Source organism: Emys orbicularis, chromosome 1, assembly GCF_028017835.1.
Source record: "Emys orbicularis isolate rEmyOrb1 chromosome 1, rEmyOrb1.hap1, whole genome shotgun sequence".
Classification (NCBI taxonomy): domain Eukaryota; kingdom Metazoa; phylum Chordata; order Testudines; family Emydidae; genus Emys; species Emys orbicularis.
The window spans coordinates 259,114,596-259,217,407 of record NC_088683.1 but is presented as its reverse complement, the minus strand read 5'-3'; the positions used below and the strand labels follow the sequence as shown (position 1 = coordinate 259,217,407).

General features: G+C 42.2%; 1 protein-coding gene across 1 annotated transcript; it reads right to left on the bottom strand.

Annotated features, from left to right (window-relative positions):
• Window positions 1-16,681: 16,681 nt before the first annotated feature.
• Window positions 16,682-60,754, bottom strand: ANKRD10 (ankyrin repeat domain 10). The gene is made up of 6 exons (XM_065407287.1): window positions 60,494-60,754; window positions 54,216-54,368; window positions 49,950-50,041; window positions 31,224-31,444; window positions 21,584-21,679; window positions 16,682-18,281 (listed from the first exon to the last, which is right to left on the bottom strand). Exons 1-6 carry the CDS (start codon window positions 60,692-60,694, stop codon window positions 17,815-17,817), a joined length of 1,230 nt encoding a protein of 409 aa, XP_065263359.1. The 5' UTR covers window positions 60,695-60,754; the 3' UTR covers window positions 16,682-17,814.
• Window positions 60,755-102,812: the final 42,058 nt, after the last annotated feature.

Here is a 102,812-nt window from a genome sequence, read left to right as displayed (position 1 = left end):
CCCAGTTTGAGAACCCCCGCCATAAAGAGACTGTTCCTATTGGCTGTAGAATACAAAAGACCCACAGAAAATATATTCTCTATTAAATTCTGTAGGTTTTAAGAATAATTTCTGTACACCTCAATGGGCTTCCTTCCCCCCTAAATTCTATAGGATGTGGCCTTTCAGGGTGCCTCTCCCCTTCCTTCCCTCTCCTGTTGCAGCTTCCTATGCCACTGTAACAGTTCTTGGAGTACCCAGGACTGTGAATCAACTTGCTGTTGGGATTCCCTCTGGGAGCTTTTCCATTCACTTATGCAGAACATTTTGTCCAGTTCTGGAAGAACAGTTCATCCACTTCTCTGGGATCCAAAAAGGTAAGTTTGACTCCAGTTAGTCATTCAGTTTACTTTATGAGGCATGTTACAGCTCTTGGCCCATGCTGGCCAGGCCCAGATGCAGGGGGTGTAGGTATAGGGTGATACCACGATTCCAATTAATATCACACATCACATCGTTTATATAGATCTTTCCTAGCTACTAACATCTATACTTCTTGCACGTATAGTATAATCACTTTGCAGATTGTGTATGGACTAATTGCTTTGCAGATTACATATGGACTAATTGCTTTGCAGATTGCATAAGAGAAGCTTATCAGTTAAGGGTCTTTCTGTCTACTTTGTTTACTATGGACATACCCACAGTGTTTAGTTTAGTTAGTTTCTGCCTCCCTTATTTACTATAAATATATTCACTATAGTTAATTGTTTCAGCAATTATTTATTTGGGCTTGTTCAGCAGTTACTTGTTCAGACATATCTTGTCTTAACTTGGGCCTGCTTATGTCAGCTAAGCCAGTGGCTCTCAACCTTTCCAGACTACTGCACCCCTTTCAGGCGTCTGATTTGTCTTGGGTACCCCCAAGTTCCACCTCACTTAAATACGACTTGCTTACAAAATCAGACATAAAAATACAAAAGTGTCACAGCCACACTATTACTGACAAATTGCTTACGTTCTCATTTTTACCATATAATTATTCAACAAGGACAAGTGCAGAGTCCTGCACTTAGGACGGAAGAATCCCACGCACTGCTACAGACAGGGACCGAATGGCTAGGTAGCAGTTCTGCAGAAAAGGACCTAGGGGTCACAGTGGATGAGAAGCTGGATATGAGTCAACAGTGTGCTCTTGTTGCCAAGAAGGCTAACGGCATTTTGGGCTGTATAAGTAGGGGCATTGCCAGCAGATCGAGGAACATGATCGTTCCCCTTTATTCGACATTGGTGAGGCCTCATCTGGAGTACTGTGTCCAGTTTTGGGCCCCACACTACAAGAAGGATGTGGAAAAATTGGAAAGAGTCCAGTGGAGGGCAACAAAAATGATTAGGGGTCTGGAGCACATGACTTATGAGGAGAGGCTGAGGGAACTGGGATTGTTTAGTCTCCAGAAGAGAAGAATGAGGGGGGATTTGATAGCTGCTTTCAACTACCTGAAGGGGGGTTCCAAAGAGGATGGAGCTCGGCTGTTCTCAGTGGTGGCAGATGACAGAACAAGGAGCAATGGTCTCAAGTTGCAGTGGGGGAGGTCTAGGTTGGATATTAGGAAACACTGTTTCACTAGGAGGGTGGTGAAGCACTGGAATGCGTTACCTAGGGAGGTGGTGGAATCTCCTTCCTTGGAGATTTTTAAGGCCCGGCTTGACAAAGCCCTGGCTGGGATGATTTAGTTGGGAATTGGTCCTGCTTTGAGCAGGGGGTTGGACTAGATGACCTCCTGAGGTCCCTTCCAACCCTGATATTCTATTATTCTATTATTATAAAATAAATCAGTTGGAACATAAATACTGTACTTTCAGTGTATAGTATACAAAGCAGTATAAATAAGTCACTGTCTGTATGAAATTTTAGTTTGTACTGACTTCGCTTGTGCTTTTTACGTAGCCTGTTGTAAAACGAGGCAAATCTTTAGATGAGTTGATGTACCCCCTGGAAGACCTCTGCGTACCCCCAGGGGTACACGTACCCCTGGTTGAGCACCACTGAGCTAAGCCAGCCTTACACTTGTTACTCCCCCGCCTGAAGCATGAGGGAGACATGCTTGTGCTTAGCTGGGTGTCAGTTCCCTGACACCCCCAGCATGTTCTCCTGGGCAATGCCAGCCCTTACATTGCCTTGCAGTTTAACAGCAGGTGTACCTCAGTCCCCGAGCCCCTTTGAAGCATTCACCTGTAGTGTCCAGCCCCTTCTCCACTGAACACTCACAGTGAATCCCATGTCTGCTTTCCCCAAGAGAACAGTGTGCATGCCAGCTTGTATGGGTCAACTCAGGATCAGCATTTTGCTTAATACCACAGCACTGAGACATATGTATAGTGAAAACAACAATAAGTTTATCATCAAAAATTCAAGAGATAGTGAGTAAGGATAATGGAAATAAAGGGGTTGCATATAATACAAAACCATAACACGTCTTCTAGAGACTAAACTTAACTTAAGCTAACCTCCTCTCCCCAATCAAGGCTGCTGAAGATCCCGTTTTCACAAAGGTAAATGCACTGCCCATTTACTTCCCAGGTGCAGCATAAAAAGGTGTGTTCCTTGCCTTTTCCTTATATCCACAAAGTTAATGTCTATACTCAGAGGCAGTATAACCCTTTCCCCACTCCGTGGATTGTTTTTCTGGTGTGCTGCTGCCCTGTTGATCTCACGTCCCTCTGGTAACGTCGTATGTAGATGCGTAGCCATTGTGTTGGCTTACAGTGCTTAATTTACATGCTGACAGACAGGTAAATAAACATCTTCTGTCTGAAAGAAAACCTGTTTGTCAACGCTGCATATTTTCAGTATACATACATAACTCCTTACCTAGTATCTGTACATACCTTTTACAACAATATTAACAACCAGTGTGATCCTGGCTTTCATTTGAGACCTCATGTAACATTCTTTGGTGAACCAGAATGGACATACCAAAATCAGGGCATTCCTATACCCCTTTGCCAGTTGGCATAGAGAGGTTCATGGGTCTCACCTTCCCTCCCGGGGTCACCCCTTGAATTCCATTTTTTCTCATATCCAGCTCCTCCTCTGCCTTTCCTTATTCCATCCCCTGAGGGGAAGGATGGTTCACTCGACTGAATGGAGGTGAATGAATCTACCCTCCTTTCTTTCTGTCTCCTCCTGGTAGCACCAATAGCTTCTTTTGGAAGCAGGAGAAAACTGCAACTAAAATATTTTCTGTCCAAACTACCCTGAATTCAAATGGGGGCATAGGTGTGGGAGGTGGATAGACCTGTGAAAGCAAATAGAAATTTGGGACCATCCTTGGAAAAACGAGGGCAGGGTTGGTGCCATTGGGTGGGCAACAAAAGAGCAGGGCCCCATATATTCTGCAGTCCCATGGCTGTACCATTTACTAAACTATCTACTATCTCATAATTTTGTAACAGATTCTAAACTTTTCTTTTTAAGAAAATGTTTGGTCTTTCTGGTTGCAAAGAAATTTTTTCCTGTTTTCTTCCAGGCTCTGAGGGCAGCTTGAAACAATAGCTGTGAACTGTCCCACTTATTTCAATGGTGTGTTAAATCTGAAATTTAATGATCGCAATTTCAGTGTCAACATTGCTAATTAGTTCACTGCTAACCCTTTAGTGAAAAATCTGCCTCACAAGCTTATCTATTGTTGCTGGGAAAATTCTGTTTTATCTGTGAATTTTCCGTTAAGGATGCTCCATCTCTGACAGGTGTCACAGTGGGGTGTTCTTCATTTCCATGGCAACTGAAAGCAGACCAGACCTTTGCTGTGAACCTGAGCTTAGAACCACCGCTCAGAAAGATGGCTCCAGAACAATAGCTTTCAAAGCTGAAAAATACGAAGGGTATAAAAGTGCTATTTAACTCAGACCATTTGCAGCAGAGCCTTGACACAAAATTTAGAGATTTCCTGGAGAAACACTCTCTTCCTTTTCAAACTACTTAACAAGTGAGGAGTAGCCAGGAAAAAAACCTGGACATAATACAATCCTCTGAAGGAGGTTCAGAATTTCTGGCATGGAGAGTCCTAGAAAGAAAAGCAGTATTGCCAACTTTTGCAATTTCCCCCCCCCCCCCCCCCACAAGAGACAGGATTTTGGAGGGTTTTGCAGCGCGTCTCACAATGACCTGAGAAGCTCCAGAGTCCAGTCCCCTCGAGAAGTTCAGCCCTGCCAGAAGCCAGCTGAGTCTCCCCCCATCCACTCTGTTTTCAAAGGAGGGGATTGGGGAGGAGGGAGCAAAAAGCCCAGCACCCCAGCACAGCTCCCCCTCAGCCTCGCCCCTGTGAGAAACACAGACACTGACAGAATAGTACCTCTGCATCTCCCCTCTGCAGCACCCAGTCTGGGAAGGAGAAGAGGGGGGTGAAGAGCCCCTGGAGCTGTCCCTCAGCCTGGGAAGGGAGAGAAGGGACTGTGCTGCAGTGCCTCCCCCACCCCCCAGCTGTGGGAGAGGGAGGTGAAGAAAACTAGGAGGAGCAGAGGTAAGGTTGGAGTGGGCTGAACTGTGGGTTGGGAGTTGATGGGGGGGCTGAACTGAGTGGTGCAACCTGGACTGTGGGACTGCTGAGCCCTCCAAACCCACCAGCCTGGGCTGCCTCTCACCCGGTGTTGTTGATGTCAAGCTGCAAGCCTCTGACAGGCACTGCCCTCACACAGACATCCACAGGCCAGGACACAACCAAGTTACATGAATGATCTCCCAGCCACTGATAAACTATCAATAGGGAGGCTCCAGTCAATTCCCCCAGCTCTCTAGTCTTGCACCCCAGAACTGTATCGTCTTGCACTGGTCAGAAGCCTGGCCAGTGTAAATTCATTACCTAGTTCACCATGCTGTCAAAGGAAAGTGGACATGCACCAGCCTGTGTAACCTGAGCAGATTTCCCAGGCACTTTAGACAAACTCACTGGTAAGGATAAAATATTAAAATAAGTTTATGAACTACAGAAAGATCGAAGTTAAGTGATTATAAGTGGTAGGCATAAAGGTCAGAAATAATTACCTTAAGGAAATAAAAAATAAACATGCATTCTAAATCCTAAACTTTTAGACTAAGCAAGAGCTGAGTCAAACAGCTTTTCTCACCCCAACAGATGGCACAAGCAGCTTCCAGTTCTTCAATACACAGATTGGACCCTTTTCCAGCCTGGGACCAAACTCCCTCAGTTCAAAGTCTTTTTCTTCCAGACCTTCTTCCAGATGTTGAGATGGGTGGGGGGGAGAGGCCAAGTGATGATGTCACTGTCTCTCTTTTTACACCTTCTTCCAGCTGCTGTGACGTGGGGGTCAGGCAGTCCCCATTGCTCAAGCAGGTTTCAGAGTAGCAGTCATGTTAGTCTGTATCTGCAAAAAGAACAGGAGTACTTGTGGCACCTTAGAGACTAACAAATTTATCTGAGCATAAGCTTTCACGAAAGGTGCCACAAGTACTCCTGTTCTTATTGCTCTAGCAGTCTCCATTGCGTAAGTGCTTTCTCCAAGAAGTCTCTGGGATAGTCAGGGCCAGCTCTAGGCACCAGCAAACTAAGCACATGCTTGGGGTGGCACATTTTCAGGGGCGGCATTCCGGCCATCTTTTTTTTTTTTTTTTTTTTGCTTCGGGCGGCAAAAGCCTAGAGCCGGCCCTGGCAGCAGCAGCGCATCGTGCGCGGGGGGAGCCCTGGGGCCACTGCGGGGAAGCAGCACCCACACCTTGTGGCTGGGCCGGGCAGGCTCCGAGCGTGGGACACTTGGGCTGGGGGCCGCCCCGCAGGGCACATGGAGCCGCCTGCAGGTGCCGCAGGGCGGCCGCCCCCCAGCGCCGCAGCCAGGGCTGGGCAAAGCGGCCCGAGCCGCCCAGGGACTGCAGCATGGCGGCCAGAAGCAGCAGCACCCGCAGGGCCATAGAGGGCGGGGCGCTGCTGTGCGGGGCCCGCGTCCAGCTCTCCGGGGCTCCGCTCCCTCTGGGGCTGCCCTGCCCCGGCTCTTCAGCCCCCTACCAGGGCAGTCCCCCAGCTCTGCCCTCCTGGGTCCTGGCCGGTCCTGGAGGCGGGAGCCCTGGCTGGAGGGACCCTGGGCTGAGGCGCGGCCCGGGAGCCCCGCTGCTTACCCCGACCCTGCCAGCGCCGGACCGGCTGGAGGCGAGGGGGGAGTGGACGGAGTCAGCACTAGTGGGGGAGGGGGAGAGCCCAGGGCTGGGGCAGCAGGGGGTGCGGTTGGGTTGGGGTCGGGGGGAGAGCCCAGGGCTGGGGTGGGGGCCACCAAAAATTTTTTTTGCTTGGGGTGACAAAAAACCTAGAGCCGGCCCTGGGGATAGTAGATTGGGTGTTAATGAGCCATTAACGATCATCTGGCCGGTGATGGCTACTCTTTTGTTGTAACTGAAAGGCTGGTGGTGGGTGTTCCCAACCTCACAACATATGTCAGAAACATATATATAGCAGTACCTCATAACTTCCCATACAATGATAAGCACATACAATCCAACAGGATATTATGGTTCAACAAATCAAGACCTTACAAAATGATACCCCACAAGGCATACTTTGCACAAAACATATAATCATATCACAAAGGTGAATATGGGGGTTTCAGGGTGCTACTTTGAGGTACAGAGTGTCACAACCATGTAGAACTGAACGTGAACTATAGACTTACTGGGGCACTCTGTTCCATAACACTCTTCTACGAAAGGCTGCCTCAGCAGGGGTGAGGATATCTACTCCCAAGCATTTGAAAAAGTGTGGATGGAAGAGCCTGTAGGAGCCTTTCAGACGGCCTCATAAGATGCGTGTGATCTCTCTGCCCACAAAAATCACTGCTTTTTTTCCACAGAGCTTTAGGAGTTGTACAGGGTTTTCAGAGAATCCCAGCCTTGTTCTGCTAACTCCCTAGATGGCAGTGGCCTCTTCCTAATGTGTAATCTCTACGCCAGACCCTGGAGAAGCCACAGTTTCAAAGGGAACACATGCTGAGATAAGGGAGCTCAACAGTTCTCTCACTAGTGGGAGGGAATTGTTCCCTTGTCTAAAGTCTCAGTGACGGCTTTGTCTCTGTTCCCCCCAAGAGCAAATAAGCACAAATGTTTGGAAGGATATCAGATGTGAGCCTGCAATTCCAGTTTCTTCAAGCAGAGCTATAGTTGAGTTCCAGGACACATCTTTGGAAGTTTTTGAATGTACAGCAACTCAGAGCCAGGTGAAGCATCAGCCTGAAAGTTGCTAGTGAGATCCAGTTTAAAGTAGATTGTGTGTAGTGGTTTTGTTGTTGCTGTATTTTACTTTTAGGTTTTTTGTTCACACTCACAATGACATCCCAGTTGAGCACAAATTCCACAATAAGAGATTACAGCCAATAGTTTAAGGGCTGAGGCTGATGTCTCCAAATTTAGTCTGAGAGACCTTATTCTCCTGTCTGTGAGTATGGCAGAAATACTCCCTCAGCTAGTATTATTTTCCCCTTCACTAATGAGGCCACAGCAGGCTTAACATTATGCAGAGTAATGAAGACCTTTAATCCTTAGGCACAAGAAGGACTTGCTAGGTAATTTCCACTCCACCTTAATTATGTCCTCGTGAACCAGATAAGGAAGGATTATACGGCTCTTCAGCTTTGCAAGGTTGTTGTTGTTTTTTTGGTTGGGGTGTTTCATTTTTTAAAACCATAAGCACCTATGAAGTTAGATTCCCATTCGTGCTTAATTCTGGGAAGTTTAGTTGAGAGACGGCGGTGCCTCGCTCAAAGTACCCCAGCTTTAGAGATTTCTCCTTCTCTGTAGAGGATCTAGAGGGGAGACTCCCTCCTGAGATGTGTTGAGACTTTGTGCTGCCCTTTTAAGAGCTGATTGAGAGCAATATCCTTCACCAGCCCCTGGGCCAAACCCCTGCGAGGAAGCAGAGGAGCCTGTGAGGGGCAGAGTGTGTTATCAGGGAGATTGAAAGGACAGGGCAAGCATAGGTCCTGTATGTCTCCCTGGGGACACCTACTAGCCGCCTGATGGCCTCCTGTGGGACTCCTGGAGGCTGGAGGTGAAGAGGAGTTAGGCTCATCTCCCAAGGAAAGGGATCTGAATCACTTCACACTGTGCTCCCTGCTGCTGGGGCAGGGCTGAGTGGGGCATGACTGCACAGAATGAGCAGTGAGCTGGAGCTGCTGGACACAAAGGACTCATTGGTATCAGAGAGGTCACAGGAGCTGGCACCTTCAAGGTAGCTGAGGTCTTGCAGGTAAAACAGCTTCTGGCATAGCTACAATGCTGCAGTAGCCCCAGGGCCCATGATATTATAGGGGCGCATCCAGCAGAGCAGCAGGAAGTGGCCCTGCTGGGTGGCTGGGGAAGCTCTCCACCCCTTCCCCAGCCACTCCTCATCCTCAGCTCAGGCACTGAGCAGCTTGGGGCTGCTCCTAGCAGCATCTCCAGCGCTGGTGGAGCTTCAGCCCCCACAGGGCCAGGTAGCCCCTTGTCCTTGCCCTGGCCGGTGCCATTGCCATGGACTCACACTGTGGCTGCTACTTCAACAGGGAGAAGCTCATCTGAAAAGGCGGTGGGGGTGGACTGGGGTTTGCAGAAGTTACAGGGGCCAGACAGGGGGTGCCCATGTCCCGTTGTGGTTGAGCTGAGCAGCTCCAGGGGAAGGGTTGGGCGGGCAAGGGTCTCTGGCCCCAGGGGTGAAGGATGAGGAGGCCTGGGGAGGGGGGACCTAACCTATTCTTGCACCAGGGCCTCGCTGTCTGCCTTCTCTGGGAGGAAAGGTGCTGTCCTTCAAACCCACCTCAGAATGGCAAAAGACTTTTTTATTTTTTGAGTATCAATTTTGAGGAGAAAATCCTCAAAGCCAATGAAGAAACTGAGTGACATTTGGTTAAAAGTCTTTTCGAAACTCCCTGGAATCTGCTGCATGTGCCGCCTGGAGGCAGAGTTCTGGAGAGCTCTTCCCAAGGGACAGTCCTACGCCCAGGCTCAGAGCAAAGATCTCCAGTTGCCAGTTAGACAAATCCCACTGTGAAGGCTGCCTGACATGGGGAGGACTGACAAACAATGGGGCATATGAGAACGGGGCAATTGGGGCAGCTGGCTGTCAAGCATTCACCAGGCTCCCCTCTGACAGCACTTGAAAGGGAAGAAGTCGGAACATGAAAATGTGCCTCCTCCTTACCCACTGCCAGAAGGCTCCGGAGTGTGGGTTCCAGATTCTCAAACTGTTCCTATGACTTTCTGGATACCAGAATCCCCAACCTGCTTCTACCTAATCTCTAGCTTCTCCATTTCCTTCCCCCTGCCCCCCGCCCCGGCCGCTCCACCCCAAAATGGCAATGGGTACAATACAATTGTGCGTTTTCAATACAAAATTTTGTGGCACACTGGAAATTGAAAAGCTGTGTTGGGATAGTGTCATATAAGTTTAATTTAATATCAAAATAAGTAACAAAGAATACTGATTATTCATTTACACAGTAATTAAATAATAATAAAAATGCTAACTTGTGGAAGCATTTCCAGTTTGCTGCAGAAAGCAGCATCAGAATTTAGGTTCAGACCACATGGGGGCTTCTGGGAGACACACATCAAGCACTAACCAGACACAGCAGCACTTCAGGTAATGCCGGGAAATTATGACTTGCCACATCATTTGATATTAAGCACATGCTGGAAGTCTACAACTTGTAAAAAAAAATCTTTAGGGACCACTATTAAATTCTATCTGAAATTTTCTTCAATATTTTAAAACATAATTTTAAGTTTAAAAAAATGTTTTTCTGACTCTTAATGAATTGTAGTGCTTAATATAAAGCTACTCTGGGAGTTGAAAATACTATGGGCCACATGAAATTCACCGGGCTTCTCAGACTCACAATGCTGTTGCCAAAATACATGGCAGAGGATACAAGACACTAACTTTCAAAGGGCATCTGCTCAGACAAACTCTATTTTGGAAATATATTGTGTTGGAATATCCTAAAAAGATATAAAATATTTTCTTCACTGCAGGTTCTTACAATAGTGTCCATACTTACCATCTCAAAAATGGATAGAAAACTGAATCTACAATCTATTATATCTCCTACACAGTCATAGCACATCTGGGTACTATAACAAGGAATACAGGAAACAATAATTTACTTCACCATGCAGCATCAAAGAAAATACCAATCCACCTACTGACTTTGTATAGGTTCAACTCCTTTAGGTTTGCTATGTCATACCCAGCAGTAGAAAACAGAGTTCACTATATTAATGAAAAGCAAAAGCTTACCTTTAAATAATACACATATTATAGTTATACATGTGTAGTTAAGCACTGGAGCAAATTATCTAGGCAGGTTGTGGAATCTATCACTGGAAATTTTTAAGAACAGGTTAGACAAACACCTGTCAGGGATGGTCTAGAAGATAATACCTAGTCCTGCCTCAGTGCTAGGACGAGATAACCTTTTGAGGTGTGACAAAGTGAGAATTTTTTGTAATATTTTTATGAAGCCTGTGTGTGCCTCAGTTTCCCCTGTAAGCTGCATTGTTATCTCGGAGTTGGAAAGGAGCTGTTTGCTCTCAAGGCAGATGAAGACGTAGATATGGGGGTCGCTGAGCTGTCTGGGTCTTGGTCCCCCATTGATGAAGCCTCTGAGGAGAAAATGGCAAATCCAGTTGCCTGAACAGTGAGACTTAGCACACAGCGACCCAGAGAGCTATGGACTTCCTCACCACTCAGCAGCTCAAGATCAAAGGACTAGAGAGGTATGTGGTGGGGGATAAGTGTTCGCTGCTAGAGGCAGTCAGGGCTCTAACCTGAGGTTCTGACCACAGAAGTCTAACAGATGGAGAAACAAAACTTGAACAGTGGAGATCACGAAGCTTAGCTTGGCTTGGTGCTGAGCTACCCAGAATGGACTATTTAACCTTCAGTTCCCTATGCTAACCTAAGCACTTCCTATGTTGTGTTCCAGATGACTAATAAACTTTCCCATTCTGACAATGCTGTGTGAGTGAGGTGCATTCATCCCTGAAGAGTGTACAAGTCTCCATCAGGGGTCTGTTTCAGTTGGACTTGCTAAACGGAGCTCACTGCAGGCCCAGAGGGCCAGTCTAAGGAAGTGGGGAAGCCACATGGCTTACCCTGGAGGAAGAGCAACACTCCTGGGGCAGGGACTGGCACACCGAAGGGTTTCCTCCTAGAGACTGTTCCAAAGCTGGAGCCATAGCATTGATCCTGTGGATCCGTGACAAAAGATCCTTTCCAGGCCTTCGTTTCTAAGATTCTACACTTCAATACTAGTGGTGGCCAATGAGAAATACAGTCAGCATGCCAAGCAGTGGTCTCAGCACACCAGCAGCCTAGCCATTGTCAAGGTCTCCAACTTCCTCCCACAACCCAAATTCTGCCTGCTTGTGACACCAAAATGAAATGTCACTCACTGTAAATCGGGACCTTCATAGTATTAGGATTAATTGGCTGATACATCTGCAAAGATCAATATGATGAATCTGCTGAGATGAATTTGCTACTGCTCTTCTCTTTCTGCTGAGGGTGGTGGTATGGGGGTGGCTGGTGTGTGTGTGTGTGTGTGTGAGAGAGAGAGTGAGTGTTCAGGGTAGTGGGTCACAGGGGCAGTGTTTCTGGAGGCCTGGACAGATATGGTGTTGAAGACAGTTGGAACCCATCAGGCCTGAGGGCCTCAGTCACATTTGAAAATGGAATTTAGCAATCTAAGTCACTTAGGCGAGCAGAGCAACTCTAAATATCTTATAAAATTTTGGCCATAGAGCCTTAGCAGGTGAAATGCCTACAGCACTTGTCTCAGCTGTGATACACACAGCAAGGTACCAGGGGCCCTGTTAAGGCAAGGCCTGATGAACACAGCACTGTGTCGCCCTTCATGGAGTCTCTAATTATATGACCATTGTTCTTCTTCTTTCATGTTATGATCAGCAATGAAATAGTTTAAAATGTTGACTTTTAACTTTAAATTAGGCTTCAGAGTTAACCCAGTTACTGTTCACACCTCTTTTAGCACTATTGTTTCAGGCTATCTGCAGATGCAGGCAGACAGCCCTCCATCACTTTAATTTAGTTCACATTCCAAAGGTTGTTTTCATAGCCGTATTTGTTAGAGGTTTTTTTTGTTTGTTTGAAAGTTGAGTTGTTTGAGCATAAGATGCAGCCATGAGGAAAAAGTCTGTTTTCACAAGCTGATGTAAGCCATTCTGTTCAATCCCTGTCATTAGCTGTCTCCAGAATTCTGAGGCAGGCCCAGTGCATTATTGGTGCAAACATGGCAGACTAGAGATGGTTACATTTGGGACAGGGTAAAACATTGTTTTGCAGGCCAATCCAAAAGCACTAAGGCAAGTGTGACTGTAAGAGCCCCTCAGTGTCAACTGGCAGAGGGCCCACTGTTTTGTAAACCCCTACCAGGTCTGACACACTCACTACTCCTAACACATTGCCATCTGTAAAGTGTCGTGTGTAGTAGCAAATGAAAGCTGCTGACACGTAGATCATTAATAGCACTGTGTGATGTATGGCTGGATGGTGTGTAAAAGATTGTGCATGTGTATGTGCTGGAAATATGTACCTAAAATATGTGTTTGGGGCAGACTTGATAAACAAGTTTGTCCTAGGCAAAGGAATATTGCATCACCTGTTTGCCTGTGTCTGTAATGTAAATTGAGCAGGGGGATACCAGAGTTAATGGGCAGTTCATTTGCATCTGAAGTAAACACCAGTTGTCAGGAGGAGGAGGAAGCAGCCTGGCATCAGCCCCCTGGAGCACAGACAGCAGTGGGGAAGAACTTTATCTGGAGAGTCAAATGAATCCATTTCAAAGGTTTACTGGACTATAAGAAGAGAGGGAGAGAAGCCCTTTGTTATCCATCACTGAAAGAACAAAAAGATCAGGCTCTTTGCATCGATGAGTGGTGGATCCCCAACTAGGTGGGCTGGTGCCACTGAGAAGTAGCGTTGGGTAAGAAACTTATCTTAAGAATTGTAACTTGTTAAGTTTTAGACACTAGAACATATGATTATACTTTTGTTTTATTTGTAACCATTTTCTGTTTCTATTGTCTCTACTTAGTATCACTTACATCTCTGTTCTTTATTAATAAACTCATTCTTGTTTTATTATAAATCCATCTCAGCACTGTTCTGTTAAAGTGAAGTGTGCATCGTCTGCTGGGCCAAAATGCTGGTGTGCAGGGCCGGTGCAAGGAAGTTTCGCGCCCTAGGCGAAACTTCCACCTTGCGCCACCCCCCCCCCCCCCCCCCCGCGGCAGCTAACCCACCCCAGTATGTAATGGTGGGAGCTGTTGCCATCTATGGAGGGTGAGGAGTCTTCGTGGGCTAGCCTGTATTCCACCTGGGTGCCACTGCCTGTCAGGAATTTAATTTGGCAGTTCCTTCACAGAGCCATGAACAGAGGCCTATTGTTGATGCAGTTTTTGGATTCCCCTTACAGTTGTTTTCCTTGTGGTGAGAGGAAGACCCTGGCACATGCATCTTGACAGTGTGCTGTCCCTTTTCTGCCTCTTCCAGTATGTCTTGTTGAGGTTCTGTCTTTCACTTTTCCCCACACCTTTTTATTTATGCATGTCCTATGAGCCCACGAAGTTGCAGAACCTCCTTGTCAGCCTCCTTCTGGCTTTCAGCTAATAGGCCATATATCCAATCAAGAAGGAAGAGGTTGGATGGAGGGCTTATCTGAGCCCAAGACTGTGGGGGTTGATTTTGTGCACTTGTCTGTTCAAGTCTCTGGGAAGTTTCTCTGGGCAGCATCCATTAACTCTCTGAACTCATGAGGAGCAGTGGACATTGTCCAGGGATCTCCACTTGGTCTCCCCCTCAGAAACACTGATTGTAAACCTATGAGCCTCACTTCCATTCATGTTTTTTCATTTGTCGTCCCACAGAATCAGTTGATAAGATGTATTGCTTCTGGTCCTTTCCCTCTAAAGAGAGGGAGGTCCTTTTTGGTTCACTAGATAAGTCGCCTTCAGGGATCCATGTAAGTACATAGGGACAATATAGGCCTAACCCTACGCTGAGACACCTGACCATAATGCTAGGCCTGAGATCCCACTTGCTCCAGACCTAAGCCTAGACTTTGGGTTCCTACCTGCCCCAACCCTAACCCTGGGAGTACTATCTACCCCAGCCATAACCTGAGAGACTTTTTCTGCCCCAATGCTAACCCTAGGGTGGGAGGCCCTACCTGTTCCAACCCTAACCCTAGGCTTGTGGGACTATACCTGCCCAAACCATAACTTGTGAAAGTTTATCTACTCCAACCTCTAACCCTAGAACATGGTGCCCTTCCTGCCCAAACCCTAGGCTGGGGGGTGGGCCCTACCTGCCCTTCAATGTAACCCAAGCCTGAGGCACTTTTCCAGCCCAATTCTAACCCCGGCCCTCATTCTCATCTGAGACACTTTCTGGTCTCACCCCAATCCTATAGTGGGGTACCTCCCTGCCTGCCCCATCTCTAACCCTGGACCAGGGGGACCCTACCTGCCCCATCCGTAGCCCAGGCCGGAAGGGTGGAACACTACTTCTAACCCTGATCTTAGGATGAGGTGCCCTATCTGCCCTTCACCTAACTGGGCTGGGGGGACCCTACCTGCCCCAGCCCCAACCTTAGTCCCCGGAGACCATACCTGGCACTACCTCAGCACCAACCTACATAATTTTGCAATAAACTGATGCATACTAGTTCCATTTTTAGGGTACATATGCTTCCCTTTCCTTACACTGATTGGGTAGGAGCAAACCCCAATCACCTCAACAATATTACACAGCTCACAAACAGACCTCTACCAACTAGTCTCACCTATTGCATATACCATTCAATATAGCTACAACCCAGTGACTGCAGCTGCAGTGCATGCAGATAATTCCCAGTGGGTATTGCCATTGCCATGGGGCAGAGTCAAGGTTGGGTGCACGTTTACCTTAACAGTGTATTTCTTGGTTTTCAGTTTAAGTTTTGCTAAACTCAATATTCTGGAAGGATATGAGCTGTCACTAGGAAACTAACTGCATAAACATTTATTGCCATTTGATTATATGTAGTTCAAATCTATCTGCATTTTTTCTGCCAAACGCAGCACATTTATTCCACTTGCTTTTCGTTAAGCAAAGCTGCAGCCCATCTTCTGCCATCTAACACAAAATTACCATTGAAGGCAATGGAGTTACAAACATGTAAGATAGCAAAATTCATCCTCCTATTCAAAGCAGCAAAGCTTATTTATACTAATTATTAAAAACAGCCCAATAGCCTTTAACTCTTATCAGTATTCAATCTCAGACCAGGAGTATGCTCCAACTTTCTCCAATTCTCTGCCTTTGTAAACAGGGCTATGTTAACAGCCTGCACTTCTCACTTTCAATTCCAGCATATAAACTCAAAATTGCCTCATCAATCTCCTTCTTAACTCACATACTGCACTCTTGCAACCTTATTTTGCTTTGAGGACTTCAGTGGACCTTCCGTAAATTAAAAACATACAGACGACATCTTAAGAATTTACAACAGGCAGCAATCAAGGACCTCAAGTTTCAGTTTTGGAAATTTAGTCTTGGAAGCAATAAAGTATTTGAATGAGAAGAGGGGTCTGAAGAAAATGTTTCACAGGTAGGATATAGATGCTCAAGTTATTCAGTCAAATATTTCTGAAGAAAAATGAGTGTCTGAAATCTGTTTAAGTAATAGTGAATGAAAGCTGAACATAGTACTTATTTCCTTAAAAGCTTGTCTGACAGGAAATTTAAGTCTTGAGTTATACTTCACTTGGGTATATAAAACCTCATTGAAAACTATAAAATGTAGCCAAGCAACATGTGTGCAAGATTAGTTGTAACCTGAGGAGGAAAATCCAGACAGCACACTGCTATAACTACTAATGGCTTTGATTTGTCCAAACATGTCTAAACAAAAGCATATGTAAAACTCTAAAATAGCACTTGGAAAAATGTTTTAATCAAGCTTTAAGTCTTAAGTGTTAGTTTGACCAAAATTATAGAATGCTAGAGGCGCCATGCTTCAGGTGAGATTTAGGTTCCGCTGCACATCTCATTTGTCCCCAGAAGTTAAGTGCTTGCATTATTCTGGCCAACTGCTCCATTTGCTTATACTGTCATTGTAACTCAACTAATATCTAACTCACTACACTTTAATTTGCTTTGTGGTATTTTATATCAGAATGGTGATATATGAAACAATATTGTAAGTTCTATTAGAAAATATTGATTTTTCAGACTTTTTCCTAATAAAATGTTTAAGGGAAAACTGAGTACTACACAATTTCAGTGTGAAACTCAGAGCTAACATTTCTGATCTTTCTTTGGAGCTCAGGACTGATGTAGTCTTTACACATACTGTAGAAAACATGTACAAGTATCTTTGAAAGAGCGAAGAAATTCAGTCAAAGATAGCTTGCCAGCCTATTTACCTTCTTTTTTTATAATTCCACATAATGAAAATAAACGAAAATTCCACACAGGGATTAAGAAGGATTAAATAGGTAAGTGAGATTTGACGTTAAAATTATTAAACACTTGTTCATATAATCCATGAATGTATCACTTCTAAATAAAATAAATCCAGATAAAATAGAGGTTTTTTTTAAAATCCAATTTGTAAACATGCCTTTTAAACAACAAAAAATTGATACAGTTCAAAGGACTTACTGGCTTTCTCTTGTTTAATATATTCTCCCACCGTTCGTTTATCAAATCACAAAAGTAGTATCTTACATTATTTAATGTTTGTACAGAGCACTTGTATGAATTTTTACTTTTGTAATAAGCTTTAAATACAATGTATTTTCAGTTAACATAGCCCTAAAAGTATCTTAACTGGCTAGATATACACAGCATTAGATTTTCAAAGCAGTTGTAAAAAACACAAAGCAAACAAAATATATGTACAGTATATCAAAATCAGTCAAATATTTTGACCTGATGATTTCTATAACAAGTAGCAGTAATTTTAAATTGCATAAAAAGCAAAAACAGTGCCAACATGCCTCCAGGCTGTGAGCTATGGTAAAATATCAAGCACACATTTAAAGTAGAGAAGCAAAATAAAAAAGGCCAAAAATCAGAACCAACCCTGACTTGCAACCGAATATGGATAATCTGGTTTTCCACTTCTATAATGCAAAGGGCCCTAACAATGAAGAAAATAATTCCTATGCTACATTAAAGTGAAACATTTTTCAAAAGTTTGTCATTGCATTTTTTGTCATAGAAAGTAAAGATGAACTTTCAATTCTATTAAACGCACAAATTTGTAAATCAGAGAAACTCCTTTAAGAACAACACTTTTCAAACCTTGCATAGTGACAGCTGGCATTGATGTTGCTACCATAGCTTCAGCAGAAAATACAAAAAAGGAAAATATTTACTTCAAGAGTGATGCACAAACACACAACTTGTTTTCTGCACAAAATTCAACACAGTTTGATCATATTAATAAGAGGGAAAACATTTTTAAAAAAGGGGAAAGATAGTGTTCACTAGCTTGGAAATAAAAAAAAAAAAAAAAAAAAAGAAAGTACAAAACCACAACATTCCATAGTAAAATGCAAAGAATAAACATTTCATTGTAACACCACCTACTTGCATCACTAAATAAGCCCCATACATGCAACAAATTAGAACTATAGTAGAAGACTGTCAAATGAAAGGTTTACTTTTTATATAAACAAAGTGTAAAAATAGTAATAGTTGCATTCTTCAGATTTAATGCTAGGTGAGGATTTTTTGCCACATTTGCTAGCAATTTCAACATGAATTTGACAAACAAGAATATGTTAATTTAGGAACCATGATAAAGATACATTGTGCCTAAGACAGTATTATCGTATTTCTGTTCAACTTTAACAGAATTGGAATGCTCAACAACACTGTTAAGTTCAGGGATGCTTTCAGCAGTATCCCCAAAACCATGATAATGCCCATAGTGCAAAGTATCTCCAAGATCTTCAACCCATGACGGCCTGTTAGACACAAAGCTACTTGGGCTTCCATTCAGATGCAGTGAACCACACATATCGGCAGAAGTATTCATGGCTTTTTCTGGTTCTTCAGTGCCATTACTGGTGTGAATTCTGTGCCTATTGGCAGAAGCGACACCAGGAGTTATTCCATTAGGTATTAATGTTAAACATTCTTCATGCCTGGCATCCATTCCATTGAACTGTGTTATGGCGGTGAAGTCCAAATGTCCATTGATGGTACATCCATTTGTCAATGCATTCAAAACGGAGCTACTGCTATTCATATCTGCATTAAGAAATACATCTGTCACCAAAAATTGAGAATCAATGGAAATACATAAAAATGTCTCCACTGCACTCCACTTTGTTTTTCAAAACCTATGTATGGAAACTTGGGGGGGGAAAAAAAAAAACAAAAAACCACCACACACTTGAGTGCAAACCTAATTTTTATATTCCATGTCAACATAGGTGGTTTAAAAGTAATGTAATCTGACTTTGATCAGTAAATTTGAAAGCTAATTTCAATTTCAAAAACATAACTGCTAACTAAATTAGAAATGTAAATATATATAGCTATGCTAATCTTTCTAAGACAGTGTGAATTTTAGAAAAATAAGAAATTAAGTGACAAGCGTAGAGTAACAAAGCAGACAACATTCCAAATAGTATTTTGAGAAACAGGACAAAGGCTTTTGAAGTTAAGATACCTTTTTACACAAATTTAAAATCCACCTGGAACTAAAGAATCTCTGTGTAAGAACTGAAATTTGAGTGGACTACAGTTTTTAGCAGTGGTGATTAATTTAAGTTTCTTGCTTCCTCTTTAGTGACAGATCTCAGGTAACAGTACACATTGAAGCAGGAAATATGAACAAGCTTATGTCAATGGGGAAGCTAATATAAAATGTTTCCTAAGGTTGTATATCGAACAATTAATTTCAGTATAACTGGTAGTTTACTTGAGAATATATTAAGCAGGAAAAATGTTTTTTCTTAATGATAGATTTGTAACATCTGTACAATGCACATGCAAAATGCGATACAACAGCAAAATGCACAGAAATACTAAAAACATGCATGCAAAAAACAGACTGGTTTAAGCAATTTCTCGTTTGAATTTTAGTAATTAGTACACTAATGACCTTTTTGGTAAAACTAAATTTCAGTCAAGTTTCAAATATAGGTTTTTGCAGTTGTACTCAAAGTACTAGCACAAAAAATAGATTACTGGGTGTGCCCTAAAATTACCTATTGGGGTGTATCTGCGTGTGTGTGTCTCTAACGATAAGCAGGGCAAACCTAGAAACTTTAGCTCTGTATTTTGATATTTGAGCATTTTACATTTTCTGTGTCTCTCTGAACATATACACATACATTTATGTATATATTAACGCAGAAATCTTTGTGTAGAAAAGTATCATTTGTTTTATTTCTAGCTCAGGACAGGTTTCAGAGTAGCAGCCGTGTTAGTCTGTATCCGCAAAAATAACAGGAGTACTTGTGGCACCTTAGAGACTAACAAATTTATTAGAGCATAAGCTTTCGTGGGCTACAACCCACTTCTTCGGATGCATATAGAGTGAACCATATATTGAGGAGATATATATACACACACATACAGAGAGCATGAACAGGTGGGAGTTGTCTTACCAACTCTGAGAGGCCAATTTGGCAAGACAATTTGGTAAGACAACTCCCACCTGTTCATGCTCTCTGTATGTGTGTGTATATATATCTCCTCAATATATGGTTCACTCTATATGCATCCGAAGAAGTGGGTTGTAGCCCACGAAAGCTTATGCTCTAATAAATTTGTTAGTCTCTAAGGTGCCACAAGTACTCCTGTTATTTTAGCTCAGGACAGTTAAGTATTCTTAATAAATTGCCAGATTTTAAAACATGGGGTCCTTGTTTGAAGGAAAGGTAATGAGTACCACTGTTTTACACCGAAGAAGTGGAAAGTTGTGGTTCTCCACGTAAATATAAACTGATATACATAATATGACATTGGTATTTCACATATAGTAACGCACAATGCCAAGAAAGTGAATGAATTGACAGTTATCTGTGACACTAAGTGCAGCAACTGAAGTTTCCTACTTTATCCCTAAACTGCTTAAAATAATCACATTAACTAAACTTATTAGCCACAGAATCCGGTTGGAGGTCAAGTTAAAAGGGGGGGAAAAAAAAAAAAAAAAAAAAAAAAAAAGTCAACACATTATGCCTACTAATATTGTGACGAAGACGCACATAATAAACACATTATCAAATTTTTAAACTGGAAAAAGTGCAGAGTTATGTTTTAAAATTGGTAATTTAGGCTAGCTTTGCCAAGTGGATGACGTTAACAATGGCATTTATGTTAGTGAATATTCAAAAGCAGATAGTGAATAGTTCTAGTGATAATTATAGCATTTTTATATTTGTTGAAAATAAGGACCCATAACAATACACAATATTTATGAAAGAGAAAGTCAACTACTTTTCAATAAATATAAACATTTGGCAACTATCACTGGAGCTTTTCATCTACTTTTGGTGAATCCGACCAATGGTATCAAGCAGAAACATTTTATCATAGTATGACTTACAACATGAATATTCATTTCAAAATTTAATAATACACTAAAATAGTAACTCCTCCCTTTACCTACCAAGTGGATGGACAAGCTGACCCAAGACAATTTTTCTTAAGACAGCGTAACTCTATATACGCTCTCAGGTTATTAAAAAGCATCTTGATCAAGCGGCCCCTGAAAAAATTAAAGTACTAATATGCACTACTACTAACAATATGGCTGTTTTCATGAAGACTGATACAAAATCCAAACAGTTTCCAAGATTGTTCCAAATGGCAACTCATTGAAAGTTCCATGGCATCAATAGTCTTTTATCCACATAAAACAAAAGCAATAGCTGTTCACAACATGATTTCTACAGTCATATTGCTGTGTTTGAACAAATATTGAACACACGGTCGATAAGTTTGGACTATTATTTTTAGCATATGTTGAGCTGGTTTGAAACTAGCTAAGAGGTACCACACATTGTTTCAAGAACTATATAAACCATTAGGATATACTTTTCCTTGTACAATATTGGCAATTAAGTCTATTTGGTACCAATTAAACCAATCATTTAAAATACCTCTGAATTTTCCTTTAAGCTGCAAACATAGTAACTAAAAACAAGGCACATGAAATGTAAGCCTTTAATTAAAGTGAAACAGCCATAGTGAACTTCTATTTAGATTAGATCTATCGATAAGGTCTCCCTTATACCCTTGCAGTGTGTTCTATGAAACAGCTAATCTTCAATATCTACTTAAAAACCCAAATATAAGAGCTGTTACAGTAATACAATAGTTTTCAAGACTCTGGACAACAGTGTGCAAAAAATAAGATGTTTTATATTTAAATTAGAAATAAAATGCATATTGATTCTTGCAACGACAGGGAGTTTGCATTGCAGAAACTGTGTAAATTTCAATCTCTTTTGGTCCAACAGAACCACTCCCCTGTTGTTTGGTGTCTTCAACCATTTGTATGTTGTTGTAGTTAACAGGAAACTGTCCACTCCCACCTGATACAACAGCAAGCTCTTTATCAATGTGCATATTGTCAGCATCATCCTCATTTCCTCCATTCATCATTGGTATTAAGCCATCAAAGCTATGAGCTGGTAGAAAAAGAAGGTTAGATTTAGTTTCCAGAGCACATTTGAAAACGCGTAGCCAAGCCATTAAACTGAAGTGTAAATATTCTCATGATTAAAATGAGAAAAAACCTGCTATATGGAAAGATTAATTGTATGCGCATAAAATAAGAAATCTGAGGGGTGCATGAAGAGAACTCTGGATTAGAAGTGACTGACTGTGGCAGAATTAAGGATTTGGCAGGGGACAGGGGTTGGCAGCCCTGGGGATCCTTTCCAGTTTATATCTTGCTTTTAAAGCTCATGCTTCAGGGCTTCAGCTGGTCACACACAGGGGTCAAGAAAGGATTCTCACCCCCAATGTATCCTGGGGGGTGGGGGTTAGTCACCCTCCTTTGAAGCATCAAAGATGGCCACAGATGGAGATCAGATCCATATGTGGGTTTGGCAAGAAATATCCCCCCAGGTCAGATTGGCAGTGAAAGTTCAGGTTTTGCTGTTTTTGCCTTCTTCTGTAGCATGGAGCGCAGGTCACTTGCCAGGATTATCTCACTTCATCAATTCCCTGCCATTGCAGGGACCTCAGGCATTGATGTAAACTCAGTTCCTCCTATTTTCTGTCAGTGGCAACATAGTAGTTTAGTCTCCTGTGTGCTGTAATACTTTAGTTGTTGGTTTTAGTGTGTGTTGGTGCTGTTTGTTGCCCATCGTATACAGAAGACCAGACTAGATGATCTGGTCATTCCTTCTAGCCTTAAACTCGGACTACGACTCAACACAAACTAGATGCTCCATGACATTCAAGTACATTAGATTGATTTTTCTGGTGAAGTGAAGTGAAATAGTTGACATTTCAATTACCCATCATTAGGCTTCAGTTAGCACAATGATATGAGAGAGAGCAATTCATACTTCTCAGAGAACATTTCTAGCTTGGGATCAGACACCAGTATATTTGATGCAGATTCTGAATGCTATCTTTGGAACCATAAAGACTATAGACAATTAGTCTAGGACAGTGTTTTCCAAACTTGGGACACCGCTTGTGTAGGGAAAGCCCCTGGAAGCAGCGGCCATTACGTCCCTCGGCCCGCGCTGCTTCCAGCAGCTCCTATTGGCCTGAAGCAGCGAACCACGGCCAGTGGGAGCCGCGATCGGCCGAACCTGCGGACGTGGCCGGTAAACAAACCGGCCCGGCCCGCCAGGGGCTTTTCCTACACAAGCGGCGTCCCAAGTTTGGGAAACACTGGTCTAGGACATGAAGCCTACCTGCACCAGAGAGTATTGGTGGCCTTCCCTCACCAATGCTCTCCTTGTTTCCCTCTGCCTCCAGCACACCTAAATGTAACTGGGCTCCAAAAAATAGCAGAGGGAGAAAGAGAGCGTGACCCAGTGTGGCGCTCTAGAGGCTATACAGTCACAGAACAGGAGTTATGTAAGATAAGCAATGCCCTTTTTTCCTTCCTGGCTTTGCCTCCATAGAGCTTTGCTAATTGTCCAGTGGAAGAAGCACTATGCTCCCCAAACTGCCTCTGTTCTTGCTACATTGTACAGAGAAAAAAAGACAGCTACCTTTTCCGTAACTGGTGTTCTTTGAGATGTGTTGCTCATGTCCATTCCATATTAGGCGTGTGTTCTCGCCACATGCACCAGTGCCCTCAGCAGTATCCGTAGAGGACTGGCACCCACATGGCACAGTGTAAGAGGCGCTGCTGGCTCCCCCAACCCTCAGTTCCTTCTTGCCAGAAACTCCGACAGTGGGGAAGGAGGGCGGGTTGTGGAATGGACATGAGCATCACATCTCAAAGAACACCAGTTACGGAAAAGATAACTGTCTTTTCTTCTTCAAGTGCTTGCTCATGTTCATTCCATATTAGGTGACTCCAAAGCAATACCTCTGGAGGCGGGTAGGAGTTCACAGACATGTAAATTGCAACACAGCTCTGTCAAACCCAGCGTCGTCTCTGGCCTGCTGAGTGATGGCATAATGAGAAGTAAACGTGTGAACAGAGGACCATGTTGCAGCTCTACAGATATCCTGGATAGGGATGTGCGCCAGGAAGGCCGCTGAAGATGCCTGCGCTATAATCGAGTGGGCTCTGACAATCGGTGGTGGCGGAATCCCAGCCAGGTCGTAACAGGTCCTTATGCACGAGGTAATCCAATTGGAAATCCTCTGCGAGGACACCGGGTGACCCTTCATCCTATCCACTGTAGTGATGAAGAGTGGAGTTGATTTTCGGAAAGGCCTGGTACATTCTAAGTAGAAACCCAAGGCCTTCCGGACGTCCAGGGAGTGAAGATGGCTCTCCTCACTGGTCTTGTGCAGTTTGGGACAGAACACCGGGAGGAAGATGTCCTGGTTCATATGGAAGGTGGAGACCACCTTTGGCAGGAAGGCAGGGTGGGGCCACAACTGAACCTTATCTTTGTAAAAGACTGTGTATGGCGGTCCTGAGGTCAGGCTTTAATTTCAGAGACCCATCTTGCCGACGTCACCGCCACCAGGAACGCGACCTTCCATGACACTGGGAAAGGGAGCAGGAACCCAGTGGCTTAAGGAGCGGGCCGGTGATCCTAGAGGACCAAGTTAAGATCCCACTGCAGGACAGGAGTCCATACCTGCGGTAAGAGTCTCTCGAGGCCTCTCAAGAATCTGACCGTCATGTCATGAGAAAACACTGTCTGGCCCTGGATCGGTGGGTGAAAAGCGGAGATGGCCGTGAGATGATCTCTTATGGAAGAGTGTGCCAGGTCCTGGTTCCTCAAATGAAGCAAGTAGTCTAAGATAGACTGTATGGAAGAGTGCGAGGGAGCGATGCCACTCTCGGACACCCAGCAGGAAAACCTCATCCACTTGGCCAGGTAAGTCAGTCTGGTTGAGGGTTTCCTGCGTTCCAGGAGGACCCATTGGACCTCACCCTTGTAAAGGTTTCATCTGCAGACATGCAAATAGGGTGAGAAGTCTGCAGACTGTCATTGAGCCCAACTTCCTCAGAAAACTGCCTTAGTAAGTTCTGTCGACTTGCCTTGAGGTAGACAAAGCTAAATCCCTTGTGAAATTTAGGATAGACATTATGAAAGTCAAAATCTTAACTGGAATAAGGTCTGATTTTTTTCTTCACTCAGACCAAGAGAGTCTTGAAGATGGAACACTTCTTTAGGGCATAACTTAACCCATGTTAAGATGAAATTCCTATAAGCCAGTCATCTAGGTATGGATAAGTCTGTAAGCCCTGATGATGCACATGAGCTGTGATCACAGCCAAGGACTTGGTGAACACCTTAGGAGATGCCACTCTCCCAAAGGATAGTGCCATCTATTGGTAATGATCATGGTACATCACGAAGTTGTGGTAGTACTTGTGCTAATCAAGTACAAGTGTAAGTAAGCAAGTAAACAAAGGACCCAAACCAATGCAGAACCAAAAAGGAGTTATGTTTCCCAGGAGAAACCATGTGGAATCTGATTTTCCCTTGGGCATTTGTTCAGTTTGGGGAGGTCTATAATAGTATGCAGGTCACTCTTCCTTTTATGAAAGGAATAATACTGGGAATAAAATCCCTTTCTCCTGTAAGGGTCTGACATTTTCTTTTCTCAAATTTTACTATAGCCAAAACCTTGTCCTGTAAGTTTCTTATGAGAGGGATCCTTGAAGAGAAAAGAGAGAGAGCGAGCGAGTGTGTGACACACAGAGCCTGGAACTGGAAGTCAGACCCCCCGTTTGATAATTTCCCAGCTCCAACAGCCCAAGAAAATGGTTTACTATGGTCAAAGAAAAAAAAAACCCTAAGGACAAACTGTCTCCAAAAGGGAGGCACATAGAAGGATCTGTTTACTTAAAGCCTGGGACAGGGTCATCTCTCTCATCTTCAAATTGCTGCTTGGCAACAATGCTGCCTGAAGCAGAAGTGAAGTTCCTTCATCTATCTCCCCTGAAAGACATAAGGCTACTTTCTAGTTTGGATTTCTATGCAGAACTGACCCATAAATAGATGGCTGAGGCCTGAAGCAGTTGATTTAGTCACTTTCAGCTTCTCCAGGATCTCATTTGTTTTTGGATTAAGGAGGTCCATACACCCACAACAGAGATCCAAAATCTGTGTCTAAGTCTCAGAGGAAATGCTTAATTCCTAAATCATACATGTCTTCCTAAAGACACTATTGAAGTTAAAGATCTCTCAGCAGTGTCTGAGACAATGGGGATCTTTGCCAGCCTGTGCCAGAATCTGGCTTTCCTAAGGAAATGGGAACTGAGCAAGGAGCAGAAGTCAGTCTTCTCAGTTCCAACCCTTCACATCACCAACCCATAAAACTTTAGCACCGGCCTTCTCTAGAACTAGTGCATTAAGGATGCACTATTATCACAGATCCACAAAGTCCAGTGCTCTAGAACAGCTCTGGAATAGTCCCTGGGAGGACCCCTTCATCTGCCAATTGACTCACATTGTGCAAATCCTTGGGCTTCCTGTTCACGAACCACATTGTCAGCCTATGAGAACACATCTCAATCTTGCTCCAACCCAATCAGGTTATACAAATCCTCCAGCATGGTGACCCCTGCGCTCTTACCCCATCTGTCAAAACACTCTCCCATCAGGGTGGTGGCTTCCACGTAAGTCACATCCTAAGTCTTTTGCACACTCTGAAACCTTTTCCTAAATGCCTCAGGAGTCAATTCAAACCTGAGCAGCAAAGCTTTTTTGAATAGTTCATAGTCCCCAATATCAACTCCATCCATCTGGCTGTAAGCCTGTATGGGTTTGGGACTGAGTAAGGGGGTGAGACAGCAAAGCCAGTCCACAGGGTTAACCTGGTTCAAATCACAAGCCTTTTCAAAGGCAGTGGTAGGCATCTACATCCCCACCTCCTTAAACTGGGGCAGCAATTTGGTATCTAGGTTCCTTGCGGACTTGGCATCCCATGGCCTCTCCTCACATATTCCTCTGTGGGTCCTCTTGCTCCTCTGCTTCTTCATATCCCATTCATGCTTTCATTGCTTCTTGCAGTCTTCCAGCAACTTCGCTCTCAGCTCCAACTCCCATTGCTTCAAATCTGTTCATGGGGAGCAAGGTCATGAAAGTCCCTTGCTGGATGGGGAACTGGGTCTTGTGGACACCCTGCTGCTGCCCTGGCTGCTCTCTCTGGTGCTGTTTCTGGATTCTGTTGGGGACACATTTGGGGCTGGAACTTGCCTCTTAAACGGATCATTCTTCTCCAGCCATGCAATCAGCTGCATCTTCTTGATCTTCCCAATGCCTAACCCTCTCCATGCACAGGTTTGCAATATTCTTTTTAGGGAGATGGTTATACACCATTTTCTGGCTATTTCCCTTGACTACCCTTGTTTTACTGATGCTAGACACGTACTACAACATACTTCTGGTGCATTCAGCAACCAACCATCCTCTTGGTGCATTCAGAAGCCATCCTCTGCTACCACCTGTCATGGATCCACAGATCCAGTGCTCTGAAACAGTCCTGGGAGGACACCCCTCAGGGTGCCAGACCTCCTTAGGATCTCACTTTTTCACTAGGGTAAGACACTTGGCTTCCCTGCATCCTCAGAGCCTCCAGCACCCCTACTTCACACCATGAGCTCTCTTCAGTGAGTCCACCTGAGTTGTACACCCGAGAGAGATTTGTACACCCAAAGGGGGCAATGCACTCCCACCTTCTGCATCTGTAGTGGCTCTTGGCAGGCATTGAAAGAACAGCAGGGTTTATTAGATGTCTGGAACATAGCATAGAAAGTCCTTGGTTAGCATAAAGAAAAAAAAGTTAGAGCATGCTCCACTCTGGTTACCCAGAGCCCAGCAAAGCAGTGTCCACCCCTGGCTCCCGCTCTCTCTCTCTCTCCATCCTCTTTGTTCAAGTTCCCAAGCCAGTTCTATCAGGCCCCTCTTCAGTCATTTGTTGTCCAGCTGGTCAAATACGGCTGGCGTCCTGCAGAGGCGGTGGACCATTCATGGTCATTAGCTGCTAGGTACCAAAAGTCTTGGTGATTGGATTTGCCATTGTCTTCACAGACCCTCCACTGACCTGGGCCCCAAACCCGACAGAGCTAGGCGCTATTCACACCATTCACATGCCTGCCCAAGAGTAAACAGCCTTTTCCCAACCACCTAGTTATCCATGCAGCATATAGGGGAAACTGAAGTGCACACAGTATTCATAAAAAATATTAGCGAAAATTCCTCACTTCATCACAACTACCTTGGCAACAATGGCAGGGCAATCAAAAGCTAGCAACCCCAATAAGGAATAATCACAGCTGGGCACAGAGGATGGTGTAGAAGCTTCAGAAAGCCCTCTTCTTTGACACCTTTAGAGGCATTTCTTGGAAATCATGCTGGATGTATCAGATGGATGCCTTAGTGCAGGAGACTAAACCAAATGGCCCAGATACAAGGAAGTTTTCTCCTTGAGGACAATTAAGATCTGGGAAGGCCAACTGCACCAAGGTCTGGCTGAACCTCTTAGAGCCTCACCTTAGCGCAGAGCAATTTTTGAAGCCATAGAACCCAGAGAAGTGCTACCCCTAGTTTCCCACCAAAATCTCAGATACTGCAGCCTCTGAAACTTCTTGAAGGGTTCCTACAAGGCTATCTTCTGCAAAGACTGACTTCTCTGCCTGAGAATCTAGGAAAATGTGGTGCAGAAGTAGGTTTCACAGACACACCACCTCATGCCAAAAAGATTTTTAGCAAAGGCTTTTCCAACTTCCGGGCTGAAGGAAGTGATTTTGGAATACCACTTGCTGGTCTCGCTGGTCTTTTGGGGCCCTTTTAAAGAAGAGCCAGCAGATGTTCCAGGATTTTTGCAAAACTATCTTCTTTCAAGTACGTAAAGACATTGCTCATGCCCAGGTCAGTCATTTGAAAGGGAAAGAATCACATCTTGTGAATCTCTGCTTTTGTAATGCTGCAAAAGGAATCCTGTTGGATCACTAATATCTGTGACTTCTGAAAACAAACAAAACCGTGTCTCATCATCATTGGCAATCCCTCTATTCGAGGATGATCTCTAACATGGATTTACATATGGGTCCTGAGATGACTTATGAGTCTGATCCTGGAACCACAGATCTCCCCACAGTAGGTATAGACATCTCCTGGTGGGTCAGCTGCCTGCTGAGAAAGTTCTTTTTCCTTCCTTCTCTCTCTCTTTACAGCATCGAGGGCAAGGCGCTTCTCCTCGAAGTGGACCACTGCCTGATGGAGGATGCGCTGCCATTGGAGTCGGTTGGTGGCTTGCTCCTTCCAGCTTATGATGTCCACATCAGTTTTCTTCAGATACACTTTCAGGGTGTCCTTGTAGCGTTTTCTCTGACCACCACGGGATCTCTGACCACAAGTGACTGGAAAGTAGAGGACTTGTTTTGGGACACAATGTCCAGCCCAGAAAGCATGAGGATCATTGCTTCAATGCTGGGGACATTGGCTTCAGTGATGATACTGGCGTTAGTGCAGTGATCCTCCCACTTGATGCGAAGGATCTTTCGGATGCATCGTTGGTGGTACCTCTCCAGACTCTTGAGGTGCTGTTGATAGGTCACCCAGATTTTGCAACCATAAAAGGAGTGTAGGAATAACAATTGTCTTATAGACCTTGGTATCCTGCCGTAGGTCACCGTCTGTGAAAACACGTTGGAGCAATTTCCCAAAGGAAGCACTTGCAAACTGGATCCTGTGCTGGATCTTACTGTCGATTTTTGCATTTTGAGAAAGTTGACTACCGGAGGTAGCAGAAGTGCTCAACTGTCTCCAAAGTTTGTCCCTCGATGATGATTTGTGGTGGATTGTGTGCAAGGCCTGAAGGAGGCTGATGGAGCATTTTAGTCTTCTCAATATTGAGTGAGAGTCCTAAGCTTCAATAAACTTGTGCAAAAAAATCCAATGTGGACTGAAGGTCATTCTCAGTGTGCGCGAGGATGGCACATCAGCCTACTGAAGATCAGTAATGGACGCCCTGAGGACTTTAGACTTCACGCGGAGACTTCGAAGATTAAAAAGTCGCCCATCCATTCTGTATTGAATGTCAACTCTATTGGGGAGGTGGCCTTTAAAGAGGACCAAAATGACTGCTAAATAGATGGAAAACACAATTCGGGCAATAACACATCCCTATTTAACCCCAATTTTGATGACGAAAGCGTGCATCTCCAGGCCATTACAGAGAATGGTGGCAGTCATGGAGAAGCCTTAAGACCTTAATAAATTTTTGGAGCGCAACCAAATCTGGCCAGGACCTTCCACAGGGTTTCGCCTGTGGAAAACCTTGTCTAACAAACTATTTGTACAGGATTTTTTGGGAAGTTTTTAACTACTGCATAATGCTGAAGGGAAGGAAAAATGTCCCCAACTACAGCATATGGAAGACAGAAAAACAGTGGGATTGTTGGTGAGGGCAGCTATTTATATTCTGGGTCCTTTAAGAAGGCCATATAGCTAAGCACACAACTCCTATTGAGAAGGCAGTCAACATTACATATATTATATTAAGCAAGAACTAGGCAATGGCAAACAGTTGAAGAACAAACAAATGATGGTTATGAATTGGACATGGCACTGGTGAGGCCTTAGCTGGAGTACTAAGCAGGACTGGACAATTACCTCCCGTGTTGTAAGACAAGCGAGGCAGATGTCCTGCTCTACTAGCACTGGTGAGGCTACAGCTGGAGTACTATGTCCAATTCTAGATGTCACACTTTAGGAAAAAGATGTAGACAAACTGGAAACTGCCCAGATGAGAGCAACAAAATGATAAGAAGGTTTAGAAAACTTGATCCATGAGTAAAGGTTAAAATACTGAGCATGTTTAGTTTTGAGAAAAGAAGATGGAGAAGGGGGAAGGAACCTGAGAATAGTGTTCAAATATGTTAAGGGTTGTTATAAAGAAGATGGTGATCAATTGTTCTCCATGTCCACTGGGATAGGATAAGTAATAATGGGCGTAATCTGCTCCAAGGGAAATACAGGTTAGATATTAGGGGGGGGGGGGGAGGGAGGAGGAGAAGAAATCATCTTTGACTCCAAGGTTAGTTAAGCATTGGAATGGACTTCCAAGGGAGGTTGTGGAACCCACATCATTAGAGGTTTTTAAGAACAGGTTAGACAAACATCAGTCAGGGATGGTCCACATTTACTTAGTCCTGCATCAGCACAGGGGTCTGGATCTGATAACTTCTCCAAGTCCCTTCTAGCCCTATATTTCTGTGATTATATGATCTTTATGACAGAAAGTAGCCAAAAGATGCTCCACAATCCTTTTATGAATCAACATCTGAGTCAGAAGAGAGTGCACACATTCCCTCCAAGTTACTTCCTGTCCATATAGCTCTAGGACTTGCAGAAGTGAGGCATGTACTCGCTAAGAGTGGGAACCTACAAAGATAATTCTTTAAGGAGGCCACCAGTCTTGTTTTCATAATTATTTTATTCATATTTGATTCATGTATCCCTTTTTAGGGATGTCAAAAATAAACTTTATAGCCCGGAGTACCTTCTCTTACTCTCACAGTCAACAGTGATATTGCCCCTCCCACTTTTAGCTCTGAAATCTCACCTTCAGTCCTAGCTTTCTTTACTCCAGCAGAATCCACATCTTCAAAGGATCTCTTTCGACTTGTCCCACCATTGACTGGATTGGGACCTCCATTTAATGTGCCATTGCTAAAGAAACGGTTCAGGTGACAGTTCTGGAGATTCAAGAGAAACTGGGCACACTCTTGGAAGCCCTGGGTATGTGCAAGATCTGCTGCTGTCAGTCCACTGGCATTTCTCAAGCTGCACAATACAAAGAAACTGAATTACACTCATTCATCAACCCACCTTGACTGCTGCTGCTGCTCTTACTGACTAACTATCTGCAAGTGATGAGAGAGAAAGAACATAAACTTAGCAAATTTCCATTAAGGAATTATTTATCAATCTTAGTTTTAAAACTAACTTAGCCTTTGCACATATCTGGCTTCTAAGCAAAATTTGGGAGACAATATACTTTTCAATAAAATCAATATACTATGTGTCTTTAAAAAAGTATCTTCCTATTTAAACATCTCAAAATGCTTAATTTCTAAATTACAGTCTGAAGCATCTGACCTTTACACAGACTTCAGACTCCTAAATCTAAATCTTGAAATCTATCACCTTCTGCAGCTTATTTTGACAATCTATTTCTTTATCTTGAGTAAAAACCACCCTCAAAACAAACTTAACATGACTTAGCAATTGTCCATGGCATTCTGGTATCTAAGACAACAATAATTAACATCACTCATCTTCCTAACAATAAAATATAAAAGCTATGCTTAGTTATGCTTTCCTTATGATTTGTTTTTTGCTCTTGTTTCTTATTTCAAAGTGTGTGACATTATAAATGCTGGGGACTTGTTCTGTTATTTCGCTCAATATTGGTCCAAGATGGAACACTGGCATTGAATTTTCTAATTTAGAGAGATTATGAATTAAATGAAGCTAGATAGGACACCAACAGTTACAGACGAAAGTTTCAATTTGAAAGAGTTCTCCCTTTGCCCTTCCCCACTGATAAGAATTTACATGAATGGCCTCTGACAACAGTAAGCCTATCTTTAGAAATATGAACATTGAAGGGTAATAAGAAAATGTAACAAAAAAGTGTAGACAAAGGGGGTTGGCAGCAGCAGAATTAGAGGGAGGAATAGAGAATGCTGATGAATCTTTCCTAACTAGATACACCATGAAACAAAACTTCCCAGCCAGAAAACTGGATCTTTACTTCTTAGATTTTGTAGTTTAGGCAAGAAGCTTATTACTTTAAATTCCTGAAAATAAGGAGATGGACCAACAGAGGGATAATTTAGGAGATTAACATACCCAATCCATTGAACTGTCTCCTTTGTTGAAATTCCCCTGAAGTATAATAAATTGATCTTGCCAAATACATGAAAACAAAGGAACTGAGCAAGTTATAGACAGGATCTAAATTATACCAATGCGACATAGGTAGAATAATGTTCTTTTCAATTTAGTCAGAACTACTATTTCATTATTAACAAGCATGATGTACGAATAATTCAGAAAGGCCTGTGAAGGACAGCTGACTAGGTCCAGCATGAAACCCTAAACCTTGACACAGACTGGACTATGGAATTTGAAAGGCTATGGACTAGGGGTGTTTCCTAGAAGATTGTAGTTTGCTTGCCACACTGATCAGAAAGGAGGTAAAAATCTTTACAAGCAGAACTACCACTATACCAAGACCAATTTCTTAACAGAAGGATATAGCTAAGCTTAAATATTATATATATATATATATGGCACACAATTTGGTTCACTTCCTTTGGTCGCCACAACCAGAAACACCACTGACTTAGGGAAATTAAGAAGGTCTCCTTCTCTACCAGAATACTCAAGCCATCCCCTATGGGCCTTGCTTGTGCTAGCTTACCTGTCAGCACAGATATTATTTAACAGGTGCTACAGAAAACCCAAGATTAGAGACTTCAAACAATGCAAGTTTCAGGAACATATCCTTTGTTGAACAAAAAGTTAATAGCTCCCTCCGATCAGCTCAGGATCAAGTGAAACCCATAACCACTTAAGTCAGTGTCTCCTAAAGAGTGGGTCATATTCCCTCGCCTCACTGGAAAAGGGGCATGTATGCAAAGGACTAGATGAATGACAGACTGGTAAATTTCCTCCTGAGTCTCAGCTTTTATTTAAAAAAAAAAAAAGGCTCTAGCTGTTATGGTTGTGAAGAAAACCTTTTAACATGAAGCAAATGCAACTGATGCAAAGACACCTGCATGGGTTTGCAGACACCCTCAAGCAACAGCTCTAAGATGTGGATTGCTCCATTCATTTCAATGAACTCAGATACCAATGATAAATAACAATGTTGACATTTAAAAATATTATTAAAACTACTTCACTGCTCTAATCAGTTAAGAAAGGAGGGTAAAATGGTAAGAAGAGCTACACCAGCATTTCCCAAAGTGGCAGATGGGGAAGAAAGACTATCCAGGTGGAAGATGTATAAATTAAGATGCTTAGGCCTTTAACACCACATAGCAAGGTTGCAGAAGGGCACACCTACTTTCATTTTTCCTGAAAGAGGTTTTAAGTTACTAATTCCCAAACTATTTAAATTAATGGGGGAGAAGAGAAAGCGAAGACAGAACTAGTCAGAATTTGTTTTTAAAAGAATGGTTTCTCCCTAACTTGAAGGTCCAGGCACTTTGCCTTCTATGAAAGAGCTATCAGACTACTACTAGTAGTATTGCAGTAGCACCTAGGGGCCTTGATGTGCTAGGTACTATTAAAAAAACACCCAACAAAAACACGGTAGCTGCACCAAAGAGCTCATAAATACATCTTGCAAAAAAAGGATGAAAATTTCAAGTCAGATCTTAACTAAATAAAGCAAATGGGAATTCCCTACTTCAGGAGGCTAGTAATGGGAAGAAAGAAGAGGACACAAACAGGAACTGACTGAGGGGGTTCCAAGAATCCAAGAGACCATCAAAGAATAAAAAAGTCTAGTAAAAAATAAACCTAAACAGGGCCCAAGTTTGGGTATCTTTTCTTACACATATCTAGAAGGGAAGTTTGTTGACAAGAGCACAAAGTGACAAAGAGGCCACAGCACTGTGAAATACTAATGGAAGCTAACTGATAGAAAGACTGAAAATGCTCAATTAGCAATCTGCATGGAAAAGACAGGAAAGAATCATAGGGATTATTATAGTTATACTATTTGGATAGAGGTCACACACCTTACAGATTCAAAATTAACCTTCATAAGCAAGCAAGTGGATTTTCCAAGTAATGTCATGGAAAAGACTGGTGAAAGCTGCTGCCATCCACCACTGAAAGCAATCTGAGTACACAATGAATTGCAATATTCTCACAGAATCTTCTAAAGGCCCTGAGTCAGAGCATGAAAGAGCATATTAAAAAACTAAGAGCTCCACTGTACCTTTTAAAAGCACTGGTCTGGATGGGGGCTGGTGCCGACCTGGTCTGCACTACCTTAGGAGCAAGCACATCCATTACTATACCCCTTCAGGGGCTGCAGCAGGTATTCTCTTCTGTGGCTAGCCAGTGGTGCTGCAGATTTTCAGAGATGTTAGTAGCTAGCTCTGCCCATCCCTTGTACTAACATGAACATAAAACACTAAACTATGCCCAGATCCTGTAGAGGGATGGGCATGATTCACTGCACCATCCCCTGCCCTTTCCTTACACTGTGTCCAAGGGTCTGGCTACAACTTGCTTCTCAAGTCATTATAATCTGAGCTCCTATATTAAGTCTCCAAAAGGCATTTCCAGATGAGAGTCAGAGTTCTAAGTTTCCTCTAGCAGGAAGGGAAAAAAGGAGTGGAGTGGTAAGCTGAATACTCCTTTATTAAGTGAGGTGGACTGTGCCTCTTACCACTGAACAGTAACTAAATGACCTGTATCAATTTCTGAATTAGTACAGGTGGCCAGGAAATAGAAGGCAAATCCAAGATTGTGGAATGTGACTGTATGCCAGGGTTCACTGGAAAACAGAAAAGAGGCTACACTGTTTCCAACTAGAAGACTTACTGGAGGATAGTACTAAGGACTACAAGAAAGATTATTTCTCAAAGGCGAGTCAGATTCTCGGCCATGACGCAATCAGAGGTGCCTGGTCAACTGATGAAGAGAATACTTCACACTCTCTCTCATACCTACTTGAAAAAGCAGTAAGTCTTTATAAACAACACAGATTCTAACAAGGCCTTAAGAAAATAAGAATGGCCATATGGGGTCAGACCAAAGGTCCATCTAGCCCCAGTATCCTATCTTCCGACAGTGGCCAATGCCAGGTGCCACAGAGAGAATCAACAGAACAGATGATCATCAAGTGATCCAGGCCCTGTCACCCATTCCCACCTTCTGGCAAGCAGAGGCTAGGGACAGCATCCCTGCCTTCATGGATCAAACCCTGAAGGGCAATGAAATTTAAGAATACACGCCAATCTATGGGCAACAGGGAAGGGAGTTCTCTCAGACTTCAGGTTTCCCCTAATCTACTGTCCCAAATTTTTAGAACACTACAGAATACTCTAAAACCAAATTTTAGACATGGCTCTGACCAAACCCTGACAGGCCTGAACCCTGGGCTCGGACATCTCTTTCAAAAGAGCCCAAAGGCACTGGTTAAAGATACACTGCCATCATGCAGCTGCTGATCACTAGCAGCAGATGGGATTGCTGTACTTAAAAGTTTACAACACAGAATATGGAACCCAATCTGACAAGTCTCACAAAAGGCTGTAGAGAGAGGATGAACTAAATTTCTAGAACAAACTACAGAACTATCCAAAGGTAATAATGGGGGACTTTAACCATGCAGACACCTGTTGGAAAAGTAACGCAGCAGAACACAAAATGCCAAATAAATTTTTGGAATATACTGGAGACAACTTCTTGTTTCACAAGATGAAGTAATCAACCAGGGGGACAGTCCTTTAGAATTGATTCAGATTAACAAGAAGGAATTAGTTACAAATCTGAAGTCGGAAGGTGATTTGGGAAAAAGTGACCATGAAATGATGATTTCATGATTCTAAGGAAAGGAAGGAGTTGCAGCAGCAGAATAAGGACAATGGATTTTAAAAAAGCAGACTAAAATTCAGAGAACTAGTAGGTTAGGTCCAATAGGAAAACAATCTAAGGGGGAAAAATGTTCAAGAGAGCTGGTGGTTTCTCAGAGACAATATTAGAAGCACAACAGCAAACTATCCTGATGTGAAGAAAAGATAAGAATAGTAAGAAGCCAATTCTGCTCCAACCAGGAGCTTTTTAATGACCTGAAAAATTAAAGGAACCCTACAGAAAGTGGAAACATGGACAAATTTCTAAGGACGAGTAAAAAAGAATAGCAAGCATGTACATGCACAATCAGAAAGGCACAAAAGGAGTTACATCCAGCAACGGGCATAAATTTCAATAAGAGAAAATTCTATAAATACATTAGGAGCAAGAGAGAAACAAAGAGAAGTGTAAGTCCACTACTTGGCAGGGAAAGAGAGCTAACAGATAACATCAAGAAGGCTAAGCTGTTTAATGCTTATTTTGCTTCAGTCTTTGCTAAAAAGATTAATGGTGACCAGACACTCAACACAATTAATATTAGCAACAAGAGGGAACCAATATAAATCAAAATAGGACCTTTGAGAGCTCATGGAGGACAGGTGAGTCAGATCCCAGGCTACTGGAAAAGGGCAAACATAGTACCTACCTTTAAAAAAGGTGAATAAAGAGGACCTGATGAATTACAGACCTGTCAGCCTAACTTCAATACCTGGAAAAATATTGGAACAAATGATTAAACATCAATTTTTAAGCACCTAGATGATAAAAGGATAAGTAATAGCCAACATGAATTTGTCAAGAACAAATCATGCCAAACCAATCCAATTTCCTTTTGGCAAAGCTACTGGCCTAGAGGATGGGGGTGTAGCTATAGATGTGATATCTTGGTTTTAATATGGCTTTTGACACAATCCCACATGACAGTTTCATAAACCAACTAGAGGAATGTGGTCTATATGAAATTACTATAAGGTGGGTACACAACTGGTTGAAAGACCGTACTCAGAGTAGTTATCAATGATTCGTTGTCAGACTGGGAAAATGTATCTAATGGAGTTCAGCAGGGTTCCATCACTATGTGCTATCTTCATTAATGACTTGGATTATGGAATGAGGTGTATGCTTATGAAATCTGCAGATGGGAAGGGTTGCAAGCACTTTAGAGGCCAGAATTAGAAATCAAAACAACTTTGACAAACTGGAGAACTGGCCTGAAATCAACAAGATGAAATTCAATAAAGACAAGTACAAAATACTATACTTAAGGAAGGAAAAACAAAAACAACAAAAAAAGAATCAAATGATCAACTACAAAATGGAGGAATAACTGGCTAGACAGTAGTACTGCTGAAAAAGATCTGGGGGTTATAGTGGATCACAAATTGAGTAAGAGTCAATACTGAGATGCAGTTGCGCAAAAAAAAAAAAAAAAAAAAAGGCTAATATTGTGGGGTGTATTAGCAGGAGTGTCATATGCAAGACACAGGATGTAACTGTTCCTGTCTACTCAGCTAGAGTACTGTGTTCAGTTGTGGGAATCACACTTTAGGGAAGATGTGGAGAGAGTCCAGAGGAGAGCAACAAAAATGATGAAGGCCAAGAAAACTAAGCATGTTAAGTTTGGACTAAAAAAGATTGAGGGGAAACCTGATAACAGTCTTCAAATATGTTAAGGACTGTTATAAAGAAAATAGTGACCAATTGTTAACCATGCCCACTGAAGGTGGAAAAAGTAGTAATGGGCTTAATCTGCAGCAAAAATGATTTAGGTTAGATACTAGGAAAAACTTTCTAAATACATGGATAGTTAAGCATTGGAACAGGCTTCCTAGGGAGGTTGTGGAATCCCTAGCATTGGAGGTTTCTAAGGGACAGTTTAGGTTTACTTGTCCTGCCTCAGGCCAGGGAGCTGGACTAGATGACCTCTCAAGGTCCTTTCCAATCCTTTATTTCTCTGATTCTATGAACTTGGGCTTGTAGACAAGGACATGCTTTCCCTTCAGAGCAATTTGTTACCCAACTGACAAAGTTTTGAGGAGGGTGAGAAACACCACAAAATGGTTTCCTTAGAAGGAATCTAAACATGAAGGGGGAAAGGAGGAAGAAGAATAGTCAAGCAGAAAGATTGGGACTAATTTAGCCTTGAAAAACTACTGTAAGTTGGCCAGCCCAGTCACAAGTTAAATTCCTCAAACTTTTACTGTATTATGTATGATAAAAATGTCTTCATTAAGTTGCCTATCAAAAGGTTTACTTGCTCTAGGCAAGAACTTGCCAAGACTGGCCTAATTATTCACAAAAAACAAGTCCACACAACCCTTTTTTCTGTCCAAGAAATGGAGGACTTCTCTGAAGGAGCTCAGTCCATCTTTAGGAGCAGAATGGAAACTTAACTACAAAGGCAGCTCTAATGACATGAAGGTTCTGATTCCTTTTTGGCACATCTAGCCTACTGAGAGATGCATAGAGCTGAACTGGCAAATATGACAAGGAACTTTTAGTTAACTTTAGATGTGGCTCTTTATTAAATCAGAAGGTCAATTCACTCTGTATTTAAAGAACAGTTTTGTCTGGCATCAATTTAAAAGCAACTGCATCTGTTTGCAGGAATTAATGAGCAAAATTTAGGTTCTTTCTTGTGGAAATGTTTCAAGTCTGACACTAATTTCCCCAAAGACTTTACTCCAAAATTCTTGGATTAATGTAAAGACAGATATTTCCATTTTGCTCTGGAAAGTAAGGATGAATACAGTGGAGAGAGAAATCTCAGAAAGAGGATATACAAGATGGAGAAACCAAACAAGAAATTTAATTCCATGAGAAGTATAGTCTAAATATGAATAAAACTGGACAATTGTAATGTTTGCTTGTTTACATTTGACATTTCTTGAGCTATTTGGCAGCATATAGGAATTGTATACATAAACCGGGCATGTTTTTGAATTTAAACTGCTTAAATCCTCTGACTTGAGAAATACATTTATTTGTATACCTTCTCCTGAAGAGTTAAGGACAACATTCAGCACTGGATTTCTTCCCTTTCACCTGATCATTTTGCTTCATGCAGCAACAAGAGATGTCTACAGATTGGGTCCTCAGAACTGTAACTTCTCTTGGTATGAAAGAGGTTTGTGGGTTTCGCTCAATTGAGTTTCCATTTTCCTCCTACAGTAAAAGCACTTTACTTTTTGAAGAGCTTCATGCTGCAACTGAATTTACTAAAAAGAAAACTGATCAAATTATTTCCTGCAAGTGACCAGATTTTTGCTGTCTCAGGGAAAAGAGTGAGTTCAATAGTTGTAAGAAATCTTAAAAGATGTACCTCAAGGAAGCTTCCACTTATAATGTCACATCCTTTAGAAAATAGAGCAAGTGTTTGCTACAAAAAATAATCCAACTTTTTTATATAAAAAAAATATATATAAAATTCTCTGAAACTACCATTTTACAGAGTGATTATCACATCACCTGTTCTTTGTTAATGCCATGTGACAATCTAGGAAAATAAACCACAGTTTTCGTATATCAATGTAATACTTCTGTTAAAAAATACTGATCTCAACTTACTTATTGTTAGTTTACAAATAAAAATGTAGATATTGTAAATTAGGGTAAGCAAAAGCATGCAAATCTATAGATTCTATATCTGAATTCCTAGATTAGCATTAAAACCAATCACCGCAACAAATACCTCAACAGTATGCCTTGTGTGCAGAAAGGAAGCGATACTGAACATTCAATGCCACAACTGTAAGGTTTTCGGAGAAGCACCTGTGGCAGTTTCAGCAGTTTCTATATGGAATGCTCCCCCTTTCTAGGATTACTTGAAAAAATCAAGTCAATTCGAATTACGTAGCTGTAAAACATTGACATGTGTAGTTTTTACAGTTTCAGAATCTTCTGTTTGATTTAAACGGGCAATGGTGCATAAACAGGAAACTTATATCATAAGGGATCACATATTTGCAGGCAACATTAAGATTAAAAGTTACATTAACATACATAGAGTGCAGTAGCACGTTAGTCATTGTGTTTAAGCCATCACCATGTGACCACCTTAACAACGAGACACAGAGCCTTTCTGGCTTTTAAACATTATTACTTTCATGCTGAAGCCAATTTAATTGTCAAGTTCTTTGATGAAATTTAAATAGTATGGGCTAAAAACTACTGATCAACTCATGGCTTCAGTTACTTTAAATTTAATATGCTGTATCTCAAATGAATTAGTACTATGCTTATACAAAAGTTAGCAGAGACAAGGATTAAAAAAGGATCAGAACACTATGTCCACAGTGAGAAAAATCTTTTCCTACAGACATCATCAGTATACTAGCCTAAAGTTTCTAAAGCAAAATATTTAAAATGCTAAACTTAAAATGTTTTAACCCTTTGGTGTCCAAGTACAGAAGTTGCAAAATAATTTTTTGAAATGCATGTTCTTCAGATAGTGGTAGCAGAAAAGGAAAAAACACTCTTAATTAATGGCATTTTAGATTTGCTGGAGAAGTTGTGAAATGTTTTGGTAGAAATACATACTGGGCTTCTACACACAGACATGAGAAGTTGGTGCCAAGTTTTCATTTCACATCCAGTGTCATGGTATAATGACGATTAAATTTTAATGAAAATTATTTTAAAACTTTTTAAACCATTGGCCAGATTCTCAGTCTCCCCTCACATCCCCACAAAGTGTGCTAGGAGGAGGAGTGGAGCGCCAGTCTACTAAGGCAATTCTCATACACTAATCTATGTCAGGGCTATGGTAGCTTATGAACCATGGAGCTGTAACATTCAGAAGTAATTGACAGATTTTCCACATATGCTGTATTACACAATAAGTGTTTCCTAAGCACTGTTCAAAGACAAGATAAATGGGCCTACAATAGTTTTCAAAGTGGTAATCTGTTCACCTAAGCAATGCACCATAATGGAAAAGACTTTCTCCGCTAAAAAAGAAAAAGATCACAAAGACTTCCCAGATTGTCGACAGCAACGCTCAACAACAAAACCTTTACAGCATCACCACAGTACTTTGCCAAATTGATCCCAAGGAACATTCACAGGAGAATACTAGAAGTTATAGAGTAAAAGAGAAACCCAGGCTCCAACAGAATACCCACTTGATACAAATGCAACTGATGAAGTACCACCATTTCTGCTATGTCAAATACATGTACCAAAGTTAAACTGGATGATCTACATTAGCAAGTCAGAAGAGAGTAAGTATTATTACTGCCGCTATTCAGTGACTAGAGACAGATTAGGAATTCAAGTTAGACTTATTTCCATAATGGAAGTGTGTTAAGGAGGTGTCATCAAAGCAGAAATTGCAAGGAGTGTTTGTTTATGTCTATCAAAAGGCAATAAAGTTGTATTTTAAGTCTCAAACCCACTCAGGAAAGACTACTAAGCAAATAGTTTTCAAAAAAAATCAAGATAAAACACAAACCTGAGAAGCTTAGTAGTAAAAATGCTGCTGCAAAAGAAGCAGAGCTTTTACATGCCACAAAGGACAGGCTGTGCATGGTTTTCGACCATCACCTCAACACTGCTCAATATACACAGAGAAGACCATTGGCAACATATGGATAGACAGTTTAACCAAGAAAATTTCTCGTGTCAGAAAGCCTGAATCATGTGCTGTGGAACTCCCTTGAACAACAGCCTATATAAAAACAAGTTATACTCGAGGGGAGTATTTAATATAAAAATTGTTCTACATGAAGTAGAACAAATGATGTGATTGACGTAGGTCATCTTCTTAGAGAAACTTTTCTTTAATGTCAAGTGAAAGTGAAGAAATAGATATACAATGCAAAATTGGACCAATGGCAGTTAATTACAGATCAAATGATAGATCCACTAGTTTCCACTAGCAGCGAAAGATTTTTAGATTCAGAGAGCACTGGAATATCTTCTGCAACAAGATGAGTGGATGTGATTATGTACATTTAATCTGACAAAAGACCTTTTGGGTTCAAAACTAGCAAGGTTTATGAGCAATATTTAGATGAGCAAGAACTCTCTCATGACAAACTCAAAGAAAACCAAACCAGAAAAAACCCAAGCTCTGCCACATACATAAAACAAGACAGAAAAAACAAACTGTTCTAAAATATGAGTATTAATATACTAAAGCAATGGTTCTCAAACAGTGGCCAGTGAAGCACTTCTAGGCAGTGGGCAGATATGCTTTTGTCAGTGATAAAGCATGTCAGGTTTTTATGCAAGAGATACCTCCTGCAAACTATAATGAAGTCAGACACAAAAGGTTTTTCAGAGCCTTTTTTGACCAATTAAACTTAAAATTTCTAGGTTTGTGTGACTGCTTCATGTTTTTCTTTGCCAGTTGTTTCTCTGGAGTAAGTTCAGTCATTATCAAATCTGTTGAGAACACCAAAATTAGAACTGCAGACAAAAATATGACAAAACCAAACCTGGCAAAAACTACCTGTAGAGATTAAAGCAACAGGGGCTACAGTGAAATATGGTATGAGTTTAAAATCATACACTTAGGCAGAGGGTATCAGCAGAACAAATACAGCAAATTCTACCCCTTCTCTTATTGTCACAGGCCTACAAACAGCTAGTCAGAACCTGATTTTCGTGGGCAATGGTGTATTTCCCCACCACAGCAACTGCTAAAATAATGCCCTACTGAACATTTTCAAATCATTATTCTCTTGGTCATCCTGAGGTCTCTGTTGCAAGTAACTATCAACTTATTTTACAGAAAAGTTCCCCTGCATCTGGATTAGTCCATCTGAAGAATTGCATGTTGAGAACAAGCCCAATACGCTCCATCTTAAAGTCCATTTCCTTAACAAGGAATCCTAAAAACACTACAAGAAGCTAGAGCCATGATCATCAACATCCTTTGAAGACAGAAACCTACTACCTGTACCTTCAAGTAATCAATCCAGCAAGTATTTAAACCTCACTAGAGCGGGGTGGGGGGGAAATCTAGCAAATTACCACACAGCAGCATCTAAACTCCCTTTTCTAAGCAAAAGAATCAAAAAATGTATGAGAAACTAGTTTACAATTCAATTAGGCTTATGCCAATATACTACATCTTCTCCAGTGGAGTTCCAGGCAGGTGCATGGGAAAAAGGTTTCTGTTGTTGCTTGGATAGAGGACTTCCTCTCCTCTATGGCAGGGGTTCTCAAACTTCATTGCACCACGACATCCTTCTGACAACAAAAATTACTACATGATCCCAGGAAGTGGGGCCAAAGCCAAAGCCCCACTGCCCAATCACCTTCAGTTTCTGACTTGACTACAGCTATCCATGAGTGTGACTCTCCAGCCTTAATGGACTGTGATGTAAGAAAGCTTCCAACCTTAAAGCACCCATTACTCCAAAATGAAACAGCCCCCAATTACCAAAAGAGGCCTCCAAGAGCACATTAATCTGGTGGTCTGTTCTCTCTACTGAATACAGTCAGGCTTAAGGTTACTTATTTTCAAAAACTTCCTTGAAATTGGCCCTAACAAGATCCGTGTAACAAAACAGAGTTTGATTTCGATTGCATCTTCTTGATAATGTCCTAAATTACTTTAAGTAACTCAGAGGTATAGATGCCACAAGGAAGGTAAGGAATTGAGTTTGGAAAGGAGGTACCTACAAGATAGACCCTTTTCAAACTAAGGACTATGTAGTGGTTTACCATAAATATGAAACACTGTGCTAAGTAGTATTTAAATGAAAGTAAGATGGAAAATAATCAATAAGAATTAGACGTATTTGGGCATAACAAAACTAGTAGATTCTTCTATACCGAGTGTCAGTACTGCCATGTATACTCTAGTGGAGAAGAAGTGGTGTAGGAGAAGCATTTCACATCAAGAATACTTAATGATAGCAAGCTCCCATTCAACAATGAAGGCATGATAGTTAAATTATTTGGGTAATGAAAAAAAGAATATTAAAAAAAAATGCAACTGTAGGCACATGCTACAGAGCACCAGGAGTCTAAGAGACCAAGAATAAACAACTTCACATACTTGAAACCCCATATACCTGCTAGGTGACAAGCACAGACCTATATGTGAAGCAGGTTCCTAAATCCTGAAGTAGAGAATCCAACCAATGGAGAAATCTTGATTTTTTCCCTCAAAATTGATGAGGATCTGACTGACAGATAGAAATCTTATAACCTGATCTTTTATACTATCTAAGGTATCTGTCACCATGAAATCTAAGCACTACTGTGGTTTCACTGTTGGAAGGCAAAATTTGGAAAAATTAAGTAATCTCTGATGGTAAAATGAGACAACCAGCATGCATGAGGGCTAAGGAAATCCTAAAAGAGGTAATAATTAAAATGCCAACTAGAATTCACCTGAAAAAGAATGTGATGATAAATGTGGCTACAGAGACTTCAGAGGACTTCTCAAAGGATCTAAAAGAAGCTGCCATTAAAAAACCTGTTCCAGTACTTCAAATAAAAAGGAGGAGGAAGCAGCCAAATAAGAATAATTAAAACCGGGGGGGGGGGGGGGGAATGCAAAAGCAGATTAAGTCAACAGTATAAAGGTGAGGGAGGAAGTTCTGATAAACTGAGGGGGGGGGGGAATGCAAAAGCAGATTAAGTCAACAGTATAAAGGTGAGGGAGGAAGTTCTGATAAACTGAGGAAGTACTATAAACACCAAGCTAGTAACATAATGAAAGGACTGAATTCATTCACTCAAATGTACTCCCAATCTGTTCTGTAGCCAAGGCTAAAAGATATTGACGTGAAATAGAAGTATTAATTATGTTATAACAAAGGGCCTACAGGCCTGTAAAATATTTAGTTTAGACAGACAAGGCCACAGGCCTGAAGAAACAGCTGATATAAGCAAGTAACATTCATATCCAGTAACTGACCCTAGATCAGAAGTTGTCATAAGATAGAATGCTGCATCAAATATGTGTATCACATTGCAATATATAATTCCTAAATATCAGCAATGTACAAGTTAAAACTGGTTAGAGTATTTTGGGGATTTTGCAGGCAAAAGGGTGTCAACAACATGCTAGCCACAAGTTATTATGGTGACTGAGTGATGTAAATCTTAATGAGGGGAATGAACAAGTTAGCCTATGATAAATGGGGCACCTTAGAAGAAGGGTGTGGAAGTTCAAATACAGGAAAGGGACTAAAGCACAGTGGGCATCAGCATAATACAATATAAAAGCTATATCCTGGCCTGTGTGCCTTGGGAGACGGCAGAATGACACCCACTGGTGATGATGGTAACGATGAAGATAAGAAAGATAATGACTGACACTCCGCAAAGGATGGAGTGAGTATATGGATGCTCTGATGCCAGAGGTCTTGACCATTCTGAATTATCACAAACACTCCAACCCAGTAAAGTAGGTAGAGATCTTGCTAACCGTATTAATAAAAATATTACAATGTCAAAAGGCCCTTCCTAAGTGTAAGTATTTTTCCTCTGCGCATCAGGGCTCTCGTCATATTGAGAACTCTTTTCGAGCTCGAGGCTGAGCCCTGGCAAACCACAGAATGCTAACTGGGAATTAATACATAATCAATAGATCAGGCAACAGTTCTGCTGAGAAAGTAGCTGAAATCTGTGTGTCAACTAGAGCTGAATGCATAAAGTATCATCATGATGTAGGTCATTCACCCAACAGAAGCAGATGTACTACTGATTTCACAGTTTCAAAAGCCACTGGTCTCATTTTGACTTTGGCTATTGACATGTATATCTCAGCACTTCAATATCTTCCCTTGGAGACCAAATTAAGTTATCACAAACCAGGAAGGAAAACACTTTTTTCTCTGTAACTTTTCTTTAATGGCCACAGACAATGGTACTGGCGCATCACTACCAGGCTTTGACAGCAGAACATATAAACTATTTTTCTACAAGATTTTACAGAACTCTTCCTCAAACAAATGAAGCTTTCACTTGTATTTCGGTATTCAAGAACTCTGAACAATATATCTGAATATTTCAAGAACAAACATGGTATGGAAAAAACGTGGAATTTCTTCCTTTGTCAATTTAAGCAAAACGACTGCCCTTAGCAAGATTTAGTGTGTTCATCTGAATGAACACGTATCAAACCACGCCATGATCTCAAGTGAAGAGTTCTCTCGCCACCATAGCAGGATACAGATGAAGCAACAATTGGCCATTGGCAGAGGGTCTCTTCCGTCAATCCAACTCAAGACTGAGTCATTGAAGTAGTACAGTGTGGCTGCTCAAATGGCAGTTGCAGAAGTCTGAACTGTTCATACAAACAGGAAAAAGAATGATGTGATCAGAAATGTGCTGATATGATGCAGATGCAAAGTGCCAGAAATCGTTTCAAATGATAACTGTCATAAATAACAGCAGATATACTGATGTGTATTTCTTTCCCATTTATCCAACATTGCGTGTTCAGCATTTATATTTGGGTATTTTTTTATGAATGAAATATTATAAAAGTGTATTTTTAGAAGTTATCGAATAATTTGGGTGTGGAAAAGATATATTAACAGGGCAAAAGAAAACCTGGCACCAAGAAGTCTTTTCTTTGTAGAGTTTTGTGAACACTTGTTTCATCATTATTTTTAATGTGCACAATTTTGACAAATATATAAATTGTGCTACTATGCAATTTTAATAAAAATCCAGCAGATATTATTGATTACTTTAAAAGGTATTATCCACATTAATAAGTCAGTTACACAGCAAACCTTTTCACTCATATGAGGACATTGTGACCACCTGCTTCCCCTCTTCAAGATTCCATAGTTAGAAGCAATCATTTCTATGGATGTAGGACATACTGTGCACAGAATATGATTCAGCTAATATGAGAAAGAAAATACCACCAAAAAAGTCAAACTATTTTCAATGGGGTACATTTAAAATTGTTTTACAATTAAAAATTTACATAGGAATGGAGACCCATATTTTCTTTCATCAATTAGGGAAATAATGCAAATCTTAGTCCAGTTTAGACTGCAACATATTGTATTTATTTTATAGGAGTGGTGAACTACCACGCTGGAAATAAAGTAAACTTGGAGAACTTCAAGAAAGTAAATTTATTCAAACTAAAGTTATCATTATCTGTCCAGCAAGGGTAAAATTAAATACAGTCAACATTAGTTAGTTTCCAATTTAACTTAATGAGTAATAAGAATACTGTAAAAACGTATCAAACATTGTGGTAGCCCAAATTAGCTTTTGTACTCAATTTTAAAAGAGCATTATTTCAATTATCAGGCTTTAATAAGAGATCCTGATGAAAATATTATACTACTAATAGTAGTAAGTCCATAGTGAAACAGTGAAGTCTTAGTATCCTTGTGTTACTTCCCAGGCAACACAAGTAAATGATGTGAAATTCAGCATACATTGTATACCTGTTTATATCAGGTGTCTTTATATTTGCCTATCTGCAGTCATAGTTGTATTCTCTGCATCTTCATGCAACTACAGTTTTTAGTAACAAAAACACTGTATAAAGAAATAAACAAGAATTTATTTATAGAAAACAGAGTAAGTAGTGCAAATTACTATGAACCAAGGGCCAAGTTCACCACCAGGACCTACAGGCACAGTTAACTAAAATCAGAGACATAATAATTGCTTTACAACATCAGTGTATTTGGTTCAATGTGTTTAATTCTGTATTTAAAAATAAAACTTCTTTTGATCCCATATAATCAATCATTTCATTTACTATATTCATGGTTGAGTTAATTAGTATAGCATAGTGGGAAGAGTCCATTTTTTTCTTCTTTAAGACATAGAATAGATAAGAATAAAAATTTAATACTTAAGGTACTCTGAATTTTCAAGAGGTTACATAATCAATGAGACCATTAACTGTGGGTCCAAATTCAAACCTGGATGCCTAAAAATCAATACCCTTTTCAGATGTTTAAATATGGATATGGCTTAATTTTAGGCATTTAAATTTGAAAAACTGTAAGTGAAATCCTGGCCCCACTGAAGTTAATGGCAAAACTCTCATTGAGTTTACTAGGCCCAGGATTTTACTCCATATGAAACTGATGAATCAAATTAAGGCACTGATCCTGGCAACTGATCTACAAACACAGACATGTGGGCTTACACAGAGTCCAACTGCATTCAGTTAGGGTCCATGCAGACTAACAGTCCACAGAAGTAAATCAGATTGAAAAACTGAGGCCTTAGACTATTATCCCCTCAGGGCAGGACCTATTATTTTACTGGTCTATAAAGCCCCATGAAACACCTAAAGCACTGTACAAATAATGAAATTACCAATTTTGTCTATTTGGTAATCTATTACATCAAATTGTCATAAATCTGCACTATTTCTTTTGCACTTTAGATTACATTAGAAAGACCAAAAATAGTTTTGGCTAAAGTTAGATACCCTCTACAAAAGTTTATAGCAATATTTTGCCTACACAACACAATGACATGTCAATATCAGGAAAGATTAATGCAATGATTTAAATTTAGAGCAGTCTTTCTTAACTGTACTGCTTGTATAAGGAAAACTCTATTAGTGCTATTAGTTTATTTTACTTCTATAATCTTATTTATTTCAAGTACTTTATTATAAAGTTCTATACCACTTAACATTATCCTTTCTGACAATTTCAAAATCAACTGGTCACCTACTAATTGATGATGATAATTAAGGTTTCCTCAATTCCACAGTAAATTTTAATTCAAGTTTGCCTCAAGCATTCACTTTCAGATGTGTTCAGTTCAAAATGGGGATTTATACAATTAAGTTTGATTTCAAGGAACATGTCAAAATTCTACTCAGAGTTTGCATAACAATTTTTAATTGAACACCATTATACTAGCAAGACAGTTGTGTTTAATATTATTAACCTGTAAATTATGCTTTCTGGACATTATATGGTACCGTAACAAAAAACTAATTAAGGCGGATTTCATTGATGCAGCGTTACAAAAAACAGTAAGATGGAAACCAAAGGGTTAAACAAGAAATTAACTCTGATTCTTACTTCACTTATAACTCAGAGATTCACATTTCAGGTTAAAATACAAAAACACACTAATTATCATTTAAATAATAAAAGCTAGTTCTAATTATAAACAAAGTGCTAAAGTATTTACATTATTATAAGCCGTAGAGCTTATACTCAACATGTCTAGGTGAAAACTGCATCCATTTTGTCCATGCTGTAAGTTGCAAAAGTTTGTGAAATTTTCTGAATGTTTTTGCAGTACATAAACCTTTAAAGAAAAAAGTTAACAGTGCAAATACACAATATATACTAACAAAAGTTATTACACCAATAGCTGAGTGAATCTTTTTTTGGCAAATAACTCTGCTCTAGCTCTTTTGTAAATTTATTCATTAATATGATGTAAAGTGTTGTAATAGATAACTACATAACAGACAAGATGTAAAATTTGGGGGCATTTTACAGAGGTGTGATAAATATGGTTTTAATAACTTAAATATACACTCTGTTTCATATATTGCACTGATTGATATCACTTCAAGTGCAATATTTTTTATTACTAGACATGTTAAAAATCTTAAGTATTACAATAAATGAACATGTCTAACTGAAGTTCTCTTAATAAGATGTTTGCTGTTCTGATTTTTTTCAGTTTTATTAGTATCTATGTTTGCTATCCTATGTTAGTTAGTTAGACACACAACAACCAAGCAAAAAACCCCACTTACTCTATTTGAGCTCCATGAGCTACAAGGGCACTTATGGAATCCATACTACCAGATCGTGCTGCTTTATGAATAGGGGTTTCACCAACATAATCCTGCAAAGACAGAGCACATTTTGTCAGGTATAACTGCTCCAAAAAAATTAAGTTACATTATTTCTAAACATTCAGTGTCTTTTTCCTGACATGAATTAAAGAAATGGATTAGTAAAGGTATCCAGTATCCAGTTATGAATGTGACCACTACTTTAATAGTGTTGTAAAGGTTGTTCTGGGTTTCTCTATTTTGGATGCCTCATAAGGAAACTAATGCCACGTGATTATGGCAGAAAGAGAAAATTCCTTTTTTCATAAAACGCAACTAGCATGATTTCCACAGCAACTCCCAAGAGACCTGGTTCTCATCCCAAGAAGTGGAGGTGGGGAGCTTTTCTTCCAGTGCAGAATAGTGCCCAGGGCTGGGAAGAAGCTTATAAACCAGGTGTTCGCAAGCCGGGGGTCAGGACCCCTAAGGGGGTCGTGAGGTTATTACATGGGGGGGTCGCGAGCTGTCAGCCTCCACCTCAAATCCTGCTTCGCCTTCAGCATTTATGATAGTGTTAAAAATGAAAAAAAGTGTTTTTAATTTATAAGGGAGGGGGTCACACTCAGAGGCTTGCTGTTGAAAGGGGTCACCAGTACAAAACCCTTAAGTTCACAGGAGCCAACAGGCTTTGCTACTGCCTTATGACCTACCATTCAACCCAGAGTCCCCTTATAGACCATGAGAGGGCTGAATGTCTTATTAAGAGGAGTAGACAGAGGTATGCTCCTTAAATGGGTCAAGGAGTTTTTTTTCTCCTGCTGTCCCAGACAAAATCCCTCCAACACTCCTGAGACCATGGAGTGGGGTGGTAATGCCACTCTAATTACAGACATTTAGTGGATTAAGGGAACTACAGAAAATATGATCATTGTGCTTATTTACAGCATTTGTTTAATAGCAAATCCTGTACTTAAGGTGACAACATTTAAATTATAACTATTATTCACTTGCTACTTTTGAAACACTCTTCTGGAGCGATGAAATTATTTACAATTATATTTAACTAGAAGATGATTGGTTTGTTTTGTTAGATTATGAGGAAAAAACTCAAGCATGTTGGGATTTACATCAGACTGGAAAACACAACCCACTTGCCATTGAAAAAAGTTATTCCCCATCCCTGAACTTAAAAAACCCCCTGAATTTTGAAAATTAGCAAGTAAATTTTATTCTTTCGAAAGGACATCTGAGATCAAATTTAAGGGACAACTAATGAATTCTCCCTACCTCCAAAATCACTCTTTTTATTCGGTAAAATACTCTGGATAGATTACCAGATAGAATGGGTCAACAGGAAGAACCAACCTCTCTTTTCCAGTGGCCAATAGGCTGCACAGAGTACAGTTCAATGGCAAGAAAAAAGTACTTCTCATCCAGACCCTTTCTATGAGTCTGTTGTTACTACAAGGGAAGGCTCATCACACTAAACCGAGACAAGCAAAGAAGCTAGTTGGATAATGAAATTATAAGTCTGCAAATTCAGTTCTTACTTTGAGCATGCTCAGTTATAGCAGATCCTAATTAAGCCCCTTTTGTGACAACAAAAATGCACATTTCTGAACAACAGCTCCAGAGGTTGATGATGGGGTAACTTTTGTGTGGGAAATTGTTCATGTCTCATTGAAACAATCATAGCACAGTCCTTCCTCAAGGTAAAAGCTAACCTCTTTCCCTCATGCAAGCCTCTATTAACACACAGTAAAATGTGACCTCAGTGAATGCTCTACTACCCCATTCGTCTTAACAATCGAGACCATTTGGATATTAAAATGCTCACACACAACTTTTTCTTTTAAAAAATTACATTAGAAGTTAAAGTTGCACAATTAAAATAAAATTTAAAAATGAAAGTTAAAGTTCCTACAGCAGAGTTAACTTGACAATATTGCACATCCTATTTGTTTTATGGTAAATATTTTACAGCATAAACAGATAGTAACCCTTTTGTTGTTGTTAAAAGTGAAGTATTACCTAGACAACAATACAACTGTAAAATTTCTGATCCACCACTGTAGATTTAAAAAAAAAAAAAAAAAAATCTATATATCTGTTTATATTAATTGCCACTCCATAGCATTATAATAAATGTTTTCATTGCTGCTAGAACAGGGGTTTTCAAACTTCATTGCAGCGTGACCCCCTTCTGACAATAAAAATTACTACACGACCCCAGGAGTGGGGACTGAAGTCTGAGCACACCTGAGCCCCACTGACCCGGGTGAGGTGAGGTGGCAAAGCTGAACAAGGGCTTCAGCTCCAGGCATGGGACCTGTAGTCTGAGTCCCAACACGCAGGGCTAAAACCCTCAAGTTTCAGGTGGTAGGGGTTGGGCTTCAGCCTTGGGCCCCAGCAATTCTAAGCCAGCCCTGGCGACCCCATTAAAATGGGGTTGTGATCCACTTTGGGGTCCCAACCCACAATTTGAGAACCACTGTGCTAGAATATACATGGCAAATTGTTCAGCACTGAAGGAATTTATGGTCATGCTTGCTGTGCATTAATAACCACATTTTTTGCAAAGGCACAACAGTACAAATCTGTAATTATTACTGTTTGTCTCTATTACTGTTAAGAAAGTTCCAGAGTACAAAAGTTACCCACACAATTTCATTGCCTATTATACTAATACATCCTCTACCCACAAATAAATCTTAGTCCAGCCTCACAATATAGTAATGAAGATTAACTAGCTCAGATAAAAATCTATTCATCCACCCATATTATGATGATGAAAAATGTATGTTTTTAAAAAACAGTTTAAAGAAGTCACTTGTTGAATTTTATAAGACCTTTAGCCTTGGAAGAGAAATATTATGAAAACAAGTACATCCTAAAATAATCCCAGTCAGCTCCTATTAATACCAGTTAGAATTTTGATTGAATCATGTCGCATTAACTGGTGGTTTCCATGATTTAATTAGATATGGTGGCTTGACTTACAGTTGTATTTTATACATTCTTATCTGTTTAAGAGATGCATTGTAACAACAGAATTGTGGTCCATGCTGCTAATAACACAGCAACTTGATAAAGACAGTTTTACTGAAAACAGCAGCCACACCTCAAATCTTGGAGCAGAAAAATGGGTTATTCAAATCTTCAGTTGAGTTAAAACACATTTACTCTAACGGTCATTATAATTTCTTTATAAATCTCATTTTATAAGACACTTAAGCATTAACTGTAGAAAGCATGAGATACAAATAATTAAAACTTTTCCAAACTACCCTTCATTATGGACTATGGCCCAGAGCCACAAAGGTACTTAGGTCCTTAAGTTCCCGTTTTTGGGGCTCACTGTAACCCATAAAACTCCTGCTCAGCTGCTGCCTAACCTTGTAGGTATCTGAACTCACTCGGTGCCTAAGTTTTCAGCATAAATATTTCCTAGGTGCCTATGTTTCTGCCCATGGGCAGGTGCGCTGCTTCCTCACTCCCACCTAAGCCCAAGAGCAATCCACAAACTGGCAAGGGGAAAGACAAGTGAATGCCTATTTTGTTTTCAGGGCCCGATCCAGGTGTGTGGTACCATTCAAAATCCACCCACGTTATAACATTCAGCCCAATGACTGGAGTACTCAACATGGAAAGTGGGAGAACAGAGTTCAATTCCCCACTCTGAAAGGAGACACCTATTCAAATCCTACCTCTAAGCAGTGTGCTCTAACTCCAGAGCTATGGGACATTCCAATGTGAGACTACCTCAATCTCTGCTGTTGAAGCTTTGGCAGAGTCACTAGAGCAGTGGGGCTGGAACCTGGATCTCCCACCTTCTAAGTGATGCACTAAGCACGAGGCTTTAGAGTCTCTCTCTCCATCCTCCCATGGTGGGTCGCTAGCAGAGATAGTCACCTACATCCAGGCTGCAGAGAGGTGCCTATCTCCATGAAAAGGGTGGAGCTTAAGAAACCTCTCCCATCGGCTTGTTTAGGTTGCTCCTTGCCTAGTCAGCTAGCTTTTGGGAATCACATTCTAAGATGCCTATCTCTCCCCATTCATTGTGTACCAGGTTCAGGCACCTAACTCAGGGTTTGTGGATTGCACCACTGTTCCTGTGACATTTTAGGTGCCTAGAAGTTAGGCACTGCAACGCTCAGCATCACAGCACAAGTCCCTTTGTGGATCCAGAGCTATGTAAGTATTTTTAAAAACTAAACCAATATCAAATCCAACATTAATCCATACCTGCTTGTTTATGTTGGCCCCTGCTTGAACCAACCAGATCAGGCACTGAGGATGTCCTCCAAAAGCAGCAATATGGGCTGGTGTTTGGGCAAAACGTGTTGTACAGGCATTTACAGTAGCGCCAACTCTCACTAACTGCATTAGACACTCCAGCTTAAATAGACAAGGGGAAAATAATTTAGAAATTACCCATCAAATATACCCTGATACTATATACATCATTGATTAAATTAAAGGAGAAAGTGGAACAATATCAGTTTAAACTGACCATTAGTGGAAGCAGGCTGAACATGACTAACAAAATAATAAACTGGGCCTTCACCAACTCTTCCAGGTTTCTTAGTCACTAAAGAAATAGCCAAGAGAAATGTAATTCTTGCCAAAAAAAAAGTTTTAAACAAACCCAACACCATTAATTTGATAGGGAAAAAACTGATACTTTAGAGATGATTATAGTAGGGATTTGTATTCTGTTTGCTTCTGTCAGAAAAGGTGCTAAGTTTCTGATCTGGAAAGTTGTGAATGCAACTTTAAATAGACACTGTCAAGTAGCATTTGCTAGAAATTTAGTTTTTTGAATTAAAAAAAACCTACTGTGAACTTAAATGTTTTTAGGAAAGTTTAAAAGGAAAGGCGCATGAAGAGTATGCAATAAAGAATGATAACTAAAAATTCTACTTTAATATTTCCCTGCAGTTTTGGAAACTCATACTCCAAAAATGCTGAAGAGTATGTGTATTACAATTCTTTCAATTTAAAATGTCTGTAGTGCAGTCACTGGTAACGTAGCAAAAGGATCTGTTTGGGTTTTTTGGTTGCCTTTTCAAATATGATCACTTTGGCAGTGTCTCTTTATTCTGACAATCAATCTCATATCATACTATGCTGAAATTGTTAATATTTCGACCTTAAAATAATTCTGAGAATGCTTTGAAAAGATGTCAGATTAGCGTAGGGGGGGGAAGGGGTAGCAGAATTGCAAAGGTAATGGCTTAGAGAAAAGTGGTTGGAAAATTGTGTCACGCAATGGCACCAACTTATGTCATTCAGGAACAGGAATCACTAGGAAATTAGCTTATGTACAAACACACATTTGTTTTATACTAGGCGTCACTGTACTATGATTCATTTTATTCTGAAGATTAAGAGCATGTAGATCCAAGTTTTCAAGTCAAATGACTAAAATCAGGCATCTTGGTTTGAAAATTTTAACAAATACATGATCACTACATATATTTTCTAAACTTCAACTGTAATTGGGCAAATGTGTTGTGGCATTAGCGACTGTCCCTACCAGTTTAATAAAAAAGTTTAAATTAAATCTGTAATTTATGAATTTATAGGTTTAGGTTTAAGAGAACTTTGATTACTAACTGTACTTCTCTGCTGAGAAAACAGGATGTATGAACAGCATACAGAAAATAAAACGCATTAAAAACTCTCAGTGGATTTAAGATTGGGTATAAAGGAAATATGGTAACTCACCATGCAACAGAGAGGGTTCAGAGAAGTGCCATGAGAATGATTAAAGGATTAGAAAACATGCCTTATAATGACAGACTCAAACAGCTCAATCTATTTAGCTTAACAAGGAGAAGGTTTAGGGGAGAATTGATTATAGTGTATAAGTATCTACATGAGTAGCAAATATTTAATAATGGGCTCTCAATCTAGCAAAGAAAGGTATAACATGATCCAATCCTGGAAGCTGAAGCTAAACAAATTCATAGTGGAAATAAGGTATACATTTTTAAGTGATGGTAATTAATCATTGGAACAATTTACCAAGGGTTGTGGTGGATTCTCCATCACTGACAAATTTTTAAATCAAGAATGGATGTTTTTCTAAAACATATGCTCTAGGAATTATTTTGGGGAAGTTCTATGACCTGTGTTTTATGGGAGGTCAGGCTAGAAGATCACAATGGTCCTTTCTGGCCTTGGAATCGGTGAATAAAAATATCTTGGGGTGAGCAAAGAAGTATAGTGCTAATGAACCTAGCTCCCACAAACCCTAACATTCAACACGGGAGAAGGTATTCTTTGAAAAGATAAATAAATAAATAGATGCTAAAAAACTGCAGTAATAATTAAGAGCTATATCGAGAGATAACGAACTTAAAGAGGCTGTAATAGAGATACAATTGTAGTGGTGGTGTGAACTCTGCAAAATTTGCCCACCATTACCAACACTGGTTTGCCTCCACTGGTGTTTACACACCAAGGTCCCCAATGTCGTTGACTGGTTACCATAATCAAGCAGGGGTAAATAATTTGCTTAAGACACCAGTGACAGCCAGCGGCCCACCTACCAAAGTTACAAACAAAGGTGAAGTTGAGCCAGCATTAGCAACCGTAAGAGATTTTGCAACATAAAGACTAAGATGTCTAAAGGTTCTAGTGAAAGTGTTAAGCTTTCACTCTGCCAAAAGCAAAGGATTTTTCTTTTTTTGTCATTTAAATCCAGATTACTGGCCTGAAGAGAGGCAGGGAAACCTCAATGACCACTTATTGTGAGTTACACGTAGGTCGCAGTCTGTCAATTCCAGAGAAAAAGCAATGGAATTGGAGAACCAGTGCCCTTCTTCTAGCATTTAAGGTTGATTTGTCACCCACACTAGCATGGTTTCAAAGCCTGTAACTTAACAAGGTGATTTTTAAAATGGTTCTTTTTTTTACTTCTTCTTCTCTAATTTTAAGAAGTCTAATAATAGAGAGGATGAGTTGCTGCACTTCATTAAAAGTCAGAACACGAGGCCTTCTGCCTCATGGACTGAGAGACCTGCTTCTCCGAGTCCCAACTCCATCAGAAAATGGAAGTAGCTGCTAGTCAGGAAGAGGCCAGAACACCAGGTTCCCTTATTCTTGTCCCATGGACTCGAACACTGAGCACTGGTTTTGGTGATCATCTTTTTGGTTTCTTTAATAAAAAAAAGAAAAAAAAAGAAAAAAAAAAGAATATTTTTCAAGTTCATGATATAGCTACAGTGGGGATTGAGAATCAGGGTTAATCAAGGAAGATGGGGAGGGTTCCAGGGATTTACACGACAGGGAAGGGGGGACACTGGATTATGTATTTTTTTAAACAGCCCAAAGAGGAATAGAATTTACTTACCTTACATTATATACAAGTAAAGTAAAATAGTCCAACAACAACAGTCAAGGATCACTAAACAGTCAAGGATTACAAAAGCAAGAGGCAAGCTGATATGGTCATAGAAAAAATATGGCCAATTAGTCAAGGATTTAAAAAAACAAAAAAAAAAAAAAAAAACCCACAAATATAGAAGGAAAGCATTCAAAAAATCCACTATCTTGGTGCTGTATCCCTGCCCTCAATTCCCTTGTCTGGATGTTGGCTATTTAGAGCATATATTCTTTTATACACTGACCTATCTTATAGCTCTGTACAACACCCAGCGTAATTCAAGGCACTATATAAACGAACTAGACAATATTTTCTTGAATACTAACTAATTTGGATGTAGCTGATTTTGTAGGAATCCATTAGTGTCCCAGGAGACACGCATATCTCAGTTTTCAGGGAATATACAGAAAACAGTGACTGCTCCTGAGGTATCTAAGGTAATAAGGAGCAGCTTGGGATTGACTGTGGTTTATGTTCATGAACATACTTCAACACCAAATCCTACCAGTGGAAGTCCGTACTGGCAAATGAGCCCTCAGACCTTATGAATGCCAGGGCATAGTTACCTGCTACTACAATTAATCATACATTTTCTTACTGTTTTTTGTTTTGGAACTGTGCTCTATTTGTAATACTTTCTTAGAAACTAGAACACTGCATTTCTCTTCCTACTACCTTTATCCTTTTCCATTTACAAATATTGATCCTTGTCATCCCTTCCTTACCTCCCTAACCCTCCAAAAAAATGTAGTCTCTTTCTAATAAAATTAAACTTTTCAGTTTGCTTCCTTGTGGGGGCAGTCACCAACAAGACAGTTCTTGTTTACTGATATTAGTCAAAACACCTGATTTTTTTTTTTAAATGATCTGTGAAGATAGTGGGGAAGAGTCTCTTCTGTGCCCAGTACCTGCTTGGTGCAGCAGGAGGGAGTGGGTGTCTACAAAGGCACAAACTGAGGCTCTACAATCTTGGGAATTATTCTACACAAGTCCCAACATACATAAGAAAGCTGTTCTAAGGTTCGCCTGATGGCTCTGGCACCCATAAGGGGTATTCCACCAGTCAGGGATGACCAGAGCATGATAATGTTTCAGCTACATCCCCTACACAGGGATGAGGGTAGCCTAGGAGCTGGATTCGCACCACTGGGTGACTGCCCCATGCCAGGAGACTCAGTAGCTGGGATGGGAAGATCTGTCACATTTATGGCCTCTTTGCTCTACTGGAGCAGCAGAAAGGGGCTAGAATAGGGAACAGTCAGGTCCAGTAATTTAATTTTTTCAGAAACTAATATTTTTAAAATCCACATTATGTTTAGAAATGCAATTAATTCAACCTCCAGTTATAATAATTTTGAACTAGGATAAGCTCCACTAAAGAAAACACAAGAGCAGGACAAAAAAGTATGTGCATAAGTTCAATGGAAGTAGCTATTTTCATTTCTCAGCAACATGTTGTATTTATTTTTATCTAATGAAAGGTGTTCCAGGTACTTTTGTACTAGATGACAAATTCGGGAACTAATTATCTGATAATGTCTATTTAAAATGTTTTATTTTCCCTCAGCACAAATATAAGAAAAGGTTTGTAATTGAAATATACTACATCAATGTGTACAGAAGCTCTTCATAAATCCAGATACAGCAAGGCTCTGCTACGGCAAAGGAATTCACTGAGGTTTAATGACCCAGCTCTGCCCCTACCCTTGAAAAATTGAATTGAGGCTCCTTAATTTACTGCTTATCCTGCTTATCCTCTTTGTTGGCTTGCCCTCTTGCCTCTCTCCTCAAAGGCTTAGCCTCCTTTAATTGGACTAATTGCTCTGATTTGTGATGCTGCCAAAAGTGCAGCAATCTAAGAGCACTAAAATGTTAGATATGTTTTCATGTATCCTATCTGTATGCAAAACTGTATACAAACAAATCTTCTGCATTCCCTTTAGTATTTTCATTAAAGACATCTGGCCACAGGGCATTTTGCTTACGATATCTAGCATTAGCTTGCAGGCTTGATTGTTCCCTCTACAAGTTCCTTTAAGAACTTTATATCGCTTGACATAAAAAGCAATGGTTTGGAGACACAAGCGGCTGCTCTCTCCCCATAATACCAGAAAGAAAAGAGCCAGAATGAGGCTTGCAGACAGAAAAGTCACAAAAGATGGGGGGCAGGGGGAGGGAACCATAACAGGGACTGGGGAAAATAAGGGAGTTAACGTTCAGATGTTTTGGGGCCACCACACTCCCTCACACGGGGCCACGTCCTGCCCGCAATTATAACACAAAACTGGCTCAGGGGACCCAGACACGACACAACGGCTGTGGCGCGACGCATCGCGTCCTGTCACCTCCCCGGCACTGCAGTGAGGGAGCCGTCAGGGCAGACCCCCCCGGCGCCGCTCACACTCAGGGCCCCTGGGCCGCGCTCCGCCCAGCGATCGCCTCCGTCCCAACGCACACGCCGGTCGTCATAACACGGGCACCAAAACAGAGCAAAGTCTCCAGGTGGAGCCTGCGCGCGCAAGAAGGACCGTTACTGGACCGGGGGGTGGGGAACGTGGGTCCTCCTGGGCCCGCGGTAACTCAACACCCCACCCCGCCCCCGCGCGCTGGGGGAGGAGCACCTGCCCCCTCCTCCTCCCCATTGGCTCCCGCAGCAGCTGCCGGTGACCCCGGCACCTTTCGAAAGCTTGGCCGAGGGCCACGGATCTGTCCCTGTCAATAAAGCTCCCGGGAGGGGCCGGCCGGGACCATTCGGGGCACCGGGCCCTATGAGCTGCGGCGCTTCCTCGCCCCACCAGCAAGAGCGGGCTGCCGGGGCCCGAGCCGCCGTCGTCCCTCCCCCGGGCCCGCGCGAAGGCAGGATGCCGCGGCAGCCGCTGGCTCTCCCCCGGGACGTGGACAGGCTCCCACGAGAGCCCGACGCGTCCCACGTTGCCCCCCGGGGCCGGTGGGAGCGCCCCCACAGCCCGGCCCCTTGCGCTCCCCGGGGGCGCGGACGGTACCGAGACCCCCGCCGAGCCGGGCGGCGGTTTCCAGGCCGCCCCTCCCGCGGCAGCGAGCACAGCAAGATGGCGCCGTGTGAGCCTGGGGGTCCCGCAGGGCAGCGCCCCCTCGCCGGGCCGGGCCGCACCTTGCCGAAGTGCGCGGCCCAGTGGATGGGTGTCCAGCCGTAGAAGGAGTCCTCGACGGCCAGGTCGGAGCGGGGCGAGCCCTGCAGCAGCGCGCACAGGGTGGGCAGGTCCCCGTCGCGGCAGGCGCGGTGCAGGGGGAAGCGCAGGGTCAGCAGCTCCTCGCTGGAGAATCCCGCCTCTGGGCCGACTCCCAACGACATGGTGATCGGGGGCGACGGAGGCTCGAGGCTGCTGCTGAGTCCCGACCGACTCCGAGCACAAAGAACCAGGTGGGGCGGGCGCGTGGCTCCTCCCCGAGCGGCGTGGGCGGAGCGCGCGGGGCGGCGGGGAGGGGAGCGGTTGGCCGGGAGCCGCGCGAGCGCTGGGTGTTCCTGCGGCTCCTCCCCCTGTCACAGCCTGCAGGCCGCCAGCCGTTGGTGCCGCTTTGGCCCCGGGCCGCGAGCTTGACCGGGAACTGGAGGGAGCGCGCGCAGCATCGGAGCGTTGCCCCTGTGATGACGCAAGGCCAATCCCGCGCTCCGGCCACCTCGCCCGGCGCCGCGCAGGGCCTCGCAGATCAGGGAGCCGTGGGCACTAAAATGGGTCTCCGGGGGCTGCAACGAGCAGCCCAGAGAAGCGTCACAGGCGCCGCTCCAGGGCGGGTGTGGAACGGTGCCTCAGGCTGATCGTGGGCAGCCTCGCTTTAGTTTCAGGCATTCCTGGGGAGTCAGAATCGAACCAAATCTGCCCATCGCTAATGGAAATTCACAGCTAGGCAAGGGGGGGCTGGAACCGTTTGTACAGTGAGGGCGCTGAGAGCCATTGAAGCAAACTAAATCATGTATATAATGGAAACCACTTCAAGCCCTGGGATGCGGGAGCACCCCTAGTTCCAGCACCTGTGCTAGGCACAGTCAGAAAAATGCTGCTTGAGACCTTATCACAATTGGCTTTAAGGCTGTTTAATTTGTATCAATTGACGTGATGTTGAGAATTTGTGTTGTGCATAAAGTTCTAACTTTTTGACTTTCAGTATCCACTGCCATCAGTTTCGTTGTCAGATCTTCCCATTTCCCACAGCTTTGAACAGTTACATTGTTAAATAGAAAAAAGCTTAAAAATAAGTGGTTGAAATTATAAAGAAAAAAATGAATTCTGCCAAGGCTATTTATAGTCCAGCTGGTGTTTGAAGTGGTGAGAAAATGCACACTTGCCATCTCTCCTCCATCCAATTGTTGTACTGCTGCTGCAATTTATATTATGTAGTTACCATAAAATCAATGCTCTCTCACAGCAACCAAACAGAATTCTGGATCCTGAGCAAGAACAGAATTTTGCACTTTCAAAAGGATGATATGGTGGTGGCGGTTCCAAGATATTGTGAAAAGAAAAAAGGACTATTGTACTTAAAATGATGAGTGGTGTAAGGTCCGTGGGTATAAAAACTGGCTTTGCAAAATTGATGAATTTATGGCTTAATGTATTTTGTCTCATCAAGCATTTTCAATTAAATATGAAAGGAGAAGAGCTGTTGCTATTCATGTGGAATGTACAAAACACAAAGATGCTGTGAAAAATCAGATTTTTTTTTTTTTTTTTTTTTTTTAAAATCAAAGAGGACACACTTCAGGAAAGTCTAGTGACAGCAGCAGAAATACAAGAAGTTTACCATGGCGTGATTAATCATTTAAGTTATTTTAAACAAGATTGGGGCAACAAAACATCTATCAGATTCAGATATTGTGCAAAAAACCCCAACAAAACAAAACCCACCAACCCAAGTCTTGTGGACCTACAAAAGCACCTAGAATTACTGAGACTGGCACTGAAATTGCAGCAACTTTTAGTTAATGATCTCAAATTAGCATTTTTTCCCTCCTCAATCAGAACAGATGCCTCAAATAGGGGAAATAAATGTTTCCCGATGACTGTTCGTTATTTTTCAAAGATGGAAGGGATTAAAAATGGCTTACTTGATTTTTACCACGATAACGATGAGGCAAGTAATGCTATTGTTGTAGGTATTTCAAACATAGAAGAAAGTGACCTTGGTATAAACTTAGTATACTTAGTATAAACCACTGTGTGTGGTCTTGTGTAGCTAATAACATCTCTAAGGGTACGTCTTCACTACCCGCCACTTCACTTCCTCCACTAAAAAGAGAATTTTCTCAGTTCATTTTTTTGACTGCGTACAAATTGAATAAATGATGTGTCAATAGAAGAGATTTTAGAACAAACTGACAAACAGTTAAAAAGTTACCAGGATCAGATGGTATTCACCCAAGAGTTCTGAAGGAACTTCAATCTGAAATTGCAGAACTACTAACTAGTATATGTAATCTATTGCTGAAACAAGCCTGTGTACCAGATGACTGGAAGATCGCTAATATAACACCAACTTTTTAAAAGGGTTCCAGAGGTATCCTGGCAATTACAGGCTTGTGCGCCTAATATCAGTACCAGTCAAATTGGTAGAAACTATAACAAGTAACTGAATTATTAGACACAAAGATAAACACAATTTGTTGGGGAAACATGACATTTGAGAGAGAAATTCTTTGAGGATGTCAACAAGCATCTGGATAAGGGTGATGCAGTCAATATAGTTACTCCTGTGGGAATTCTGTGACTAATAATTCTGTGCACAATATTTTAAAATTCTGCAAAATTCTGCATATTTTATTTGTCAAAATAACACAATATAATCACACCCGTTTCAATTATTTTTGGTCATTTGTTTAAAAATACCTGTCAGCAAGTATGTCTGTAATAATACAGACAACAAAAAAGATTCAGGAAATGTTTTTTGACAAATAGATTCTTTACTAGGCATATTAATACAGAACTCTGAGTAATAATTCAATTAAATTACAATATAGAACCATATTTCCTACGTCCCGCAGAAGAAGTGCAAAGGCTTGGGGAGTCAAGGGTAATGGAGGAGCTGAGGGAGAGGGAAGTAAATTGCTGGGAAGGAGTCTGTGTGTGAACTAGGAGGGTTGTTGGGTATGGGTGAGAAAAGTATGGAACATTTAGGGGGAAGGGGAAGGATTATTAGGGAGCTTCCCCCATGCAGACCCTGGCTGACCCCTAACCTCTCCCATTCAGTCAGGCATATCTGCCCCTGTCCCCATGTGTTCCTGCACCTCCACTCAGACACCCACTCCCCCCATCCCCATATGGCTCTGTACCTCCTCCCCGGTCCCCATGTGTATCTGTATCCCCACCCAGCCACTCCCCTGTCCCTATGTAGCTCTGCACCCCCTTCACCATCACCATGTGGCCCTGTGCCTCCACTCCCATTCAGCTTCTGCCCCAGTCTGTCCTTCCCTTTCTGACCCTGCCCCCCAGCACCCCATGCTGTCTTTCTCCCAATAGCCCCTGTCTCCTGACCTGGCCTTACAGGTACTGTGAAGAAGGCAGGCTCTTTCTCTTCCCTGGCTGGCTGGGAGCTGCTGCTTTGTTCTGTTGCTACAGAGCCCTCTGGTGGACAAAAGCTGGACCTGCGGCAACATTTCGTCAGAAGCTTTTTTTTCTGAGCAAAAAATTAAAAATATGCACAGCTCTTTAATTATGTACATGCACAGTATTCTCCCAGGAGTCATATAGTGTACTTTTTTTTCCAGAAAGCATTTGGCAGGTTCCCTCACCACAGGCTTTTAAGTAAGCAGTCATGGGACAACAGGGAAGGTCCTCTTATGGGCCAATAACTTGTTAAAAGATAGGACAGAAAGAGTAGCAATAAATACTAAGTTTTCACAGTGGAGTAGGGTCCCTTAAGGATCTGTTCTGGGACATGTGCAGTTCAACATATTCATTTGTGATCTGGAAAAGGGAGTTAATGTGAAGTGGCAAAGTTTGCAGATGGTACAAAATTATTCAAGATAGTTAAGTATAAAGCACACTCTGAAGAGTTACAAAGGAATCTCACAAAAACTGAGTGACTGGACAACAAAATGGCAGATGAAATTCAACATTGATAAATTCCAAGTAATGCACATTGAAAAAAATAATCCCAACTATACATATATAATGGGTTCTAAATTACCACTCAAGAAAGAGATCTTGGACTGATTATGGATAGTTTTCTGAAAAATTCAGCTCAATATACATCAATGGTCCAAAAGGCTAACAATGTTAGGAACGATTATGAAAGGGATAGAAAATATCATAATGCCAACTATATAAGTTCATGGTGTACCCACACCTTGAATACTGTGTCCAATTCTGGCTGCCTTATCTCAAAAAGGATATAGTGGAACTGGAAAAGGTTCAGAAAAGGGCAACAAAGATGATCAAGGCTATGGAATGGCATCCGTAAGAGGACAGACTAAAAAGATTAGGGCTGTTCTTAGAAAGGAGATGATTGTGGGTATATGATAGAGGTCTATAAAACCTTGACTGGTGTGGGGAAAAAGTGTTATTTGCCCTTTCCCATAATACAAAAACCAGGGGTCACCCAAAGAAATGAATAGGCAGCAGGTTTAATATAAACAAGAGGAACTACTTTTTTACACAATGCACAATTAACCTGTGGAACTCATTGCCATGGGATGTTGTGAAGGTCAAAAGCATAACTGGGTTCAAAAAAGAATTAGATAACTTCATGGAGGATAGGTCCATCAATGCCTATTAGTCAAGCTGATTAGGGATCACCCCATGCTCTGGGCAACCCCAGACGCCAGGAGGGGAAGACGGGGTGGATCTCTACAAAACTGCCCTCCCCTGGATCTCTGGTATTGGCCACTCTGGGGGATAGGATATTAGGCTAGATGAACTATTGATCTGACCCAATATGGTAGTTTTTATGCATATAAGAAACTTCTTCATAATGTGCCAATGAGGTAACTGTCCTTCTGCCTCCAACGGAATGAGTCCTACCACACTGGCCTGCATTAAAGCAGCGTGGATAAAAATACAGGATTTTTTTTAAATCAGGTTCTTTTTATTTAAATAGGATTTAATTGTTATTTAAATTATATTTTTTCTTTTTAAAAATAAGCCTGTTTATAATGAAATCTTAATTTAATACAAAATCTGTTAAGGCCTAAATTTATTATAGTTTCTTAAAATATTTAAATCATAAATAAATATGCTGAATCCATGGAAATTCTTGTCCCCAGACTTTGTCTCCTAAACCCCAGCTGAAGATGATTCTCAAAGAAGAGGAAAAGGATAAAAATGAGTAACAGAGGCTCCAAATCGCCTCTCTCCCCTCATCTCTTCTCACAGCATCAACACCACTTGAAAGAAAAGGAAGCATCATTGAACTGGGGGTGGGGTCCTGGCTGAAAGGAATCCAACTACACTGCTGTAAGCATGTTGTGAGATAAATCCTTTTGCTTTAAATTCACTTAGTTTGTTAAATTAGGCATTAGTTTGTGTTTTCCCTTTTATTTCTTTGTAACCAATTCTGACTTTTATGCCTCATTACTTGTAATCACTTAAAATCTAGCTTTCTGTAGTTAATAAACTTGTTTTATCTACAGCAGTGTGTGTTTGGATTGAAGTGTTTGGGAAACTTCATTTGGGATAACAAGATTTGTGCATATCATTTTCTGCTAATGAAATGACGGACTTTCTATGAGCTTGTATTATCCATGAGGGTACTGGGCAGTACAAGACACACATTTCTGGGGACAAGTCTGGGACTTGGAATTTGCTAATGTTGCTCTGTAATATAATTCAGGCGTGGCTAACTGTATCACTCTTATGATATAGCTGGGAGTAATTTACATGCTGGAGGGTCTAAGTGAACAGGTCAGGAGTGGCTGCTCCTGCACTAAAGCACTGTAAAAGGCACCCCAGGTTGGAGTACTGAGGGGACACAGCTGTTCAACAGTCCAGGTTGTACCCTAGGTAATGTCACAGTAGCAAAAAAATGCACCAAATCTAGTGTAAAGGCTCTTTTTAGTTGTAAATCAATATGTTGTGATGGTTATATCAACCAATGAGAATGCACCTTTCTTTATAAAATAACTGAAATACAAATGGAAATATTTATTAAAATCAGTTATTTAAATCAAGGCTTTTAAATGCACGTGGTGATTTAAATAGCTGATTTAAATTGCCTTGATTTCAAATCAATCCACCCTGTATTAAAAGCATATTTATTTCAGAGGGGAGAAAATTGTGCCAAGATTATTTGGGAAGCATTCAGTGAGGATGATCAGGAATCTCTTTGTTAAATTTACTTCCTACATAACCTGATGGGAGTATTTTTGAAGCACTCAAAAAGCTAGAATGCAACAATACCAACTGTATAGAATTAGACTGTCATGGAAGGTCTTCATTCTAAACTAAAGAAAAGGAAAGAGGACAACTTCTGTGGACCATCAGTGCAGGCTATTTTGTGCAATCTCTCTCTATAGAACAGGAGAAAATCTGAGGAGGAAGCAGATAAGGGATTGTCGAGATGCAGTGCATTTCTTTAGAAATGGTATGATTTCAAGACCTTTGTTTCCAAACATGTGTCAGTCCTCTTACTGGACAATGAAGTGGAATGGTTTGATACTGAGAAGCTGTGGCGGAGCAGGGAGCGGAGCAGGGAGCGGGGCAGATTTGACCTGGGAATGTTGCAGGGGGGTTGCATTGGGGATGGGGGACTTCCCTTGAAGGAAGCTACCTGAGCTGTAACCTGAGCCAGGAGGGGGGTTGGGAGAAATAACACCTTCTGCCCGGGAGACTGAACAAAGGAGAGGAGGAGCAGAGGGGAGGGGGGAGAAAGCTGCTGGAGGAGTTTTGGTTTGTTTTCAGTTTGGGCTGGGTGGTGCAATGCAGGGAACCCCAAGCTGGGGTCTAAGCTCCCTAAACCCCCCAGAAGGACTTGATTGAGGGGTTCTGGTTGTACCTACACGCTCTACTTGGGACTGTGTTCCTGTCATCTAATAAACCTTCTGTTTTACTGGCTGGCTGAGAGTCATGGTGAATCCCAGGAAGAGGGGTGCAGGGTCCTGACTCCCCCACAGTCCGTGACAGAAGCGGACTGAAGTTCTTAACCTTGACATTGATTTTGATAAGCTATATGATGAATACAGCATTTTACAGCAAATTAGAGAAGTAATTTCAAAGGAGCAAAAAGCTGATCAAAGATGCTGGAAGTTTTCAAATAAATACCATACATTTTTAAACTTGTATCTTTCATGCTTTCAATTCCAGTCTCAAATGAAAATCTTTTTGCAGTATGCAGGTTTCTGACTCAACTTGGGAGGAAAGAAAGGAACTGATTAAGTGAACGTATTGTGAAAGCAAAGCTAGGTATAGGTGCACTGAAGTATGTCTTGTGATGACATTTATGAATGTCAGAAAGTCTCCAGAGTTGCTGAAAGCAGCAAGAAATTACAGGTTTAAGAAGAAAGAAACCATGAGCAAAGTCATTCAACTACAGGAGAACCAACTTTTATAAGGTAAATGAAATAAAATGTGTTTATTTATTAAGCCTAATGAATGCCTTTTGGCTGTATCAGTCATTTGGTGATGGTATACTATTTTCGCAGCTCTGAGAAATCTTGAGTTTTGTTTTGGTGTTGTATTTTGATGATTTCCAGACTGTATTTAAGCTCCTGAAGGTGTTCCTGGCTTTATTGATTTTTTTTTTCCAGATGTCCTGGCTTGTTCCACCGTCCTGGCTGATGGTGCTGCCCAAGTATGTGAATGTTTCTACACTGGTGAGAACATAATCCTCTATCCGTACTGGTGATGGTGATGCAATATTAAAGGTCATGATATCTGTCTTATTGCGCTTGATTTTCAACCAACTACCAATTTTCTGGCTGAATGTGTTGAGTCGAGTTGTTTTTTCTTGTATATGGTGTTGGGTATGTGATTGGAGAGCGACATCATCAGTGAAGTGCAGGTCTTCAAGGGATGAGAAAAGTGTGCATTTAATGCCTCTTGGCATGTCTTCTGTTGTATGCCGCATTACCCAGTGGATGGGTAATCCTCCGTATCTTTTGGCCGAGAACAATCTCAAACCAAGATCTATGGACACAGTGCAGCCAAGAGGATCTGACCACCATCATTGCTAGGAGGCGTTGGAGATGGATTGGTTACGTGCTTCGGATGGAAACTGATTCCATCACTGGAGTAGCAATAAGATGGACACCTGAAGGCAAGTGAAAACGAGGCTGCCCAAAAACAACATGGCGAAGAGCTGTGGAAGCTGAGCTGAAAAACCTGAGGCACAGCTGGGGAACCATTGAAAGATTTGCCAGAAACAGACAGGAGTGGAGGAGCTTTGTCACTGCCCTAAATGGCAGAGGCATAATAGGAACATGATGATGATATTATTTTCCTTTGGTTATTTTTAAATAAAATTAAATACACACACACACATAACATTTAAACAAGCATTAAAAATGAAGTAGCCTATACCCTATCACACTTTTAAAAATAAGATTTACTGTACCCCTGGTAATTTTCCATATTGTTTGTTTATGGAATGAGCATGAACTTTGCATGCACATGAAAAATCTGACACACATGCTGGTCCTTATTTTCCGCTGCGGCCAAACTGCTCACTCCAAAGTAAATGAGTTTCAACACAGCCCAGTCCTTCAAGCCATTATGTTATGTGATGAAACCTCCTGGAATATGTCTGTGACGGTTTGCCCCCACTTCTGGGGTGCCACCTGATGTACTGGGGTACCACTGAGCCCACTTGTTCCACCAGCCTAGACTCCCTCACCCTGTCCTGCTAAGCCAGGCCCTCAAGGCTCCTCTAGCACACACACAGGTAGGGACACACCCAGCTGCAGAAAGACACTGAAATCAGTAGTGCCTGGGAAGGCTTTCAGCTAAGGAATTATCCAGCACTCAAGGGGATGGGGAAGAGAAGGAGATATGGGACTGGGCAGGGGTACGGGGGAAGCAGGAGCGCAGCATGTGGTGTTCCCTAGTTGGCAGCAGTCCTCGCAGGGAGGCAACTGCAGCAGCACCAAAGCAGTCCTGTCCTCACCAGCACCGGCCGCCCAGGTACCACTGTAGGTGGGGGGAGAGAGTCAGTGAACCCAGGGGACTGGCTTCAATGTGCACATGTGTGTGAATGCATGTGCATGGGCATACTTTGTCCCCACAAATATAGCAGTCAAATTACACCTATGGCCCCGGGACTGGAGGAGCTCTAGCTCCTACTGAGGCTTCAGGGTTATGGCAGGGGAGGGGGGCAGAGCTTCGGTCGTGGGGCCATAGTGGTGGGGGGAGGTCAGAAAGGAGGAACATTGCAGGGCCGCAGCGGGGTGGCAAAATGGGGCTGACTGTGTTGAACAGTGCCACAGGCGGAAGAGGCAGAACAAGGGCAGGACTGCAGACAGAAGGGGTAGGGGGGCCCTCACTTGCTCTGGCTCAGGGCCCCACAAAACCTTAATTCGCCTCTGCTGCTGGCAGTGACACTGCCTTCAGAGCTGGGCAGCTGGAGAGTGGCAGCTGCTGGCCAGGAACCCAGCTCTGAAGGCAGAGCTGTTGCCAGCAGCAGTGCAGAAGTAAGGATGGCATGGTATGGTATTGCCACCCTTCTGCGCTGCTGCCTGTAGAGCTGGGCCCTCAGTGAGCAGCTGCCACTCTCCATCCACCCAGCTCTGCAGGCAGCAGTGTAGAAGTAAGGGTAGCATGGTATGGTATTGCCATCCTTACTTCTGCACTGCTGCTGGTGGGGCGCTGCCTTCAGAAGTGGTCGCCCGGCCAACAGCCACTGCTCTCCGGCCGCCCGGCTCTGAAGGCAGTGCAGAAGTAAGGATGGTAATAGTGTGACCCCCCCAAAAACAACCTTGTGACACCATCCTACAACTCCCTTTTGGGTCAGGACCCCCAATTTGAGAAACTCTGGTCACCCCTGTGAAATCTGTATTGTATAGGGTAAAAGCACACGAAAGACCAGATTTCATGGTGGAAGACCAGATTTCACTGTCCGTGACACTTTTTTCATAGCTGTGAATTTGGTAGGGCCCTAATCATGCCCCTCGGCTCCTGGAGCCTGCCAGTCGCAAAGCTGAGCCTACACTGGCAGCAAGGAGACCTGTAATTCTCTATGGGTGCAGCTCCACCTGTGGGAGTTTAGTGTAGACAGGACTGGGTGGTGGGTGTGACGTGTTTCCCCCAGAACTGGGGTACCATTGAGCCCCCTGATCCACCAGTCTGGGCTCCCTCTCACAATGTACTGCCGTGATAAGCTGCAAAGCCCTCCAGCCTGCACTTTCACCAGCATTCATACAGGTAGGGACACACCCAGCTGCAGTTACATGCAGGGCAGGCTCTAACCACCAGTTTCCCAGCCTGGGCTCCCAGAGCAGTACAGTCCTGCCCTGGTTAAATCTGGCCAGCATATGGATTTAATACCCAGTCCGTCTCTCCCTCAATGTGAAGAGAACAATGCACACTTGTGGTAACCAAGCAGAGATTTCTCCCAAGCACTCCAGTCAAAGCTCACTGGTTTAGATTAAAACAAAAACAAGTTTATTAACTACAAAAGATAGATTTTAAATTATCATAAGTGATAGCAAACAGATCAAAGCAGATTACTAGATAGATTGGATATGAATAGAAGATTCTCACCCTCACTGATGGTACAGGCAGACTGCAGGTTCTTAAGGGGCAAGCTGCACTTGCTTTATAGTTGGAATCCCCAGTTGTTTCATACACAGGCTAGAAATCCCTTTAGCCTGGGTCTAGCACTTCCTCGAGTTCAGTCTTTCTTCCTCAGGTGTTTTCAAGAGTCTTCTTGTGTGGGGAATGAAGAACCCTAGATGATGTCACTCCCTGCCTTTTATAGCTTTTGCATATGATGGGGAAACTTTGTTCCTAGGCTTGGTTCCCAGACCCGTCTGTGGAAAAATACTGACATCACAAGATGAAGTCTGGCATCATGTGGCCTGGTCACATGTCCTTATAGAGTCATAGCAGCCATTACTTACAGGCTGTTTGGAATGTTCTCAGGAAAGCATACTGGGTGGGAAATAAGCTTCTTCTAAGGCAGGGGCGGGCAAACTTTTTGGCCTGAGGGCCGCATCGGGATTCTGAAATTGTATGGAGGGCCGCTTAGGGGAGGCTGTGCCTCCCCAAACAGCCAGGCGTGGCCCGGCCCCTGCCTCCTATCTGACTCCCTCTGCTTCTTGCCCCCTGACAACCCCCCCAGGACTCCTGCCCCATCCAACACCCCTTGTCTCCTGACTGCCTCTGAAACCCCTGCCTCCTGAACCTGACGCCCACCCCACCCCATCCAACCCCTCCTCTCATTCCTGACTGCCCTCCCGGGACCCCTGCCCCATCCAACCACCCCTTCTCCCTGTCCCCTGATCTCCCCCAGAACTCCTGCCCCTGACTGCCCTCCGCCGCCCCATCCAACCTCCCTCTCCTTCCTGACTGCCCCCCCGGGACCGCTACTCCCATTTAACTCCCCTGTTCCCCACCCTCTGACCACCCCAACCCCTATCCACAACCCTGCCCCCTGACCACCACCACCACCCCGAACTCCCATGCCCCCTTACCACGCTGCCTGGAGCACCGGTGGCTGGCAGCACTACAGCCGTGCCGCCCAGAGCAGCAGGATAGGCAGCCGCACCGCCCGGCGGGAGCCAGCCACGCCACGGCGCAGCACAGAGCACCGGGTCAGGCTGGGCTCTGTAGCTGCACCACCCAGAGCATTGCGCTGGCGGTGCAGTGAGCTGAGGCTGCAGGGGCGGGGGAACAGCAGGGGAGGGGTGGGGGGCTAGCCTCCCGGGCCAGGAGCTCAGGGGCTGGGCAGGAGGGTCCCGCGGGCCAGATGTGGCCTGCGGGTCGTAGTTTGCCCACCTTTGTTCTAAGGCCTATTGTTTTCCCTAATGGCTCATTGCCCTGAATAGACCCTTCACAACCAGCTATCTAGACTAAAAACATCTTGTCTAGTGGACGTTACCCAGGTGTAACTACATTTGAAATATAGATACGTAAGTCAATATTCATAACTTCAGATACAAAAATGATGCATGCATACAAATAGGATAATCATATTCAGCAAATCATAACTTTTCCAATGACCCCTCACATTACTTATCTTGCATAAAATACATCATAATTATGTTATAATCATATCATAACAATATCCCTATGAAGAATATGGGGTGCAGTGTCACAGCAGGGCTCTACAGTCTAAGAACAGTGATAAAAACACCTGAGCCTTGCTATGCTACAGCCTCCACCTTTTCAAGCACAATGCAGTTGCATTAGTGGAGAATTATAGATCTCCTCTTTACATTGTGGTCGAGGCCTGACAATTTAGGCTAAAACCCAGCTGCCTCATTAGTTTATTAACTCCTCAGGGCAGGTATTGTCTCAGACCCTGTGTTTGTATGGTGGCCAGTACATGTGGCTTTGTTCCTTATGGGAGGCTATGGCAATAAATAAAATAGCTAGTGTTATTTCTCAGTGTGCATTCTCTTCTGCTAATGGGATACTATACTTCCATGCTTAGAGAAACACAAACACAGCAATATTCTCTTCCTAGTGCCCCAGAGGAGAGATGCTAACTTTTAGCAAATATTCTTTCCTTTCCCAGAGGAAAATGCTGTAATGCACAGTTCCGTAATAATAATTCCTACTGAGGGATCCTTCCTCTAGACAAAGTGTGCTGCTTGCACTTTCACACTTTGAGCAGTGGTACTTCAGGTCCTCCTCAGGGGAGAATGGTTGCTATTAAAAAGAAAAAAGTAAACATTTAGCTTTCTTTAAAATTATTCTAATTAATACTACATTGAATCTGGGATTGTAGGATAGGATTCTCAAAAGTGCCTACGTGATTTGAAAGTCAATAGAACAATCTTCTAGATTATTTTGAAAATCACAAATAGTCAGAAAATTTAGAGTTACACTTCCCATAATCTAAATACAAAACTATTCATTCTTGTCAACAACACAGTTCAGCAATGGCCTCAGAGGAGACAGGAAGATGGTGTTTAATCCATCTCCTAAAAGAATACAAAAGCAAATTTGACAAACTAAAGAAATTCATTAAGCCCTGGTCCTGCAGACAATTATAGAAGTGAATAATTTTATTCCAACTGAAATGAGTGGGATTATTCCTGTGCATAAATGTCTGCAGGACTGGGGTCTGGACCTGGAATCGGAGTAGTAGCTGTATTCTTCCCTTCTCATGCATTATCACCAGTAGTAAAAAGGCTGCTGGCTAAATCCTACACTTCTTGACACCAGTGTAACCCCACTGCTGACAATGGATTTACACTGATGTAAGTCACTGGAACCTAGTGAACAATTCTGTTGATATCCAATAAATTACAAATAATACATAGCATTTATATGCAAAAAGGAATAGAATCGAGACCACTGTCTTAGATTAATTGATTCCACAGAAACTTTTAGAAACTTTTGTGATTGATGTTTGTTGCTTTATACACAAGGGGCAGTCACTTTTAAGATTAGAACCATATGTTAATGTCACTCAGAAAAATTAGTGATGAATTGCATTTAGCTTCAGCCAAAAGATCTAACAACTGCTTTAGATTTTTAAACTTTGGAAAAATACTAGATTTCTATTAAGATCCTTTAATACTATTTTTAGGTTGAGGACTGTTTTAGATAATTGCAGCTTTTATTAATCTACAAAGGATGTTGACAAAACAATTTTCTGTTGGCTAATAGCTGCCTGAAATAGCAGACCTAAACACTGATGGTGTTCTGTAACTTGTTTGTACAAGTATAAATATTTTAGTAATTACATACCAAGTGGATCAGAATTTTCTTTGTCTTTCTGGGGTAAGCAGCCTAAAGTTTCTTAATATAGAAGCAACTATTTTCAAAAGTACTGGCAGAGCCAAGCATCTTATTTTTAGATTTCCTTCCGGCATCAAAGTGTGTGAACTACCTTGTGGATCTTATAGGAGATCCTGATTTCTCAGACAATGTGTTACTCTTATCTCTAAACAAGTCAGGAATAGGGCTGGTCAAACAATTTTCCATCACAACTGTTTTTCAGTGAAAAATTGGGTTGTCAACTAAACAAAATTTTTCATGAAAACTACCTGATTTCTGCAGAAAATTTCAACTTTTCAAAAAGATGAACACTCAAAATCTGAACAATGTCAGCCAAAACCTGCAGAATTTCAATTCTGAAATGCTGCCATGGTGCCTTATAGAATTTCAGCTCAGGCACTTCATGCCTGCATTCTGTATTGGCTAGGGTTCCCAGCTGGACTACATCTGAAGTCCATTACACTGATGCTCATGATAGTAATACTGAAAGGCACTAACATTCATCATATAATTGTTGCCCCCTTTGTGGGGCCTCTGGAGTGCTGAGCTACATAAACATTTGTCCTGAACAGTCTTTGGTGGCATTCTCTGTGTATCATTAGTCAGATAAGCATTTAACCAACTCACTATAGCCTCCACACTGCTCCCTAAGATTCCCCATCACACCCTGCTTCAACGGCCAATTGCCATGGAACTTTCCTCTCATGTTGACCTATGTACCTCCTGAGCAGAAGGAAATTAGCAGCATATTTACCCTCAGGGCTGGTCCACACTAACCCCCCACTTCGAACTAAGATACGCAGCTTCAGCTACGTTATTCACGTAGCTGAAGTCGAACTATCTTAGTTCGAACTTACCGCGGGTCCACACGTGGCAGGCAGGCTCCCCCGTTGACGCCGCGTACTCCTCTCGCGGAGCAGGAGTACCGGCGTTGACGGCGAGCACTTCCGGGATCGATCCGGGATCGATTTATCGTGTCTAGACAAGACGCGATAAATCGATCCCAGAAGATCGATTGCTTACCGGCGGACCCGGAGGTAAGTATAGACGTACCCTCAGACTATCCATCATACTGCCTTCTGATGACCTATTAGTGCTTATCCAATTCCTCACAAGAGATACCCCCTCTCATGCTAGATCAGAGTTTCTCAATGACAGGTCTGTGGACTGGTGCTGGTCCCTGAGATCTCCCTTACACAGTTCAGAAAGGCAGCAAGCTGGTATCAAAAAGGTTGAGAAACACTGTGCTAGATAATTTAAGACTAACAGATACATCCTTTTTGGAGATATGTGAGGTTGACTTGGATTAGCTTTGCCAGATCTGTATCACTATTATCCCTCAAATTCCCAAAGATAAAGCTCAGGTACAAACCAGAAAAAAAAAAAAAAAAAAACCCTGAAAACTGACTATAGTAAATAAGCTGAGAAAGTCACATCCTCACACATATTCTCCACCTCAAAATTCTTCTTTGCATGGAACTAATCTTAGTGATAAAGAAAGAGAAAAGAGAAATAATTTGATATATATATATATGGAGAGAGAGAGAGAGAGAGAACTATTGCTTAATGGAAAGTTTTTCAAATTCTCCCTGAGATATCAGTGGTATGGAGGAAATTTACTCCCTCTGGAAAGGTGCCAACACCAAGAAGTAGGGTGACCAGATATCCTGATTTTACAGGGACAGTCCCAATATTCGGGACTTTGTCTTATATAGGTTCCTATTACCTTCCACCCCCTGTCCCAACTTCACACTTGCTATCTGATCACCCTACCAAGAAGGTTCTTTCTGGATTACAGCTTCCCTCAATCTGATTAGATACTGAAAGTAACTGAGAGGAGATGGTGTTTTCCAGGGTCTGGTTCAGCATAAGCAGCAGCTTTGACTGACAATATGTGCTTAAAATATCACAGGGATTGCCCAAGAATGGGGAAAACATTAATTTTTAAAAAGCCAAAACACTGATTCTCATTGTGCTGTCAAAATATTGTATTGATCTTGGCAAATAAACAAAGTCATAAGAGGCCTTCAGAAAATGAAGAATATTATTAAAAGATAGTCCTCCCTTAGACTGGAAATTGTAAGGGGAGCACTGTCATTATTTGTATCTTGTATGTTATCGGGTTCATCACTGACAAGTAATCAAATATAACCTTTTCAATACTGTTTACATTTATCAGAGGGGTAACCGTGTTAGTCTGGATCTGTAAAAAGCAACAGAGGGTCCTGTGGCACCTTTAAGACTAACCGATGTATTGGAGCATAAGCTTTCGTGGGTGAATGCCCACTTCGTCAGACGCATGACGACACATTTATAGCTATAATAATGTGCAGCAAACATTAGAAGCAATTTTTGGTCATAATAAGAATAAGTCTAAACTAAAATCTCATATCCACTTGGACTTTAGGTTTTTAAGAATAAGATAGACAAACATATGCCAGTGATGGTCTATGTATATTTGATCCTGTCTCAGTGTGGGGCACTGTACTAGGTGACCTCTCAAGCCCTACAAGTCTATGATTCTATTAAAGTGTCTTTTATCTCTTCAGTGGAACATAGGAATTGCCATACTTGTTCAGGCCAGGGGTCCATCTAGTTTCAGTATCCTCTGTATGTATGGTACATACCTGTCCCTCACTACTGTAGTAGCTGAGCACCTCACAATCTTTAATGTATTTATCTTCTCAATACCCTTGTGAGGTAGGGAAGTGCTGTTATCCCCATTTTACAAATGGGGGCCTGCGGCCCAGAGGCCCAAAGGAATTTGACACCTAACTCCCATTGAAATCAGGGAGTTAGATGCCTAAATACTTTTGAGGCTCTGGGCCAGAGAGACTAACACCCGGAGTCTCACAGTTATTTAAGCATCTAATTTCTATTCAAATCAATGGGAGTTAGGGGCTTAAATACATGTGAGGATTTAGGCCTAAATAACTTCCCCAAGATCATGCAGGAAATCTATGGCAGAGCAAGGAACTGAACTCAGGACTGCTAAGTAGTAGGCTAGTATTCTAGCCTCTGGCCATCCTTCCTTTTTTTAGCTTAGACAGCAGCCCATACCAACCACTTGCAGGTGGACAATTATGGACTAACCTCTCCAGAGGAAGTTTCATTCTAACTACCATCAGTTAGTGGTTCGTTAGCTTATGACCTGGAGCAAGAGGATTTATATTCCTTCTTTTTATTCTTACAGTATTTCTGTCTGATGTAACTGGATGTTCTCATTATCCAGATAAATGGCATCAAAATAAATGAAATCCTTTTTTAATCCTGCTTTGCTTATAGTCCCAGTGATGTGGCAGTGAATTCCACAGGCTAATTATGCAGTATTTAGAAAATAATTTTATTTTAAATGTGTTGCCTTTTTGTATTATGCAAAAGGGTGAACAGGAGTTCCTGATTTACCTTTTCTATACCATTTGTTGTTTTGAGTTTTGTGTATCTGTATATAGTCTGTTTTAATAGTCTCTTTTCTTGTCTGAACAGTCCCATTCTTTTCACACAGAAGTCTTTCCATTCCATAGTTCAGAGGTCTGGGAAATGGATCCACATTCTGTGGTCAAGCGTCTCTCTAGATTATATATTTGGTTTACCAGACAATAACCATGTAAAGTTATTAATTTAGTCTGTGTGCATTATATGATATAAAGCATAAAATTAAAAGTGAAGGCTAACCTGTAATCGACACCCTTGTATGGCAAAAGAAAGGCACAATATATAATTTAATAACAGCATCAGCCTTTTGGTTTGAATTTCCTGGCTTGCGTGAGCTTCATCAGATTAGTAAAAAATATGTTTTAGTATTTAATTTATTTAAAAAGTCAAAAGGATAAAAAGATTTAATGGATGCTATAAAATACTTTTTGTGTTATATACACAACAGAATGTAGTCCTGATTTTTCATGATCAAGTAGAATCAATTTCACTGATTCAGTAAGTCACAGTTACATGTGTGTGTGTAAAATGTAGTAACCAGATCTGCTGGTGGCTGGTGTTTCAGGGGGAACCTTCTCTGCTCCAGAATTCTGCTTCTATTGTTTCTTTAAGGGAAAACTCGACCAATTGTGGAAATGAGGCATAGCTGTGCCTCAATCTGAATCAGTCAGAGCAGGTGGACTTTGTTACTCTGCTGGGGGTTATAATAGTATTAAGAGCCCAAATCCTCAAAGGTACTGTGGTGCCTAACTCCCATAGTATGCTGTAGGCTGTGTGGCCGTCCTTCCCTGTCACTCTCTGAGGGAGGCCATGCCTCCTGGCTGCCACGTCCCTCTAAAGGTGAGCTTAAAAGTGGGAAATTAGCTGTACCTTCCAGCCGGGCAGAACAGTATGGCAGTCTACGAGCCTCAGGTCCTCAGTCAGGGTGGGGCAGCAAACAGTGAGTAGGCTCTGGCCTGCAGTCAGGGCAGAGCAGGTAAGCAGTCTATGAGCCCCAGGTAAGGGTGAGCACCAGCAGAGTCTAGGGTCCTAGCTTGGCAGACGATAGCCTAACACGGGCCTCCTGGCCTAATATGGGGAGGCCGCCACCCCAGGGGTAGGGTAGCAGGGGGTAGGAGGACATGGGCCGACCCGATTCCATTGCATGCCAACCCAGGGCCCTAACAGTGGCAGAGTGGTCTGCCACTGGGTCAGCGGGTATCTGCCAGCAACACACTGACCTAGAATCAGGCCAGCACTTAACCGGACAGTTGTCTAGTTCCCCATGGCTACTTCCTACATACCCAGGTTTTGATACTTCTATAACATGGGGGTCCTCTGTCTTCTTGGGGAGCTCTGGCCAGTCCTCAGGCAGCAGCCCCAGAAGGCGGCACGCGAGCTGATTTTCAGTGGCACTCACACTGCCTGGGTCCTGGCTACCAGTCCGGGGGGGCTCTGCATTTTAATTTAATTTTAAATGAAGTTTCTTAAACATTTTAAAAACCTTATTTACTATACATACAACAATAGTTTAGCTATATATTATAGACTTATAGAAAGAGACCTTCTAAAAATGTTAAAATGTATTACTGGCACGCAAAACCTTAAATCAAAGTGAATAAATGAAGACTCGGCGCACCACTTCTGAAAGGTTGCCGACCCCTGCTCTAGAGGTTCCAGCAGCTGGTGGGATGCGTCTGTCTCCCTTGGCAGCACCAACCCAACTGAGCTGTAGGGCCCGCTTTTTGTGCTTATGCTTCCTGTCCTGCCCTTCCGCTTCCAGCAGGGCGGATGTGGCTCTCCTTGTTCTGCCCACCAGTGGGCATGTTGTGGTCCCTCCCTGTCACTCTCTGAGGGAGGCCACGCCTCCTCACTACAGATGCCCTCTAAGGGTACGTCTACACTTACCGGAGGGTCCGGCGGCAGGCAATCGATGTTCTGGGATCGATTTATCGCGTCTGGTTTAGACGCGATAAATCGATCCCGGATCGATCCCGGAAGTGCTCGCCGTCGACGCCGGTACTCCAGCTCGGCGAGAGGAGTACGCGGCATCGACGGGGGAGCCTGCCTGCCGCGTCTGGACCCGCGGTAAGTTCGGACTAAGGTACTTCGAATTCAGCTACGTTATTAACGTAGCTGAATTTGCGTACCTTAGTCCGAAGTGGGGGCTTAGTGGGGACCAGGCCTAAGAAGGATAAAGAAGGAACAGAAGAATTTATGGACAATAGTAATAATGGTGGTTAGTTTTCTTTTAATTGAGCTTGCTTTCCCTCGATTTGTTATATATTGGTTAGCTATTGAAGAAGAATAGAGTCTGTGACTCTGGAGACAGATAACTTGTGTTGTGTCCCTAAAAAAGCCTAACAAATGTAACCTCAGAAAGGGGAAATAAAAGTTTGGTTTTAAAAAAAAATGGTGAAAAACACAATTCTGCAGGTGAGATAGTGGTGTGATTTATTCTGTATAATTCTATGCCCCATTTTTTGTGTGTACGAACGTTATGTGTCTGTCTGTTTTTTTACTGTGCCAGAACACAGGTTGTGAAAAACCTCTCCTCTTTCTGCAATGCTGCCTAGGTCTTTTTGCTGAGCAATTACAATTATGTTAGAACCTAGCCATATGTATAAATAGTTTAAATTATTCCTTCCAACGCATATTACCTTGCGTTGGTGGTTGTTGAAAGTTATCTGCTCTCATGTTGCCTATTCACCTAGGTTTCTGGAGTTCCTCATGTTTTATCTAGTCTTAAATTTCCTAAATCATTTTGTCATCTGCAAATTTTGCTTCTCTTTCCTAGATCATAAAAAATATATTATACTCAAGTCCTAGTATGGATCCAGTATCCACTCTGGCTACCTTTGTTCTATTTTGAAAATTGACTACTCATTTGTAGTCTTTGTTAGCCAGTTCTTACACCATCACAGTATCTTTCCCTCCCAACTCCATGACTGCTTACTGTAGTTTCCCTGTTAGCATCTTGGGAGGGACTCTGACAAAGGATTTGTGAAAGTCCAGATAAACTACGCCAATCAATCTCCATCATCCACTATTTTGTTGACACCATCAAGGAACTGCCTTAGAAACACTGCTTTCCTTTAGATACCAGGAAGTGGTGTTAGCAACAGTTGGAAACTCTCCAGAAATGTTTCTAGTGTAGAGTTTGACTCACCAACTTCAGAGACTAGTTCAAAGATTAGGTCTGTTACCTCTCTCTGGAAACACTTTGAACCACAAGAGTGGGTGGTTTACTGTATCACTTAATATATAATCTGGTTTTCATGTGGGTTTTATGTAGTATTCCCTTTACTCAAAAAGCTTCTTCGCTGAAGATAAAACTGTTTTTGTGAATCATCCTAAAATAGAATAGGAAATAAACATGTAGCTTATGCATAAATAAGGCCCTACCAAATTCACTGTCCATTTTGGTCAATTTCACAGTCATAGGATTTTAAAAATCATAAATTTCATGATTTCAGCTATTTAAATCTAAAATTTCATGGTATTGTAATTGTAGAGGTCCTGACCCAAAAAGGAGTTGTGGGGGGATTGCAAGGTTATTGTAGGGGAGATTGCGGTACTGCTACCCTTACTTCTGCTCTGCTGCTAGTGGCAGCGCTGCCTTCAGAGCTGGGCAGCTGGAGAGCGGCAGCTGCTGGCTGGGAGCCCAGCTCTGAAGGCAGAGTCTCTGCCAGCAGCAGTGCAGAAGTAAGAATGGCATGGTATGGTATTGCCATCCTTACTTCTGCGCTGCTGGTGGTGGGGCACTGCCTTCAGAAGTGGTCGCCCGACCAACAGCTACCGCTTTCCGGCTGCCCAGTTCTGAAGTCAGCACAGAAGTAAGGGCGGCAATAGTGTGATCCCCCCCGCCCCAAAACAACAACAACAACAACCACCACCTTGCAACTCCCTTTTGGGTCAGGACCCACAATTTGAGAAACTCTGGTCACCCCTATGAAATCTGTATAGTATAGGGTAAAAGCACACAAAAGACCAGATTTCATGGGGGGAGACCAGATTTCACAGTCTGTGACACATATTTCATGGCCGTGAATTTCGTAGGGCACTATGCATACAAGTTATGATGAAAACAGATACAACTACTAGAAATAATCAAATGGTTAATTTATTTCACACAGAAGCATTAATGTTGGAGTCCTAAGGCAAAGTGTGATTGTTTTTTCAGGCCACTCATGGCACAAAGACCAGTAAATTAACAGTAAGAGTAGCCGCATACATGAAAAAGAAGGAGGGAATGGAAAAGCAGCAAACTGAAAGCCCTTTATCCTCCTTCCCAGTCCTCGGTTCTCATAGTTTTGTCTGGCAAGGAAAGCAGGGAATCTGTCTGACATTCAGATAATTACTGATGTATTGCTCTCTTGCAGGCAAGTAGCAAGAGCAGCTGCATGTTGTAGCCAGAGCCAACTCCTCCCCCCATCTTTTCCCATGCCTGACTGCCTCATGTGGAGTGGTGATTGCAGAATGTCTAACTATTGAATAAACTAGGATTGGGTTGCAAGACAACACTAGGTTTTATTAGAAAAATGTTTACTGTTGCATGAAAAAGCCTTTAAAAATCCCCACTTATTTAGCAAGTCATTTGATTATGTGTATAATAAATACAAATAAATGTGTACACTACAGTTGTAAAAGTGCCATCTTTTATGAGTTTGGGAAGAGTGACCCATCCCCTCATCTATCAGGCTTGTAAATTCTGCCTCCATTCATCTGGTTAACACCTGTGATTCAGTTGGCCCAGGCTCAGCTGTGGACAAGAATCCAGGGCCTAGACAGTAAGAGGGACTCTGTTTTATTGTGCTGCTTTTTGACAGGTCACATTTCTTTCCCCCTCCCACTTTACCTGGCTAGACTGGGGATTAGTTTTACCTGAGAGACACAATACCGGCATTATGGTATAAAACAATCCCTGTAACGAATCAATACTGTCACCATTGGTCCCTGTATCAGGCCTGAATCACCACAACAATGAACCAGGCCCTGCTAAGAGCAATGTTTCTAACTCAGACCAGCCTAGGGTTGCCAGGCATCCCTGGACAGGAACGCCTGGTCGAAAAGGGACCCTGGCAACTCCGGTCAGCACAGCTGACCAGGCCGCAAAATGTCCAGTTGGTCGCAGCGGGGCAGGTAGGCTCCGTGCCCGGCTCCACGCAGCTCGTGGGAAGTGGCCGGCATGTCCCTTCAGCTCCTAGGCGGAGGGGCGGCCAGGGATTATTCACACACTGCCCCCACCCTGAGTGCCGGTTCCGCAGCTCCCATTGGCCAAGAGATCAGCGCTGCCCAGAGCCTGCACCCCAAACCCCCTCCCATGCCCCAATCCCCTGTCCCAGTCCTGAGCCCCCTCCCGCACTACAAACCCCTCGGCCCCAGCCCAGAGCCGCCTCCTGCACCCCAAATCCCTAATCCCCTGGGGCCTCAGAGAAGGGGCAGGGCAAGGGTGTTCAGTTTTCTGCAATTAGAAAGTTGGCAACCCTAGATCATCTTGTAGGGGCCACTGTGATAGACCCCTACTTACAGTAATGCCAAATTCATGTTCCCATTTATCTTTGCCTTCTAGATGGAATGTAAACCAGAGGTCCTGACCACATGTGTTCACTAAAGATCCTATTAGTGAAAGAAGTGGTATAGGTATAGGGTCCTGTCCAACTTCAAGTTTGAGTAGTTCCTGAATTCCTCCTGAAAATTCACTAGATATGTGAATCTATGTAGTCATTGTCACTTTCTGTCATAAATTGCTGTGTAGTATTAAATATTTGCCGTGTTCCACCCCACAGTTGGATGCACTTCAGTGATGGGTGAAATTACTCCTGTATATACTATTTGCACAGTGCTTTGGAATCCTTCGAGATTTAATGTGTGTGCCTTTCCCATGAGCCAATGGAAATTGTAGGGTTTTTTAAAGCAGGAGACATGAGGCACTGTATAATGCACATTTTGACTCATCTGATTGGAATGCACAGCTACTGTTAGGGGAGCTCTGTAACTGATCATACTTAACTTAAAAAGACAACAAATAAGCATTCACACAATAAGGATCAAGGTGTCCACAGTTACTGTTTATATATTTTGTTTACTGTTTAGATGGAAAGTTAAAGCAGGATGTTTGTGTAACACTTTTATTTGAATATGAAACAGCAACAAAACATGCAGCTTGATTCATTATAGAGAGATCTGAAGGTAATAATCCAACAATCTTTCTTTAGAAAGAGAAGATATTTAAAAAAAAGAAAAGGACATGAACATTTCCTACAAACACAAAATGATAAAAAGGTGAAGTGACCTAATTCATGCCATTACTGATGTCCTCAAACCCTTTGACATGTCCAAATGTATTAAGTTGTTGGAGGGATTTTCAGTTCCTCCAGTATGACACTTCTTATTGGGCCTTATCTTTCTAAGGGATTGTGTGATTCTTCCTTCAGAGTTGTTTGATGAAGTACCTCCAGTAACATACATCTGGCAACAGTTGTGGTCTACATTTCTCAAGTTTGTCTGTAGATGTTGGTGTGAGTGAGCAAAGGTTAAGTCAGTCTGCATCATCAAGGTACATTTTTGTTCTAGAGAAAGACCATATGACAGGAGCCATCTTGTGGTAGTTTCTGTTGCAAAGAAAATGTGGAATTTTTTTTTTTTTTTTTTGGTATTCTTTTGGTTTTTTTAAAGTCTGTTACTCTTGGAAAGCTGTAGTTAAGGTTGCAGCAACATTTCCATTATAATTTCTTCTGTTCATTTATAAACATTTTATTTTGGGTCAAATTTGACACCTTTTAGTTGGCTAACTCATGGGAATTTTGTAGTTCTGTCAAGTCTCTTGCACTGAGCAAGTGAAACCCAGAATCAAAATAACTCAACTGCTTACTCATAGAGAATTAAGATTTGATATGTGCATAACTATTCAGTCATCAACTAGATAAAAGCTAGCTTGGGTATGTCTACACATACTGCAATTAAAGTCCCTAATTATTGTGCAGCAGTAGCTTTAGAGGATAGGCCAGTTCTGATGACCATTCACTTCTTAGTCTCTCTGCTGAGGTCAGGTGCCAGTTATGAAGTATTTTGGGATATGGACACTTATTCACAAAGCTGGGCAGAGACCAACATGCTGTTATGGACTGGGATGTAGGCAGTCAGGTCTAGTGGGCAGTGCAGGCATACAGGTTGGGGAACAAAGCCAATGGTCAGCACTGCCAGTTACCAAAGTCAGGTGTCAAGCCAGAGTCAGGGTCAGAAGTCAGAAGTCAGGGTCGGAGCCAGGTCTGGTCACGGAGAATTGGAGACGAGGCAGAAGGAGAGGCAAGGATCAAGCTCAGTGGGAACAGAAGCAAAGGTGGAGGTAAGGCAGGAACCAGGAACAGGGTTGGGTGCAGGAGGCAGGCACAAGCAAGGTGCAATGCAGCCACAACAGGAAACCACCTTGTTGCTCAGACAAACTTCCTTTTCCTTCTCCTGGCTTAAATAGCATAGTTGGACCAATCAGTGTAGCCAGGTGAGCCTCCAATCAGAGGTCCCGTTGGTGGTGCCTTGGCTGGGGCTATAGCCCTGGCAGCTTCCCAGCCCACCTGGTTTTAGTAGTCATTGGATGGAGGCCAGGATGTGGCAGCTGTCTGGGGACTCCTGGGGCTGGGTGCACAGCCTGGGACATCACACACACTCATTTCACAGAGACTATTGACCAGCTGTCAGATACTTGCACTGGTTAAATTAAATCAATTCAATAACAACTTCCGTTAAACCAATGCAAGTTTTACGTATCAGCTAGTCCTTAGTCATCATTTTAAAGTGATAACTTCTTTAAATAATGCTAAATTAGGTCAAGTCTGATTTCTCTTGGACTGTCTATCTATTGCAGTGGCTTTATAGCTAAAGATATGATGATGATTTGAACATATAGGACAATTATGCATATAGAAATCACACAGAGTTTGTACAGATTGTTATGGGGCTGAGAGCATAAGGAATCTACATTCTCTGCTTACTTCATCCTGTAAAAGGATATAGTTACAAACAGATGACAAAAGGCTTATTTCAAAAGGTGCCATTCCTGGTTTGTTCTATTCCTTAAAGCAAGACAGGGCTGAAACAAAGACTGTTCCTTTGTTGGGAATGTGAAAACCTGGAAGAGGAGTTCTGAGAGGAGACTGATTATTTACTCCCACTGTAATGGGATGGAGGTGGTTGGGCAGATAATATCAAGAAATTCCTTTGGAATAGGTTGTGTGGTTTTACTGTGGCTTTAAGAGAATTAATAGACTCTTCAGGGTGTTCAAGCTGACAGTTGGTTTTAGGTTAGGTTCTCAACCCATGGCCCATGGGCCAGTTGCAGCCCAGTCAGCACATAACTGCAACCCATGTGACATCTTCCAGGCCATACAGGTAGGCCATATATATATTGTGTGGATTGTTGACCTGAATTTATGGGCTAGTTTTACTATGGCTCGCCACTGACCTGAGCAGAAGATATTTTAGGTTCTTGTCGCAATTCAGGCTACAGGGATTGAGAACACAGAGAGTTCAATATCGTGAGCAGACCAACTTGTTAAGATCTTTATTAAAACGAATGAAAGAAGAATAAATGTTACAAAACACAGAATCACAAAGAAGTAATACAATTCTATGACCCCTGGTGGTAACATCTCTATTCTAAAAGACTACTTAAGCTAGCATACCCAGACCCTTCCTTGAAGACCTGGTAGTAAGAGACAGAGGACCAGCCTCGTCTCTGGCATGCCCAAGGAACTGATGGTCCAGGCTTCCCAAGTTGGTAGGGATTAGGTTCAAGTGTTGAGTAGCTAAACTGTGTTGCAAAGCTGAGCTGATAGCTTGATAGAAGATAGGAAAAAGCGACCCCCCTGCATGGTTGTTTGCCCTCTTATAGGGTCCTGGTACTGCCCACTACCACAATCTAGACCCAACCTATCATGCTCAAATCTTATTTCCTCACCCACATAAATCTTCAGGTACACTAACTCTATAGGTTAACATATTATGACATATACTCATACGTATTAGTATCAATTATCGCATTCCTGAAATCGTTACCCTTGGCCTAACTCATGACTTCCATGTCCTGCAGTGTGCCCTGCAGTTACCAGTCTGCTCCAGACCTAAGGTAAACAGATTCAGTTCTTTGTTCGGTTCCCCATTCAGTTCCCCAAAATTAAGGGGGGCGACCAGTAGGCCCTTTATCTATGCCAAAGGTTGCAAACACTCATACTGACTTGCTCTAGCTAATCATACAGGATACAGGCCTGTAGGTTACTTGCATTACAGCCAACTATTATGGATAACTCTTATTAATATCATAAACTGGCATTCAACATAAACAAAACCCAAGAAAATACTATGATTCACTAATAATAAGATATGAAAATAATATGAATCAAACCAAAAGAAAACATATTGTGCAATATAGCAAGCTAGCAAACTGGCCTTATGGGCTACAGGATGCAGCCCACATAACACAGAGAGCTACACATGCGGCCCACAGTGGTAAATAGGTTGAGAACCACTGGGAGTGATAGACTGACCTGAGTTAAGATGCTCTGTATATCTGTTAACTATGTAACTAATGAAGAGTGTTGTTAAATTACTAGCAATGAATTATTATTAAGACTAGGGGATTACTTGAATATAAAACAAGACAGGCTGGAGGCACTGGATAAAAAGTAGAGCTGGTCAGAAATTTTTTGACAAAATATTTTTTCAATAGAAAATGCTGATTTTGTTGAAAGTGATACTTTTTGATGAATTTCCCATTTTGAAATTTTTTTGAAAAAGAAGTTTTTTAATTGTCAAAATGTCTTGTTTCAACCTTTTTGAAATTAAAAGTTCTGATGTTTAATTTGAAACTTTAAATTAACAACCTGTTTCAAAATTTCAGTTTAAAAAAAAAAACAATTTTAAAAGTCAAAATCAAAATAAAATGTTTCAACTGAACCTATAAAAAAATTCAGATTTTTAGTTCTCAAAAGTTTTCAAGATTCTGACTTTGTCCCAATTCGAGATTGGAAAATTCTTTCAAAAATTCTCATGGGATGGGAAAACTGTTTCCCACTGAGCTCTCATAAAAGATCAGGCTGCTTCTCATTGGCAGAGAGGACAGCTTGGCTTAATGAGACAGACTCATGGCTAGGGAACACATGCAGAAGTGGGGGAGATCAAGGCTACTGTATCGTGTAGGATCCATATAATACTAGTAACATAAGGTTATAACCTGTCTAATGGTGATTTTATAAAGAGTAGTTTGAGGCATGATCATGCATTTCTACAATCTGTTTTAATTATTTTTCTCTATTTTTTCTCTAGGAAAAGGGAAACAACCTATCTTCCAACTTTAAGAGAGGCAGAAATAGGAGAGGTATCCTGATCTAGGCACTTGGTCAAAAGTGAGGGAATGAAGAGATCCTTTCCCAAAAAGTGAGTCTGGTGTGATAGTCGTGAATACTAGGAGTATGGGAAGAGCATGAAGACTAAAATATAGGTTATATGTAGGTACAAGTGGTTATACTGCTTACAGAGGAAAAAATAGTTTTAAATGCACAGGTCTCTGAAAAATAAATGATCAAAACTAATGAATAAGAGTCATAACAGTTTCATATGAGCTATTCCCATTTCCATACCTAATAGCTCATCAAAGTTCAAAGAGGCTTCTTTAAAAAACCAGCTCCTGTGAATCTAGTGCTCTTCAAAGACACCTATGCTGTATTCTAAGGATTATAGTATGGCCTGTATCTATACATATGTGAGTGAGACTCAAAAGTGCCAGTTTCTGATCTGAAATATCTTGGTAGTTCCACCATTGTCATTGCACTGATATCAATGCAATTTTCTAGATTTATCGGATGTAACAGAGATTGCTTAATTTTGCAGATTCTTTGGTATTAAGAACTAAATCATCAATAAATGTTGGGAATTTCAATCTTTCTTGGAAAGAAGCTGTGTCACATGAGAAATTTGAAAAGCAGAGAAATTGCTAGGAGACAGTCTGAATGTAGTCTGTTTTCATGAGAGTACAGTTGTAAAATGTTGTACTACTCTGCCTCCCATCAACTCTTTAAAAGCTGTTGAAGGTTATCATTTAAAAATTGTCTAAAAAAAAAGACATTTAATCTCAAAATTTTCTTCTTCTACTTTTTTAGCACGTCCTGGTTTCAATTCCCTCTGATAATCTGGTGATGGGCGATCTTACAAACCTGGATAGATTTCAGACACAGGCTGGCAGCCCCCTATTGATGTCAGGAACAAAACATATAGGTCCAGATTCTCAGTTGGTGTAAATCAACATAGTTCCACTGAAGTAAATGGAGCTATTGTGATTTACACTGGCTGAAGCTCTGGCCCATAAAACCTAATTCTGACCCGGAAACTCCCATTGACCAAGATGACACTAGCCCTACCTCCATAGGTTACAGTTGTTTTATTCAAATGTACCAGGACCACACTTTGAAGTGGATTAGGAAATATTTAAATTAGAGAGTCTGGATGAAAACGTTATGATACTGTCTTTTGGAAATTTATTGGAACAGCAGACTCTCTCTCCCTGCCCCTTTTTCCACTTTGGTGCATTAAGTTAGTGTTTAATTTGCTTGAATTAAACCTTTTGCTTCTATTCTATCGTAAACTATTTGTTCTCTAAAAATATTATCCTTTGATACAGACAAATGAGACATTCCCCGAATCTGTGGGAAAATGTGAACTCACTTTTCAGCCAGAAAAGCCCCGTGATGTAATACCCATAGGGAGTGTATATGGGTGGCAGAGCTTGATCAACATTAATCAGTGACATTTCTTGTGAATTCATGCACTAATGAGTGTTGGCCCATTCCATCATTTCCATTGGCTTCAAGGCTTTTATTTGCTGCTCCTTCTATGTAAGTAGACTTACATTTCATCTGGAGCAGTATGATATTTATTTTTTTTACAATGACCAGCAGATTCAATTAAACTAGACAAGCTAAACTTTATTAAAAGCATATGCACTAGCTTCAACTCTTCACATTCACCATCTTGTTCTTCACTGGTCTTACCTCCTCTAGCTCTCTCCAGTGCAGAGGGCCAAACTCTGATCTCATTACACTGGTATAAATCTTCAATAACCCTGTGACAGAGTTCACTCACCAGCACAGCACCTCCTTCTGGTTGTCTCAGGGATTAGCTCTCTCAGCCAGTGCACCCCCTCCTGGTGGTGTCTCTCCCATGACCTTCTTTGCCTGCAGACCTGTCTCAGCCCAGGAACCGCAGCGTCCTTTTCATGACTCGGCCCTCTGGCAGATTCCCCCATTCCGGGGGGAGAAGGAGGAAGTATCCCAGTTCAACAGTACAGCCACTTCCCCAGTGGCAAGTGGGGGGGGGGCAGGCCCACCCACTACTCTGGGTCCTGACTAGGGTGACCAGACAGCAAATGTGAAAAATCGGGACGGGGGTGGGGGGTAATAAGAGCCTATATAAGAAAAAGACCCAAAAATCGGGACTGTCCCTATAAAATCGGGACATCTGGTCACCCTAGTCCTGACCCAGGGACTCTGTAGATAGCAGCCTCCTGTTCCCCTGGTCCCTACCAGTAACTACTCTGTCCAAGGTGCTACTCTTCCTGCAGCCCAGGGGAACACAGTTCTCTCTCCTTGGGCTCCCTGCAGCAACTGACTGTCTCTGGCCCTGCAGTTCCTTTTTTGGAAGCCCGCTGGGCTCTGATTGGCTGCTCTGTGCAGCCTTTCTCCAATTGGCTGCTCCTTGCGCAGCCTCCCAGGCTGCTTTTAACACCTTCCTTTCGGGTGTGAGGTGAAGACACCATCACAAACCTCACTAAAACCAATTGAATTATAACATCTTTACACCAGATTAATGGAGATCAGAATCTGGTCCAACATGTTTTATGAAGGGAATTATTTAAGATACTGTACTTTGTACCAAGTCTGACTGAAGTCATCTGGTTCTCTTCAGTAGATAAGTTCATGCAAAAATGGTAACTTTGGGTAGGTGGACTGAGAGAATGGATCACTTCCTGATTCAGCGGAAAACACATTGTAGTCTATTAACATGGAGGCCTAGCCTCATGCCATCTGCACTTTCACTACATTTTTCAGTGTGCAGCTGTTTTTGTCCTGCTTTCTGAAGCAGTTCACCTTTGAGCAGAGTATCTGTGGAAAATGGAAGTCCTAAAAGCAAACATTGAGCAGGAGTTTGCAGTGTAGCTGGAGGTTAGACTAGAAACTTCTATGTGTTCTTTACTATATCAGTTACTGCCACGCCTGCTCTGATATTAGTATTGACATTATTTTATCAAAGCCATGAATTCTAATATACAAACTGTTCTCTTATTTGAATACATTTCTTCTGAAACTTAAGCTGACATTTTGAAGAAAATATATTTGATTTAATTTTGTTGCTTCTGTTCCTAAAATATTTACAAGAGTAGACTTTAAAAGCTACATAGAACATTTTTACAGGGAGGCTTAAACCACAGCTATTATTTATATCAACATACAATAATTACATAACTGCAAAGGAATGGCACTCTGATATTTTAAGCATTAAGGCAGGACATGAAAGACGCTGTCTAATATGTTTAGGCAAGATGCTTAATGTCTAACGTCTTCAGCCACTTCAGATATTAAGAGGATCACTCAATGTTTAAAAATATATTCTTGAAATTTCTGCAAGTTCTTTCTATGTGAAGGGATTAATTTCACAATTTAGTGCTTTAGTTGAAAGCCCTTATGCTCTTTTTTCTGTCCATCATAGTAACTCTGAAAGCATCCTGTAAGTTCGAGTCACCATAGAGTATGTTATTGCTATTAAAATAATGATCTGTTTAAACAAAAAATAAAAACTACAACTATTTTGTGTGTGTGCCCTTTGATTTTTCTCAGTATAATGCTATGGCATTATGCTGAGAAAAATCAAAGAGCACACTCACAAAATACACATAGGAGAGAAGTTTGGCTCAAGATGACATAGAAATCTGGTGCCTTATGCAAAATGGTAATTGAAAGATTTCCAAATAGCTATGCCCCATATGGTTATATGAATGGAGGAAGGGACAGAATAGAATACTTCTTTCCACCAGTAAAGTTTAGTGAAATGTTGGCAACATAATTTGACATTTAACAATGTTTTTCAGTGGATTTTTTTTAATCTAATGCAGTTTTTGCTAATTGTAGTACAGTACTACAGTTTCACAGGCCTTAGCCTAAACAACTATCAACTGTAGTATATTTGTCCCTTATGTCACTGTCTAGCTAAGACATTTCTGCATTTTTTAAAATTTAGTTTCAAATTTCTTTTAGTGCTTGTGAAAGCTGCCAGTTTGACTGACATCCTTGGAGTCTGAAGCCCTCTGCTAACAGTTACAGCAAGGACACTAGCAGCAGTGCAATCTTCACTTTGCTGCCTTGTCAGTATGTCTCTACCTTGACCCAGAACTAAACTGGAATCTTCATGGCGGGAGTCTCCATACTCAACCAGTCCTTGATCTCTTTGTTGAGACTGCTAGAAAGGGAACCAGTTAATGTCGGGGTTTGGGTTTTCTGGTAACACTCTCAGGTCAAATTAATCAAGGGCTAATAGCTCAATTGAAGTACAGGTCATTTGGGTGTCCATAAACAATGCATTTACATAACTTCAGATATTTGGGGTTAGTTAGGCAAGTGGAAGAGTAGACTGGGAATTCCCAGGCTTTCTAAAGTTTGTGGGGTTTGGGTCGGGAAAAAAGAGGTTATTTAAACCTTTAACTTCAGGGTAAAAGCTCTTACTTTATAGGAATAAGAACTAGAAAATCATTGGGGAGCCGTAGGGATTTAATCCAGTATAGACAATCTCCTCATTTGGGGCCTGGGGAAGAACAAAACAAAGGCCAATTAAAAGGATCAGCCAAGATCTATATTGTATGCACTGGCCCACATCCTAGGGTGCAGTGCAGCACAGCCTATTTGCACCTCGCCAATTGTAGATTCTGGACCTTAAGCCATTGTAGTTGTCTTTTGGAAGATCATCCCAGTGTTGGGATTCCTCTGGTAGTCTAGAGCCAGCAGAGTGGCTCCCATGCCACCCATTCCCACCAACTTCTGGGTACTGGTGTGGAGGGTGAAGCTGTGAGGGAGCTTAGCTGGGGCTTCCATACACTCATTGAGTCTCACCTGCCATAATGGCTCACTAGGGCTATTGCCAGATGGTGTAAAATAGAGCAGCCTAAGTTACATCAGAGGATTTGCCCAGCATATAGCATGGGGATGGGTACACCATAAGACAGTGTTTCCCAAATTTGGGACGTCACTTGTTTAGGGAAAGCCCCTGGCGGGCCGGGCCGGTTTGTTTATCTGCCGCGTCCGCAGGTTCGGCCGATCGCGGCTCCCATTGGCCGCGGTTCTCTGCTCCAGGCCAATGGGAGCTGCTGGAAGCGCGCGGGCCGAGGGACGTACTGGCCGCTGCTTCCAGCAGCTCCCATTGGCCTGGAGCAGCAAACCGCCGCCAGTGGGAGCCGCGATCGGCCGAACCTGCGGACGCGGCAGGTAAACAAACCGGCCCGGCCTGCCAGGGGCTTTCCCTAAACAAGCGGCATCACAAGTTTGGGAAACACTGCCATAAGAACTGGGACAGAACAGAATATATGGAATAGAAAATCAGAGCAGGGCAAAGGCCCATCCCTATTCTGGGCATAGCTATGTGCTCCTCACCTGTAGCCAAGGATCTTGGCCATTCTGTCCAACCAATAAAGAGTTCTGCCAGTTCAAATCTTAACAATGAATTCCATTATTCAAGTTCAATTCAGCAATCTCAAGCCTGGTCTTGGGACATATTTATACTTTTACAAGAAGTGTTTGCCCAGTTTTAGTCAGGATTTCCATGGCATTTCTGCCAGGCTCTTTAACAGTGAGAGCAATCTAATGTTCCCCTGTTCCATATATTATGGGAAGGAACCAATAACTGTCAGGAATCTGTGGCTGTGAATCGCAATAGGATGTGGGGAGTTTCTTTGGGGTGTTGCAGTGGATAATCTATTCTGGAGAGGGGAAAGTAGAGCTAGGGTTCAAGAGTTGGGGATAGTCAGAGTATTTTAGTGAGGCTTGAGAAACTGAAGGAACTGGCTTATTTTCAGTTCCCCATTGCAGTTCATTGAAGTTGAAGAGCTGGATTGACAACTCTGAAAAATGAATTGATACATTTCAGGCAATGACATATTCAAGTGTCCCTACTCTGACTCACTAATGTACTTAACCATCTGCTGAAGGGACTGCCTTTACTGGTGCAACGGGAGGTTAATCTCTAGGCCCATACAATCTTTGACCTCTGCTGCAATTGGCAGGAACACTACCAATTGCAATTTTCTTATTATGTACACATCTTCCCACTGGGAAATGGATGGAGACAGCTAGCTTGTTTCATGTACTAGTAGTAATAAACAGCTACCAAGTGACAATGGCTTTCATTCACTGTTGAATATGCATTGGTGACCTACAGCTGAAAAGCCATATATCCCATTGGTTGTGACCTAAACTTTCCAGTCCTTAGTCTATTCTATATAGGTTCTTATATCATGCTTATCTCCATAGTATCTGAGAACCTTGACTTCAGTTATATTACTCTGACAATTCCGGCATATTGTACAGTGGTAGAAATCATGTGACATAATTATTTCTGTGTAATGGTAATTTGTCATGAAGTGGGAATTTTCTGTACATTTTTTATGAATCCTAGGCATGCCTCAGTTTCCTTATGTATGTTGCATTGCTACCCAGTGGGTGCAAAAAGGTTAACACTGCTCCTGGAACAATACAGGAGACAGGAGATGTGTGGCTGGAATGACTGGGTCATTAAGGAACACTTGAAACCGACCCAGATCAACAGAAGATCCAACAAGACAAAAAGACACCCCCCCCCCAACAACTGAATAATCAACACCTAATCACAGGAAACTCCAGCAGGCAGAGGGGACCCAAAGCACCCTGTATTCACACCCTACACACTATTGTAATAATCTTTGTACTAAATATGCCTTATGACTTGAAAATTCGCTGATCATTAACATTCTTGCATGAAGTATGTACATGACGTGTATGAAGAGTTATGAATATATGCTGGAATTACGTTTAATGTGTGTGTCAACCAGGCATGTCGGGGGAAGGGAGGCAGTTAAATAGGTTTATCCTAAACAAGGGAATGTGTGTTTATCTCAATTTACATATAAGCAGTAAACAGTCCCATCAAAGACAGCAGGGGGAGGAGATGGCAGGAAACACCACAATTTGCATTTCAGCAAATACCAGTGGGGGAAGAAAGAGCATGGAGCTTCCTTCACCACCAGAATCCATGTTGTCTTCTGCGCAGCTTGAATGAACTTTACTTTGAGGGATAACCTTCAGAAGATTCAGAGTTACAGGCTAAGAGGTAACACAACCCCACACTGGTCTGGATTACATCCTAGAACATTACAGTGGTGCAGGGAGCAGGGACTACACTTGCTTCTGTATTCTGTTTAAGCTCCTTATTCTAATACCCAAAACACTTGGTAGCTTCTCTCCTGCCTACATCTCTGCCCTGATCTCCGTCACTATATTCTCTGCTCAAGATTCTCTCCTGACCACTTGTCTTCCTGTCATAGCCTTCTTTCACAAAACCTTCTACATCTGGAACAACCTCCCAGATAATCCGATATTCCTTTCTCCTTTAAGAAATGTATGAAAACTCACAGGTTGTATGAAGCAATCCAGCTGTTGTGACCACGTTCTTTTCTATTTTGAATTGTGCCTTTAGGTTCAAATCCTGAAGTCTGTACTAGGCAAAGCTCCCAAAGAAATCAATGGGAGCTTTGCCTGAGTGAGAACTGTGTGATTTGTCCCTTAGGACCAGGGAATTGTGTTTCATACACGGGAAATCAACTGTTACACAACATCAACAATCTATATGCTGCTATCAATAATGTTTATTTTAAAATGTCGGTCTAGACTCGTGGTGGGCAACTTGCAGCCCGTGGCCCATCAGAGTAATCTGCTGGTGGGCCACGAGAAGTTTGTTTACAATCATTGACCGTCTGCAGGCACGGCTGCCTGCAGCTCCCAGTGGCCGCGGTTTGCCATTCCCGGCCAATGAGAGCTGCAGGCTTCAGCTCCCATTGGCCGGGAACGGCGAACCGCAGCCACTGGGAGCTGCGAGCGGCCGTGCCTGTGGACAGTCAATGTAAACAAACTGTCTCACAGCCTGCCAGCATATTACCCTGACGGGCCGCATGCAGCCTGTGGGCTGCAGGTTGCCCACCACTGGTCTAGTCTCAACAATATAGTTAAATTTTGATTCTTACATACTGAATAAGAAAACAAGAGTTTTCATCTCTACATGTAACGACCTATATCAAACATTGCCTTATATTACTACTAATGAATCAATTCAATTTCCACAAATAATCATGTGGCAGTGAGTCTAGTCATTCAAAAATTGTACAACAACCCACAAACTTAGGCAAGAGAGGGAGAAAGAGACACAGAATTTTTGCCACAAAATAAATTGAAAAGTCCACTATGCAGACACAGCATGTCCTTAGGCTCAAAAGTAGTAAGCTAGCTGTATGTTAATAGGAAAGAAGGCATAGACTCTTCCCCCTATAGGCCCCGCAAACTCCATGGCAAGCTTGACCCATATTCTGCAGCAAGACACCTGGCTGATGTGACACTCAGTGTAGCAGATTAGAAATGCTGCTGCAGCAACTTCAGATAATTTTTTTTAAAATGAGGTTTTTACTGAATTAAATATGAAAATCAGTAATACAATCAGTACCATATTCCTTGTCAGAGCCGGTGCAAGGAAGTTTCGCGCCCTAGGCGAAACTTCCACCTGGCGCCCCCCACCCAGCCCTGCGGCAGCTCCGTGCCCCCCCCCCCCCCGCCCTGAGGCACCCTCCCCACGGCAGCTCCCCCCCTCCGGGAGCCGTGCGGCAGCTCCCCACCCCAGCTCACCTCTGCTCCGCCTCCTCCCCGAGCACGCCGCCCCCGCTCTAATTCTCCTCCCCTCCCAGGCTTGCGGCGCCAAACAGCTGATTGGCGCGGCAAGCCTGGGAGGCGGGAGAAGTGGAGCAGCGATGGCGTGCTCGGGAAGGGGGCGTAGCAGAGGTGAGCTGGGGTGGGGAGCCCTGCGGCAGCTCCCCGCCCCCCACCCTGAGGCACCCCCCCCGAAGCAGCTCTCCCCCCCTGCCCTTAGGTGCCCTCCCCCCACGGCAGCTCCCCACCCCAGCTCATCTCTGCTCCGCCTCCTCCCCGAGCACGCCGCCTCCGCTCTAATTCTCCTCCCCTCCCAGGCTTGCGGCGCCAAACAGCTGATTGGCACCGCAAGCCTGGGAGCCGGGAGAAATGGAGCAGCGACGGCGTGCTCGGGAAGGGGGCGTAGCAGAGGTGAGCTGGGGTGGGGAGCCCTGCGGCAGCTCCCCGCCCCCCACCCTGAGGCACCCCCCTCCCACGGCAGCTCCCCACCCCCCCGGCCTGGGGAGCCGTGCAGCAGCTCCCCAGCTCACCTCTGCTCCACCTCCTCCCTGAGCACACCGCCCCCGCTCTAATTCTCCTCCCCTCCCAGGCTTGCGGCGCCAAGCAACTGATTGGCGCCGCAAGCCTGGGAGGCGGGAGAAGTGGAGCGGCCGCTGCGCTGAGAGAGGGAGTCTGAGCCGCAGGTGTCAGCGCGCCTCCAGCAGCCCAGCCCAGGAACGCTGTAAAAAAAAAATTGGGGACACCGCTTTTTGGTGCCCCCAAATCTTGGCGCCCTAGGCAACCACCTAGTTTGCCTTAATGGTAGCACCAGCCCTGTTCCTTGTGTTGTTTAATTTTATGTTGGCCCTAATTTTCAATATGCTGCCGAATTCTGTGTTGAAAACTTATAACTGCATTGTAGAAGGGTTTTGGGGGGCTGGGGGGAGAGGAGACAAAGCTTTGGCAGCTGGGTAGGATGTTGTTGGGGCTAGTGGCCCTGGGGACAGTTTGGGAAAGTGGTTTGGGATTGTGGGTAAAGCATAGTATCTGGATGTTTCTGTTAAAATAATCTGTAGTAAAAAGTGAAAGACAAGGGTCCCAACAGAGAACTTAAGAGAATATTTAATATTCATGTACAATAGTTTCCAAAAACATTGCACTATGACACGATCAGATATCATGCAACTGCTGTACTAATCTCCATCAGGACATGTGTATTGCCACCAAGAGGTTAGGTTCCAGAATAAAGCAATAGGGATTCCAGCATTTTATGGCATGTTTGTTTTTAAAGAGAAGGTTACATTATATGTTTGCTTTGGGGCATGGGATGATATCAAATTGTGTATGTTTTACTAATTTTATGGCATGCTTTGGGAAAAGATAAGTGTGTGACAGGATTTAATTTCAAAGCCATGAATGCCACACTTTGGTCAAATTCTGGTCTTAGCTACAATGGTGAAAATCTAGAGTGGCTCCATTAAAGGAGATGGATGAATAATTTTGTAATTAATAATTTATTTAGGTCCTGATTCTCCACTACGGCCAAGACACAGCTCAGAGGTACGGTGGCTGCAGGGAGCCAGTTTCAGCTCCCTGATCTTCGGCCATCTGACTTCAGCAGAAGTTAGAGTGAGTAAATTCTGCCATAGACCTTACACCAGTGGAGAATCAGGCATTATGGATCTCTCTATTGCCCCTCCCCACCCCTTCTTCCCCTTTTGCTGGGGACAGGTGGGATGACTAGTGCCAGAGGCCGCACAGCTGTCAGGGTTCCACTCCTGGGGATTTCCTCTATGCAAGGGGAATTCTCCACAAACTATCTCCTGGCATATTTAGACCACTTTGCCACAGTTATATGGTGTAAACTGGCCTCAGTGGACTGGAGAATCTGGCCCTCCATGAATTTTGCCTGTCTTTCTGTTTGTGAAATATCTGTGACTAACTTGGATTTTTTCCACAGTTCTTCAACATATGATTTCTATGAATAAAATTTGCATTTGTAAGTTATTTGTGGGCAGTTTGTTTTGAATTTGAAACTTAAGAGGATATTTGTTTTGATTGGACACATCATATGATGTTTCTGTTTTCTGACTAGGGACCCTGCAAAACACTTAAACATGAGTCAAATTGACTTCTTTGGGACTGCATATGTAAGTAAAGTTATTCACATGTGTTTTCTGGGTTGGGCCTAGATGAGTGTGTCACGCTGTCTAGAGTGGCTCACAACTGTGAGTGTCAATCTCAGATCAGACTGTCAGAAAACAGGGCAGACACCCCAAAGTGGTGGTGTGTTTTATAATTAGATTTCACCAAGCCAGTAACAAATGTAAGCTCTTGGATCACTACATTAATCTTACCATGTAGTCACAGACAGTCCCCTTAGGCACTCCAGCCTATCCTGCCACCCAGACAAACTGGACTTAGTGATAATGGTTACATAAACCAAAAATCACATCGCATCAGGTTATTCCCAACCCCAAAGGATCAGCCACTTACTCTGGATCAATTGGTGCTTTGGATCTCACACCAAAGACAATGCTGACAGCCAATTCTATAGTAAACTAACTATAGGTTTACTAGCTAAGAAAAAAGAATTAGAGTTATAGAGAGGTTGAAGCAGATAAAATATAACAACAGGTGAGTCAAAGTTTATAAGTCCAAAATTATAGCAGTTGATGTAATAAACTGCTAGTTTCCCAAAAATCTTTTCAGGGAACCCAGATGTTTCTGGGGATCTCCACTTCACACTTGGTATCTTCCCTATAAGAATCTAAACACTCAGAGATTCAGGATCATTCTTTGAATCCATATTTATATCTTCTTCTCACAGAAGACAAGCTGACAGTCTCTCTAAGCACGTGCGTTTTCCTTTGATGCCGATGAGTAGGAAATGCAGACTGAGTCTGTGAATTCCCATGGTTGAACACAATGGCCCTCGCTCTGAAGTTAGCACTCTTCTTCATTTAAATTTCCAAGGCTCCAATTGCATTTGATGGGTAACTTAATTTAAGGGTATACACAATGTAAAAGGTAATGTAATAGCAAACAACAATCCTTCATTAGTTTTCATGAAGTTTACACATCAAGTACATTCTCATTTTAACACACATTTTTGACTAGGGTTAATTAGTTACAGGGATATACATCTAATGTGATAGCAATCAACAGGTTATAGATGAGTGAAGACAATATCATTAAACATTTCCTTTGAACTAAACTAACACACAAGTGAATTGGCCTGATTACACTAACCTTTTGAAACTCCTTTGATTTCTATTAGTATATGAATGAATTAGCCTGCAGCCCTGTCCTGAACTGGCACCAGGATAGACAGCATCACAGAGTGCAATTCTCAGGACTTGTCTACATGAACAGTCAGTACATGGCAAGCTGGGGTGTAAATCTACAGTGCACTAGCATGCCATACACTAACTGTCGGTGTGGATCCATTTCAAAGTGGAGTAGATCAAAGCACACTAGGAACTGATAGTGTACGGAAGAGCAGAGTCCACATTGACAGTTAGTGTGTGCCACACAATTGCACTGTAGATTTACACCCTGGCTTGTTATGTACTAACTGTTCATGTAGACATGCCTTTGTCTGGGGCAAATGTTCACTTTTATGATTTAAAAACTTTTTCTGAAAATATTTTCTTAAAATTCCCTTTTTCCCATGAACATCCAAGCCAGCAAACTTGTTTGCTAGAATAGTCTCAGAAAGGGAGCTCAACAGAGTTGCAAAAAAAGTCAAAACAAATTCATTTCCTATTTTTGTTTCAGTATCCACCTGACTGAGAATAGTATTTGGCCAAATGTCTGCAAACCAACCTTTTGTGTCATTTTGTGTAGCCAATTAATATTCTATTTTATTCGGTTTGTGTGGTATTCATAAAGTATTTGGAAAAAAGTTGAACCCATTTGAGCAACCTTTAGAAATCTGGAATTTCCAAAGACAGTGCTAATGTAGAGTCCATTCTTGTTAAGTGGATATCTTCTGAGATTTTACAGTTCTGAATGTGAACTACTTCTACCTTCTGGCAAATTATTAGTTTCCCTTCTGACACCATGTAATAGTTGAAACAACCGCAAGAACTTAATCACTCTTAGTAAGTTGCCTTATCTATCATTGCCAATAGGTGCCAGTATAGCAACTCGCAGATGAGATAGATACATGCAAGCTGCAAAATTTCTGATTACAAACAGGATAAACTAACAGAGATATTTTGAAGGGTGACATTAAATTGTTCCCTGAACAGTGTTTACTGTATTTCCAAGGAGACACTGAATGGTTACAAGAGAAGGGTATAGTTTTGGAAAACTGCTTTCTGAGCAGCAAAAAGGGGAAAAACTTACTCTCTTAAGGAAGCAGGAAGTTTCCATGTCATTCAGAGTGAATGTCAGAGCTCATGGGAGTTTTCTGTGAACAGAAGACAACCATTTGTCTTGCATCTGAAGAAGTGAGGTTCTTACCCACGAAAGCTTATGCTCCCCATACTTCTGTTAGTCTTAAAGGTGCCACAGGACCCTCTGTTGCTTTTTACAGATTCAGACTAACATGGCTACCCCTCTGACATTTGACTTCAGTAGATCTAGTCAATGTGCAGGCAGAACATTTAAAAGAGAGACAGCTTTCATAGTAAAATGCTTAAGCTTAAGGACAGTAGGGAGACTGGATAGCTCAGTGGTTTGAGCATTAGCCTGCTAAATTCAGGGTTATGAGTTCAATCCTTGAGGGGGCCCACTTAGGGATCTGGGGCAAAATCAGTACTTGGTGCTGCTAGTGAAGGCAGAGGGCTGGACTCAATGACCTTCCTTTCCAGTTCTAGGAGATAGGATATCTCCATATAAAAAAAATTAGATAGCTGAGGGCAGTAGTAAGAGGCTATACATTCCCTCACTTTTAGGTAAGGCCATGTACTTATGTGCTTACACTCACAGCTGCATAATTTACCTTTTTTTGCCAGGATGTCACATAAATCTGCACTGCATACATCTTAAAAACTATCAGTTTTCCTACCATTTTATAGCTTTGCAACTTGCCCACATACCATTTTAGGTGCACCACAGGCGAGGAAGAGGAGCAGAGGCTGGCAAGGTGTGTGAAGGACCAGGAAGCGTATAGTGGCATGAGGATCAAAAGGGGCTTACATACCTGGGGAAGGATTGGGGGATTCTTGCAGGAGAAGGCACTTGTCATTCTATAATTCCTGAGTGGCACAGAATATAAGTGGAGAACTCCACTACGGCAGAGCTTGGAACCCAGACGCCAGGTGCTTCCTCCTGTAAGCCTTCCCTCCTCCCCTCAGGACATTGCTTTACCCTCTGCTGCTGCCTTTTCTCTGCTCTTCCAAATGAGAAGCTTACAGTTAATGGAATGATTTTGTAGTCCTTCAGTTAATTAATGTATCACTGCTAATGAATCAATATTAACAAACTGTAATCATTCAGTTCCTATTGCCAAGTTCATATGAATGCTGCATACTTACTGCAGAAATGCCACATAAATTTAGGGCTTCGATGGAGGGCTTAGCATATACAATGTGCTGCATGGTACATGGAGCCTTGCCTCTTGGTACTAGGCAGAATGGGTCAGAACCAAAGCAGGTCAGAGGAGGCCAGCACAAGTTGCCATCTGATGACTGTTTTGTGGCCTGTGTGAATTAGATTGGTCTCAGTCCATGTTCATGGTAGCCAGTAGCCAGGGGAAGTGCTGCCAATGTTCATGCTTTTGCTATGATATCTGGCATTTTTCATAAAGCCTCAGCACCTGGAATCATGTGATTGTGTGAAACTCTCAGCCGTCATTAAAAGGATTGCAGAAGAAGGCTTGAAAATCTGAATAGGAAAGTCTAAACAACCAGAAGGCAAATAACCCACACCACCTCAACATTTGTTATTTTTAAACCAATATCCTGATTGGGGGTTGACTCATGATTTTCGAAGGCTTAAGGTTGGCAATAGTTTAATAATACATAATAAAACACACAATAAAAAACCGCCACCTCTGCAGTTGGTTGTTAGCAGTGTCTCTGTGGAGGATAAATTATTTAACTGGTATAGTGAGTGAACTCACCCACAGAGGTGGCCCATTGCAGATTGGAATTGACGCTCATTGGCAAGGTGGCACAGGAAAGCTAGCTCTGTCCTATATCTGGACACACAGATATAGGACTTCAGTTTTCACTGCCATCAGTCTGGTAGTTTCACCTCTACTCCATTTGTAATA

Coding starts and splice junctions, on each gene's coding strand:
- ANKRD10 (XM_065407287.1), bottom strand. CDS start 60,694: ATGTCGTTGGGAGTCGGCCCAGAGGCGGGATTCTCCAGCGAGGAGCTG. Junction 21,680..31,223: donor AAAGAAAGCTAGGACTGAAG/GTGAGATTTCAG, acceptor TTTTTCTACCAG/CTCATAGCTTTGATGGCTTA. Junction 18,282..21,583: donor AGAGCTTGCTGTTGTATCAG/GTGGGAGTGGAC, acceptor TTCTTAATGCAG/ATATGAATAGCAGTAGCTCC.